At 38.3% G+C, this 144,179-nt stretch overlaps 2 protein-coding genes and 2 non-coding genes across 5 annotated transcripts in view; 3 read left to right on the top strand and 1 right to left on the bottom strand.

Moving 5' to 3' along the window:
- Positions 1-563, bottom strand: part of PROC (protein C, inactivator of coagulation factors Va and VIIIa) — a 9,420-nt gene extending 8,857 nt beyond the window's left edge. The window contains exon 1 of one of the 2 annotated variants that reach the window (XM_045826318.1): positions 439-563. In XM_045826318.1, coding sequence (XP_045682274.1) covers positions 439-484 — 46 coding nt within the window. In that variant the 5' untranslated portion in view covers positions 485-563. The remainder of the gene's footprint in view (positions 1-438) is intronic. The other variant, XM_045826319.1, reaches the window with a different exon arrangement.
- Positions 564-58,563: 58,000 nt separating this feature from the next.
- On the top strand, positions 58,564-133,929 carry MAP3K2 (mitogen-activated protein kinase kinase kinase 2). Its single transcript, XM_045825865.1, has 17 exons — positions 58,564-58,690; positions 87,882-87,951; positions 94,755-94,873; positions 95,491-95,531; positions 96,762-96,861; positions 106,305-106,418; positions 106,791-106,878; positions 111,612-111,742; positions 112,822-112,901; positions 114,425-114,492; positions 114,663-114,755; positions 115,492-115,698; positions 117,461-117,609; positions 118,269-118,400; positions 124,039-124,168; positions 129,380-129,557; positions 130,317-133,929. The coding sequence occupies exons 2-17, from the start codon at positions 87,945-87,947 to the stop codon at positions 130,540-130,542; spliced, it is 1,863 nt and encodes a 620-aa protein (XP_045681821.1). The 5' UTR covers positions 58,564-58,690; positions 87,882-87,944; the 3' UTR covers positions 130,543-133,929.
- LOC123810528 lies at positions 112,138-112,244 on the top strand. The gene has a single exon (XR_006784256.1). It is a non-coding gene; the product is annotated as a U6 spliceosomal RNA (small nuclear RNA).
- A 5,437-nt stretch (positions 133,930-139,366) lies between the features above and the next one.
- LOC123810542 lies at positions 139,367-139,494 on the top strand. The gene has a single exon (XR_006784269.1). It is a non-coding gene; the product is annotated as a small nucleolar RNA SNORA50 (small nucleolar RNA).
- The last annotated feature ends 4,685 nt before the right edge of the window (positions 139,495-144,179 follow it).

Genomic DNA, 144,179 nt, shown 5'->3' with positions numbered 1-144,179 from the left:
GACTGAGTGGGCAGACCTGACTGCCAATCTGCACCCTGTCCAACCACTCTCCATCTTAGCACTGATTCTGAGGCTGGTTCTGATTTTCGTTTAAACCAAAGGCCCAGGTTCAGAAGTGGGGGTGGGGTGGGAGAAGGGAGGGCCCCAGGCTCTAAGCGGCCTCTGGCGATGGCTCTGGGCCCTTGGAAGTCTTGGACCCTGGAGGCCCTCTGCTGACTTCCACTTGCCTTAAAGCCTGGGAAGAAGGGCCCTTGAAACTAGGGCACCCAGGCCTGAGAACTGCCAACCAGTGCCTTGGCCTGGCTGGTGGCAGAGTCCTGATTTCCCTTTACCCTAAACTGCAGCCATCCTCTGAAATCTTGGCTCAAGGATTTAGCTTTCACCCCTGCTCAGCCCTCCTGCAGCCCACCTCACAAACCTGCCTGGAAGGGGACTTACTGGGGTGGGCCCTGGAGAAACTGCACGGGCGCCCTCCTGCCATCATGACGGCCTGGAACTTGAGTTAATCCTCAACTGCAAATATTTGCCTGCTTGGCCCTCAGTGCTGTGGCCTCCCTCTTCACAGATAAACAAACACACTCCCAGCCCAGGATGGCTTGATTTGTCCAAGGCCCACCTTACCTATCAGTGGTGCAATCCAGGAGGGAGGGAGGTGAAGGACAGGCACTATCAAAACTGTGAACAGCCCAAGTGGCTAAGTTGGTTGGAGCATCTTCCTGTGCACCATAAAGGTTGCAGGTTCAATCCCCTGTCAGGGCATATACGTATGTTAAGGTTTTGATCTTTGATCAGGTTGCAGAAAGGAGGCAACCAATCGATGTTTCTCTCTCACATTGATCTTTCTCTCTCTCTTTCTCTCTCTAAAATCAATAAAAACATATCTTTGGGTGAGGATTAAAAACAACAACAATAATAATAATAATAATAATAAACTGTACAGATGTGGTCTCATTTTAGTCTAGTGGCTAGCTGAAGGTGGGACATTGTCTCCGTTAACAGATGGGACATTTTTACCCAGAGATATTGCAGTTTGCCCCAGATCAGCACAACTGGTAATGATTCCATATTGCACCAAACCTAGCCTACCATTATGATCATATACCTATTTTATGTGTCAGTATAAAAAAACAGTGGCATTCCACCCAGATTTCTTATTTTTGAGATGAAAAACATGAAAAGATGTGACTCTCAGGGTCCCTACCACATGGGTGCTGAGCACTCTATGGATCCTCAGCTCCAGTCACTCCTGTGACAACCCCCACAACCACACACGGCTATTCCTGTAGCCTCTATTTTGTCAATGAGGACACTAGGAAATCTTGTTACTGGTCCAAATTCACTGAGCTGGTGGGTGGTAGGCCTGAATTAGAACCCAGGTCTTTCTGGCATCTCCTGGCCACCTTTGTGAACAAGTGGGAAAAATAAACAGGATTCTGGAAAGACTGAAGTCAGTTCGTGAGGTGGGTAGAGGAGAGGGGAGGTGATGTATCAGAGTTTGGAAAGTAGGGACTCGGTGGCTTTTTGTGAGGTCTGTGGCAGCTGTCTAGGGATGGAGACAGGAGGCATGGAGACCACATGTGTGACCATGCATGAGAAGCAACTTGCACAGCTGAGGAGCTTGTAAAATGCTTCCTGCACCCATGTTTTTACTCCAGGTGTCCTCCTCCATAAGTCTATGGCCATCAGTGCTATGGGCTCCCCCGATGTCCACTTTGTCTTCTATCTATCACATTGCCTACCAAGTGCAATGCACTGTGGGTGTGCATTGGGACCCCTTCCCTTTCCCCACCAAATTTCTCACCTTCCATTTGCTTCCTAGCCTAACATAGAGGGACAGGGTGTGGAAGAAATGGGGCAGCTGGTATGGGAATGGAAGATGCCTAGTGAATGCCTTGTCAGGCTGCAGGGACTGGACTGACTCCATGTCCATGTCCACACACTAATCCTGAACCTGCATAAAGCCTCTGTCTGAGGCACCCACCTCCAGATGAGCACAGATGCCCAAAGCACTGGCATCCAGAAGAGCCAGGGCAGCTGCAGAGGGAGAAGTGACTGGTGCTGGCAGTCTGCCAAGGCCTCCAGGTGCTCGGAGGAGGAAATGAGAGCTCCTCCTGCATAGCTCTTGGTGCTTATTGGCCTGTTGGGTGTTGCAGTGGGACCTGTGTCGTGGCCTTCTGGTGGGCTGGCAGTATGTGAGGTGTGGGTCCCTTTCCTGAAGCAGGGAATGTCTCCCCAATCATTCTCAAGCTCTGAGGGCTCTGAAAGGCTGATATCACCTGGAGAGCGCTGCCCGAAATCCAGGTGTCTCTGCTCAGTTGCAACAGGTTTCCAGCAAGGCGCATTGCTCCAGTCCCATGGAAGGGGCCAGGCCATGTTCCAGCTTGATGGGTGATGCTAATTCACCTTGTCAGACTGCGGGTGTCAGTCCCCAGATGTGTGTCACCCCACATGGACCCAAATTCAGTCAGTCTCAATCCAGATGCTGGAGCTAGACTTTGGCATCAGAGTCAGCTGTGTTTTGAAGAGAGGAGGGGCATCTGTGTGCAGGATTCACTGAATTTATGAAGATGCAGGCAGAGGAATAAGAAGCAAAGTTGTGGCGGAAAAAACAGAAAGACAAAACTACCAGATGGCATCAGTGGTGGTGTACTCAAACCTCATCTTTGGATTCCAGCTTACACAGGTTTCAACCTCAATGTAGCTCCTTCCTGGCTGGGTTATTTAACTTCCCTGGGCCTCAGTGTCCACATCTGTAAAATGAGGCTAATAATAGCCTTCACATGGGGTGGTTGTTATGGAGATTAAATTAAATTCACAAATATATATAATTATTTGTATATGTAATAGTGCAACCACCACCACAATCATGATACAAAGCATTTCTATCACCCTCAAAAATTTCCCCATGCCCCTCCACCCCCAGTCCCTGACAACAACTGATCTGATTTCTGTTGCTTTTTTTAGAATGGCATAGAAATGGAATCTTACAACATACAGCCTTTTAAAATTGGTTTCTTTCACCCAGCATAAAGCTTTTAAATTTATTTTTTAAACAGATTTTATTTATGTATTTTTAGAGAGAGGAAGAGAGAGGGAGAACAGGAGAGAAACATCAGGGACCTGGCCAGCAACCCAGCATGTGCCCTGACTGGGAATCAAACCATCCATCATTTGGTTTAGAGAACAATGCCCAATCCACTGAGCCGCAGCTAGGGCAAGATTCATCTATGTTATTGGGTGTATTCGTAGTTTATTTTTTTCTATTGCCGAATAGTTTCTGTTATATGAGTGTACCACAAATTGTTATCCATTTACCACCTCTTGGCTATTATTAAATAAAGCTGCTAGAGCATTCACATACAAGTGTTTTTGTGGGTATATGTTTTCATTTCTCTTGGACAAAAACCTAGGAATGAAATTGCCAACTTGTGGTAAGTATCTGTTTACTTTTTTTTTCAGTTTTCATATTTTTATTTGAAATAATTTTAAAAGGCTGACAAAGCAGGGGTGGTGAAAAGATGCAGAAACGAGGACTCAGTGGAAGTGCAAACTAACACTACCTTTCCAAAGGGCAAGCTGGTGACATGGAGCAAAGCGGGCACACTCTGCCGCCCAGCTGTCCTACTCAAGGTGTTTACCCTCATGAAGGCGGTCATCAGACTGGTAGGAAGAACATTACCTAGCCATACTCATCGCATTATGATTTTAAAAAGAACTAAAACAAATCCCAATGCCATTGCTTGTGTTAGTTCTTTTTAAAATCATAAGTATTAGCTTCCACTTCCACTAAGGATAATGGCGCATGTCTATATAGATTTGAAAAGGGATTGTTGAGTGAAAGATCATGAAATAGCATACAATTCAAGCCCATTCCACTGGCTATGTGTACTTCTACATATATACACAGGCACAGGGAGATTTCTAAAACTAGTTCTGTTTACTTTTTTTAAAAAAGATTTTATTTATTTTTTAGAGACTGGATAAGGGAAGGAGAGGGAGAGAAACATCAATGTGAGAAAGAAACACTGATTGGTTTCCTCTCATATACACCCCAACCAGGATCCAAACCCGCAGCCCAGGCATGTGCCCTTACTGGGAATAGAACGGGAGACGCTTTGTTTTGTGGGTGACACCCAACCAACTGAGCTGCCACACCAGTTAGGGCTAACTGTTTACTTCCATTAAAAAAAATGCAACTGTTTTCTGATGTGGCTATACTGTTTTGCATTTCTATAGCTCTGTATCCCCCCCATTACATGGTGTGGTCAGTTTTTTGTTGTTTTTAAAAAATCTTTAGCTATTCTAATAGTTGTGTGGTAGTATCTCATTGTAGTTTTAATTTTCATTTCCCTATGATGTTAAGGACCTTTTTATGTTCTGAGTTGCCATTCAGATATCTTCTTTTGTGATGTGTCTATTTAAATCTTTAGCCATTTTTATTATTGAGTTTTGAGAATTTTTATATATTTTGGTAACAAGTCCTTTGTTTCATAAGTATTTGCAAATATTCTCTCAGTTTGTGGTTTGTATTTTTATTACTTAACAGTGTCTTTTAATGAACAAATGCTTTTGTTCAATTTGATGAAGTACAATTATCAATATAAAAATATTTTAATCTTTACCCTAGGATATATTTACTGATTTTAGAGAGAGGAAGGGAGAAAGGAATATCAATGTGAGAGAGAAATACTGATTAGTTGCCTTCTGTAAATGCTCTGACCCCCACCAGGGCATTGAACCTGCAACCCAGAAGTGTATCCTGACTGGAAATTGAACCCACAGCTTTTTGGTGTATAAGACAATGCTCTAACCAACTGAGCCACCCAGCCAGGGCCAATTACCAATATTTTTTATAATTTGTGTTTCTATGTCCTACCTAAGAAATTTTTGTCCAATATCACGAAGGTTTTTCTCTTATGTTTTCTTCTAGAAAATTTATGATTTTAGCTTTTACATTTAGATCTCCAACCTGTAACTGAATGCAGGTCTGGCTGTCCACTGCTTCAAAAGCCAATAATCTAGAGACAGGTGCTGATGTAAAGAAAAGTGGTTTATTTAAGTGCTGCCTGCCTGGAAGATGGGGAACTCATCTCAAAGCCCATCTCCACATCTCAGTGGAGGCAGAAGTTTTTATAAGGAGGGAGAGGGAAACAAAACAAAGATCAAGGAAAGGGGTTGAAAGGTTCTCTACATACAGATGAGCACAGTCCATTCTGATAAGGCAAGTAATGGTCCAGTGTGTGTTATCCTGGCTGGTTTAGTCATCCTGGCTCAAGTCATCCTGGATTTACATCATCCAGTCTCCATGGTTAAAGGTCAGCAAATCTCCCAGAGCTGAAGTGGCTAAAGGTCAGAGTCTGTATCTTTTGAAGTTAGTTCCTAGGATTCTTCTACAAATATGTTGTTTATCTACAAGCTACACATTAGCCAGATTCAGCACTTACAGAAACAATGTCAAAAGAATGGTGGGGTGGGTTACAATTCCCCACTATTACAAACCCATTTTTAATTTATTATTTTTTTATGTGTGGTATGAGGCAGGAATCTACCTTTTTTTTTTTTTACATGGATATCTAGAGCACTCTTTTCCCCACCCTCCAGCCCCAGCTACTCCAGCTTTGAAAAAGTCTGTTTGGTCCTATTTTCCCAGTTTGTTCTGACCCCATCTGGTCACCCAATTTCAGAATTTAGGTACCCCTTCCAACCCCAGCCTTCTCTCCACTTAGAGTTTCTGAGACTGAATGAGTAAATCCCATTTTGCTGACATGCCTCAGAGATATTGTGGGTTCAGTTCCAGATCAACAAAATAAAGCGAGCTGTAATGTTTTTGCTAAAGGAGGATCTTGTCTTCAAATTATAAAAAATGCAGCCACTACGGAGTGCAATGAAGTAAAGCTCAATAAAACAAGGTTGGCAAGATGGTGGGAGAGTGAATGGGAGCCACATTAACCTCTTCCCAGGACCAATATGGAATTACAACTAAATTGTTGAGAAATCACCCAGAACAAACAACTGAACAGTAGGAGAGAGGAGCCTTATAACCTCAGACAGACAGAATCATCATCTTCAGCACTAACTGACTGCACCTGCACAACAGCAAACAAGATGTGGTGGGCAGAGTGACCCCCAGTCAAACAGCTGGAGGGAAGGACTCACCAAAGAATGACCCAACAATAATAAAACCCAGTTACATCCAGAGAGTCAACATAAACAGCATCCCAAGAACAGCAAGTTCAGGAGATCAAGGGGACTGAACCACTGAACCTCACAGGTCTCCTACTACAGAAGTTCATACCACAAATTCAGGGAGTCAGAACAGATCAGTTTAAGAAGCAAAGGCAAACAAGAAGAGTCTCACAAACAATGGAAGACAAAGAAACAACCCCCAAATGGAAGGAAATCCTCAGAAAGAATGCTAAATGAAATGAGGCAAGTGAACTATCAGATATTGAGTTCAAAACAGTGGTTATAAGGAAGCTCAATGAACTCGCTGAGAATTATCAGAACCTACAGGGAAACTATGAGGAACTTAGTACAAACTATATCAACATGAAAAAGGAAATAGAAACTATCAACAAGGGCAAGAAGAAATGAAGAATACAATTTCTGAACTGAAGAACACAAAAGCAGCCTAGATGAAGGAGAGGGTCGAATCAGCGAGCTGGCAGACAAGGTAGAAAAAAACTCCCAGAAGGAGCAAGAAAAGAGAAAAAAAGACTCAAAAAGGATGAAGAGGGGTTTAGGGAACAGCAGGATAACATGAAACATAATAATATTCATATAATAGGGAGACAAGAAGGAAAAGAAGAAGAACAAGGGATAGAAAACCTATTTGAAAAAGTAATGATGGAAAACTTCCTTAATTTGATGAGGGAAAAGGGCACACAATCCAGGAAACACAGAGGGTCCCAATCCAGAGGAACCCAAAGAGGACTACTCCAAGACACATCATAATTAAAATGGCAAAATTCCAATACAAAGAGAGAATCTTAAACACAGCAAGGGCAAAATAGGAAGTAACATACAAGGGAGCACTGATAAGACTAGCAGCTGACTTCCATTGAGAAGCCAGCTGCAAGTAATGAAAAACAAAGGCCTGCATCTGAGACTACTCTATCCAGCAAGTCTCTCAATTAAAATAGAAGGTGAAATAAGGAGTTTCCTAGACAAAAGAAGTCTCAAATAATATACCTCCACCAAAACAGCACTACAAGATATGCTAAAGGGACCGTTGTAAGAAAAGGAAAAAAAAAGAGTGAGAGAGAGAGGAACACAGGTACAAAGGAAGTAAAATGGCAATGAATAAGTACCTATCAATAATAACCTTAAATGTAAATAGATTAAATGTTATAATCAAAAGGCATAGAGTAGCTGAATGGATAAGAGAACATGACTTGTATATATGCTGCCTACAAGAGACTCACCTTAGAACAAAAGACCTACACAGATGGAAAGTAAAGTGTTGGGGAAGAAAAAATATGTATATAGGATGTCCTCATCCCCACAAGCCTGAGCTGGGGGATGGGACACATGGAGCAGGGGCATTAAGAGTTGTTTTGAATAGCAATAGTTTTGCAGATAACTCGAGAATGGTCATTTAACATATCTATAATCTTTAATTGGTTTCATAGATATGTTAAACAGCTGTTTAACATAATAGCTTTGAGTTAGGGGGATGGGAGTGACTTCAACTCAGGATGTAACTGGGAAGCAACTCCCCCTGGTTACAGAACCTGCATAAGACCTTAGAGATGATTGGCACCACACCACAGGGCCACACCTGGCTGGACTTATTATAGCAGCCAAGTAAAGCTGGAAAAATACAGGAATGCTGGTAGCTGTGGTCAATTGTGGGAAGAGACAGAAATGGGACTGCAGAGGAAGATTGGCACTGGGATTTATACCCAGGCACAGCAGCCATGAGGCATCTTTTTAGGATCATGCGGCTTGGGCAGACAAGAACCATGAACTTCTATTTCTTTTTCTGAGATATGGTACCCTGGACTGGGCACAGGGGGAAGGAAGGACTGTGCATTTGTGGGTATTCTAAAGGACTTTGGGATCTCAAGGAAGACATTAAGTCATTACTCTTAAGTTTGTATAGCTCTTTAAATAAATAATCCCTTTCCTTTTCACCAGTCTCTGGCATTGAGAGACATCTTTCCCTGACAGTGGGCAAAGTGAACCTAGTATGGGGTGGGGGACCCTCTGGAGCACAAGGGTGGGTCCATTCAGTGATAGTATATTGTTCATCCCCCCTCAGGTCTGTTCTGCAGGGAGTTAAAGCAGTGCTACCTAATACACAGAAACAAATACAGAGATGCTCCAAAATGAGGAGATGGAGAAATATGGCCCAAATGAGAGACCAGAACAAAACTCCAGAAAAAAAGCTAAACAAAATGGAGATAAGCAATCTATCAGATGCAGAGTTCAAAACACTGGTTATTAGGATGTTCAAGGAATTCCTTGAGTACTTCAGCAACATAAAAAAGAGCCAGGAAGAAATGAAGTTCACACTAAGTGAAATAAAAAAAATTACAGTGAACCAACAGTAGAGTGAATGAAGCCGAGAATCAAATCAATGATTTGGAACACAAGGAAGAAAAAAAAAATTTAATCAGAATAGCAAGAAAAAAAAAGAATATGTACAAATAAAGGAGGATAGGCTAAGGAGCCTCTGGGACATCTCCAAATGTACCAACATCTGAATCATAGGGGTGCTGGAAGGAAAAGAACAAGAACAAGATATTGAAAACTTATTTGTAAAAATAATAAAAGAAAACTTCCCTAATTTGGTGAAGAAAATAGACATACAAGTCCAGGAAGCAGACAGTCCCAAACAAGGTGGACCCAAAGAAAAGCACACCATGACACATCATAATTAAAATGCCAATGGTTAGAGGTAGAATCTTAAAAGCAAAAAGAGAAAAGCAGATAGTTACCTACAAAAAGTTCCCATAAGATTGTCAGCTGATTTCCCAGAAGAAACTTATCAGGCTAGATGGGACTGGCAAGAAGTATTTAACATGATTAAAAAGCAAGAACCTGCAAAAAAGATTACTCTATCCAGCAAAGCTATCATTTAGAATTGAAGGGCAGATAAAGTGCTTCCCCGACAAGGTAAAGCTAAAGGAGTTCATCACCAAACCCTTATTATAGGAAGTGTTAAAGGGACTTATTTAAGAAAAAGAACAAACTATGAAAAGTAAAATGCTGACAAACTCACAACTATCAACAACTGAACCTAAAAAAACAAAAACAGACTAAGCAAACAACTAGGACAGAAACAGAATCGTAGAAGTGGAGATTACATGCAGGATTAGCATTTGGAAGGGGGAAAGAGGAGAATGGGGGGAAAGATGCAGGGATTAAGAAGTACAAATTGGTAGGTACAAAATAAAGGGATGTTAAGAACAGTATAGGTAATGGAGTAGCCAAAGAACTTATATACGTGACCCATGGATGTGAACTAAGGGGGGTGATGGCTAGCAGCAATAGATAGTACTTGATGGAGGGGGGCAAAGGGGGAAAATTGGGACAACTTAATAACACAATCAATAAAATACATTTAAAAAATTTTTAAAGAGGTAAAAATATCCTCTGTATCATAGGATAAAAATTTCATTTTTTTTTTTTATTAAATACTGGTAATGTCTGTTTAATTAGTACTATTGTATTTACATTGTCCTTTAAAAAAGTCTTACATGTACTGTATGTATTTTTTAAAAAAAGACTTTACTTGTGTAGAACACTTTTAGGTTCACAGCAAAACTGAGGAAAAAATACAGGGATTTCACATATACCCTCTGCCCTCACACATGCATTGCCTCTCTCATTATCAACATACCCCATCAGATTGGTATATTTGTTACAACTGATGAACTTACTTTGACATATGAAAATCACCCAGAGTACACAGTCTTTACATTACATTCATTCTTGATGTTTTACATTAAATGAATTTGGAAAAATATATAATGACACATATCCATCAATACAGTATCATACAGAGTAGCTTCATGGTCCTAAAATTCCTCTATGTTTTACCTATTCATTTCTTGCCCTCTTACCCCTGGCAACTACTGATCTTTTTACTGTCTTCATAGGGCTACCTTTTTCCAGGATATTAGATAGTTGGAATTGTTAATGGCGATTGTTAGGCCACAGTTCTTGAGCTTGGCTAAGAAAGAATTCAGAGCCAAAAACTAACTCAAGAAGTTTATTTAGAAAGTCACAAAGGTAGAAGAAGTGAACCAACTGGGCTGCATGGATTCAGGAGATAAGTTACAGAGGCTAAAAAAGGGCCCTTGGAACTTAGGAGAAAATCAAAGGTACATGCCCAAAAACTTAGAAGGTGCAGGAGTGTGTGTGTGTGTGTGTGTGTGTGTGTGTGTGTGTGTGAGAGAGAGAGAGAGAGAGAGAGAGAGAGAGAGAGAGAGAGAGAGAGAGAGAGGGAGAGAGCGCGCCAGTGAGTCAGCACATGAGCCAACTGGGTCCCTTGTGTTAACCATTTTTATTTGTTTTCTACATGTGAGTATTTTAGGGGAGGTCTCAGAGGATGATTTAAATAGACTATTAATCATCAGCTTTCCAGGTGTATCCTTTCAGAGTTGTGGTCTCAACTGGTTGGTCAGCACTAGGGTTAGGAGGTCATTAGACTTTGCATCTGGTCCTGATTCAGCCTTGGCTTCATTGCTTCTGTATGGTTTTGTTGCTTCTCTGAGCTTGGAGTTGAAACACAGCTGAGGTTTAGATGTTATCTGTAGTTTAACCAAAACTCTGTGGTCAACAGACCAAAGGCCTTGTTACCAAGATTATTTTATGTTGATCAGAACCTCATTGCCTTGGGGGCATTAATGCTTAAGGGAGTGGTTGAGTAAGGATTTGTATGGGAGACAAATGAGGCTACTGTTCTGTCCCCTTGTTCCCCTCTAAGGGCTTTCTAAACCACATGACTAAAGAAAGACGTATTAGGGGAGGAAAGTTCACACTGGGGAAGAGGTCCTAGCCTATATATAATCCTTTCCCCTAGTTCTGCCTGCCACTAGTCACCTGAGGCTTTCCACTCTGGTGACATTCCCTACCTGGCCTATCCATCTTGCCCTTCTCATGCCTAACTACCTACTCTATCAGAATCATATAGCATGTAGCCTTATCCATGTTTGTTTCTTAAAATAAATTGCTGCTTCAGAAGACAGAAACATTATAAAACCATTTTTATATTTCTTTCTCACACATATATTTAACTAGTCCTATTGTCATTGTTACTAATCCTATCATTGTTTAATATTTATATAACAGAAAGTAAATAACAGACAATATAATTTCAAATAAATACCTATTTTCATATATGTATAATTGTATTGTTCCAAATAATTTCTTCATGTTTCTGGTTTTTTTAATAAAAGATTTTATTTATTTTTAGAGAAAGGAGGAAGAAAGTGAGGGAGAGAAATATGTGAGAGTGTTACAGGGTGCAGCCAAGAGGAGGGACCCCAAATGGGCATTTGAAATGGGGTCCAGAACTTAAGGTGTCCAGGAGATTTTAAGATGTCTCCATCCCCCCACAGTGTGGGTTGGGGGAAGGGACAAATGGAGCAGGGCCATTGAGAGCTGTTTTGCATAGCAACAGCCTTGCAGCTACCCTCTGGCGTGGTCATTTAACATATCTATAGCCTTTGGCTGGTTGCTTACATATGTTAAATAGCTGTGATCATCTCTGAGCCAGGGGAATGGAAGTAACTTCCCCACCAAGACGTGACTGGGGGCCGATCCCCCGAAGCTACAGCGCCTGCGTGGGAGCTCGGAGAAGATTGGCTCCAGGACATAGGGCCACACCTGCCCAGACTCATGATGGCAGCCCAGTAAAGCTGGAAGGATATGAATTCTGGCATGTGAAGCTGAGTGTGGGAGGAGTCGGAAATGAGGCTGCAGAGGAAGATTGGCCACGGGGATTTAAAACCCAGACTTGGTGGCCATGGGAGAGAGAGAACTATGTGGCTGTGGAGGTGCAGAGAGGATCACGGCCATTGAAAAGAGAACCATGTGCAGCCCTGAGAAGGAGAACGGTGCGGCCATTTGAAGAGAGAACCACGCGGCTTTGGCAGAGTGGGGACTCTCCCCTTCCTGCAGCCCTGAGAGGGAGAACCACGAGGCCTGGACAGAGTGGGGACACCCACAGCTTTAGAAGGGGAACCACCACCTGGTTTTAGCAGAGATCCCGGCAACTCAGCCGACGGTGCCGGGAACCCAGGGAGGTCTTCCAGTCGAGATGGAGGACTAACTAAGAACCAGAGGACTGTCTGAGCCATGGACTTCGTTTTCCTTTCCTGAGATACGGTACTCTGGGCAAAGGGGGAAGGAAGGAAGGACTGTGACTGTGTTTGTGAGTGTTTTTAGGGACTTTAGGATTTTTGATAAAGACATTAGGTCACTACTTTAAGTTTGTATAGCATTAAATAAACATTTCCTTTCCTTTTCACGAATCTCTGACATTGAGAGACGTCTTTCCTCGGGCGGCGGACATAAGGGACCCGGGGCCTTCTTTCAATAATAGTATATTGTCCCAGGCCCCCCTTGTTTGTTCTGTAACAGGAGGAGTAGGAAATGGGGCTGCAGAGGAAGACTAGTGCAGGGATTTAAACCCAGACGTGGCAGCCATTGGGGGGAGAACCATGCAGCTGTGGCAGTGCAGGGAGGACCACAGTCACTGAGGAGAGAACCATGCGGCTTTAGCAGAGTGGGACTCCCGCACCCGTGTAGACACCATCCAAGATGTAGCCGCCTGCAGCTCCTCTACCGCCTGGCTCCAAGCCCCAGCTGGCTCTGTAGCAGCGGCCTCGAGAAGGGGCCACCAGTAAGTGACTCGGGAGCACCGGGTCACCGCCCCGCCGCTGCAGCCGCAGCCACTGCCAGGCCTCGCTGCGCCTGCGCTCTCACTGCTCAGGTTCAGCCAACCTCGCAGCCACCTGCTCTGGCCAGGACACGATGAGCTCCATGCTAGCTAGCCCTCTTGGTGCTGCTGCCACCACAGCTACCTCACTCTCCCAGAAAGGGGGATCCCCCTGCCCCCCGTAGCCATGAGAAGAATCACCACGCGGCTTTAGCTGGAGATCCTGGCAACACAACCAATGGTGCTGGGAACTAAGGAAGGCCTGCCAGGTGAGCACAAATTACTAGGAAAAACCGAGAGCTGCCTAAGCCACGGACTTCTATTTCTTTTTCTGAGATACGGTATCCCAGAATGGGCAAAGGTGGGAAGGAAGGACTGTGTGTGTTTGTGGGTGTTTCAAGGGACTTTGGGATTTTAACAAAGACATTAAGTCATTAGTTTTAGTCTGTATAACTTGAATAAATAACTTTTTTCTTTTTCACCAATCTCTAGCATGGAGAGCTATAATTCTCTGGCTTAGGGAAAGGGGAACCTAATACAGGGGGACCCCAGGAGAAATGGGGATTAATTCCATAGCATTGTGGGACCCTCTTTCCTGGTGGCCAATCGGGGAGGATCATGGGAAACCACATGTGTAGTAGCTTTAAAGTAATGCAACTACTTGTATATACTCAGTAAAAGCCCACTAAAACTAGCCAGGAAGAATCCGCCCTATAAGAATAAAGTCCCTCCAGCCCATGAGGTCAATCTCTGCTTGGAGTTGGCCTGCTCCCATGTTCTCTTCTATGAACTCTGGGTGTTTGGTTCAATTCTTTGTCCCGATCACTAAGAACCTGGTTACCTGTGCCCACCTGTGACACTCGATCACTAAGAACCTAGTTACCCATGCACACCTGGGACAGTGTGGCAAGGTCCCCAGCTGGGCCACATGATCCCAGCTGAGCAATGTTGCTACTGTTTACCCATTAATTAGCTAGTCCTAACACAAAGTTCAAAGAACTCAGGCCTGCACATTTATTGCCTAGTGCCTCCCAGAGACAGTGACAGGCCTCATCGCCTGCAGCCCAGGGAAAACTGTTTTGGCATCCAGATTCTGGTCTTACAACCAGACTCGCTTGATTCAGTATTTTTCAAACTTTTAGGAAAAAAGAAACAAAAACAAACCCCTCAACTCTCAGTAAGAAATACATTTACAGCCCACGGCTTCACATAACTACCCCTGGTGTACTTGATGTACTTTTCTTTTTTAATATATATAAGATTTTGTTCATTATTTTTAATAATGAAGGGAGGGAGAAAGAGAGAGGGAAACATCAATATGTGAGAGAAACATCAGTTGATCAACTTCCACAGGCACCCTGACTAGCCCGAAACCCAGGCATGTGCCCAGCAACTCCTTGCCTTGCAGGGCAACACTCCACCAAATGAGCCATGCCAGTCAGACCTGATGAACTGTTGCCATTGTCTATTTGTTTCTATTTTTAATTTTTATTTTACTTTATTAAATTATATCTTATTGATTATGCGATTACAGTTCTGATGTTTCTCCCTTTGCTCCCCTCCACCAAGCACCCCCCACTCCTTCAGGCAATACCCCCACGCTTGTTCATGTGCACGGGTCATGTGTGTAAGTTCTTTGGCTACTCCCTTTCCTATACTGTACTTTACATCCCCATGGCTGTTCTGTAACTACCTATTTGTAGTTCTTAATTCCCTCAGCTCTCACCCAGTCTCCCACAAACCCCTCCCATCTTTTTATGTATAAACTTTGGCATTTTAATTATGGCAATTTGACAATGTGTCTTAGTGTGAGCCTCCTTGTGTCCATCTTATTTGGGACTCTCTCTGCTTCCTGGAATTGCATGTCTACTGCCTTCACCAAAATTAGGGAAGTTTTCTTTCATTATTTTTTTAAATAGATTTCCAATTTCTTGCTCTTTCTCTTCTCCTTTTGGCACCCTTATGGCTTGACTGTTAGATTGCTTAAAGTTGTCCTGCAGCCTGCTTATACTGTCCTCATTTTTTTGGATTGTGTTTTCTTCTTGTTCTGATTGTTTTTTTGTTTTGTTTTGTTTTTTGCTTCCTTATGTTCCAAATCATCGATTTGATTCTCGGCTTCAACCACTCTACTGTTGTTTCTCTGTAAATTGTTCTTTCTTTCAATTGGTGTATACTTTTTTTCTGACTGGGTCTTTTTCATGCTGCTGAGGTCCTCACAAAGTTTCTTGAGCATTCTTGTAACCAGTGTTTTGAACTCTGCATCTGATAGATTGCTTATCTCCATTTTGTTTAGCTTTTTCTTTGGAGTTTTGACTTGTCTTTCAGTTGGCCCCATTTCTTTGTCTCCTCATTTTGGCAGACTCCCTGCTTGTGTTTCTATGTATTAGGTGGAGCTGCTTTGACTCCGTGTCTTGCTATTGTAGCCTAATGTAGTAGGTGTCCTGTAGCATCCAGTGGCACAGGCTCCCCTATCACCCAAGCTGGGCACTCAAGGTGCACCCTTTGTGTGGGCTGAGTACACCCTCCTCTTGTAGATGAGCCTTGGTTGTTTGTTGGCAGGTGAATGGGAAGGGATTTACCCAGGCCAGTCAGCTGCAAGGATTGGCACTGACCACTGACCACCAACGTCCACCCTCCATGGAAGATCAGCTGTGCAGGGACAGGGTGGTGGTGCTCTGATGTGGTCTGTAGCTGTCCACTGGGTACGCTGGCCTTGGGTTTTCCTGAGTGGTGCAGGCTAACATCAGCCTCCTCCTCCTCCCCCGCATTTTGCCTGGGGCCACCTGCCTGAGTTATAAAGCAATCTGACATGGCTGCAGTATACTTGTGCTGGGCTTAGAGATTTCCAGGCAAAGCCAAGCTGTGAATCTAAGTTGCTAGTTTGGGACCTGAAGCTCACACTGAAGCCAGCTGCAGCTTGTTTGGGAGGATTTCGGAAGTTTTGCAGTATGAGCCAAGTCCAACTATTGATATGGAAAAGCAGCTTTGGTGGGCCCGAAAATTGGGTTGGGCAGAGTCTCTGGGGATCTCCAAGGCTGGTCAAACAGAGTTAACCAGGTCGATGGAATCTTACATAGGACACCAGTCTGCCTGCTCTGTGGTGGGGAGGACCCAGAAAAGGGACAATGGCTTCTGCTTGCCTTGTTGCAGACACTTCAGTCTCACCCTGCACACCAATGGTGTCCCTCAAGCTTGGGAGAAATAAGTTGCCTTTTTTTTTCCACACAGTAAATTGCTGATAAAATCCTTTTTTCCCTTAGGGCACCAGTATGCCTGCTCTGTGCGGGGAGGACCTAGAAAAGACAGTGGTCTCTGCTTGCCTTGATACCAGACTCCTCAACCTCCCCCTGCATGCCACTGGTGCCCCTCAAGTTTCCTGCTTGATGCTGGAGCCCAGAGGCAGTGCATATGAGTAGGTGAGTATGTGTGTGGGTTCTTTAAGGGGTACAGCTTGGGACTTGAGAGGTTTCTTCCACTGACTCATCCCTGCTGGTTTCTGCAGCCAGAAGTTGTGGGGGCTTATCTTCCTGACACTGGTACCCTGGGTTGGGGGCTTGGTGTGGGGCTGGGATTCCTCACTTCTGTGATATCCCTCCTGAAATTTATCTACCACACATAGATGTGGGAACAGCCCATTCCGTGTCTCCGCTTTTCCTACCATCTAGATGGATGTGGTTTCTTTTTTAATATATTTTATTGATTATGCTATTAGTTGTCCCATTTCCCACCCCCACTCCTCTCCACCCTGCACACCCTCTCCCACTCACATTCCCCCCTGTAGTTCATGTCCATGTGTCATAAATACTTTAACTTCCACATTTCCCATACTACTCTTGCCCTACCCCTGTCTATTTTCTATCTACCATCTATGCTACTTATGCTCTGTACCTTTTCCCCCTTTCTTCCTCCCACTCCCTTGTTCCTAACCCTCCATGTGATCTCCATTTCTGTGGTTCTGTTCCTGTTCTAGTTGTTTGCTTAGTTTCTTTTTGTTTTTGTTTTAGGTGTGGTTGTTAATTACTGTGAGTTTGTTGTCCTTTTACTGTTCATATTTGTATCTTCTTTTTCTTAGATAAGTCCCTTTAACATTTCATATAATAAGGGCTGGGTGATGATGAACTCCTTTCACTTGACCTTATCTGAGAGGCACTTTATCTGCCCTTCCATTCTAAATGATAGCTTTGCTGGATAGAGCAATCTTGGATGTAGGTCCTTGCCTTTCATGACTTGGAATACTTCTTTCCAGTCCCTTCTTGCCTGTGAGGTCTCTTTTGAGAAATCAGCTGACAGTCTGATTGGAACTCCTTTGTAGGTGACTGTCACCTTGTCTCTTGCTTCTAGGATTCTCTCCTTCATTTTTACCTTGGCTAATGTAATGATGATGTGCCTTGGTGTGTTTCTTCTTGGGTCCAACTTCTTTGGGACTCTCTGAGCTTCCTGGACTTCCTGAAATTCTATTTCCTTTGCCAGATTAGGGAACTTCTCCTTTATTATTTGTTCAAATAACTTTTCCACTTGTTGCTCTTCCTTTTTCTTCTGGTACCCCTACAGTTTGGATGTTGGAACGTTTCAAGATGTCCTGGAGGTTCCTAAGCCTCTCCTCACTTTTTTGAATTCTTGTTTCTTCATTCTTTTCTATTTGGTTGTTTCTTCCTTCTTGTCCACACCATTGATTTGAGTCCCAGTTTCCTTCCCATTGCTAGTGGTTCCCTGTACATTTTCCTTTATTTCACTTTTCATAGCCTTCATTTTTTCATCTAATTTGTGATGAAATTCAACCAGTTCTGTGAGCATCTTGATCACTAGTGCTTTGAACTGTGCATCTGATAGGTTGGCTATCTCTTCGTCGCTTAGTTGTATTTCTCCTGGAGCTTAGATCTGTTCTTTTGTTTGGGCTATTTTTTGTCTTAATGCACCTGTTACATATGAGGGGCTGAGCCTTACATGTTCACCAGGACGGGGTAACCCAGTCGCTGCATTGTGACACTGTATGTGGGGCAGAGGTCTGAGAGGGAACAATGGGGCTTGCTGCACTCTCTGCTGGATTTCAGTCCATTCTGCTGCTTCCCCCATGCACACTGGGCCCTTCTGGTGCTGATTCCCATGTGGGTGGGTCTCTCCAACAAACTCTCCTGTGAGGTTGGGAGTCTCTCCCGGGACCTCAACCCCCACAGTTGTTTTCAATCGGTGTTTTTAGGCCTTATTTCCCCACACTAGAGCCCTAGGTTGCGCGGTTTGTCTCGTTCCCCAGTTTTGCCTGGTTTATCTGTGCTCGAATGTGGGACTTCCTAGTTCTGCAATCCACCTTGTGTGCCAAACCCCCTCACAATCTGCTGCCTCGCTGGGTCCACCTGCTGCTGCCTGGCGTCACTGCCTCAGCACCCGGGGTCTGCCAGCTGCTGCTTTGTGTGCTGGGGTCTGTCAGCCACTGCTTTTTTCTTTTTTCTTTTTTTTTTTTTTTGCCATGACCCCTCTCTGTCCAGCCGCCCAACTCCGCCCCTCCTACCTGTCTGGATGAATGTGTCTACTTTAATTCCTTGGTTCTCGGACTTCCATACAGTTCAGCTTTCTGTCAGTACTGGTTGTTATTTTGTTTCTAAATTTTTGTTGTCCTTATTTTGGTTGTGTGAGGAGGCACAGTGTATCTACGTAACCTCCATCTTGGCTGAAAGTCTGGATGTGGTTTCTTTAATTCTTAGTTGTCAGACTTCCATTCACTTGATTTCTGTCAGTTCAGAATAATGGTTGTTCTGTGTTATAGTTGTAATTTTGTTGTGGTTGTACGAAGAGATGAGCCACGTCTGCCCACACTGACATGTTGATTGGAAGCTCCTGGTTTCTAATTTTTAAAATGATGATCATCACCTGGCTGAGTAGCTCAATTGGTTAGAACAGGGATGTCAAACTCATTTTCACTGGGGGCCACATCAGCCTCATGATTGCGTTTAGAGAGCCAAATGTAATTTCAACTCTTTAACAGTTATGGAGTAACATTTATACAGTCCTAAAATTATTTTGGCCATCTGACTTTCTCTAACTGGGCCACTACTTTCTGAGCTCTGTTTTCCAGACTTGTCCTCCCTTTCTCCTCCTTTTCTCTCTTCTTCATCTCCTCCACCACCACCCTCTACTGACTTAGGGAAAATTAAAAATACAGAGCCAAACCAGGGTAGGCTGGAAGAAGCAGAAATTCTGGCAGCTCCTTTTAGAGCAGGGGTGTCCAACCCATGGCCCATGGGTTGCATGTGGCCCAGTGTATCTGTGAGTGTGGCCTAACACAGAATCATTAATTTACTTAAAACATTATGAGGTTTTTTTGTGATTACATATCAGAGTGTCAGGTAAAATAAACATACATATACTCTTGCTATTTGCACACATGCATGGCTTCAGTTTTACAGTGGTGTGGGGCCTCCAGTGTGTTATCTTCCAAGTGTAGACAGTAGAATTGACACCATCAGACATTACATGTGCTTGTGGTAACTTAATGAGGCAGTGACTAGCAATAATATTTCAACCTACCATTGCAATGTTAGGTGTTTAATACTATTTAGAAGTCAGTTAAGCATTGTTATTTGATTATTAAAGGTATTTCTCACCTCAGTGTCACCTCACACTTTGCCGGCCATGCTTTATAAGTGCCCTACATCAGCAGCGGAGAGGGCTATGGAAGGGCCCAAACCTTGCTTTCTATTTTCCTGTCATTAATTTTCATAATAAAAGTAAATAAAATCCCTTATCTATTATTATTTTTTCATCCCAGCATGGCTTCTACAACATTTCAGAAGTACAAAGAACCCCCCAAAAGAAAAATTATGCATGAAGGAAGATTGTTCAGTGATAAGTGGACAGATGACTACTTCTTTGTTGAGGTAAATAGTAAGGCACTCTGCTTAATTTGTAGTGAATTTGTGCAAGTTTTCAAAGACTATAATTTCAAAAGACATTATATGCAAAAACATGGTACCAAATTCAATGCATATGAAGGATTGTGTCAAAATAGCAGAACTGAAAAAAAGTATCTTCTCAACAAAAATTTTTTCAAAAAGTTACAACTTGGGAGGCTTCCATTATAAAAGCTAGTTATGTGGTATTATATTTAATAGCAAAAACTATCAAAACTATTTACTGATATTAACTGATATTTACTGATGGTGAGTTTATTAAGCAATGTATTAAAAGTGTGGCAGATATAATTTGCCCTGCAACTATATCTCTGGGGGGATATATCTGAAATCAGTTTGTTTCACCAGACTACAGCCAGGGTGAATTAAAGAAATTAGAAAATCTATCAAAAGAAGTTTGAAGAGTAAGGCTGCTAGTTTTAAATTTTATGCTTTAGTGATGGGTGATAGCATTGATGCTACAGATGTGGCTCAACTTGCCATTTTTATTAGAGGTTTTGATTAAGAATATAATGTCACTGAAGAAATGGCTTCTTTAGTGCCATTAAAAGACACAACTAAATCAAGAGATTTATACAAAGCAGTAAAAAAATATGTTAAAGTGATTTTCTTGGTCCATTGTCCATGTATCTGGTAGTTACTGATGGTGCCCTGGCGATGGCAGGTAAAAAGAGAGGGACTTCTAAAAGTAATAGAAGATGATGCAATTGCTGCTCAAAACTCACTTTTGATGAAGTATCATTGCATAGTACATCAAGAAAACTTATACACAAAAGCTTTAAAAATGGATAACGTCATGCAGATCATCATTGAGACTGTGAATTTCATAAGAGCCAAGGGATTGAATCCTCACAAGTTCCAGGAATTCCTTAAAAGTACTGATGCTGACTAAAGTGACATCATTTACTTTTCCAAAGTAAGATGGCTAAGTCCAGGCCAAATGTTAAAAAGATTTTATGATTTTTGACATGTTATAAGTCATTTATGATATCAAAAAACAAATTTGTGCCGGAACTTGACAATGAAAATTGGCTTATAGATTTAGTAGTTTTAGTGAATTTAACTGGTCGTTTAAATGAGTTAAATATGAGTCTTTAAGGTGAAAACCAACTTATTAATTCCATGTTTCAAACCATAACAGCATTCTAAATGAAACCTAAATTATGGTAAGCTCAAATTAAGGCAAACAATTTTATACATTTCAACACCATAGCACAGTTCTGTGAACAGTGAAAAATATGCAGCCTTGCTTTCTGATTTGAGACAAAAAATTGAAAACAGATTTCAAGATTTCCATGAGAATAATTAATATTTTTCTATATTTGTGACTCCATTTCAGTTGAACTGCCAATGTCAGTTGACCTGCCATATGTTACCTGCCAATTTTCTGTTTTCTAAAATATATTTTATTGGTTATGCTATTACAGTTATCCCATTTCCCCCCTTCACTCCCCTCCACCCTGTACACCCTCTCCCACCCACTTCCCTTCCTTTAGTTCATGTCCATGTGTCATATTTATAAGTTCTTCATCTTCTACATTTCTCATACTATTCTTACCCCCCGCCCCCGTCTATTTCCTACCTACAATCTATGCTACTTACTCTCTGTACCTTTTCCCCCTCTATCCTCCTCCCAGTCTCCTGTTGCTAACCATGTGATTTCCATTTCTGTGGTTCGGTTCCTGTTCTAGTTGTTTGCTTAGTTTGCTTTTGTTTTTGCTTTAGGTGTAGTTGTTAATAATTGTGAGTTTGCTGTCCTTTTACTATACATGTTTTTTTTTTTAAATCTTCTTTTCTTAGATAAGTCCACTTAACATTATATAAAATAAGGGCTTGGTGATGATGAACTCCTTTCACTTGACCTTATCTGAGAAGCACTTTATCTGCCCTTCCATTCTAAATGAAAGCTTTGCTGGATAGAGTAATCTGGGATATAGGTCCTTGTCTTTCATGACTTGGAATACTTCTTTCCAGTCCCTTCTTGCCTGTGAGGTCTCTTTTGAGAAATCAGCTGACAGTCTGACTGGAACTCTTTTGTAGGTGACTGTCCCCTTATCTCTTGCTGCTTCTAGGATTCTCTCCTTCATTTTTACCTTGGCTAATGTAATGATGATGTGCCTTGGTGTATTTCTTCTTGGGTCCAACTTCTTTGGGACTCTCTGAGCTTCCTGGACTTCCTGGAATTTTATTTCCTTTGCCAGATTAGGGAAGTTCTCCTTTATTATTTGTTCCAATATGTTTTCAATCTGTTGCTCTTCCTCTTCCCCTCCTGGTACCCCTGTAATTCGGATGTTGGAACATTTCAAGATGTCCTGGAGGTTCCTAAGCTTCTCCTCATTTTTTTGAGTTCTTATTTCTCCATTCTTTCCTATTTGGTTGTTTTTTTCTTTCTTCTGGTCCACTCTATTGTTTTGAGTCCCAGTTTCCTTCTCATCACTATTGGTTCCCTGTGTATTTTCCTTCATTTCTTTTATGGTAATCTGTATTTTTTCATCTAATTTGAGCCCAAAATCAACCAATTCTGTGAGCTTCCTGATCACCAGTGTTTTGAACTGTGCATCTGATAGGTTAGCTATCTCTTAGTTGCTCAAAAGGATGAGTTCTGGGGCACTGATTTGTGCTTCTGTTTGAGCCATCTCTCTCTCTCTCCTTTTTTTTTTTTTTTTTTGGTCTGGTCACTCCTGTTACGGTGAGGGGTGGAGCCTTAGGTGTTCACCAGAGCTGGGCACCCCAGTTGCTAGATTGTGACGTTGTATGTGGGGGCTGGGTCGAGAGGGAACAAATAGAGGTAGCTCTGTTCCCCGAGGGATCTCAGTCCCTTCTCTGGGATCCTGGGTTTCGTGCTCTGCCCTGCTCCACAATCGCTGCCTCACTGGATCTGCCAGCTCAGGGTCTACCTGCTGCAATCTTGCATGCCTCAGATGCCTTACGCACTCCCAGTTGCCTTGTGCGCCCTGTTCTCCGTGCCGCAACCCCGAGCCTGGCTGCTTGTCTCTGGCCCTCCTACCTGTCTGGATGAACAGGTCTATTTCAACTTCTTGGCTGTCCGACTTCCATTCAGATAAATTTTCTATCAGTTCTGGGTGTTATTCTGCCTCTAAATTGTTGTTGTTCCAATCTTGGTTGTGTGTGGAGGTACGGTGCATCCACCTATGCTTCCATCTTGCTGGAAGTCCCCCCAGTTTTCAAATGGAATGCATAGAGCTGTAATCTGACATTCAATTTGATTGAGTCTCTTTACTAGACTTTTATAGGTCATATCTTCCCAGAGACAAATATCCCTTGCTTCACAATCATGCCTTATTCATGCCATCACTATTTGGCAGCACCTACATTAGTGAGCAACTATTATCAAGAATGAAATACATTAAGAGTAAAATTAGAATCAAAATATCTGATGAGCACCTTGAGAACTCACTGAAAATTGCAACTACTTCTATTAAACCAGATATTGATGCAGTAGTGTCTCAGATACAGTGTCAACATCCCACTAGTTTTGTTTCCCTATTTTCTTTTACTTTTATAATAAAAAAAGTATAAAAAGTTAATGACATTTTATTACTCAGATATGTACATTTTCTATATTAGTAATCACAAACTTGAGTCCTGCTTGATGATTTTAAAAGATTATCAAAAGGGCCACTGCATAATTAGGGTTATTATGCTAATCTGTGGGTTATTTTTTGCTAATCTGTGGTGGCAGATATCATGAAAATTATGCATGGAGATTTATTTTTGCTCATCAGTTTTTGTTAGTGTTTGTGTGTTTAATGTGTGGCTCAAGACAACTCTTCTTGTTCCAGTGTGGCCCAGTGATGCCAAAAGGCTGGACACCCTGTTTTAGAGGAAAGCCAGTGTCAGGAAGAGGAGAACCAGTAATAATTTACTTTCCTTAGACTAAAACAGAATTAAGGAACCTAACTAAAGATCCTCTCCAAGATCCTTTTAGGTTAATAAAGGAATCTGATTTAGTAGTTAGAATATATGATCCTGGCTATTATGACCTCATCTAACTAAGAAACCTATTGGTTTCTGAGAGCAAAGGAGCAGAATGCCTAGGTAAGGTCTGCTGCAAAACTTCTATAGAAAAATTTTTATTTTTCTGAGAGAGAGAATTTGTTGTTCTCGTTATTATGTGTGCCTTCTTTGGTTGATTCTTGTATGAACCTGCAACCTTAGTATATTGGGATGATACTCTAACCAACTGAGCTACCCAGCCAGGGATCCTATAGAGGATTTTTGAAAACAAAGAGAAACAGACCAGAAAAAATGCATGGAAATTAGCTCTCTGGCTTCACCAAACCATCCCTGAGACTTTTTTCCCAGAAAATAGACTAGACAAAAATCCAGCAATGTAAATGAAAACTTGGTGAAATTATACTTGCTTTCTTTGAACGTTTTGAGAAAACTTTCAAATAGGATTGTCTCTAGACAGTTTTAAGGTCATGAAAATGATTCAGTGTTCAATTCCACATTTATGGAAGGATAAGATGAGGAGTTTGTAACCCTGATTAAACAACATACATTAAACTATCAGACCACACATGCTGATAAAGTAGCAATTTTGCTATTCAATAACCTAAAACTATTCAGAAGGAAAAAAACTCAAAAGGAAGAAAGGGAGTAAGCTACTAAAATTATGAATTTATAGCTCTAGCAATAAAGCAATTGGGCCAGACCTCCCAAAAGCTTATTCCAGGGATGTCAAACTCATTTCCACCAGGGGCCACATCAGCCTCGAAGGGCTTTCAAAGGGCCAAATATAATTATAGGGCTGTATAAATGTGACTACTTAACTAGGGGCAAGGAGCTCAGCACTGCCGCTGGGTAGAAACAAGGTGCCAGGTGGGATAAAACAAGGGGGAGGGCTGGATTCATCCTGCAGCCCTTGTGTTTGCCACCTGTGGCTTATTCAATGAGGAGAAAGGAGAATCTGTTTTTACTGTAGAAAGCCAAGTTATCTTAAGAAAGACTGAAAAACTGAAAGAAGAGCAGCCTTTCTTTCAAACCACCCAATCTCTTTTCTGGCTTTTTTCCCTGAGCTTGTTCTTGTGCCTTCTTCTATCCAATATCTATCCTGGATTTTCTGGGGCGTGTGCCCTTCTCCAATTCGATCCTTTTCCCAGATTGTCCCAGGTTTGTGCCCTTCCCCTTTTGTGGTTGCCATTTTAGGTCCTATTTTGCATGCTGTTATGAAAAGGGCCCCTCTGCACCATTTCTTCCTCCCTGCTTATTAGAACAGACTTCCTTTATTTTTCCCTGTGTAACTGAAAAGCAATTTTCCCTGCCTAGTGGATATTTTGCTCTATTTGGCAGAACAGAGTCAGTCACTCCCCAGGGTGGCTAGAAGGCTGTTTTTTCCAACTTAATCAGGCTTAACTAGATGTCTGCTTACATTTGCTCCCTCCTCTCTTGTTAATATCTAACTGCCAACTCCAACAAAAGGAGATAGGAGTGAAGGTAGAGCTGCTCTGAGGATTGTGAGAGGGCATTTCCCCATCTCCTTACAAATACTTGAGGAAAAATGAAAAGGGAAAACAACTAATGCCCTTGTAGATACCAGGGCTTTCTCTGTTCTTAATCCTGCCTAATTAAGTTGCCCTCTCAGAGTAAAACTTCTGTATATATGATAGGGATACCTAATCAACCAACCAATCCATTTTAAAATCAGGACCCATTGTGACTCCCAGCCAAGGTGGAGACATAGGGAGATACACTTTGCCTCCATGCACAACCAAAAGAAGGACAACAATAAATTTAAAAACAAAAAATAATCAGAACTGCCAGAAAATTGAACTGTGTGGAAGTCTAACAACCAAGGAGTTAAAGAAGAAATGTTCCTTCAGACTGGTAGGAGGGGCAGAGACGGGCAGCTGGGGCAGAGAGAACAAGTGGAAAGGTGGCGGCTGAGGACTGGGTGGTCCCACATTTGTGTGCAGATAGGTCAGGAGGAACAACTGGGCAGTGAGACAGACCACACAACCTGGGAAATTAACCTCAAAACCTCTGGATATAAAATCCTGTGGGGATTGAGGTGGTGGGGGAAACTCCCAGCCTCACAGGAGAGTTCATTGGAGAGACCCACAGGGTTCTAGAACATACACAAAACCACTCACTTGGGAATCAGGACCAGAAGGGCCCAGTTTGCTTGTGGGTAGTAGAGGAAGTGACTGAAAGCCAGCCAAGAGCCCAGCAAGCAGCATTGTTCCCTCTTGGACCCTTCCCCCACATATAGCACCACAACACAGCAACATGAGTTTCTTTACCCTGGTGAATACCTAAGGCTCCACTCTTTACAATATAACAAGCATGAAGAGAAAAAAAATGGCCCAAATGAAAAAACATGAAATTCCAAAAATAGAACTAACTGGTGAAAAAAACGCCAACCTATCAGATGCAGAGTTCAAAACTCTGGTAATCAGGATAATCACAGAAATGGCTGAGCATGGTAGCAAAATATAGGGAATAGTGAAGGCTATGCAAAGTGAAATAAAGAAAAATATGCAGGGAACCAACAGTGAAGGGGAGGAAACTGGGACTCAAATGATTTGGAGCAGAAGAAAGAAGTAACATTCAACCAGAACATAATAAAGAAACAAGAATTCAAAAAAAAAATGAGGAGAGGCTTAGGAACCTCTGGGACAACTTTAAATGTTTCAACATCCAAATCATAGGGGTACCAGAAGAAGAGGAAGAGCAAGAAATGGAAAACTTATTTGAAAAACAATGAAGGAAAACTTCCCCAACCTGGCAAAGGAAATAGACTTCCAGGAAGACAAGGAGGCTCAGAGAGTCTCCAAATAGTTGGACCCAAGGAAGCACACACAAAGGCACATCATCATTACATTACCCAAAATTAAAGAGAAGGAAAGAATCTTAAAAGCAGCAAGAGAAAAGGAGACAGGTACCTACAAAGGAGTTCCCATAAGACTATCAGCTGACTTCTCAAAAGAAACCTTACAAGAGGCAGCTGGAAAGAAGTATTTGAAGTCATGAAAGGCAACGACTTACGTCCAAGGTTGTTTTGTTGAGCAAAGCTATTATTTAGAATGGAAGGGCAGATAAAGTGCTTCCCAGATAAGGTAAAGTTAGAGGAGTTTATCATCACTGAGCCCTTATTATATGAAATGTTAAAGGGACTTACTTAAGAAAAAGACGATGATCAAAACTATATACTGTAAAATAACAAACTCACAATGATCAACAACTGAACCTAAAACAAAAACAAACTAAGCAAACAACTAAAGTAGGAACAGAATCACAGAAATGGAGATCACATGGAGGGTTTCCAGTGGGGAGGGGGGAGTGAGGGAAAAGATACAGGGAATAAGAAGCATAAATGGTAGGTACAAAATAGGGGCAGGTTAAGAATAGTATAGGAAATGGAGAAGCCAAAGAACTTATATGTACAACTCATGGACATGAACTGGTGGGTGGGGTGGGGAATGCTGGCTGGAGGAAGGGTGGAGAGGGGTAAAGGGGAAGAAAATATGGGACAACTGTAACAGGATAGTCAATAAAATATATTAAAAAAATAAAATCAGAACCCAGTCTTTTTCAGTCAGGGAATATTATAGGGCAAGGTATATTTTTACTACTCAAATCTGCCCCAACTTACCTGATAGGGAGAGACTTTCTTGAAAACCATGATGCCCACATACTCATTTTTGAGAAGGATGAACTGTGTTTGGAAATAAAGGAATTAGATGCTGAACCTATTGAAAAAATAATGATTTTAAAGGGAACTCTACAAAAGGAAACTAATCTTGAGACTGAACATTTACTGCATGACATTCCTAGGGAGCTCTGGGCTCTTTTCGGTATAGACATGGGAAGATCAAGTCAGTCAGTCTTGTAAAAATAATTATTGACTCTACCTAATATTTGCCAATATCATTTAAAACCTGATGGATTAGCTGTAATTAAATCCATTATATGAGATTACCTAAAAATGGGGCTTACAATTCCATGCACAAGCCCCATGTACTTCTCCTATCCTTCCAGTAAAGAAACCTGATGGAAAAGAATGGAGATTTGTATAGGATCTCAAAGCTATAAATAAAATAGTTGTTCCCAGACACCTTGTGGTTCCTAATCCACATACTCTATTATCAGCCTGTGAATTATCGATATTTTTAAGTAATAGATTTATGTGGTATCTTTTCCAGAATTCCTATAGAAAAGGACAGTCAATGCACCTTTGCTTTCACCTTGGAAAATTATCAATTTACCTGGATGGTGATGCCCCAAGGACATACAGAAGAGTCCCAGCTATTCCTCTTGGATACTAAAGGCTGAGTTAATGATGTTAAATTTCCCAGAGATTCCTCTCTAGTCCAATATGTAAATGATTTACTTTTATGCTCTAGGACATTATTAGATTCCCAAGAGGACTCAATTTACCTGCTATAACAGCTAGCCATAAAGGGACATAAAATCTCAAAGGATAAGCTTAAGTCTGTTTGCCCCAAGTGAAATACCCTGGCCATCTTATATCTAAAGGTAGATTACTAATTAATCCTGAAAGACTCTGAGGAATCCTACCCTTTCCTTTTCTGAGAACTAAGAAGTTTAGAGGTTTTGTAGGGTTGACTGGATACTTTCACAACTAGGTTCCAAACTTTTTATTAATGGCTCAACCTCTTTATGTTTTATTAAAATCAGATTTATCTGACCCAATCCAATGAAACTCTGAAGGGAAACAAGCTGTAGAAGCTCTAAAGGAAGAATTATTTAGAAGTCCCACTATCCCACTATGGGACACCCTAATTATAAGCTGCTTTTCTTCCTTTTCATAGGTGGACAAAAAAGGAAATGCTTTAGGAGTTCTAATTCAAACACATGAAGATCATCATAGACCTAATAGGATATCAGACTCAGTAGCAAAAGGGTGCCCTCCCTGTATGAGGGCCATCTCTGCTATAGCCATGTTATATAAACAAACAGAAGAAATAATAATAGGCTCTCCTTTAACCATTTATGTTCCTCATTCTGTTAAATCTGTAATAAAATCTCATCATACTCAACATTACTCAGTCAGCTGACTGGCTTCTTATAAAATGTTTCTGCTTCCTGCATCTAATATTACTTTAACTGGATGTAACATTCTTAGCAACTTTGCTGTTCTTTACATGATGAAGATACCCATGATTGCACTTTACTTACTACCTTCTTGCTTTGAGAAATAATTTATAGGAAATTTATTGATAATTCTGACTTAATTTGGTTTATAAATGGGTCTCATCTGAAAGATGAACAGGGACATTACCAGGGAAAGTTCCTGGACATGCAGGAACTTTCAAGATGGATATAATCAAAAGTTCTTATTTACCTGAAATAAGATTTTCCCAACAAGCTAACTTAATTGCTCTAACTCAAGCTTGTCAATTGGCCACAGATGAAATAGCCAATATTTACACTGGTAGTCACTATGGTGTAGATTTTGACTTTGAAATGTTATGGAAGCAGCAACATTTCTTAACTTCCTCAGGGTAGTCTATAAAGAATGGAAAAATGGTTGTAGAATTATTAGTGCCACACAGAAGCCAAGAAAATGGCCAGTTATCACTGTTCCAGGACATTCTAAAGCTGCTACCATGAAACCAAAGAGAAATCATTTAACTGATGTTACAGATAAATAAGCAGCACTGAGGAAATCAAATTATCCAGACCTGAGAAGGTTCTTTGCTCCCTGCTAAATTAATAGAAGACTCTCTTTTACAGTTCCAAGAGACAGCTACAGAAGAAGATATGACAACAAAAACGGGGAACCTTAGATCCAGACAAGCAGATATATGGCTTGGACCCACTGAGAAATCCATCTTACTTATAGGAGGCTCAGTTGCCTATATTTCAATGTACATGAACTCACTGGGGTCCTAAAAAGATGATTTCATGGAGTAAGTAATATTACTGGAAACCTACTCCCATTGTAGCTCATAGAGTGTTCTCATAGGACTCATAGCACATGTTCTATCTGCCCAAAATATATCCTTGGAAAACCACTTTATGAGTCCCAGGGACATTTCCTACTTCCTTTAGATCCTGGCAATTGGATTTTATCTAAATACTACCATCTTAAGCACACAAATATGTGTTAGTTATAATTTGTATGTCCTCTCACTGGGTTGAGGCATTCCCTTGCAGGATAGCAATAGATTTAATGATAGATAGATTTTTATTGGAAAAAAAACAATTCCCAGTTAGAGAATTCCCTCTGATTTAATTTGGATAAATGGAAATGCGGAACTGGCCTGACTTTGAGGTAGCTTGGGAAGGAAACAGGCAAACTGTATGGGGTTGAGAGAGAAAGTAGGGGGACAGATTCCAAGACAGAGAGAGCCCTAAGTGAGCCCCAGTAGGGAGGGCAGCTGGGCCCCTCATCCTTGGCTGTGACCAGCTGTGGGAAGTGTGGTGTCCATGCATATAAAAGAATACGGTCAGAGCAGCAGAGCCTATGGTCCTTTGGGGTCCATGCAGAACCCCTGAGGTATGCCCCTGGGGTCTGGAGTTGGGAATGACAGAAAATGAGCTTCATTTTCTCCCTTGCATCAGTACTGTATGATTTTTTTAAACAAACAGACAAAAACCAGGATCTCTATTAGTTATAAAGTAGTACAAGTAAGGTCTACTTGTCTATTTTATCTTTAACAATGTCTACATTTATTGTTCCCTTTGCTCAATCTGAAGAACAATGGAGGTGGGGGTGGACTGTTGCAGTGGGTCTCACCCACCACACACGAGTCTGTGCAGGGGTCCAGCTGCGTTCCAGTTCTAAAGGACAGAGTCCTCAAGGTTCAGAGGAGGAGAGGCTTTCAAACTCTCCTCATTGTTACCCACAGTAAAAAGTACTTTACGACATAACCTACATAGTCAGTTACTCAACTTAAACTTTCACAATACCATATTCACTCTTACTATGTGACATATTCTACTTTTTATTCAATGAAGCTTCTTTCTTTCCAGTTTGATTTTACAACATACCAATAAATAAATCAGGGCCTGCAGTTTGAAGAACACCCCTCTAGGCCAATTTCTTTTTGTATAAACAGGGAAACTGAGGTTCTAAGAAGGGGAGTGAGACTTAAAATGCTCTGGCTTTTCAGGATATATTTACTTATGACCTTGGAAACAATGCTGCATTTGTATACCTACTGGGAAGAAATAGGTCTGAATAATAAGAGCAGCCTTTTTTTAAGTTTCAAGAGCTGGACAAAATTAGGCTAAGGGAGGGTCTTGAACCAGAGATGCCTACCCTTATTCAACAGTCTCACATTCCTAATACCAGAAGCCTAAAGTAAATGTTTTGTCTTTTACCTGTGCATGTATCCACTTACTCAGCAAATATTCTAGATGGTACTGGGCAGAAGCAGGGCATGCAAGATTAAGGTGCTTTTAGTCTCATTAGGAAGAAGGTATACAAGCACCCGCAGATGACATTACAGTTAACAGAGAAGTACAGGGTGGGGGCTGTCAGTTTGGCAGGGTGTGTGACCCTGGGAGAACCATCTTCCTGAGCCACATTTTCCTCTCCTGTAAAATGGGAAGGTTAAGACCTGCTTCTGAGTCATAGTGCTGGGCAGCACCCAGCACAGTGAGGTGGGGAGGCCTTAGCAGAACATTGATGGAGGCCTGAGGCATAAGTGGGAGGAGAGGAGAAGGTAGTCTACAGTGAACCTGCTGGCCTGAGAGGACCCAAGGAGCTCTCAAGGTGGGGTTGACGGAGGATTTGGGGCCTGGAGAGCAGGGGCTGCTGAGATTGACAAGGAAGGGCTGGGGACACTGAGGCCCCCAGTGGAGGTCTTGTCAAGCTACCATACAACAGTTTTACCTTCACCATATGGGCAATGGGGGCCACAGAAATGCTCTGAGAAAGAGATTGACATGGCCAGATTTGTGTGCTCTATCCTAATTCAAACAAGGGAGTACTGCAGCCTTAAGGGAACAACTGGTCAAAATCTGACACTATGCAGCACTTGGAAGATACCCTGTGAGATGACTCAGGTACAGATAAGGGAAGCTGGAGTCTTCAGTGAATGGATGATAGCAGAAGCAGGTGACTGAGGCATAAAGGTAGCTGCAACCCCCTTACCCCTCCAGGGTAGGAATCATCAGTTTTTCCTAATTGGAAGACATAGCCCTGACCTCAGAAAGAATTCTCCAACACTCTGTCTTCCGAGGGATGGCCGCTAGAGAACCACATTATGCTGAGCCATAGTCCCTGAGTTTTTCAGGTAGGCAAGGCATTTGAACACAGGAGGTGGGATGTTAGGTATAAAAACACCCAGGACTTTGTATCAAATAGACATAAGTTTGAATCCTGCCTCTTCCACCCACAAATTAGGTGACTTTAGGAAAGTAAACTCTGCTCTGGACTATAGTTTTATTGTCAAATGGGGAAATGGGTGGGTGTGAAGGAATTATGTGTTTAAAGTCTGTTGTAAGCCCCAATAAGGGGTTGTTTTTAGTGTGATCTCATATTCTTCACTTAAAGATGAAGAGGCCAAGTCAGGGAGGTTAAGTGAGTTCCCCAAGGATACACAGCTCACAGACCCAGAAGCCCAGTGGAGGTCTGGCTCTAGTTGCCCAAGTTCCTTTGGGAAGCTGGCACTGCTCCACACCATGATTACACAGCAAGGAGAGCCTGCCTGCCTGCACCCAGCCTGAAACCACTGAGCATGTTAACCTAGTCCCAGAGGCTGGAGTGTGTAACCATGAGTCACCTAAGCCACTCCAAGCAGGAGACCCCTCCTCCCTGGCCACAGGCTGGCTGAGACCTGGTTGCCAAGCAATGAGACATAACATACATAAATACAAGGCAGTCTCTTGCAGTGAGAGTGAGGCCTGCTTTTACCCTCAGTCCTCAGCAATTCCTCCAGCTTCTCCTGTGGCAGTAGGTTTGCTCCTCCTTGTGCTAAGAACTTTCAGACCAGAGTGACTGCAGAATGCTGAGCACGGACTCCTAGGGCTGCATATGGAGTTCTGCCTGGGTGATGTTTGGGATAAGGCTGCAGGGTAAGGTGCTGAGGATAGCAGAATACACTTTTTACCATTCAGGTGGAGGCAGGCCTTTCTGAGAAAAAATCAGGAAAGACTTCTGCAGATGGGAGTGCATCCCTATTTCCTAGAGACAGGAGGGGCTTGTGCTGCTCTGGGTGCTCAGGATCTCTGTGGCAGCTCTTCCAGAACCTGCACTTTTTCTATTCCACCTCAAATTACTTAGTTACTCAGCTTAGCTGCAGAACATTTTGAGAGGGTGGCTCCCCTGGGTGGGCCTCTTGCCTGCACACTTGCCCTGCTCATGCCAAAGACTGTGTGCACGAAGCTATTACTCTAGGACTCTTCTTGTGGTCAAGAACTGTTCTTGGGGCTGCATATATATCATCCCACTAAACCTCATGTAATGTATTATCTTTTATTTGCTTTATTAGGCTTAATTTACAAACAGTAAAATTCACCATTTTTAGATGTACAGTTTGATGAGTTTTGATAAAAGTATAGTTTTACAACCACCACTACAATGTTCATAATATGAAACATTCCCTTCACCCAAGGAAGTTCCTGCCTGCCCTCTGCAGGTAATCCTCTACCCCCTAGCCTCTGGCAAGCACTGACCACTGTAGTCTTACCTTTTCTTGACTTTCACATAAATGGAATCATATATGTAGACTTTCATCTGGCTTTTCAAGTTCACTCTTATTATCATTGTTTTGTTCCTTCCTTTGCTAACCAGTTGATGATTATTTGGGTTGTTTATAGTTTGGGGCTTTTATAAAAAAAAACATACATGTGGGTATGTTTTCATTTCTCTTGAGGAAATACGTAGGAGTGGAACTGCTGGTTCATTAAACAGGTGTTATTATCTCCATTTTACAGATACAAGATTGAAGCTTGGAGAAGTTAAGCAGCATGCCTGAGTTCACACAGCTTGGCAGAAACTCAAAGCCAAACCTGACCTTTATGCCAGGTGGCCACCCATAGGAGATAGGTATTTTTTGAGTAAAGTCTCTGGTCGGAAATTACTGTAGTGATGTGTATGTACATGGGCTGATTTCAGCAGTGTTCAGGTTGTATCCTGCATAAGGCAGACTGACACTGGGCACAAGCTGCTGAGTACAGCATGTGCACAGGGACGGAGGTCACTTCATGAGAGCAGTTCAGCAGGTGACTTCTGGAAGCCTAAGCAGCAGGGCAGTAAGATTGTTTGTTTCATTTTGTAAAAGTGGTGTTTGCCAGGTTTTTGCACTCTAAAGTCTCTATTTTCCCTTCATAATTAGTACTTTGAGAAGAGACACTTTGAAATTAAGTACCCAGTTCTCTGTCAAACTTTCACCCACTGGTTTTACTATTCATTTAAATTTCCTAACTCCACCATTTCTTTTACTTTTGCTAATTGGCATTCTTGTTAGGGAGATCTTTATCCTCTTCCTCATTTATGTCAGCGTGTCTCATGGATTATTTTGTTACATGAGATAGCCACTACCATCACTGGTTTAATATTCAGTGTGTCCCAGATTTGGCCAGAAGCAGTCTTCTTAAGCTGACTCCTTTAACATGCATCCATGATTTTCAGAGCATTTCCTTACTCTATGGCACAGGTGACAAACACAAGGTCTGCAGGATGAATCCAGCCCTCCCCCTTGTTTTATCCCACCTGGCACCTTGTTTCTACCCAGCAGCAGCGCTGAGCTCCTTGCCCCTAGTTAAGGAGTAGTTACATTTATACAGTGCTAAAATTACATTTGGCCTTTTGAAGGCAACCTCGAGGCTGATGTGGCCCCTGGTGAAGATGGGTTTGACACACCTGCTCCATGGTATAAGATGTTCCAAGTTCTTGTACTTCTTCAGCAGCCTTGGTCCCTTTTACTGGAGCATGGCATTCAGAAATCAAGACTGGGGTGCTAGATGTACTCCTTGTTTCTGGGTTGTGTCCTGGCTTCTAGGTTCCCTCAGGCTAGTGGGATTTAAGACAGATGGCTACCATATTTTGCCATGTATAATGCGCACTTGTTTTGTCCAAATTTTGGGGGGGCCGAGGGGTCAGTGGCATTACTCCCTCATAGGATACTGAACCCTGTCCCACTCAGCTTCAGCCAGACTTAACCTATGATGATGAAAGGACACCAGCCCTTGTGAACTGACTTAATAGGAACCAGCTGTGAAAGGTGCTCCTCACACTGGGTTCAGGGGTAGAATGAGTCATAAGTATGAGAATGATTTAATTCTTCACTTCTCTGCTGGTGTTAACCCCTTGATGGTATACTGAGGGGATTTAGGGTCCTGTAATCCAGCTCTAGAGGGGCATGGGAGGGCTTGGAGTAAAGGAAGCCAGTGGTTTCAAGGAAGGCAAGGCTGAACCTGGAGGGAAGAGCCCTAGGTACTCAGAGGAGCACCCTAGGCCTTAGGCAATCAGGGAGTAGCTATGGGTCCTCAAATCAAGGAGAAAACCCTGAGACTTCAGGCACCAGGCAGGGCTTTCATGGCTGCTCCACTATGTGGTCCAGGGGCCTTGTGACAGCGACCCAACCTTTCTCTGCCACTTTTCCCTCATATGCCAATGAGAATAATAATTCTGCTGATCTAATTCTCAGGATGTTTGTGAAAAATGACTAATACAACACAGTAAATTAGAGAGAGTGGAGAAGAGGCAGAGAGAAAAAAGGAGGAACAGGAAGAGAATAAAGAGACAGTAAAAATAGGAGAAAGAGACAAGGCAGAAGTCAGAAGCTAGAAGTCAACTAGTGGGGTGATAATGCAGTTGTGGAGACCACCAGGAGGCCCCAATTTAACAGCTAACTTATAAAAAACCCAGGTGATTATTGTTAACAGTTTGTGTTTTAAAAGCATATCTTTTAGTGTAAAGTTCTAGAATGCACTAACTTATGTAACTCTTTAAACATCTCAGTCCTCTTCCAATACAGGAAGTTCTCTCCCAACTGTAATCCATTAATATTCACTTTGCATGGTATCATGAGTGTGAGACAATTCAGTTGACACTGGGACAAGTGCTAAGGAAAGTGAAAGGGATAGTTGCTCCCTATGTGCGTTTCACTTCTCAGATTTAAGTAGCCTTGGTATCTCATGTTGTCATCCTCATTTTGCCTCAAACACTAATGGGGGAAAAATATCTCTATTGCATTCCCCAGCAGCCAAGAAACTGTTATCAACCCTATTTGCTTTATGAACATCTTTAATTCACACAATTATAATAAAGTTAAAATTTTAATTATACATACCAAATATTCAAAATTTTTCATAAGTATAAGAGAAAATAAAGTGAAACTATGCTGTGTAAGTGAAAATCTAGGATACAGAGGGATACAGATTTACATTCATAGGATGATCACAGCTACCTAAAAAAATCTAAAAACATACCTGAAAATAAAAACACCAGCACAACAAAGAACTATACATAGAGAAAAGATTGGATGGAAATCAAGAAGAAATGAGAGGTTAGTTTTCCATGTATTCTATTTTTAATATATGTAACAAAAATAATAAAAAATAGCCTGACTGGTGTGGCTCAGTGGACTGAGTGCTGGCCTGCGAACCAAAGGATTGCCAGTTTGATTCCCAGTCAGGGCATATGCCTGGGTTGCAGGCCAGGTCCCTAGTAAGGGGAGCAGGAGAGGCAACCACACATTGATATTTCTCTCCCTCTCTCTGTCCCATTCCCTCTCTCTCAAAATGGATAAATAAAATCTTTTAAAAAGTAAAAAAGTTTCTTTCTTTTTTTGGTTAAGATTTATTTATTTATTTATTTATTTATTTATTTATTTATTTATTTTTTAGAGAGGGGAGGGAGGGAGAAAGAGAGAGAGAGAGAAACATCAATGTGTGGTTGCTGGGGGTCATGGCCTGCAACCCAGATATGTACCCTGACTGGGAATCAAACCTGCGACACTCTGGTTCACAGCCCACGCTCAATCCACTGAGCTACGCCAGCCAGGGCGTAAAGAAGTTTCTTAATATATGTACTGCAACTGATAAAACAATTAGAGATGATCAAGATAATAGAAAATTCAATACAAATAATTCTGTTAGAAATCTTGTCATAAGGCCTCTTTCCTCATTCAGAATGCTTCTTGGGCAATTTAAAACTGCAGAAATCCCATAAATTACTTTTCTTTGGTTGTGGGAGCACTTTTTATCAGGGGATTTACCTTATTAATGTTTTGGTTTTTGAAACAGTAAGGTGAGTTTCCACACAACTGCCCTAGGGATAAAAAGTAATAATAATAGATCATTTATACAGCACCCTGTCTACCTAAGGGGTCCCATTCTGGTTCCCCACTTACTACCTCTCCATGTACTTCTCAGGGCAGACAACATTGGCTGCTATGCAACAGCCATCCATCCCTCATCTTCCTTGTAGCCTCACTTTCTATCTAGATATGGCCTGGCAGTGTCCCCACCCCAGGGGTGGACCTCATGTAGGCTGAACCCATCATAGGAATGCTGACTCCTTTTTGGGCACAGGCACACACCCCAGCTTTAGCCAATGAGATGCTATTAATAGTATGTTCAGCTATCAGTGACAGGTATTTACTTCTCTCTCATGTGAAAGTGTAGAGCCCTGTGGTCCAGACTGGGAAGGGGGTTCTGCTTCCAGTTTCACCATTTCTGTGAGTGGCCCCTTGTCCTTACTTTCCAAAATAGCCTGTGGGTATTTCAGGATGGAGGAAGTGATAAAAACAGAGGCGCAGGCAGTGGTCTCTTAAGGAAGGGTCTCTAGGAAAGGATCTTAGATGGATACTTCTACTGATTCTCCTCTTGCCAGAAGTAGTCACATGGCCATGTTTAGCTGCAAGGGAGGCAGTGAAATGAACTCTTTATTATGGGGCTATGTGCTCAGCTAAAATTTGATTACCATGGAAAGAGGAGAATGAACGTGGGGGCACCATTAGCAGATTTTGCTGCAAAAACAAAAGGGACAGTCTACTGAAGGCCGATGTGGGATTGTCCTTAATGAAAAGAGAGTCTGGAGCATACCTAACCTCAGATCTTAGTTTCTAATGTCATTATCCAATAAAAGGAAGTAGGGCTTCTTAGAGATATGGCTGATTCTAGGACTGGGGCAGGAAATATTCAAGATGAGTCTAGCACATCTGGTAGTGCCAGAAAGTAGGGGAGTGCTCAAAAGCAAAAAAATAAAAATAAACATAAAAACCCACAATGATAAAGTATGCCAAAGGGTCACAGGTCCCATGGAAAGAGTGCCTATGGCCAAACCTGAAACAATCTGAGCAAAAATAGAAATAATGTAGTATTGGATTATAACTCAAAATATAAAATATCTGTGAGTCTATATTAATTTAAATCAATGACTGCATAACTAAATGAGGTAGAAGAGACATATCTCCCATGCAGAAAAATTCTAAGAATTTTTTGTGGACATTCTGTAGTTAAGAAAGTAGAGCACAACTCCTAAGTCCTTAGATGTGAGCAAGCACAGGGAAATTTTTTTTGGGGGGGGGCAGTACAAAAAATGGAGAACAAGACTAGAAAGAACCTTACAAGCAGACAACCAAGGTCAACCTGAACATTCCTAAATCATGTTTCTAGAATGTACTCTTCAATGGCACTTTACCTCTGTGCTCCTGATCCCCCAAACACATAACCTTAGTCCAATCATGAGAACAACATCAGAAAAAACACAGTGGAGGAATATTCTATCAAATAATGATGAGTAATCCTCAGAACTGTCAAGGTCCTCCAGTCAATATGGCAGCATAGGTAAATAAGGTGCTGAGAACCTCCCAGAACTACATCAAAATTACAACTGAACTACAGAACAACCATCATTCAGGATGTCATGAAATCTAGCTGAATATGTTGTATAACTAAGGATCTGAAGAAGAAGCCACATAGAGACTGGTAGGAGTAACAGAGAGGTGGAATGGACTGGTTCCACACCCACATGTGGCAGTCAATAATAGGTAAGGATATCTCAGCTGTGGAGGTCCCTTCTGAAGAGCCATGGGTCTCAGCCCTCACTAGGCCCTCCAGTCCAGAGTTCCATTGTCAGGAACTTGTGGCTGTGAAAATCAGTGGGGATTATGGCTGAGTGAGGCAGAGGGCTTCCTCTTAAAAGGCCCAAACACAGACTTACTCACACCTACTCTCTGAGATCTAACACTGGGGCAGCAGCTTGTAAGGCACCAAAGACAAATGAGGCAGAACTGAATTGTCTGGCAACAGGTCAAAGCTGGAGGGGCATCTTTATCCAATACAGAAGTGCTGGCAGAAGCCATTGTTCCTTTTCTGAGCTTCCACCCACAGCACTGGCAGGCAGGTGCCATATCTGAGTATCCATCAACCTGGCTAACACTGTTTGTCCAATCCTGGTAATTCCCTGAGACTCCACACCCAACTTTCAGGTCCACCCAAGTGATTTCCAGTGACTTAAATAGCATGTCTTGATTCATGCTTTGGATTTCCCAATAGTCTTTCAAACAAACAGTAGCTGATGCCTGCATACCCTGTACCTCTTTCTAAGTGGCCATGGGCCTGGTATTAGTGGCAGCTGGCCATGGTTCTAACTGTGGCCTCTCCCAGCCACATTTAATCCCAGCACAAGTAGCAACCATCTGAAGATCACTGTGTAGCTCATCCTGGGTGGCCCTGGGCAGAGTACAGGTGGTGGCTATCCTTGGCCTAAACCTTCCAGGAGGCCCCAGAGCAAGCATACCATGGACAACTTCATCACCCTAAAGCACCATCCAACCACCTCCATGAGTGACAACTTAAGGTGTGGACTCAGCAGGTATGTGAACCATGCTGATGTGAGTCCTGCTCCATGGGGTCAGCCCCTGCACAGCTGACCCTACACTGTGTTTGTGGCCAGTCCTCACAGCTGTCTGGCCTAGGGGTAAATCCCTCCCACTGGTGGGCCAACAGCAATCAAGGCTCAACTATGACAGGAAGGTGCACACAGCCTACACAGGGGTGCACCTGGAGCACCAAGCTCAGATGTCTGGAGAGACTGCACCACTGGGATTTACAGGACACCTACTATATCAGGCCACTCTACCACATTCCAAGCTGCTGCTCTATGTAATACATGGAAACAAACACATGGAGGCAATCAAAATAAGAAGACAAAGAGATAAGTTGAAGATGAAAGAGCAGAAAAAACTCCAGAAAAGGAACTAAACAAAAAGGAGACAAGCAATCTAACAGATACAGAGTTCAAAACTCTGGTTATAAGGATGGTCAATGAACATAGGGGAAGAAATATGAACTGAGTGAGAACTTCAACAAAATGACAGGAATGTAAAAATGGAGATAGAAAATACAACAGTCAGAAATGAAGAATACAATTTTGGAAATGAAGACTACATTACAGAGAATCAGCAGTAAAGCAGATCAAGTAGATCAAATCAGCAGTTTGGAAGATAAGTTAGCAGAAAACACCAAATCAGAATAGCAAGAAGAAAATACAAAAAAAAAATGAGGGTAGTATAAGAAGCCTTTGGGGAGTTCCAGCCAAGATGGAGGCATAGGTAGAAAACCTTCACTTTCTCACATAACCAAAAGAAGGATAACAACCAATCTAAAAACAATAAACAACTGGAAGTGCCAGAAAATCAAATTACATGGAACTCTGACACCCAAGGCATTAAAGAAACAGTCAACCAGACCAACCAGACTGGTAGGAGGGAGACAGGCAGACAGGTGGACAGAGAGAACCCCTGGCAAGACAGTAGACTGTGTGGGTGGGGCTGGCTGAAAGGACCCAAGGTGAGGCAACAGACAAAACTGGTGGAGAGGCAGGGGCTGGCTGAGAGAAACCCCAGCAAGGCAGCAGACTGAGCAGGTGGGGCTGGCTGAATGGGAAACTGAGACTCAGAGCTGACTGTGGACTACAGCAGGGGTTACCACAGTGGGAGAAACTCCCAGTATCACACAAGAGTTCTTCGGAAAGTGGGGCTAGAGCCCAGCAAGTGAGCTGCATTGTTCTCTCTCTGACCCCTCCCTTACACACAGTGCCACAACTCAGCAAAGAGTGTTGCCTCCCTGGTGAACACCTAAGGCCCTGCCCCCTTACAACATAACAGATGCACCAAGACAAAACAAATATGGCTCAAATGAAAGAACAGATCAAAACTCCAGAAAAACAGCTAAGCCATGAAGAGATAGTCAACCTATCAGATGTAGAGTTCAAAACACTGGTAATGAAGATGCTCACAGAACTGACTGAACTTGGTCACAAAATGAAAGAACAAATGAAGGATACCCAAAGTGAAATAAAGCAAAATATTCAGGGAACTAACAATGATAGGAAGGAAACCAGGACTCAAATCAATGATTTGGAACAAAAGGAAGAAATAAACATCCAACTGGAATAGAATGAAGAAACAAGAATTCAAAAAAATAAGGAGAGGCTTAGGAACCTCTGGGACAACTTTAAACATTCCAATATCAGAATTATAGGGGCATCAGAAGGAGAAGAACAAGAGCAAGAAACTGAAAACTTATTTGAAGAAATAATGAAGGAAAACTTCTCTAATCTTGTGAAGGAAATAGACTTCCAGGAAGCTCAGAGAATCCCACAGAAGTTGGACTCAAGGAGGCACATACCAAGGCAAATCATAAACTGGGAAAACCGTAATAGCCTAATCAATAAAATATACTAAAAAAAGGAAGGCTTTGGGACAACTTTAAGCACACCAGCATTTGCATCATGTGGGTGCTGGAAGAAGAAGAAAACAGAGAGCAAGAAATTGAAAACCTGTGTGAAAAAATAATGATAAAAACTTTCCTAACATGGTGAAGTAAATAGACATACAAGTCCAGGAAGCAAAGAGTCCCAAACAAGACCAACCCAAAGAGGCCCACACCAAGACATGTCATAATTAAAATGCCACGGGTTAAAGACAAAGAAAGAACCCTAAAAGAAGTAAGAGAAAAGCAGTTAATTTACCTACTAGGGAGCTTCCAGAAGATTGTCAGCTGATTTCTGAACAGAAACTCTGGAGAGCAGAAGAGATTGGCACAAAATATTCAAAGTGATGAAAAATAAGGAGCTACAACAAAGTTACTCTACCCAGTAAGGCTATCATTTGGAATGGAAGGACAGATAAAGAGCTTTTCAGACAAGAAACACCTAAAGAAACTCATCACCACTAAACCAGTATTACAAGAAATGGTAAAAGATGAAAGAAGAAAGAAGGAGAAGCAGGAGGAGGAAGAGAATAATAATAATGATAATGATAATAATGGGAGGAGAAGAATCAAAGCTGTGAATAAAAATGGCAATAAATACATATCAACAATTTATTTATTTTTATTTTTCTAAAAGACTTTATTTTTAAAGAGAGGAAGGGAAGGAGAAAGAGAGGGAGAGAGACATCAATGTGTGGTTGCCTCTCAAGCGCCCCCTACTGGGGACCGGGCCCACAATCCAAGCATCTGTCCTAGACTGGGAATTGGACTGGCGACCCTTTGGTTTGCAGGCCTATGTGCAATCCACTGAGCCACACCAGCCAGGGCTATCAACAATTATTTGATATTTTGCCAATTATGGCAAAAACCATACTGGGCTGGCCAAGGTGGAGGCATAGGTAGATACACTTTGCCTCCTCACACAACCAAAGAAGAACAACAAATTTAAAAACAAAAACCAACCAGAACTGACAGAAAATCAAACTGTATGGAAGTCCTACAACCAAGGAGTTAAAGAAGAAACACTCATTCAGACTGGTAGGAGGGTTGAGAGGAGCTGCTGGGTGGAGAGGACTTGTGGCAAGGTGGTGGCTAATGGACTGGGCGAGGCTGGGGGCTGGCAGATTGGGCAGTCTCACATTTCTCATGTGGATAAACTGGGAAGAACAACTGGGGAGCAAGACAGACCCTATAACCCAGGGTTACAGCATGGGGAAATAAAGCCTCAAAACCTCTGACTGAAAAAACCTGTGGAGGTTGCAGCAGCAGGAGAAACTGGCAGCCTCACAGGAGAGTTCATTGGAGAGACCCACAGTGTCCTAGAACTACACAAACCCACCCACACCGGAATTAGCACCAGAAGGTCCCAATTTGCTTGTGGGTGGTCTTGTGGGTGGTGGAGGAAGTGACTGAAAGCTGGCACAGAGCTGAGAAAGTGGCATTGTTCCCTTTCAGAGCCCTCTCACACATACAGTGCCACAATGGAGTAATGTGGTTTGCCCCACCCTGGTGAATACCTAAGGCTCTGCCCCTTACAATGTAATAGGCATGCTGAGACAAAAAAAAAAAAAAAGGCCCAAACGAAAGAACAGATCAAAGATAAAAAATTTATAACTAAGTGATGAAGAGGTAGCTAATCAATCAGATGCAGAGTTCAAAACACTAGTAATCAGGATGCTCACAGAAATGGTTGAGTATGGTCACTAAATAGAGGAAAAAGTGAAGGCTATGCAAAGTGAAATAAAGGAAAATGTGCAGGAACCAACAGTGACAGGAAGGAAACTGGGACTCAAATCAATGGTTCTGAGTAGAAGGAAGAAATAAACATTAGACCAGAACAGAATGAAGAAATAAGAATTCAAAAAAAATGAGGAGAGGCTTAGGAACCTCTGGGACAACTTTAAATGTTCCAACATCCAAATCATGGGGGTGCCAGAAGGAGAAGAGGAAGAGCAAGAAATCAAAAACTTATTTGAAAACATAATGAAGGAGAACTTCCCCAATCTGGCAAAGGAAATAGTTTTCCAGAAAGTCCAGGAAGCTTACAGAGTCCCAAAAAAGATCCAAGGAAGCACACACCAAGGCACATCATCATTACATTACCCAAGATTAAAGAGGAGAGAATCTTAAAAGCAGCAAAAGAAAAGGAGACAGTTACTTACAAAGGATTTCCTTAAAATCAGGGGTGTCAAACTCATTTTAACTGGGAACACATCAGCTTTGTGATTGCCTTCAAAGGGCCAAGTGTAATTTTAGGACTGTATAAATGTAACTACTCTTTAACAGTTAAGCAACAGCTCGGCACTGCTGCCAGGTAGAAGAAGGAGCTGGGCCAGATAAAATAAAGCCCATGGGCCTTGTGCATAAGACTATCACCTGATTTCTCAAAAGAAACCTTGCAAACAAGAAGGGGCTGGAAGGAAGTATTCCAAGTCATGAAAGGCAAGGACCTACATCTAAGAGTGTTCTATCCAGCAAAGCTATCATTTAGAATGGAAGGGCAGATAAAGTGCTTCCCTGATAAGGCCAAGTTAAAGGAGTTCATCATCCCCAAACTCTTATAATATGAAATGTTAAAGGGACTTATCTTAGAAAAATACAAAGATCAAAACTATGAACAGTAAAATAACAACAACCTCACAATTACCAGCAACCAAACCTAAAAACAAAAACAAAAACAAACAGCAAACAACTAGAAAAGGAACAGAATTGCAGAAATGGAGATCACACGAAGGGTTATCAGCAGGGGAAGGGGAATGGGAGGAAAAGATAGAGGGAATAAGAAGCACAAATGGTAGGTACAAAATAGGCAGGGGGAGGTTAAGAATAATACAGGAAATGTAGAAACCAAAGAACTTCTATGTAAGACCCATGGATAAGAACTAAGGGGGGAAAGAAGGCAGGTGGGAGGAGATGTGCAGGGTAGAGGGGAATAAAAGGAGGGAAATGGGACAACTGTAATAGCAAAAAAAAAAAGCCCCAATTATTTAAATGCAAATGTATTAGATGGTCCAATCAAAAGACATACAGAGGCTGAATGATAACAAAACAAGACCCTTATTTATGCTTTCTACAAGAGGCCCACTTCAGATAGACAGATCCAAACTGAAAAAGAGATAAAAAAAGATATTCCATGAACATGGAAACAACTACAATAACAAGTTGGTATAGAAATATACCAGGCAGGGAAGTGGGGAGGGTTGGGTGGGTGGGTGGGCTGGAATGGGAGTAAAAGGGAGAAAACTGTACTTGAACAATGATTAAAATAAAAAAAATAGAAAAAAGGGAAATACTCATACCAGATAAAATAGACTTTAAATCAAAGTCTTTAACAAGACACAAAGAAAGACCCAGCAATTCCATTTCTGAGTATTTATCCAAAGAACCTGAAAGCACTAAATCAAAAAGATATATACATTCATACATTCATTGGAGAATTATTTACAATAGTGAAGCTATGGAAGCAACTTAAGTGTCCATCAATAGGTGAATGCATAAAGAAAAAGTGGTCCATATATACAATGGAATAAGACTCTCTCATAAAAAATAATGAAATCTTGTCATCTGCAACAACATGGATGAACCTAGAGGGCATTGTGTTGATTGAAATAATTCAGGCAAAGACATATGTCATATGATTTCACTTATATGTGTAATCTAAAAAATAATAAATGAACAAGTGGTACAGAAAGAGCTTTATAGATACAGAGAACATTTGACAGTTGACAGATAGGAGGAGGGTTGGTGGGATGGGTGAAACAGTTGAGGGGAGTTAGAAGTACAAATTTTTAGTTATAGAATAGTCATGAATATATAAAATACAGTCAATAACATTGTAATAACTATATGGTATCAGATGGGTACTACATTTTTCAGAGTGATAAATCCATAAATTATAGAAATGTCTAATCACAAATTTGTACACCTGAAACATATAATATTGTATGACTATAATTTAAAAATAAAAATATTTTTTAAAAAAGAACTGTCAAGGTCATTAAAATCAAAGAAAGTCATAGCCAAGAGAAGCATAAGTAGACATGATGACTAAATGCAATTTGGTGTAAAGAAAGGGACTTGGAAACAGAAAAGGTTACTATGTTAAAACTAAAAACATCTGAATAAAGTAGACTTTAGTTAAAAATAATGTATCAATATTGGTTCTTAATTGTGACAAATGTACCATACTAAGCTGTTAATAGGGGAAACTAGGTGGGAGGTATATGGGCACCCTCTGTACTATCTTCTCAATTTTTCTATAAATATAAAACTGTTCTAAAATTAAAAGTTTATGAGAGAGGAGAGAGAGAGAGAAAGGGAAAGAAAGAATGAAAATGCATGACTCCTTCCTTTTTTCCTCTGTGGAAGGTCATAGTATTTAGAGATGAGGTAACCACCTTCTGACCGAAGAGATGACAATTCACAATCCTAATCAACTTTGGATCCATATTTTTGTTATTTGAGAAAATAAACCACTTGATTTTTGTTATTTGAGAAAATAAACCACTGTTTAAGCTGTTTGGGGCTAGGTGTCTTATTCTCTGTACCTGAATGCATTCTAACTGACAATCGTTACATTGCCGTAGGTGTTAGCTAATTATTAATAAGGGGAACAAAGAGAATTAGACATTGAGCTTAATAACTGGAAAGAATGAGCCTGTTTGCTTTACCAGTCACACCCCAGGGGATCACAACATTACTCTGCCAAGGAGATTAACACTCCTCCCTCCCTTCTCTGCTACTGGATTGTTAGAGGGTGCAGGGAGAGGTTATTGACCATAAAGCCCTGTCAGTCTAACTAGAGATTGGACCCTATCAAAATCCCTTGAAAGCCTAAGGAAGTTGATTGTTTCCTTTGGAAAAGCACCTGGTCCATCCCAAACCTAAGCTAATATAACCCCAGGAGAACAAAGAAGTTCTCTCTCTTTCTCTTTCTCTCTCTCTGCACTCACCCCATATGTTCACATGTTCTCTCTTGCCTGGAACCACATGACCATGTGGATCTAGCAGCTACTGGGGCCCACAGCAACTGTGTGGACTCCGAAAGACTAAACTTTAATATGAAGCAGAAGCTCTGGGTGCTGGCTTTGTTTTGATCTTGCTGAGGACAAGGTTGTACTTTTTCCATACTGGGATGGAGGGAGATGGGACATTGGGAACCCAGGGCAGTCTTCACACAAATAAATCATCTTGCCACTCCACAATCTGCCATGCATGTCCTTTAAATGCTTTTCTCACGATCTTGTGAAAAAACTTAATTCCCAATGACAACACTTGTATCACTTGCCTGGTCAGTATGATTGTGTAGACCCTCATCTCTTAACCAAGCTCTTTAGACTGCTCCAACACCCCTTCCTTCCTAATTTGGTTGCTGTCTTCCTTCTCTGGCTTTACCTGCTACCTATATCTCTCCCAAAACCTGGAGGCCAGCATCTCTTGTAATTCCCAGGGTAGGACATGTTCTTTCACACTTCCAAGATTATGCACACTTAATTCCCTCTGCCTGGAATATCCCTTCCTCCACCCTTATTTCTCACAACAAATAACTACCTTTAATTCAAGTTTCAGCTCACTATGTATGGTTGGCAGGATTCTCATATGTCCCTGAAGATCCTTGCCCACTGGTGAACATAGCCTGCGTAACCTGGCTACTGTGAATATGAGTTGCACTCCAATAATTACATGTTATACAATACAGATGACTTTAAAAACAGACTATCTGGGTGGGCCTGATTTAATCACACAAACTTTAGAAGCAGTGAGTATTCTCTGGCTGGTAGCAAAAAAGGAAGTCAAAGATTCAATGTCTGAGGGGGATTTGATGTGCAAGAAATTGTGTTACTGGCTTTGAAGATGGTGGGCTCTAGAAGTTGACAGCAGGCCATGGCTGACAGCCTGTAAGGAAATGGGGACCTTGACTCTACTACCACAAGGACCAGAATTCTGCCAACAAGAATAAGGTTGAAAGCAGATCTTTCCCAGGCTCTCCAGGTGAGAACAGCCCAGCTGACATATTGATTGTAGCCTTATGATACAAAATGAAGAACTCAGCCATGATGCTATGCAAACTTCTAACCTAAAGAACGATGAGCTAACAAATAGGTGTAGTTTTAAGCCACTGAGTCTGTGGCAGTTTGCTATGCAGCAAGAGAAAATTAATACAGCTGCATCTCTGAAGTCTTTCCTCTTTTCCCAGGGACACCTGCAAGATCTTCCTCTCTTCTTCTGTGAAATCTCATACACACCTTTGCTTCAGGGCATTTACTAGTCTACTCTCCTTACAAGTTCTGAGGTCTTGGTAGATAACAGGGACTCACTTTATCATTGCAATCTCAGGCACAGAGCAGGAAGGTAAAAGATATGTGTCAAATGAAAATTTTATCAAGAAAAAAAGTCCCAAGATAATTAATTTGTAATCATATATACTAAAATAATCAAGAATTCTGGACACTTAATGTCTAAGCAACAATAAAAGTCACCAAAGTAAAAAGGGAATGAAGAAAAACAAAGAATATTTTTAATATAACATGAGGTGTTTCTAAGGAATTAGTGAATGAGTCCCCAGGTGTTCTAGGTAAAGGAAGGAGTAAGCAGAGCTATGAGGAAAAATCCATTTCTAGATTACTTAGTAAACAGGTAATTATTGAATGCCTGCTATGTGGGTCAGGTCAGGAACTGTGGAAAACAAGGTAGATGTTTAATTTAAATCCCACCCTCAAGGATATTGAGATCCTCCTTTCTGTGGCATTTCAGGCTTAGGATGTTAGAACCCAAAGGAATCTTAAAGACCTTGATTTATGTGTATATAACCTTAAGAATCCTTCACTTTTTAAACAAGCAGGAGACAACTGATTTTCTATTTACTGATAGTTCTATATTTTCAAGGTCTTTCGGTATTGGTATCTGCTTTTCTTTGCATTGGTTGCCTAATTCTCTGCAGAGCAGAGGGTCTATTCCTCATCAACTCAGTCTGACAGTTATTTAGGTGGCATTCAGGTATTCACTATGACAATCAGCTGTCAATGAACACCTTTGTTCCTGTTCATTTGACACCTCTGCTAAAGGGTCTGTAATAAAAATTCCAGAAGAAGACCCAAGACATTGTGACATTCCATAGCACCTTCTCCCTCAGTCCCTACCTTAGAGGTACCAACTCCAGCTCCACTGATGCACTGGGACCCCTGAGTTGGGGCATATCCTTACCTCAGGCTGGTGGGTGCTGCTTCCACCTCTCTCATTTCAACTACTAGAGTGACAACTTGGTCTAGAATAGGCAGAAAGGGAATGGGGTCCATAATGTACTGAGACACCAAAGACACTTTGAATGAGGGAAGGAAGCTACTGTAAGATGTTAGAAGTATTTTAGGAAAGGAGACCTGGGGAGGGAAAAGTACTCAGAGAAGAGCACTTCTGAATCAGAGAAGATGGGGTGAAAACACAGAATGCAGGTTAGTCACATTACAGAGGACCTCCTGTGGGCAACAGGGGAGGAGGGCAAAGGAGGGATTTAGTATTAAGAGATTCGGGTTTAGAGACTTCCAGTCAAGAGGGCAGCATCGGCAGACATGGCTCACCTCTTCACACAACCACATCAAATTTACAACTAAAATAGAGAACAACCATCACTCAGAACCATCAAAAATTATAACAGAAGCCCAAAAACTACAGAATTAAGGAAACCACATCCATCCAGACTGGTAGGAGGGATGCAGACGGGATAGGCTATTCCCACAACCATGTGTGGTGGATAAAAATTCAGGAGGGAAATTTCAGGAGCAAGGAATCCCAGACCCATTCCAGGCCCCCCAGCCCAGGGTTATAGTGCCAAGAAGGTAAGCCCCACAATTTCTGGCTGCAAAAACCAGCAGGGGTTGAGTCAATGGAAGAAACTTCTGGAACCCTAAGCAGTTCCTCTTAAAGGACACACACACAGACTCTCCTACTCAGACTCACTCTCTCTGAGCTCCAGCACTGGGGTTGCAGCTTGAGAGGTACCAGTGGTATGCTGGGAGAAACTGAAGTGTCTGGCATCAAGGTGAGCAGAGGCCACTGTCCCTTTTCTAGGCCCTCTCCCTGACCCCCACAGAGCCACAGAGCCTGTAAGCTGGTACCGTATATGAGACTCTATAAACCTTGCTAACATTGTTTGACTCACCTTGTTTATCTCCAGATACTATGCCACCCTCAAATTATGGGCCCACCCAAGCTGCATTTTCATATGAATGGCTGGCATAGGCTCATGCTACACAATTTCCTAAATCTTCTGAAACAAGCAACAACTGGCCTCAGTGAGACCCAGCATGGCACTGGCAGTAGCCTGCCTAGGTCATGATTTGGCTTTGCCTGGGAATCTCCAAGCCCAGCACAAGTAGCAGCCATCTCAGATTGCTTTATAGCTCAGGCATGGTGGCCCCAGGCAAAACACAGGTGGGGGCTGATCTTGGCCTGCATCACCCAGGAAACCCCCAGGGCCTGCACATCTGTTGGGCAGTTACAGATCATGTTGGAGCACCACCACCCTGCCCCTGTACAGCTGATCCTCCATGGAGGGTGGACGTTGGTGGTCAGTGGTCAGAGCCAATCCTTGCAGCTGACTGGCCTGGGTAAATCCCTCCCATTGATCTGCCAACAACAACCAAAGCTCATCTACAAGAGGAGGGTGTACTCAGCCCACACAAAGGGTGCACTTTGAGTATCCAGCTTGGGTGGTAGGGGAGCTTGTGCCACTGGATGCTATAGGACACCTACATTAGGCCACACCATCAAGATGTGGAGTCAAAGCAGCTTTACTTAATACATAGAAACAAACACAGGGAGGCTGCCCAAAACAAGGAGACAAAGAAATGGGGCCAAATGAAAAAAAACAAATAAAAACTCCAGAAAAAGAGCTAAACAAAATGGAAATAAGCAATCTATCAGATGCAGAGTTCAAAACAGTGGTTATAAGGATACTCAAGGAACTTAGTGACAACCTCAGTAGCAAAAAAGAGACCCACTGAGAAATGAAGGATACACTAATTGAAATAAAGAACAATTTACAGGGAAAAAACAGTAGAGTGGATAAAGCTGTGAATCAAATCAATGATTTGGAACATGAGGAAGCAAAAAACAATAAATTAGAACAACAAGAAGAAAAAAGAATGAAAGAAAAATGAGGGTAGTATAAGCAGCCTCTGGGACAACTTCAAGAGGTCCAACATTCACATCATAGGAGTACCAGGAGAAGAGAAAGAACAAGAAATTGGAAATCTATTTGAAAAGATAATGAAAGAAAACTTTCCTAATTTAGTGAAGGAAATAGACATGCAAGTCCAGGAAGCACAGAAGAGCCCCAAACAAGATGGATGCAAAGAAGCTCACTCCAAGACACATAATTAAAATGTCAAAGGCTAAAGGTAAAGAGAGAATCTTAAAAGAAGGAAGAGAGAAGTTAGATACTTACAGGGGAGTTCCCTTAAGACTGTCAGCTGATTTGCAGGCTAGAAGGGATTGGAAAGACATTCAAAGTCATGAAAAGCAGAGATCTATAGCCAAGATTGCTCTACCCAGTAAATACATCATTCAGAATCAAAGGGCTGATAAAAGGCTTCCCAGAAAAGAAAAAACTGAAGGAGTTCATCATGACCAAACCCTTATTATATGAAATGTTAAAGGGACTTATTTAAGAAAAAGATGATCAAAACTATGAACAATGAAATGGCAAAAAATACATAACTATCAATAATTTAAGCTAAAAAACAAACTAAGCAAACAAGAGAAACAGACAGAATCATGGATATGCAGAGCATTTTGATGATTACCAGATGGAAGGGGTGGTAGGGGAACAGGGAAGAGGTGAGGGGATTAAGAAGTGCAGATAGGTGGTTACAGAATAGCCATGGGGATGTAAATCACAGTATAGGAAATGGAGTGGCTAAAGAACTTATACACATGACCCACGGATATTAACAATGGTATAGGGATTGCCTGAGGGAGTGGGGGGTGTTGGGTAGAGGTGGGCAAAGGGGGAAAAATCAGGACAACTGTAATAGCATAATCTATAACATATAATTAAAACATAAAAAAATGGACATGAAAGAAATTTGGGTTTAAACTCTTCCACTAGCTCTGGGGTGGGTATCTCCCCACTCTCTGAGTCAAGGTTTCGTCATCTATCACCTAAAAGGGTGATAAAGAACTGAACAGAGCTACTGTACAAGTTAGGCCGATATCCAAGCAGGGTGGTTTATGGTTAAGTGACAAGCTGACAATAATGTGTAAGTCATTCAGAGAGAGACCCAAGATGGCAGAGGAGTAAGTGGAAACTACACTAACCTCCTCCCAGGACCAAACTGGAGTTACAACTACATTATACAAAAATCACCCTGAATAAACCAACTGAACACTAACTGGAGAGAAGCCTTATAACCACTGACAGATCGAAGCAGCCATATCACCACAATGTGACTGGTAGCGAGAGTGGAGGAGGCGTGAGAGGAATGGTTGGGCTCCCACAGGTGCAGCTGAAGTTCTGGAGGGATATTTCAATTGCCCGATGGTTCCCCTTGAGAAATGTGGTGTCTAAACCCCAAGCTGGGCTTCCTAGTTTATAGCACCAGAATTAGGAAATAAACCCAAATAACATATGGCTGTGAAAAGCAGCAGGGTTTCTGTCTGCTAGGGAGAGATGACAGGAGACTCAGACAGCCTCTTAAAGGGCAAATGCACAAAAGTCTGATTGTAGCCACTTACCCTGAGCTCTGGCAGGGCAGAATGGACTAGAGACACTTGAGGAGAGTCTGGGGCTGGTGGTTCTGGGGAGAGAGTTGAAAAAATAGCTGCCAGGATCCCTGTGCTGAGTCATTCTCCATACTGCAGGAGCCATCTCAGGCAGAGGAATCCCCTCCAAGTGGCATCAGCCTGAGGGGAAGCAATAGCCCCATCTTGTGGTGCTTAAGCCCTGCTGCTGAGGAGTACAGCTGGAAGACTTTTATTCTCTTACCCTACAGCAAGCCTACAGGCAGAGGCAGATCCCTGGGAACTCTTGAGGTTTCAGCTGACCTGCCCCCAGGGACTGGTGCTGGTAAAAGCTAGCCCAGATGTGCAGCCTGTTTCTTTCTGTATAGCCAGGCCCAGCAGAGGGAGCCACATGCTATGGATCACTGATAGCGTCAAACAGGTTGCCCAGGGACAGTCACAAGGAAGGTGTAATTAAGGCCTACATCAGAGTCTTTGCAGAGCTACCTAATATATAAAAATACAAATAAGCAGCCAATATTGGAAGACAAAGAAACAGACCCCAAATGAAAGAACAAGAAAATTCTCCAGAAGTACTAGATGAATGGAGGCAATCAATTTATCAGATAGTTAGAATAATGATTATAAGGATACTCAACAGTGTGAAAAAAAAAAAGACATAGAAACCATAAAAAAGGGCCAGAAAATAAAGAATGTTGTATTGAAATAAATAATACACTGGAAGGAAGAAACAGTACGTTAGATGAAGTGGAGGGTCGAATCAGCGATTTGGGAGACAAGGTAGAAAAAAACACCCAGGTGGAGCAGTGGAAAAAAAAGAATTAAAAAAGTTGAGGATAGCTTAAGAAACATTTTGGACTACATGAAGGGTATGAACATCCACACCATGGATACATCAGAAAGAGAAGAGAACAAGTGAGGGATTAAGAACCCATTTGAAGATATAATGACTGAAAATGTCCCTAATCTGGTGAAGGAAAAAGACACACAAGCCCAGTAAGATCAGGGAGTCCCAAACAAGTTGGACACAAAGAGGCCTACACCCAGACACATCATAATTAAAAGTGTCTAGGCTTAAAGACAAGGAGAGAATCCTAAAAACCACAAGAGGAAAACAGGTAGTTACTTAAAAGGGAGCACCAATTAGACCATCATCTGATTAGTCAACACAAACATTTCAGGCCAGAAGGGAGTGGCATGAAGTATTCAAGGTGATGAATAGCAAGGACCTACAACCAAGGCTTCCTCACCCAGCAAGGTTATCATTTAAAATTGAAGGGAAAAAATGGACCTTCCCAGACAAGAAAAACCTAAAGGAGTTTGTTAACACCAAGCTAGCACTTCAACAAATGTAAAAGGGCTTCGTTAAGAAGAAAAAGAGAATGAACAAAAACATAGGAAAATAGTCTAACAATAAAATGGCACTAAATACACATCAATAATCATGTTAAATGTAAATGGCTTAAATGCTCAAGCAAAAGGCAGAGGGTAGCTGAATGGATAAGAAAACAAGAGCCATATATATGTTGCTTCCAAGAGACCCAACTCAGATAAAAAAATATATACAGACTAAAAGTAAAGGAATGGAAAAAGATATTACATGCAAATGGAAAGGGAAAAAAGTGGGGATAGCAATACTTATATCCAACAAAATAGACTTAAAAACTAAAGCTATAGTAAGAGACAAAGAAGGCCACTAAATAATGATAAAGGAAAAAATCCAACAAGAGAATATTACTCTAGAAAACATTTATTCACTCAGCACAGGACCACCTAAATATGTAAAGCAAATCGTGATGTACATAAGGGGAGAGATCAACAGAAATAAAATCATAGTTGGGGATTTTAACACCCCTTTGACTTCAGTGGATAGATCTTCCAGGCAGAAAATCAACAAGGAGGCAATGGCCTTAAGTGACACACTAGATTAAAGGGATTTTCACCCTAAAGCAGCAGGATACAGAAACTTTTCAAGTGCACATGGAATGTTTTCTAGGATGGACCACATGTAAGGACACAAAACAAGTCTCAATAAATTTAAGGGGATTGAAATCATATTAAGCATCTTCTCTGACCACAATGAAACTAGAAAACAATCTACAGGAAGAAGATTGAAAAACACACAAAGGCATGGAAGCTAAATAATGTTATTAAATAAGAATGGATCAACAATGAGGTCAAGGAAGAAATCAAAAGATACCTTGAAACAAAAGAAAATTAGGACACAAGCCAAAAACTGTGAGACACTGGGAAAGCAATCCTAAGAGGGATATTCATATCATTACAGGCGTATTTCAAAAAAACAAGAAAAAGCTCAAATAAACTATCTAATTTCACACTTAAAGGAACTTGGTAAAGAACAATAAACAAAGCCCACAGTGAGTAAGGAAGGAAATAATAAAGATCCGAACAGAAATAGAGTCTAAAATAAAATAAAATAGATAAGTAAAATAAATAAAATAGAGTCTAAAAATATGATACAAAAGATCAATGAATCTAAGAGCTGGTTCTTTGAAAAGATAAACAAAATGGACAAACTTTTAACAAGACTCATCAAGCAGAAAAGAGAGAGGAACCAAATAAATAAAATCAGAAATGAAAAAGGAGAACAATTGACACCAAAGTTATACAAAGGATTGTAAGAAAATATTATGAAGACCTCTATGCCAACAAACTGGATAATCTGGATGAAATCATTAAATTTCTAGAAACGTACAATCTTCCAAAACTAAATCAGGAAGAATCAGAAAATCTTAATGGATAGATTACATCTAGTGAAATTGAAGCAGTAATCAAAAAACTCCCAACAAACAAAAGCTCTGGACAGGATGGCTCAGGTGAATTTTACCAAACATTTTAGGAGAATTAAAATTCTCAAGCTATTTCAAAAATTTCTCAATTTCTCTCCTTCTCAAAGTATTTCAAAAATTTCAAGAGCAGGGAAGGTCCCAAACTCATTTTATGAGGCCAACATTATCCTAATTCTAAAACCAGATATGGACACCATGAAGTACAAAAATTACAGGCCAATAGCCCTGATGAACATAGGTGCTAAAATCCTCAACAAAATATTAGCTAAATGAATACTGCATCTAAAAGATCATACACCATAATTAAGTGTGATTTACTCTGGTAATGCAAGGTTGGTACAATTTGCAAATCCATAAATGTGAGCCACCACATAAACAAAGAGAAGTATAAAAACCACATGATCATATCAATAGATGCAGAAAAAGCATTTGATAAAATTGAGCATCCATTTATGATAAGAACTCTCAGCAAAAGGAGAATTGAAGGAACATACCTACATTTACAAACATAGTAAAGGCCATACATGACAAACCCACTTCCAGAATCACACTCAATGGATAAAAAGTACAAGCATTCCCCTTAAGATCGGGAGTAAGGCAGGAATACCTACTTTCACCTCTCTTACTCAACAGAGTACTGGCCACAGCAATCAGATAACAAGAAGAAATAAAAGGCATCCAAATTAGAAAGAAAGAAGTAAAACTGTCTTTATTTGCAGATGACATGATACTGTACATACAGAATCCCAAAGATTCCACCAAGAAACTACTAGAACTGGTAAGTGAATTCAGCCATGTAGCAGGATACAAAATTTATATCCAGAAATCAGTTGGATTTTTATATGCCAATAACAGAAAGGGAAATTTAAAAAACAATCCCACTTACAATTGCTTCAAAAAGAATGAAATATCTAGGAATAAATCTAAACAAGGATGTAAAAGAACTGTACTCAGAAAATTATAAGACACTGAAGAAAGAAATCGAAGAAGATACAAATAAGTGGAAGCACACACCGTGTTCATGGATAGGAAGAAGTAACATCATTAAAATGTCCATACTACCCAAAGCAATCTATAGATTCAATGCAATTCCTATCAAGATTCTAATGATGTATTTCACAAATATAGAACAAACATTTCAGAAATTTATATGGAACCATAAATGACCCTGAATAGCTGCAGCAATTTTGAGAAAGAGGAATAAAGTGGGAGGGATCACAATATCTGATATGAAACTGTATTACAAGGCCGCTGTAATCAAAACAGCCTGGTACTGGTGTAAGAACAGACACATAGACCAATGGAACAGAATAGAGAGCCCAGAAACAAACCCACACCTTTATGGTCTATTAATATTTGGCAGAGGAAGCAAGCACATACAATGCGCTAAAGATGGTTTATTCAATAAATGGTGTTGGGAAAATTGGACAGATAACATGCAGAAAAATGAAACTAGATGACTCTCTTACACCACAGCCAAGAATAAACTCAAAATGGATCAAATACTTAAATGTTAGACTCCAAACCATAAAAATCATAGAAGAAAACACAGGCAGCAAAATCTCAGACATAGCTCGCAGCAGTATTTTATCAGATATCTTCCCCAGGCAAGGGAAATGAAAGAAAAAAAATAAACAAATGGGACTGCATTAAACTAAAAAGTTTTTGCACAGCAAAGAAAAACATCAATAAAACAAAAAGACAGCCCACAGAATGGGAGAACATGTTCTCGGACACATTGATAAGGGGTTAATACCCAAAATGTATAAAGTACTTACAAAACTCAATACCAAAAAATCAAACTACCCAATTAAAAAATGGGCAAAGGACCTGAACTCACACTTCTCCAAAGAAGACATATGGATGGCCCATAGACATATGAAAAGATGCTCGACATCAGTAATCAGAGAAACCCAAATTAAAACCCAATGAGATATCATGACACCTGTCAGAATAGCTATTATCGGCAAATCAACAAACAAGTGCTGGCAAGGATGTGGGGAAAGGGGAACCCTTCTGCACTGTTGGTGGGAATGCAGATGAGTGCAGCTACTGTGGAAAACGGTATAGAGATACCTCAGAAAATTAGAAATTTATCTACCTTTTGACCCAACTACTCCACTTCTGGTACTACATCTGAAGGAAGCCAAAGCGCTAATTTGAAAGAACATAAGCGCCCCTATGTTCATTGCAGTGTTATTTACAATTGTCAAGACATGGAAGCATTTGTGTCCATCAGTAAATATGTGGATAAAATAACTATGGGACATATTTACACAATGGAATCCTACTGGGCAGTAAAAAAAGAAGAAAGTTTCACCCTTTTGGACTGCATGGATAGACCTGGAGAACATTATGCTAAGTGAAATAAGCCAGTTACAGAAAGACAAATACCATATGATTTCACTCAGATGTGGAATCTAATGAACAGACTGAAGTGACAAGCAAAATAGACACAGACACATACCAGGATGATGCCTCACGGGGGCAAGAGTAGGGGTTGGAAAGATTCAGCAAAAAGGAAAAAGGACTCAGGAACATGGACAAACTGTGGTGAGTGCGGGGTGTGGGTAAAGGGGGTATAAGGGGACTAAATGGTAATGAAAATTTTAAATAAAATATTTTTTTAAATTGAAAAACATTAAAAACAAAACAACAAAAGCCCTTTAGAAAAAGTCTGCAACTAGAACAAAAAATTAAGGGGCAGGTGGCTTTTCACCTGCAAACGGCTTGCCAGGAACTCAGTCGGTGGCAGAATCTCCAGGCTCTGTACCTCCCAGCCAAGAGCGCGACCCACTTCGGGCCCTTTTCGAGATTTGATTTGAAATCTGGACGCGGAGCGCTCCGTGGAGGCAACGGACCTAGGTGCGGCGAATGCGTAAGCTTCCGCGTGTGCACGCTCTGCCCCGGAAAAGGTAACTGGGAGCAAATGGCAAGTGCTAGTGGTGCGGCCTATGCTTGAGCTGGGAATACCAGCCTTGCTGAGGGGGGAGGGGCAAAGAGCGTGCGCAGGCGCGGGCACGCTTTCCTCGCTAAGTTCGGCGATCTTGCTTAGGCGCGCGGCCGTGAGGTCGTCTGGGCGGGGGCGGGGGCGGGGGCGGGGGCGGGGGCGGGAGGGCGCTGCGCGCGCACAAGTCAGTGGGTCGTGACGTTTGCTGCGTTACGCACGACGTCACGGGTCCGTGAGTAGTGGCGGCTGGGCTGCCCTCCACGGCAGCGCCTGAGTAGGGCGGTGCTGCTGTTGGGTGAGGCTTTCGGTGGTCTCTTGGCTCGCGAGGCGAGGACGGGGACGACTACCCGGAGATCCAATACCCTCAGCCGAGGAGTCCCCACTCCCGCCCCTTTTTCGGCATCTGGCGGCGCCCTGCTCGAGGCTTCCTCTTTTCCTGCCCAGCTTCTCCCGGGCCCGAGGGGCGCCGAGTGGCCCCGGCTTCCCGCGACAGATTGCGTGCCCACCTCTCGGTTCGTTCGGGGCTGCGCTTGAAGGAGGAACGGGCCTGGCCGCCCGGCCCGCGCTCGACTCCTCGCGTGCCCCTCCGGCCCCCGGGGCCCACGGCCTCCCCTGACGGGGTGGGGGGCGGGTGCGCGGTGACAGACCGTGCGGGTCGGAGGGGCAGGCTAAGAGGCCGGCGGGGGCCACTCTTCAGGCCTGCGGTTCCCCACGTCCCGCGGAACGGCCGGTAAGTGCCTCTGTCCGTCTGTCTGTGTGTCTGTGCGCGCGCGCGCAGACTGCTGGGTTGTGTAGCTGTCGGACACGTACTCTGCAGGGATGTTAGAAGAAAGATTGCAACTGGTTCCTGGGAGAAGCAAAAATGTTACATGCAGTAAGCGAAAAAGTGCCTATCTTTGCATTGTCACATTATGGTAATCTATTGATCAGGGTTGATTTCACCTTCTCTCTTTACGGAATATTTATCTGCCCACCTAGCACTTACTGGGCCCCAGGGAGTTGTCTTGTATTGTCTCACTTCGTCTTCTCAGCCCAATGAAGTGGTACGTGTTTCCCATTTTACAGATGAACATATTGAGTGTCCGGTCCAGGAATTTGATCGAGGTCATGCAGCTGGTAATCTGGGAAGCTTTGATTCGAATACGATGTCTTTTCTATAGAACTGTATTTCTGCGTCTTTCAAAATAAATATTTAAGGAAAAGGAATACCTGGAGAGTTTCTTCCTGGAAGTAAATTCTAAATATATAGGTAGATGTAGTTTACTTTCCCCTAACATAGACTGATGTGTTTTGTTGCAGCCTAGCCAGATCATTTCTTGGCTTAAGAGTAATGTTATTTTAAAAGATGGCTTCGACACCTTTAACCTTTTTTGCAGTAGGACTGAAGAGAAAGAAATTTCCCCTCTTAAGAAATATATTGGGGAAAACTGCATATTTTCTGAAAAGTTTAATTTTTCTTCTGCAGTTTATTCTTGATGCATACTGGGAACTTGTAGTTGGCTTATTTGCTTGATATTTCCTTATTGCAAAATTTGCTATATTGTGGGACAGTAGCAACACACTTAGTAATTTGTGCATTGTCTTATGCAATATTTCTAAGTTGAGTGTCAAAAATTTGAAGTGTAGAATATTGTACAAAGTTGTATTTTAATGGTGTGATTTTTTCCTTTTATTTATGTGTAGCCATCAATCAATGTTTATAAACAAACTGCCCATTCTCATTTTAGCATTGGCCTGTGCTATTTCTTTCATTGCAATGAAAGAGATGCTTAGGCGATGCTTAGGTTCGCAGTCCTGCGCTCAATCCACTGAGCTACACCAGCCAGGGCTACATTTTTCTTTACAGAGGAAAATGTTGATACATTTCTTTGAGTAATTGAAGCTTCATGCATAATTGCAAACGTTTAAAAAATCTATTAATGCACAATTATAGTACTGTATAATTTTCTCTAGGTTTAAAAAAATTTGTACTCGAATGTTCTTGTAATGTTTGTAGAGAAAATACAAAATTAGAGAGTTAACAAGTAGATGGTTCATACATTGACTTGTTTGGTTAAAATATGAACATGTTGAGCCATGTTTAATTATGTTGAATATGTTACCATTAAAGAATGGTTGTCTAGTCATACTCTCCATGTGCCTCTTTTGAGAGAACTAGCTGTTATAGGCTTATCTCAAATAATGGGATTTCCAGGTACATTATAGACTCAATCTTTTAAGCAATGTTTTAGGTGGAGCTTTCATTCTTAGTTAACCTTATTGCTCCTGAAGGGGTAAACAATGTTTAACAGATGCTAAAAATGAAGTCATGTTTGGTTCTTGACAGTTCCCACAGCTTTCGTTTCAGGTTGTTGTATTATTTTCCTTTGTAAAATTGGCGCTCTCTAGCCTCCCCCTCCCCTTTATTATGAAGCAATTTCAGGCATACAGAAAATTGGTAATAGTGATGATCCATATGATGACCCTCTGGAGTCAACATTTGTTGCTATCTTGCCATATTTGCTTTATAAATATGTGTATTGTATTTTTGGCTTAACCATTTGAAACTACGCTGTAGAGGTCATGATACGTCATGCCTAAATATGTTAGCATGCCTCTTCAAAGATAAGGACATTTTTTTAGATATCCAAAATATCATTATTGTTGATTTTCTTAGTTAACATTTTATTATTGGTAATTAGTTAATAGTTCCTTACTGCTAATTCCTTAATATATTCTAATATTCATCCATATTTAAATCTCCCCATTTGTACTGAACATCTTTTATGGCTTTTTACAACCAACCCCACCAAGCCAGGATCCTGATGAAGGTTTATACATTGCATTTGGTTGTTAAATCTCTGATCTCTTCTAATCTAGAATAGTTTCACCTCCTCCCATGAAAAATACGAGTTTTTAAAGTGATCAAGCTAGTTGTCTCATACAATGAATCACACTCTTGATTTGTCTGATTTTTCTTTTCCCCTCATGGTGTCATTTAAAGTGTTCCTCTTTTCTCCCTTTGTTAGCTAACTGTAAGCTAGGTTTAAAAGGTTGATTAGTTTCAAATTAAATCTTTTTGGGCAAGAATAACTACTAAGTGATGCTGTGTATTTCATACTGCTTCTCATCAGGAGACATATTAAGTCCAGTTATTTGTGATGCTGAATTTTATCACTTGGTTTTGGGGGTAAGGTATTTTTTTCTCTGCCGCAATTAGCAAGAAACGTGTGGCAAGATAAATTAGCATGGTAGTGCTGACCTCTTCTCCATTGAGCTCTTGTGTAATAGTTGTAGCATCTATTGCTGGTTCTTATAAGGCTAACTTTTGAATTTCAGTGTTAACAATTGTTTCTTGGTCTACAGTTAGAAACAAAATCACAGGATTTTGTAAAGTATTCTGGGCAGCTATATGTATTAATCAGATTCTGATTTTGTGGTTTTTAAGATTTTTAATTATGAATTTGAGATGTCTTCTGTTACGCATTGAAAAGAAAAAACCTGGCTTGAGAAGAATGGAAAACACATAATACTTTTTTCATGTATTCTCACTCAAGGAATGTGTTTAAGGTTTTTTTAGCCAATATTTGTTGCACAGGAATAGCTAGAAGTATAATAAAGGAAGAGTGCGTTTATTAAAAAACCATTTGAGAAAACTGTCCATTTTCTGGTGTAATGGGAGTCACTGGATTAAGAGTCAGAAGATCTAAACTGTAGTCCTAATCCTACCACTATGTGAAGTTCAAGAATTAGAAGTTTTGCCCTGGCCAGTGTGGCTCAGTGGTTGGAGTGTTGTCCTGTAACTGAAAGGTTGTGTGTTCGATTCTTGTCAGGGCACATACGTAGGTTGCTGTTGATCCCTGGTCCTTGCACGGGTTCCCAGTCTGGGTGCATACGAAGGCAACTAATCAATGCTTCTCTCCCATCGATGTTTCTCTCTTTCCCTTCCTCTCTCTCTTTAAAAAAGTAAATGAAAATATCCTCGGGTAAGGATTGGGGGAAAAAAAAAAGAGCCCTGGCTCGTGTGGTTCAGCGGATTGAGCGCCAGCCCTTGAACCACAGGATTGCTAGTGGTATTCCCCAGTCAAGGCACATGCATAGGTTGCAGGCCAGGTCCCCAGTAGGGGGCACGTGAGAGGCAATCACACATTGATGTTTCCTTCTCTTCCCCCCTTCCCCTCTGTCTAAAAATAAAATAAATAAAATCTTAAAAGAAACAGAATTACAAGTTTTTTTAAACTTTGTTCTCATTTCATAGTGATTAAGTCAGTAAACAAATTTGATAATGAAATGTGTTGATTATATTTAGAGGTGAACCTCATTTTAATTAAGCCAGATAGAAATAGATCAAATACAGTAATATAAAGTTTATTTCTCAACTAATTAACTGATACTTAGTAGATGATTTCTAAAAAAAATTATTTATTTTTTGAGGGGGAGGGAGGGAGAAAGGACGAGAAGCATGGATCAGTTCCCTTTTGAAAGTGCCTCCACTGCAGGGAAGCAGATGGAACCCACAACCTAGGCAATGTGCCGTGACCAGGAATCAAATGGGTGACCTTTAGCTTTTCTGGTAATGGCCAACCATCTGAGCCACACTGGTCAGGGCAGTAGGTGGTTGTTTTAAGTAAGGGTTCATAACAGGATTTACTTTAACACATTGTCTCATTAATAGTAAGATTTAATTCATGAAACAGTTTACATGAAGTTTTTCCACACATCTTTTGTAAATTAGGATGCACTGTATATGTGGAAATAAAAAAGTTTATTTTATTATTCTTAAGTGTTGTGTGAGGTATGTGTCTATACATGTACACACACACACAGCTGTAAGAAATGTATTGGTATAACTTTGTCTTTTGTCTTGGATATTCCTGAGATTGGTTTGCAACATTGGTTGATTTCCTTTCTCATGGTGGTTAATTACATGATTTCTTTGTAACATCTCAAATTGTTGCCTTTATTATTACTAAATTCTTAGATTGTTTTTTAATTTTTTGGTTATGCTCTGTCTACCCAATTGACAGGAGAATAGGAATAGAATTTTGGGGGGTCCCTCCTGTAACTAGCACACCGCCTTTCTTAAACTGTGCTTGAGTGCTTTGTTTAAGATTCACAGTACCATAGTACCGTAAATTTAAAAAGTACTATATGGATTATTTATCGACTTTGAAGTTGTTTCTAAAGATAATTTTTACTACTATTTGTGTAGGTAGTCATTTAGTGTGGGCTTTAATAAATAATAATGACAAATAAATGAAAAGAATAGTTAAAGATGTGATTTTATCAGTATTCTTTATATAATTTCCAAATTAGGACACCTGGTGGCCACTACCTCAGGCCAAATACCCTTAGACTACTTTGTACCTGCCTCTACAATTGTACTCACCACATTGCATGGTAATAGTCATCTTTCCTCCACTAGGAAATTAGCTCTTTAAGGGCAAGGAAGTATTTTGGTGATTTTTGTGCTCCAACACCTGCAACAATGCTTGGAGCCAAATGTTTTTGTTTTTAATTTTTTAAAAATATATTTTATCGATTACTCTATTACAATTGTCCCATTTTTTTCTCCCTTTTAATCCCTTCTGCCCTGTACCACACCCCACCCTCATTCCCCAACCTTAATTGATGTCCATGGGTCGTACATATAAGTTCTTTGGCTTCTCCATTTCCCATACTATTCTTAACACCGCCCAGCTCCTGCTGGCCCCTGGTCTGTTTATCTACCTACCAATTATGCTCCTTATTCCCTGTACCTTTTTCCTCATTCTCTCCCCTTCGCCTCCCTGCTGAAAACCCTCCACGTGATCTCTATTTCTGAGTCTGTTCCTGTTCTAGTTGTTTGCTTAGTTTGTTTTTGTTTGTGGTTCACCTGATAGTTGTGAGTTTGTTATCATTTTACTGTTCATATTTTTGATCATCTTCTTTTTCTTAGAGAAGTCCCTTTAACGTTTCATATAATAAGGGCTTGGTGATGATGAACTCCTTTAACTTGACCTTATCTGGGAAGCACTTTATTTGCTCTCCAATTCTAAATGATAGCTTTGCTGGATAGAGTAACCTTGGATGTAAGTCCTTCCTTGCCTTTCATGACTTGGAATACTTCTTTCCAGCCCCTTCTGGCCTGCAAGGTTTCTTTTGAGAACTCTTTGTAAGTAACTGTCTCCTTTCCTCTTGCTACTTTTAAGATTCTCTCCTTCTCTTTAATCTTGGGTAATGTAATGATAATGTGCCTTGGTGTGTGCTTCCTTGGGTCCAGCTATTTTGGGAGCTCTCTGAGCTTCCCGGACTTTCTGGAAGTCTGTTTCCTTTGCCAGATTGGTGAAGTTTTCCTTCATTATTTGTTCAAATAAGTTTTTAATTTCTTGCTCTTGTTCTTCTCCTTCTGGCACCCCTATGATTTGGATGTTGGAACATTTAAAGTTATCCCAGAGGTTCCTAAGACTTTCCTCATTGTTTTTGAATCTTGTTTCTTCATTCTGTTCTGGTTGAATGTTTATTTCTTCCTTCTTGTCCAAACTGTTGATTTGAGTCCCAGTTTCCTTCCTGTAACTGTTGGTTCCCTGAATATTTTGCTTCATTTCACTTTTCATAGCCTTCACTTTTTCCTCTATTTGGTGACCACATTCAACCATTTCTGCGAGCATCCTGATTATCAGTGTTTTGAACTCTGCATCTGATTGGTTGGCTATCTCTTCATGGCATAGTTGTATTTTTTTGAGCTTTGATCTGTTCTTTCATTTGGGCCATATTTTTTTTTTTGTCTCTGCCACTGTTATGTAGTAAGGGGCAGAGCCTTAGGTATTTGCCAGGGTGGGGCAACCCTCTTTGTTGCATTGTGGTGCTGTATGGGGGGGGAGTTGGAGGGGAAACAATGCCACTTGCTCAGCTCTCTGCCATCTTTCAGTCACTTCCTCCGCTACCCACAAGGAAATTGAGCCCATGTGGTGCTGATTCCTGGGTGCATGGTTTTGTGTACATTTTAGGACCCTGTGGGTCTCTCCAACAAACTCTTCTTTGAGGCTGGGAGTCTCTCCCATCACCTGAACCCCCACAGGATTTATCAGTCAGAGGTTTTGAGGCTTTATTTCCCTGCAACCCTGGGTTGTGCAGTCTGTGTCACTCCCCAGTTGTTCCTCCCAGTTTATCCACATGCAAATGTGGGACTGCCCAGTCTGCCAGTGCCGCCTTGCCATGCGTCCTCTGCTTCCTAGCTGCTCATCTCCACCTCTCCTACTAGTCTGGATGAATGTTTCTTCTTTAACTCCTTGGTTGTCAGACTTTCATATAGTTTGATTTTCTGGCAATTCTGGTTATTTTTTGTTTTTAAGCTTGTTCTTCTTTTTGGTTATGCAAGGAGGCAAAGTGTATCTACCTATGCCGCTATCCTGGACGGAAATAGGAGCCAAATGTTTATTAACTGGAGAATTGATAAACAGAAGGGACTTCCCTTTACAGTTTTCTAAAATTCTTAAAAGGTGATCCCTACTGAATCACTGATGGTTTACAAAATTAAAAAAATTTACTGGTGTACTTTGTTCTCTCTGGGTATAATTTATTTTATTTAGCAAATTTAAAACAATTCCTACATTCTACATACTGCTTTAAATATTACTTTGAATATACTCATTTAATCATTATTAGCAACCCAATGAATTAGTTACTACTATTATACTCATATTGCAGATGAGGGAACTGGAACACAGAGACGATAAGTAACTTGCCCATGTTCACATTTCTTGTGTGTGATATAGGTGGGACTTGAATTCAGGCAGACAGTCGGGCTGTAGAATCTATGGTCTGAACAGTTGCACCATGCAGTCTCTCTGCTTTTTCGGGGCAACCAGAAAATTTGATTTGCGTTACCAAAGTAATATTACCATTCGTCGAGTACCTACTCCACGTGTGTATTTGAGTGGGGAGAGCACTTCCAGAAGGCCTTGAAGATGAGGCAGCAGTTGAACTAAGTTAACTAAATTAGCAAACCCTGTACATTAACTGATCGTGATTATATTTATTGGGAAAAAATACAGAAAAGATAAGGAAAAAAATAAAAGTAGTTAGCAGTTAAGAGTATGAAGTTGGGAGTCAGATCTGAGTCCCAGCTCTGCTGTTTAACCTCTCTAAGCCTCGTTTTCCTTACCTATAAAATAGAGATAATTGTATCTAACTTACAGATTTTTATGAGGCTTAAATGAGATAACATATTTAATATGTACATAGCATATAAGTGTTCAGAAAACATTATCAGTTATTACAGAAATCTCATGTAGTCTATACAGGTGTAAACCAAAATTAATTTTTGACTGAAATGAAAATAAAAAGCATCGATTTGAACAAAAGGATCTGCAGCCTAGGATACAGATTCAGGTGGCACTCTAAATTGTTCCACCGAGACAAAGGGGAGGCCACCTTTTATAGTGAAAGTTTCTGCCTAGGTTCCCAATTAGGTCTGTTGTATATAAATGAGGTATCCAAATTGTGTAGTTCTCATTAGACAGAGCAGGTCTTGGTCTGTTCATAGAAGGGTGAAATCAGAGTTTCCCTGCAGTGATTGACTTAGATGGCATAAACAAATGGGCATAGTGTGGGAAGCTGAGGGTTCAGTGTGAGGTTCTTCCTGGTATGGAGTAAGTATGTGAAAAGCCCCTGTCAGTAGTTGGCCACTAGGCTCTTATTCATAAAATGTGGGCCTTCTATTGATCATAGACAGTTCATCTCGGCAGATAAATTCTTTATTGTGGTTCCCATCCAGTTTCTATAAAAGGTTTCTATAGAAGGGATCTGTATTTCTCCCTTCTACAGAAACCTGTTGGTAGATAGCATTCATGATCACTCAGGTTTGTTTCTTAGGTGTGTATTGTTCCATGTTGATACTGGAGTAGTTTGGTTACCTGCTACAGGTTAATTTAGTCCCCTGGTACTTCTGAGGTTGGGCTATAGCCAGTAGAGCATCTAGGGTCACCTACCTATTTAAGATGTTCATCAGGTACCTGTTAAATCTGGAAGGTTTTTGAGGCAGATTTTGTCACGAGGCATTAGATTAATGAGGCTTTAGCAGGACCTTTCAACATTGTCCTGTAAATCTCTGGAATAAACAGTATAAAAGAAGTTGGAAAAAGTAGAACAGACATTAATTCTGCAAACATTGGGTAAATCAAGAGCAATTGGCAAAAGACAATTAGACTTATGAGTCTAGTTACCCTGTATCTTCTTGATCCAGATTTATATTCAAACAATTTATTTATAGCAGGAAGAGAGTTCAAATCATTGTAAATTAGAGGGGGTAGTGACTTGGAGTATCATTTCTATTCTTTGTGTAATCATCAACTTGAGTCTTTATAGGGGATTTTAGGCACCTGGTTTATTCAGAACAACAGCTTGACAGTGAGGTACATTAAACAAATTGGGACAGTGGTGAGTAGTACAATTTGCAGTCCAGACTTTAAGACAGTGCTGAGCTTAGTTGGGAATCAACTAAAATATATCAGAAAACTTAAGCCTTAACCAGCTAGTGGTACTCATCATAGAAGTGGAATGATCCTTAAGAGATTTTATGAGTTTAAAGGTTGGTGGTTTTTAATTCTGCCTGGAAAGAGATATTTAACCAAGTACAGCAAGAGGTATTAGGTATGGCACAAAACTCGTCAGGCTGCAAGCAGATAATCTAAGGCAGCTATGTCATCAAGGTCTACTCAAGCCAGGAGGTCTGAAGATCTTTGAGCTCCATAGCTGTAGCAGCTGAGCAGGCTATTCTGTTACTGTTCAGGTTTGGTTTTACATTACACCTAATTGAGCAGTGCCAAAGCTAGTCCATGAGCCTATAGTTCTAAGGAAGCAGTTGTTCTCATATTAATCTCAAAATTCTACTTGCAATCATGTTGGAATGATCAAGATTCAGTGATATCTGGGAAGAGTTTAAGAAAGTGGGCCTGATGGAAATCAGGAGCTAAAAAACAAGCAAACAAAAAAACCCCAACCCATAGTCTTACATGCTTTCTTGTCTTTAAATGTCATAGTCTTGATGACATTTAAAATTGTACAACTAGGTTTATTGCCACATACATAAGATAGTATAGGAATTAGAAAGTACTAACATTCACAGAAGCACTAGAATCACACTCAGATTTACAAAGAGACATAATTTATCTATATATAACTAACTGCAAAATTCGTAATGGTTTATAGAACAAGAACAAAATCCTTATGAACATAATACTAAAGTGTGTCAGCTTATATCAGTTAAGCAAGCAACTCACGTTTATAAGGGTAAAGACCCATACTTTCAGGGGCAGCAAAGTAACAATTCAATTTATCTTTAATTTTTACACATTCCCATGAGTCTGATACTAGTTTCATTGTAATGTTTAGTCTAAGGTAGACCAAAAGACCCAATGAATCAAACTTGCTAGGTTCCAGAATATTGCTGGTTTGTACAAGAATTCTGTTTACCAGAAAGTCATGTTGAAACATTTTCTCAATCAACAATGGAGAAGTTAAGACCAGCTGCCATTGAAGACAGACTCTTCCTCATCAGATAATAGTTTGATCGTTTCTACCAAATTCAAATTTCTTAGTAAATAGGATCAGGTCTCATTTCTCTTCTGTATTCTCTATAGCATCTACTAAAGTGTTGTTGACATGAGTACCATTTGGTGGATGTTACCTAAAAAAGGATTTTTCTGTGTGTATGTGCCTCAGAAAACATGGTTTTATCAAATGGCACACTTTAACTTCAATAACACAATTTATAGACTCATTAACTTTTAAAATTATATTAAATATAGTCCATACTAATAGGTTTTTTAAAAAATGTTAGGCTTATTTTGTCTGACATTACTTAAAATGCATTACACTTAAATATTAGCATGAGGTAGAAGACAAGGAACTCACAAGGGAAGTAATCTTCAAAATACTGAACTTTATTCAATACAGTTAACCCTGAAAGTAAGGTAAGAAGTTACATTCTTAACCTGGCAGACTGACTTGTGTTGAGATATTGTTACAGAACAAACAAGGGGGGCCCGGGACAATATACTATTATTGAAAAAAAAAGCCCCCAGGTCCATCATGTCCGCCGCCAGAGGAAAGACGTCTCTCAATGCCAGAGATTTGTGAAAAGGAAAGGAAATGTTTATTTAATGCTATACAGACTTAAAGTAGTGACCTAATGTCTTCACCAAAATCCTAACGTTCCTTAAGACACCCACAAACAGACACAGTCCTTCCTTCCCCCTTTGCCCAGTCCAGAGTACCGTATCTCAGGAAAGGAAATAGAAGTCCATGGCTCAGGCAGTCCTCTGGTTATTCCCAGTTAGTACTCCATCTCAACTGGGAGACCTCCCTGGGTTCCCGGCACCCTCAGCTGTGTCGCCGGGATTTCTACTAAAACCAGGTGGTGGTTCCCCCTTCTAAAGCTGCGGGGGTCCTACTCACCCAAAACTGTCTGCTTCTCCCCCTGCACAATGGCTGCAGTGGGGGAGGGTTGCCACTCTGCCAAAGCCGAGTGGCAGTTCCCTGCTAAAGCCGCATGGTGATTCTCTCTCTCAGGGCTGCGGGAATCTCCACTCTGTCAAGGCCCCGTGGTTCTCCTCTCAATGGCCGCCGTGTCTGGGTTTAAATCCCTGCGCCAATCTTCCTCTGCAGCCCCATTTCCGACTCCTCCTACAATCATCTACAGATGCCAGCACTCATATCCTTCCAGCTTTTCTGGTCGCCATTGTGGGTCTGGGCAGGTGTGACCCCATGTCATGGAGCCAATCTTCTCCAAGCTCCCACGGAGGTGCTGTAACTTGGGGGACCTGCCCCCCAGTTATGCCTTGGTGGGGTAGTTACTTCCATTCCCCTAGCTCAGAGCATGGCCACAGCTATTTAACATATCTAAGGCTATAGATATGTTAAATGACCACACCAGAGCTTAATTACAAGGCTGTTGCTATGCAAAACAGCTCTCAAAGGCCCTGCTCCATGTGTCCCTTCCAACCCACACCTGGTGGGGAAGGGGTGAAGACATCTTAAAATCTCCTGGACACCTTAAGTTCTGGACCCCATTTCAAATGCCCATTTAGGGTCCCCCCTCTTGGCTGCACCCTGTAACAATATTACTTCTATCGGAAAGAAATTTCTTATATTTGAAATTACCTCTTTTCAGTTGAAAATATTGAAAAAAAAGACAGTACATATCCTAAATTTTTCATAAAGATTATACACAACAGTTTTTCTTAGCCATCAGTTTTATCTTATCATGTTGCTCTAAATCACCTCAATTGAAATAAGTATTTTCCACTTGAATAACTGAACAAATAATATATGAGTTGAAATTTTTTCTAGCAAGATAAAAGAAATGATTCACATTAAAAATGATGTACCTTTCAAGTCCTGGCTGGTGTGGCTCAGTTGGTTGGAGCACTGAAAGGTTGCGGTTTGATTCCCAGTCAGGGCACATACCTACGTTGTGGGTTCGATCCCCAGTCTTGGCATGTATAGGAGACAACCACTCATTGCTTGTCTCTTGTATTGATGTTTCTCTCTCCCCTGTCTTCCTTTCCCCTTTCTCTCTCTCTAAAAGCAATAAAAAAATGTCTTCAGATGAGGGTTAAAAAAAATTATGTACCTTTCATACATTAGCAGCACTTCATTCTACCAGGACATTCAAATTTGGCTTCATTGACTTACCAGAACCAAAGAAAAATACATATGGGTCCAAAACAGCTCCTTATACAAGGGAAATGCAAAGATAAGTTCTTTTAAATAACTCACAGGGTCTCAATTAAGGCAGGTTTGTATATTCCTCAATGTAGTCATAGGGTTTTTGATAATGATTTTGTAAGGAGACAGTTGATATTTATCAAAGGGAATAGGTCTCAGGTTAAGCAATACCAGGTTTTGGGCCAGGGCACATGAAAGAATTCAACAAGTTTCACCATTTGAATTTTGTCTGTCTTGCTGGTTTGTTTTACAAAACCAGAGGACTGGGAATAAGTGCAACGGAAATGCTGCAATATTGGTCAAATTTTGTATACCTTGTGTAGAATTTGTCTTGTAAAATGGGTCCCCGAATTTCTTTGGGGCTCTGGAGGGATTTTTCCAGCAGGGAAAATTCTTTCTTGAGGTATTTTAGTAACTGCTGTCTCTGTGGCCCTTCCACATGGGGTTGCTTCTGCCTTATGAGAATAAATACAAATCATCACTAGTACATTGCTATCCTTGGAAAGGGGGCAGTTGGACAAAACCCATTCCAAACCTCAAGCAAGCCATTAGTTTCATTTCCCCTCTTTGTAAAGAGATTTCTGTACTTTAGTTATCCATTTAATGTACTTTAGTTATCCATTTAATTGTGGTAACAAAGACTTTACAAGCAGTTACCAATGGTTAGGAGCAAAATTTAGCTTTTTTAAAATTAAGATTTGTTTTACCTAAGCAATAAAAGACCTGATAATGCAGAGCACAGGACATAATTTTAGTAAGACAGTAAGACATAAAACCTTTTCTTTTATAGTTTCTTATTAAGGGCATACCAATAGTACAGGAAAACATTGTCCTTTTAACACAGAAGGAACTAACTTTGCATCAGTTGTGATATTTAATTTCAATTAAGTTCATTTTAATCACATTTTGCTTGAGTACACATCAAATTCCTTTCTCAGGATTTCTTTTCCACCCTTCTGCACCTTTCCTTGTCCCTTTTAGTTTGGTTAATTCTAAATGAGTAAGAAGAGACAATTTAATTAGGATAAACCATTTTCTTTTAATTCTTTAAAAAATGCATTTCTGTCCCTTATACCTTTTTTTACTGAAAACACATTATTTCCTGCCATATTAATTAGAATTCTTACACCTTAGAAACCTTAATTTCTAATGGTAACTAAAAAGTAAGCAATCACCATTCTTAGATTGGTCAGTTTATGAATACATTTCATATCCTCTAGAAATATAGGTCTTTTACTGGCAAATATATTTTATACTTTTTAGAAATATACTTCTTCAACAAAGTATAAAACATTTTCATTAACAGCCAAATTTAGCTTTTAAAAAAGTAGACTTATTTAACAGGTAGTGTTTCCCAATTTGGAAATGATTTAAATATTTAATGCATTTAACCTGACTCATCATTTGAACTTAACTGGGCAAAACTTTCAAGTTACCAAAAGATTTTGGGAAACTATTTTTAAGTCTACATGCCATACCTGCAATATACATCAATATATGTGCATAAACACACAGACACAGAGATTTCCTAGTTTTCATTTTAAAATGCTAGCTTTTGTATCTGAGATAAAACAGTACAACGCTCAAAAGAAAAACTGGATGCAAATTATGTTGGTCACAGATGGACTAAGTTAATGTTTTGCTCATGTGGATGAAGTTTGCATGCTGTAAGAATTTCTTTTTTAAAATATTTTAAATTATTTTATTGTTGTTCAATTACAGGTGTCTGCATTTACCCCCCATTACTCCCCCTCTACCCCAGCCAAACCCACCTCTCTCCCTTGCTTCGACCCCCACTTGGTTTTGTCCATGTGTCCTTTGTAGTAGTTCGTGAAAACCATTCCCCCATCCTCCATTATCCCCTCCCACCTCCCCTCTTGTTACTGTCAGATTGTTCTTAATTTCAATGTCTCGGGTTATATTTTGCTTGCTTGTTTGTTTTGTTGATTACGTTCCACTTAAAGGTGAGATCATATGGTATTTGTCTTTCACTGCCTGGCTTATTTCACTTAGCATAATGCTCTCCAGTTCCATCCATGCTGTTGCAAAGGATAGAAGCTCCTTCTTTCTGCTGCATAGTATTCCATTGTGTAAATATAGCACAGTTTTTTGATCCACTCATTTACTGATGGGCACTTAGGTTGCTTCAAGCACTTGGCTATTGTAAATTGTGCTGCTATGAACACTGAGGTGCATAGGTTGTTTTGAATTGATGTTTCAGGGTTCTTAGGATGTAATCCCAACAGTGGTATTGCTGGGTCAAAAGCAGTTCCATTTTTCGTTTTCTGAGAAAATTCCATGCTGTTTTCCACAGTGGCTGCAGCAGTCTGCATTCCTACCAACAGTGCACTAGGCTTCCCCTTTCTCCACATCCTCTCCAACACTTGTTTGTTGATTTGTTTATGATGGCCATTCTCACCCGTGTGAAGTGATATCTCCTTGTGGTTTTAATTTGCATCTCTCTGATGGCTAGTGATGCTGAACATCTTTTCATATGTCTCTGGGCCCTCTATATGTCCGCCTTGGAGAAGTGTCTGTTCAGGTCTTTTGCCCACTTTTTAATTGGGTTGTTTGTCTTTCTGGAGTGGAGTTATGTGAGTTCTTTTTATATTTTGGAGATCAAACCCTTGCTTTAGGTGTCATTGGCAAATATGTTTTCTCATACAGTTGTTTCTCTTTTCATTTTAATGCTATTTTCTTTAGCTATGCAGAAGCTTTTCAATTTGATGAGGTCCCATTTGTCTATTTTTTCCTTTATGTCCTTTGCTGTAGGAGGCATAACAGTGAAAATATTGCCATGTGGAATATCTGAGATTTTCCTGCCTATATTCTCCTCTAGGAATTTTATGGTGTCACAACTTATATTTAAGTCTTTTATCCACCTTGAATTTATTTTTATGTATGGTATAAGTTGGTAATCAAGTTTAATTTTTTTGCATGTAGCTGTCCAGGTTTCCCAACATCATTTGTTGAAGTTGATATTTTTACTCTGTTTTATGCTTCTGTCCCCTTTGTTAAGTATTAATTGACCATAGAGACTTGGGTTTATTTCTGGACTCTCTGTTCTGTTCCATTGGTCTATGTGTCTGTTCTTATGCCAGTACTATACTGTTAGATCAAAGGGATTTAATTGATACCTTCAGAACATTTCATCCCAAAGTATCAGGATATACAAACCTTCCAAGTGCATATGGAATGATTTCTAAGATAGACCACATGTATGGACAAAAACCAAGTCTCAATAAATTTAAGAAGATTGAAATCTTATTAAACATCTTCTTTGACCATAATGCTATGAAACTAGAGATCCTCTGAAGAACACTGAAAAACAGCCCTGGCTGATGTGGCTCAGTGGATTGAGCACTGGCCTGTGAGTCACACAGGTGCTGGTTTGATTCCCTGTCAGGGCACATGCCTGGGTCGCAGGCTAGGTCCCCAGTAGGGGGTGTGAGAGAGGCAGCTGCACACTGATATTTCTCTCCCTCTCTTTCTCCCTCCCTTCCCCTCTCTGTAAAATAAATAAAATAAAATCTTAAAAAAAAAAAAAAGAACACTGAATAACACGCAAAGGCATGGAAGCTAAATAACATATTATGAAACAATGAATGGATCAACAATGAGACCAAAGAAGAAATCAGAAGATACTTTGAAAGAAATGAAAATGAGGACACAACATGCCAAAATATGTGGGACACTGGGAAAGCAATCCTAATATGGAAATTCATAGCATTGCAGGTCAAAAAACAAGAAAAAAGCTCAAATAAATGATGTTACTTCACACTTAAAGGGACTTGAAAAAGAACAACAAACAAAGCCCAAAGGAAGTAGAAGAAAGGAAATAATAAAGATCTGAGCAGAAATAAACAAAATAAAAGTGTAAAAAATTATACAAAAAAACAAAAACAAAAACAAAAACCAATGAATCCAAGAGCTGGTTCTTTGAAAAGGTAAGTAAGATGGACAAATCTTTAACCAGTGTCGTCAAGCGAAAAAAGGGAGAGGAATCAAATAAATAAAATCAGAAATGAAAGAGGAGAAGTAACAACTGATAAAAGAAATACAAAGTACTGTAAGAAAATATAATGAACAATTATGTGCCAACAAACTGGGCAACCTGGATGAAGTGGATTAATTCCTAGAAACATAACAATTTTCCAAAAATAAATCAGGAAGATTCAGGGAATCAGAACAGACAGATTACACCTAATGAAATTGAAGCAGTAATCAAAAAACTCCCAACAACTAAAAGCCATGGCTGGGCAGTATGGCTTCAAAGGTTAATATTACCAAACATTCTGAGGAAAACTAACACATCTCTTGCTCAAACTGTTTCTTAAAATTGAAGAAGAAGGAAGGCTCTCAAATTTATTTTATGAGGCCAGCATTATCCTAATTCTAAAACCAGATAAAGATGCTACAAAGAAAGAAAATTACAGGCCAATATCCCTGATGAATGTAGATGCTAAAATCCTCAACAAAATATTAGTAAAATGAGTAATGCATGTAAAAGATCATGTACCATGATTAAGTGTGATTACTCTGGGAATGCAAGTTTGGTACAGCATTCATAAATCAAAAAATGTGATCACCATATAAACAAAATGAAGTGTAAAAACCACGTTATCATATCAATAAATGCAGAAAAAGCTTTTGATGAAATCCAGCAGCCATTCATGATAAAAACTCTCAGCAAAGTGGGAATAGAGGGAACATACTTAAACATAATAAAGGCCATATATGACAAACCCATTGCCAGCTTCATACTCAGTGGGCAAAAACTACAAGCATCCCCCTTAAGATCAGGAACAAGACAGGGATGTCCATTTTCTCCTCTTTTATCTTACATAGTACTAGAAGTGCTAGTCACAGCAGGCAGACAAGAATAAGAAATAAAAGGCACCCACATTGGTTAGGAAGAGGTAAAAGTGTCTTCATTTGCAGATGAAATGATACTGTACATAGAGAGGCTGAAAGATTCCACCAAGAAACTACTAGAACTGATAAATGAATTCAGCAGAGTAGTAGGATACAAAATTAATATCTAGAAATCAGTTGCATTTTTATATGCCAATAACAAAATAATGAAAGGGGAATTAAGAAAATAATCCCATGCACAATTGCTTCAAAAAGAATTAAATACCCAGGAATAAATCTAACCAAGGATGTAAAAGACTTGTACTAGGGAACTTACAAGACACTGAAGAAAGATATTGAAGAAGATACAAATAAGTGGAAGCACATACCCTGTTTATGGATAGGAAGAATTAGCTACATTAAAATGTCTGTACTACCCAAAGCAATGTATAGATTCAACTCAGTTCTTACCAAATTCCAATGATATATTTCACAGAACTAGAAGAAATATTTCAAAAATTTATATGAAGCCACAGCAGGCCCTGCATAGCAACAGTGTTCCTGAAAAAGAAGAGCAAAGTTGGAGGAATTACACTACCTTATACCAAACTATACTACAAGACCGTAGTAATTCAAAGAGCCTGGTATTGGCATAAAAACAGACTCATAGGTCAGTGGAACAAAATAGAGAGCCCAGAAATAAACACACACCTTTATAGTCAATTAATATTGACAGAGGAAGCAAGCACATACAATGGGCTAAAGAGAGTTTATTCGATAAATGTTGGGAAAATTGGTCAGATAACATGCAGAAAAATGAAGCTAGACAAATGAACCTCCTAACACCACAGCCAAGAATAAACTCAAAATGGATTATAGACTTAAATATTAGACCCCAAACCATAAAAGTCAGAAGAAAACATAGGCAGCAAAATCTTAGACATTGCCCGTAGAAATTTTTTTATCAGATATATCTCCCCAGGCTAAAGAAACTAAAAAAAAAAAAATAAACAAATAGGACTGCATCAAACTAAAAAGTTTTTGCACAGCAAAGCAAATCACCAACAAGACAAAAAGACAACCCACAGAATGGAAGAACATATTCACCAATATATCTGATAAGGGGTTAATATCCAAAATTTATAAGGTATTTACAGAACTGAACACCAAAAAGCCAAACAACCCAATTAAAACATGGGCAAAGGAACTGAATGGACACTTCTTAAAAGAGCACATACAAGTTCCCTCGAAGATGAAGGTGTAGGTAGAAACCCTTTGCTTCCTCACACAACCAAAAGGAGGATAACAACCAATTTAAAATCAATAAACAATCAAAAGCTCCAGAAAATCAAAGTGTATGGAACTCCAACAATCAAGGAATTAAAGAAAAAAATCAACCAGAACAACCAGATTGGTAAGGTGGCAGACAGTGAGGTGGCTTGAGGGGTGGGGCTGGCTGCGAGCTCAGCGGACTGCATGGGAGTAGCTGACTTAAGGGGAAAACTGACACTCACAGTTGACTGTGGGCTTAGGTTGGTGTTGCTGCACATTGAGAGTTTCTCCCAGTCTAATATGAGAGTTCCTTGAATAGTGCTCTAGAGACAAGCAGGTGAGTTGCACTGTTCCCTCTCTGGCCCCTCCCGCACAGGCAGCGCCCCAGCGCAGCAAAGAGGGTTGCCCTGCAGCAAAGAGGGTTGCCCTGCCTGGATGAATAACTAAGGCCCTGCCCCCTTATAACTTACCAGCTGTGCCAGGACAAAGAAATATGGCCCAAATGAAAGAACAGAACTTCAGAATTAAGAGATGAAGAGATTGCCAACCTAGCTGATGGAGAGTTTAAAGCCCTGGTAATCAAAATGCTCACAGAATTGATTAAGCTGGGTCAAAAAATGAAATAACAAATGAAAGATACCCAAAATGAAATAAAGCAAAATATTCAGGGGACCAACAGTGACAGGAGGAAAACCAGGATTCAGAGCAATGATTTGGAATAAAAGGAAGAAATAAACATCTAACTGGATTAGAATGAAGAAACAAGAATCCAAAAAAATTAAGAGAGGCTGAGGATTCTCTGGGACAACCGGAAATGTTCCAATATCCAAATTATAGGGGTGCCAGAAGGAGAAGAACAAGAGCAAGAAATTGAAAACTTATTTGAACAAATAATGAAGGAAAACTTCCCCATTCTGGCAAAGGAAATAGACTTCCAGGAAGTCCAGGAAGCCCAGAGAGTCCCAAATAAATTGGACCCAAAGAGGACCACACCAAGGCACATCATCATTAAGTTACCCAAGATGAAAGACAAAGAGAAAATCCTAAAATCAGCAAGAGAAAAGGAGACAGTTGCTTACAAAGGAGTTCCCACTAGATTATCAGGTGATTTCTCAAAAGAGACCTTGCAGGCTAGAAGGGGCTGGAAAGAAGTATTCCAAGTCATGAAAGGCAAGGACTTACATCCAAGGTTACTCTATCCAGCAAAGCCATCATTTAGAATTGGAGAGCAAATAAAGTGCTTCCCAGATAAGATCAAGTTAAAGGAGTTTATCATCACCAAGCCCTTATTATATGAAATGTTAAAGAGACTTATTTAAGAAAAAGAAGATGATCAAAAATATGAACAGTAACATGACAACAAATTCACAACTATTAACAACTGAACCTAAAACAAAAAACAACAGAAAACAAAAAAAAAAGCCAAGATGAAGACATAGGTAGAAATGCTTCACTTCTTCACACAACCAAAAGAAGGATAACAACCAATTTAAAAATAAAAAGCAACCAGAATGGCCAGAAAATCAAATTGCATGAAACTCCGACAACCAAGGAGATAAAGAAACGTTCATCCACACTGGTAGGAGGGTGGAGATGGGCAGCTAACAGAGAGAATGTGCAGCAAGACACTGACACATGTGGGTGAGGCAGGGACTGGCAGTCCTGGCAGCCCCACATTCACATGTGAATAAGCTGGGTAGAACAACTGGGGAATGAGCCAGACCATGAAACCCAGGGTTTCAGCACTGGAAACTAAACATTCTGGCTGTAAAATTCTGTGGGTGTTGCAAAGGTGGAAGAAACTCCTAGTCTTACAGGAGAGTCCGTTGAAGAGGCCCAAGGAGTCCTAGGACATGCACAAAGCCACCAGCATGGGAATCAGCACCTGAAAGGGCACAGTCCACTTGTGGGAAATGAAGGAAGTGAAAGAAAGTGGGGTGAGAGCCGAGCAAGTGGCATTGTTCCCTCTCTGACCCCTCCCCCACAGAGAGCACCACAATGCAGCAAAGAGGGTTGCCTCACCCTGGTGAATACCTATGGATCTTCCCCTTACAACATAGCAGGTGCACAGAGACAAAGAAATATGGCCCAAATGAAAGGTCAAAACTCCAGAAAAGAACTAAGTGATGAGGAGGTAGACAACCTATCAGATGCAGAGTTCAGAACACTGGTAATCAGGATGCACACAGAAATGGTTGAGTTTGTCATAAAACAAAGGGAGAAATGAAGGCTATACAAAGTAAAATAAAGGAAAATATACAGGGAGCCAACAGTGAAGGGAAGGAAACTGGCATGCAAATCAATGATTTGGAACAAAAGGAAGAAATAAACATTCAGCCAGAACAGAATGAAGAAACAAGAAATCAAAAAAAATGAGGAGAGGCTGAGTAACTTCTGGGACAACTTTAAATGCTCCAACATCCAAATCAGGGCTGCCAGAGGAGAAGTAGAGCAAGAAACTGAAAACTTACTTGAAAAAATAAGGAAGAAGAACTTCCTTAATCTGGTGAAGGAAATAGACTTCCAGGAAGTCCAGGAAGCTCAGAGAGTCTGAAAGAAATTAGATCCAGGAAGAATCACACCAAGGCACATCATAGTTAAGTTACTTAAGATTAAATATAAGGAGAGAATCTTAAAAGCAGCAAGAGAAAAGGACATAGTTACCTACAAAGGAGTGCCCATAAGGCTATTAACTGATTTCTGCAAAGAAACCTTAAGGCAAGAAGGGGCTAGAAAGTATTTGAAGTCATGAAATGCAAGGACCTACATCCAAGATTACTATCCAGCAAAGCTATAATTTAGAATGGAAGGGCAGATAAAGTGCTCCCCAGATTAGGTAAAGTTATAGGAGTTCATCATCACCAAGCCCTTACTATATGAAATGTTAAAGGGACTTATCTAAGAACTAGAAGATTAAAAACTATGAACAGTAAAATGACAGCATACTCACAGCTATCAACAACTGAACGTGAAAAGCACAACTAAGCAAACAACTAGAACAGGAACAGAGTCAAAGAAATGGAGATCATGTGGAGGGTTATCTTTGGGGAGGGGGATGAAGGAAAAGGTACAGGGAATAAGAAGCATAATTGGTAGGTATAAAATAGGGGGAGGTTAAGAATAGTGTAGGCAATAGAGAAGCCAAAGAACCATAGACATGAACTAAGTGGGGTGCAGGTTGGAGGGGGATGAAGGGAAGAGAAAAAATTGTGACAACTGTAATAGCATAATCAATAAAATATACTTAAAAATGATTTAAGTTTTCTTGCTTGGGAGGTTATTAAAATTACAGCAGTCCAGGGAAGAATTGTTGACAGGGTAACCTTTGGAAGATAAATAGCTGTTTAAATGTAATTAATTTATCAGGATGAGATCTCTTACTCAAATATATTTTATAACCAGATACCTTGTGTTGAATGGTACATGACATATAGTAAGCTGTCAATAAATACTTGTTGAAAGAGTTAATAACTTTAGGACTGATGTGAGAGAATTCAGGATCACCCGTGGGCCACTTTAGTGATAAAATCTGGGAGTAAGCATTGAGCTTTAGAAAATACAACAGATAACTGAATTATTCTTAGGGTATCAATGGTGACCCAAGACTAGTGAAATATGTCTTTGGAAATACTTTAGCTAAAAGGGGAGGGAAGGTCTTTTTGGAAAAGACAAGAAATTACTGGAAAATTGTATCTGTAATCTTTTATGCCCACTAGAAATTTTTAAATAATCTAGGGACATAATTAGATAAGCCCACAATAATAATTACATTAAAAGAAACTTCCCTGCTTCCCAGTGAAAAACACATTTGGGCTAAACCACATATCAACACATACTTTTCTTCTCAGAATCTTTCTGTATCCCTGTTCTTCTTTTCCCCATCGTCATATCTCTAACCTTTGCATAGACATAACCTAAATGTTCTTAGCTTATTTCATTTGTAGTTAATAAATTGGCATTGCCATTGGTTAATCTGATACCCACTCTAGGTTTTGTTTTGTTTTGTTTTTTTAATTCTTGCCTTCTTGCAGATGGGGTGATCACGTAGGGAAACACGACTTCTTTAGAATGAGGAAACGTCAGCCTGTTTGGAAGCAAAGACAGGTGGTGCAGAACTAATAAAGGAAGGCTTAATTGGAGGCTGTGAAAGGACCTGGTGGCTTAGATGTGGTTATGCAGAAAGATCTCAGAATGGAAAGTTGTAGAATTCTTGGTCAGATATGGAGGAGGCTTGAGTAGTTGTATTAGTTAGGGTTCAGTCAGGGAAGTTGAATTGTTGTGATATTATGTAATTAGGGATTTATGAAATGAGAAAGACCTTACACAGTTGTGGGATAAAGGAGAATTGTCAGATCAGAAAAAAAGTCACTAATCAGCCTTCCTGAAGCAGTGGTGCCATGGTCAAGTCAGAATTTGCAGGTGACTCTGAGAAGCCAGGAATGCCTAGCTGCTGGATTTGGGATCATGTAGTAGAGCTGGGGGAAAGTTCATGAAAAGTTATTGCCTCTGCATAGGTACCTCTTTTATGGTCTTCAGTCAAGGTTTTGGTGGTGGACCTGAAGTTGCTGTTTAGCCAGCAGGGTTAGCAGAAGAGCTACATGCAGAGGGGAGAACAGAGTATACAGTGGAATCCATTGACAACTCCGCATCTGTGTGTGTAGCCATGGTCTTGTGATAATAATTTCCTCCTTTGCATAAATCTAAACTTGAATAATGTGGGAAGAGGATTCTGGGAAATGCAATTTCAACTTACCCAAGTTTACTACAGTACAAACTTCACAGCAGATAAAGGTGGGGATGTGATAGATGCAGAGTTCATGGTGATATTTTTACACATCTAGGTTCATCCTACTGTGAGAAAGCAAGTTCTTTAAATTCTCCAAGACTTTTTCCTCCTGTTTGAAATGGAGAGATAATATCTACCTTATGGGATTGTTATTAGGATTAAATGAAATGCTTGTAAAGCATTTAGCACAGTGACAGCAATTTGCAAACTGTCATAAATTTTAGCTTTTGTTGTAGTAATTGTAGTAGTAATGAGAAGGGATTGAGAAATAAGAAGGGTGTAATTTGAAAGGGGACAGAACGAAGGGGAAAGAAAAAAGGGATGGAGATAGGATAAAGTAGGAGTATCAGTTCCTGTATATGAGAACATTGTTGTCTACCTGCAGAGAACACATTTAAACATGTAGAGTAATTAGGAAGCTACTATGCAAGGTAATACCCTTTAAGAAAGAGGGCCCTGCCATGATGAGTGTAGGCACAGCAAGTGCTGTCATTCTAATGTAGTGAAGGTTAGGTGATAATGTATGTCAAGTGCCTACCACACTGATAATCCATAGAGAATAATTATTTTCCACTTCTATCATTTATAGAGGGAAAGCTGGCCAGATGAGGGGGGATAGGGAAGGCATGAGCTGGGTCCTTAAAAGGTGGTTTGGACAAGTAGAAAAAAGGGAGGAAGTATTTCAGACAGGAGAAATAAAAGGTGGATATCAACAAGGCATGCAGCCCTCCATTGGCACAGCTTATACTTGTTGACTCTTCTTTCCTTTGGGTAACCTATTTGTAATTTTTAGAGATTGTTTGTTTTTGCTCCTGCTTGGGTCAGTTGCCCACCTCTGGACCATTAGTCAGTTATGGCCTTTGCTAATTTGGTGACACTCGGTAATCAAGTGGGTGGTCTAGCAGTGGTGGTGGTAGAAGGGACAAGTTTCTAAAAGAAGGCAATTATGGATGAATAACTTCAATCCTTCCTTTTGTTATATTCTGTATTATAATTTTGCCATGTTCTTTTCAGTTCCTGGAATTAAGCATTTTTTTTTTTGTATAATTAATACTTGTTTAGATTTACCATGTCTACCAGTTTCTGGCTACCTTTTGTTCTCCTGGAATCACTTTCCTTCCTTTTGAAGTGTTTTTTAGAAATTCCTCAACTACGTGTCTGCTGGTGATAAATTATGATTTCTGTTTGTTGGAAATCTTTAGCTCTTGTTCTTGAATACTTCAGTTGTGTATGAAAATGTAGATTGGTGGTTATTTTTTGTTCAGCATTTTGAAGATATATTATTTTGTTATGTTTTCTGCCATATAACCAGACATAAAAGACTATATGGATGGTTTAAAAATTTGTTTAAGCCTCACCTAAGGATATGTTTATTGATTTTAGAGAAAGAGGAAGGAGGGAAGGAAGGGAGACAGGAAAGGGGGGAAGGAGGGAGGGAGGGAGGGAGGGATGGATGGGGGGGGAGAGAGAGAGAGAAACAGAAACGCTGATGTGAGAGAGAAACATCCATTGGTTGCTTCCAGTGTGGATCCCAGTGGGATCAAAGGGCCTCAGGTCCTAGGGACCTGCCACCTAGGTGTGTGGTCTGACTGGGAATCAAACCTGCAACCTTTTGGTGTACAGGATGAAGCACCAACCAACTAAGTCACCTGCACAGGGCTTTATGGAAGTTTTAATACTTTTTTTATTGTTTGGTAATAGAGTATATAAAATAGGTTTTTGAATGGGAGTATTCGCATTGGTTTTCTTTTTCCTTACAACTTTAATTTTTAAAATTCACTTTCAATAACTATTCAATTATTGAAAATCTTAAGACTGTCAAATGGAATCAGTAAAATAAGCTTTTAAGAAATTTGTAATCTAGTTTTAGTTATTCATCTGCAAATTGGGATATATGGTTTGTCCTACATACGTGCAAAAATTATGTAGCTAGATGGAGATAATTGACATGAACTGTACATTTAAAGTATGATTTGGGAAATTTTGACATGTATATATCTGTGAAATAATCCCTTTATCGAGATAGTAAACATATTCATTATCTCATATAGGTTCTTCCTGTTCTTTGTAATCCTATCATTATCTTGCCTCTATCCATTGTGCCTAGGCAACCAGTGATCTGCTTTTTGTCATTGCAAGTGAATATTCACCTGCTGATGAACATTCAAGTTTCTTTTATTTTTTAAAATATTTTATTTATTTATTTTTAGAGAGGGAAGGAAGGGAGAAAGAGAGAGAGAGAGAGAAACATCAATGTGCGGTTGCTGGGGGGCTGGGGGCCATGACCTGCAACCCAGGTATGTGCCCTGACTGGGAATCGAACCTGTGACACTTTGGTTCGCAGCCTGCGCTCAATCCACTGAGCTACGCCAGCCAGGGCAACATTCAAATTTCTAATTTGTGACTATTACATAAAAAGCTGCTATGCATATTTGTGTACAAGTATTTGTATGGACAGATGCATTTATTTTTCTTGAGTAAATACCTAGGAGTGGAATGGGTGGTCAGAAGAAATTGGCAAAATATTTTCTTTTTGTTCAAGTACAGTTGTCTGCATTTCCCCCCATCACTCCACCCCCACCTCAGCTGTCCCCACCTCCTTCCCCTGATACTATCCTCCTTGGTTTTGTCCATGTGTCCTTTATAATTGTTCCTGAAATTCATTCCCCCTTCCCCCCCCAATTATCTCCTCCCACCTCCCCTCTTGTTACTGTCAGATTATTCTTTATTTCATTGTCTCTGGTTATATTTTGCTTGTTTGTTTTATTGATTAGGTTCTACTTAAAGATGAGATCATATGGTATTTGTCTTTTACCTCTTGCCTTATTTCACTTAGCATAATGCTCTCCAGTTCCATCCATGCTGTTGCAAAGGATAGAAGCTCGCTCTTTCTTTCTACTGTGTAGTATTCCATCGTGTAAATGTACCAGAGTTTTTTGATCCATTCATTTACTGATGGGCACTTAGGTTGCTTCAAGCACTTGGCTATTGTAAATTGTGCTGCTATGAACATTGAGGTGCATAGGTTTTGAATTGGTGTTTCAGGGTTCTTAGGATATAATCCCAGCAGTGGAATTGCTGGGTCAAAAGGCAGTTCCATTTTTTGTTTTCTGAGAAAATTCCATGCTGTTTTCCACAGAGGCTGCACCAGTCTCCAGTCCTACCAACAGTGCACCAGGGTTCCCTTTTCTCCACAACCTCTCTAGCACTTGTTGTTTGTTGATTTGTTTATGATGGCCATTCTGACAGGTGTGAAGTGGTATCTCCTTGTAGTTTTAATTTGAGGTTCTCTGACAGCTAACGATGCTGAACATCTTTTCATATGTTTCTGGGCCCTCTGTATGTCTTCGTTGGAGAAGTGTTTGTTCAGGTCTTTTGCCCATTTTTTAATTGAGTTGTTTGTCTTCTCAGAGTGGAGTCATGTGAGTTCTTTGTATATTTTGGAGATCAAACCCTTGCCCTAGGTATCATTGGCAAATACGTTTTCCCATACAGTTGTTTCTCTTTTAATTTTACTGCTGTTTTCTTTAGCCATGCAGAAGCTTTTTAATTTGATGAGATCCCATATGTTTATTCTTTCCTTTATGTCCCTTGCTCTAGGGGGCATATCAGTGAAAATATTGCTGCATGGAATATCTGAGATTTTCCTTCCTATGTTTTTCTCTAGGAATTTTATGTTGTCACATCTTATATTTAAGTCTTTTATCTACCTTGAGTCTATTTTTGTGTATGGTGTAAGTTGGTAATCGAGTTTAATTTTAATTTTTTTGCATGTAGCTGTCCAGATTTCCCAAAACCCTTTGTTGAAGAGGCTATTTTTACTCCATTTTATGCTTCTGCCCCCTTTGTCAAATATGAATTGACCATCGAGACTTGGGTTTATTTCTGGACTCTCTGTTCTGTTCCATTGGTCTATGTGTCTGTTCTTATGCCAGTACCAGGCTGTTTTGATTACAGTGGCTTTGTAATACAGTTCGATACGAGGTATTGTGATCCCTCCTACTTTGTTGCTCTTTCTCAAAATTGCTGCAGCTATTTGGAGTCGTTTATGGTTCCATAAACATTTCTGAAATGTTTGTTCTATATCTGTGAAATATGTCATTGTTACTTTAATAGGGATTGCATTGAATCTATAAATTGCTTTGGGTATTATGGATATTTTCATGATGTTAATTCTTCCAGTCCATGAACATGGTACATGCTTCCATTTGTTTGTGTGTTCCTTAATTTCTTTCTTCAGTGTTGTGTAGTTTTCTGAGTATAGGTCTTTTACCTCCTTGGTTTGGTTTATTCCTAGGTACTTTATTTTTCTTGTTGGTATATCAAATGAGATTTTTTTCCTGATTTGTGTTTCTGATATTTCATTGTTGGTGTACAAAAACGCCTTTGATTTCTGACTGTTGACTTTGTATACCACTTGTTTGTAAACTCACTTATTAGGTCCAGTCTTTTTTTGTGTGGGGTCTATAGGATTTTCTGTGTACACTATCATGTTGCCTGCAAACAACGACAGTTTTGCTTCCTCCTTTCCAATTTGGATGCCTATTATTTCTTTTTCTTGTCTGATTGCTATGGCTAGGACTTCCAATACTATGTTGAAAAGGAGTGATGAAAGCAGGCATCCTTCTCTTGTTCCTGATCTGAGTAGAAATTGACAAAATATTTTCTAAAGTGGTTGTACCATGTGACGTTCTTTACCAGCAATATGAATATTTTAGTTACATAAGATTCTTGCCAACACTCAGACGGCCATTCTTTTGGAATGTTGTGGGGTTTTCTTTTCTGCCTTTTCCTCAAGGTGAGTAGTGGAGAATTTTACTTTATTCTTTTGAACAGTTTTAGTTTTACGAAAACATTGAATGTAAAGTGCAGAATTCCCATATGCCCCTCACCCCATCCTGGTTTCTTTTATTATTAACATCTCGGGTTAATGATATGTTCATTACAATTGATGGGCCTGTATCAATACATTAATATTCCCTATACCTAAAGTCCAAGTTTACATTAAGTTCACACTTTGTGTTTAATAGCCTATGGATCTTGAGAAATGTATAATGACATGTATCTATCATTACTCTAGTATCATTACAGAATAGTTTCATTGTCCTAAAAATCTCTGCTGGCCACCTATTCTTCCTTCCCTCCTCTGGATTCCTGGCAGCCACTGATGCTTTTACTGTTGCCATAGTTTTGTCTTTTACAGAAAATCATACACTTTGAATTATACAGTACATAGCTTTTTAATGTTGGGTTCTTTCACTTAGAAATACACATTTAAGACTCATCCATGTCTTTCTGTGGCTTGATAGTTCAGTTCTCTTTATCACTGAATAAATATTTCATTGTCTAGATATCCCTCGGTTTGTTTATTCATTCCCCTGTTTGACTTGAATATCCCCAGAAACCTGTTGTAGATTCTCAAAAGTTTTCTGTTGACATGTCATTCCTCAGCATTCCTAAAAAAATTGTTTTTTCTTAATCTGTTGTTTTGCCCCCAACTGTTTTCCCCTTCCTTAGACATTTGAAATAATTCAATAACTACCTGATTGGTTTTGACAAACACCTCAAGCGTTTTGCACTGTAAGAGCTTTGAGTCAGATTAAATAACGACAGTGTTTCAGGTGGGGCCTACCATCCAACCACTAGATAGGTCAATTAATGATAATTTTGGGAGACTTGGACTTTGAAGGTATTTCTGACCCATCTGTCCTCTCTTGTGGCTTCCAGGCTGCTCATTTCCATGGTGCATGTAGGCTATTGGTTTAACTGCTACTTTGAAGCTGGGAATGAAGGGCAGGGTGATAGAAATAGGAAGGATCAGAACACAACAAGGCTGTCTCTTTTTATTGAGATAATTAAATGCTGCCTAGATTGCTGCTCCTGCTAGCCTTTGGTTAATTTCAGAGTTCTGATAAAATTGATCCTGACCTTTTTTTCTCTTATGGAAGGGAGAATTTTGGTAAGTCTTTACTGGTTTTTTTTTTTGTTGTTGATGTCCTAGACTCTTTTTACTTATCTCTGCCATTGCCCTGTAGGAATTTGAGTTTATTGGATTGTCTCCTAAGGTTTTTGACTTTCAAAAGTTCTTTTTTTTTTTTAAGCTTTCATAGACAGGAATGTGAAAAACACTGAGTTAAATTCAATATAAAATAATAGTGATTTTTTCCTTCATTCTCAATAATTGAGTGGGAAAAATAAAGGACCTGTCCTCAACAAGATGCATGAAATACTAATATTGTGTTTCTCATTGGTATTTGTGTGTGTGTCTGCCTCTTTTGTCTCTTATTATTATTAATGGTTTTTCTTTTAACCTCCTAAGGTAGTAAAGAATGCTGATGGGAGAACCATTTCCCTAATTTCCAGATTGTTGACCTGGTTTGCCATGATGGGTGAGTTTAATTTAAAAGAATATTTTGTCTATAATTAAAGGATAAAATGGGGGCAAATTTTTTTCTCTGTGTTCATGATAAACTTGCAACCACTATGGAAAACAGTATGGAAGGCTTTCAAATATTTTAAAATGGAACTGCTTTATGACCCAGCAATTCTACTTATGGGTATATAGTCAAAGAAACCCAAAACACTAATTTGAAAGAATATATGCACCCCTATGTTCACTGTAGCATTATTTACAATAGACAAGTTCTGAAAGTGACCCAAGTGCCTGTCAGTAAACAAGTGGGTAAAAAAGCTGTGGTGCAGGGTTGGCCAAAAAGATGGCTCCAGTAGTGCTTAGCTGTTTTTGACTTCATTTGAAACAATTTTGTTAGATTGTATTATGACAGCTATCATGTCAGTATGCATTTTTAAAAAATCAAAATTAGTGAATTTCTGTGTAGCCATTTTAATATTGAAGATGGAAGAAAATAAGCAAGATTTTTGGCATATCATTCTTTATTATTTCAAGAAAGGTAAAAATACAACAAATGCAAAGAAAGATTTGCATCTTTATGCTGTGCATGGAGAAGCTGCTGTGACTTATCAAATATATCAGAAGTGGTTTGCAAAGTTTCTTGGTACTATTGACATTTTGGCCAAACAATTCTTCACTGTGGGGCTGGCTGTCTTATGCACTGGAATGTGTTTAGTAGCACACCTGGCCTCTACCCACTGGAAGCCAATAGCGGGAGATAGACAACATACTCAAAATATCCAGATTAATAAAGTTATAGGTGAAAATGAAAAATGTGTCTTTTATTTTATGGAAAAATACTAAATGGACTGTTTGGCCAACCCAATACATACATACAATGGAATAGTACTTGGACTTAAAAAATGAAATCTTACCATTTGCAATAGCATGGATGGACCAAGAGGGTATTATGCTAAGTGAAATAAACCAGTCAGACAAAGCCAAATGCCATATTTTTTTACTTATATGTGGAATTTAAAGAACAATATAAATGAACAAATAAAAATCAGAGTCATAAGTGTAGAAAACAGACTGATGCCTGCCAGAGGGGAGGGAGGTTGGGGAACTGGGTGTAAAAGGTGAGGAATTGAGAAGTACAGATTGGTAGTTACAAAATAGTCATGGGGATTAAAGTATAGCATAGGAACTATAGTCATTAATATTGTAATAACTATGTATGGTGCCATTTGTGTACTGGAAATATCAGGGGGAACACTTTATGAGGTATATGACTCTCTAACTACTATGTTGTATGCCTGAAACTAATATAAAATAATATTGAATGTAAACTATCATTGAAAAAGTAATAATAAAGATAAAAAAGAAATTTTATAATATAGATTTATGTAATGTTTTATATTTACGTACAGATTTTCAGTTAAAATACCTCTTACTTACATTGTTACAGTTTTGAAATGACCATTTAATAATGCAGGCCATTGAAGAGACATTCAAAATAAACTGTTAAGATGGATTTTCTAAGAGTCTGATGGCCAGAAAGATATTTGTAAATAAACCTGACTTTCTTTTTTAAAATTTTAATTGTTGTTCAAGTACAGTTTTCTGCCTTTTACCCCATCTCAGCCCCCACCGCCCTCCCCACCTCACTCCTGTTTCCACCCCCCATGTTATTGTCCATGTGTCCTTTATACTTGTTCATGCAAACCCTTCCCCTTTCCCCCTGAACTTTTATAGATTGAAAGAATGCTGAAGAAATTATTGTTCTAATTACCCAGCAATAGATAAAGAAAATACCATAAAAATAATAAATTATAAAATTTTATAATAGAGCAGCAAATAATTGGCACTCAGAGAGTGTATATTTTACAGTTTTTGTGAATATTTGATATTATAATGTTAATGGAAAGACAAGCTAAAGAATGGAAATGGATTGTGGGTGTTTGGTTTACATATCAGTTTCTCTTCTTTACCTTTTTTTTCTTTTCTCCTTGGAGTTGTGGATTACATTGTGAATAAGGGATTGAACAGGGAAGCACTAGAAAGAAATGGAGTGAATGGCCCATCCATCCAAGCAAAGTTTTTAAACTTAGATTTATACCTATATCTTAAGTCAGATGTATATATGCCTATGTTTGTGTTAGTCACACTTTTCCTACTACTTGCTTAACAAATGTATTACTATTACATATGTATATAACATTATAGCCAAAGGGCTTAACTTTGTCTATGTTCTTTAATGAAAGTGCTAGCACACTTTCAAAGTGTTTACTTAAGGAAGTATGTAAGCCAAAGTGTCACTTTTCCTACTTTTTAAATTTCCACTTTGTCTTTGTAACCATGAATGTAGTGCCATCATTGGTCCAAATTCTTCACTTTTGTCAGCTTCAAATTGGGTATATTTTTTTTACTGAACTCCTATCAATTTTTTGTTTTGGTTACTCTTACTTGCAGTCTGAACTGTGTATTAAATTGATTTCCACCATACTTCTCAAATAATACTACAGTAAGTAACAAAACAAAGAACAGCCACTGCTTAAAACATATACCAAAGTAGTCATAGAAAAACATGAATATTTTAAAATGTAAATCGCAGATATTTGAAATTTTTATTGAGGATGTTCTCCTCTAATTGTTTTTTAAGTATGATGAATAAACATATAAGGTATCTAATTAAATGTGTCTAGTAAAAGATTTTATTTGAAATTGTTTCCCAAATACTTTCTGATTTTATGCTCAACTAAAAGTCCTTTCAACATGTGTGAGAAACTCACTGCTTCTTCTAAGTGACTATTGGTTAGACTGTGGAGTCCTCTGGGCATCTATACTGCCTGTTGAATCAATTCTTGATCCTTAGAGCATTTATAACCTGTCTTATCTGCCTAGTATCTATGACCATCAAAGAGACTCTTTTTTTAGCTGTACTTTGTTGATTATGCTATTACAATTGTCCCAATTTTTCCTCCCCTTTATCTCCCTCTACCCCCATTCCCTCCAGTATCCCTTGCCCTTTAGTTCATATCCATGGGTCATACAAATAAGTTCTTTAGTTTCTCCATTTCCTATACTGTTCTTAACCTCCCCCTGTCTATTTTGTACCTACCAATTATGCTTCTTATTCTCTGTACCTTTTCCCCCATTCTCCCTCTTCCCACTGATAACCCTCCATGTGATCTCCATTTCGGTGATTCTGTTTCTGTTCTAGATGTTTGCTTAGTCTGTTTTTGTTTTTTTAGGTTCAGTTGTTGATAGTTGTGAACTTGTTGTAATTTTACTGTTCATAGTTTTTGATCTTCTTCTATTTCTTAGACAAGTCCCTTTAACATTTCATATAATAAAGACTTGGTAATGATGAACTCCTTTAACTTGACTTTATCTGGGAAGCACTTGATTTGCCTTTCCATTCTAAATGAAAGCTTTGCTGGACAGAGGAATCTTGGATGTAGGTCCTTGAATTTCATGACTTGAATACTTCTTTCCAGCTGCTTCTTACCTGCAAGGTTTCTTTTGAGAAATCAGCTAATAGTCTGATGGGAACTCCTTTGTGGGTAACTGTCTCCTTTTGTCTTGCTGCTTTTAAGATTCTCTCTTTATCTTTAATCTTCAGTAATTTAATTATGATGTGTCTTGGTGTGGTCTTCTTTGGGTCCAACTTGTTTGGGACTCATTGAGTTTCCTGGACTTGTATATCTATTTCCTTCACCAGATTGGGGAAGTTCTCCATTATTTTTTCAAATAAGTTTTCAATTTCTTGCTCTTCCTCATCTTTTTCTGACTCCCTTATGATTCAGATGTTGGAATGTTTAAAGTTGTACCAGAGGTTCCTAAGCCTTTCCTCATTTTTTTGAACTCTTGTTTTTTCATTTTGGCCTGTTTGAATGTTTATTTCTTCCTTTTGTTCAGATCATTGATTTGAGTCTTGGTTTCTTTCCCTTCACTATTGGTTCCCTGTATGTTTTTCTTTATTTCACTTCTTATAGGCTTCACTTTCTTTATTTTGTATCTGTACTCAGTCATTTCTGTCCGAATCCTGATTACCAGTGTTTTGAACTCTGCATCTGATAGGTTGGCTATCACCTCATTACTTAGTTCTTTTTCTGGAATTTTGATCTGTTCTTTCATTTGGCTCATATTTATTTGTCTATGGTGTGGAGCCTTAGGTATTTGCTAGGGTGGGGCAACCCAATTTGCTCTGTACCTGGGGGAGGCATCAGAGAGGGAACAATGATACTTGGCTCTTGCCCCACTTTCAGTCACTTCCCCCGCTACTCACAAGTGAATTGTGCCCTTCAAGGGGCTGCTCTGGTACTGATTCCTGGGTGGGTGGGCTTATGTACATTCTAGGACCTCGTGGGCCCCTCCAGTGGGCTCTCCTGTGAGATTGGCAGTTTCTCCCACCTTTGCAACATTCACAGATTTTTACAGCCAGAGATTTTGAGGCTTCATTTTCCCACACTGAAACTCTGTGTTCTGCAGTTTGTCTCTCTCTCTAGTTGTTCCTCTGGGTTTATCCATATGTGAATGTGGGACCATTCAGTCTGCCAGCTGCTGCCTTGCCCACCTTGTTTCACCAACCACCACCTTACTGTGTCCTCTGCACCCTGGCTGCCTGTCTTCATCCCTCCTAACAGTCTGGGTGAATGTTTCTTCTTAACTCTGTGGTTGTCTGATTTCCACACAGTTTGATTTTCTGCCAATTCTGGTTGTTTTTGTTTTTAAATTGTTTTTTTATCCTTCTTTTGGTTTTCTGACAAAGTGAAGCATATATACCTATGCTTCCATCTTGGCTGGATGAGGTTCTTAATAAACAGTCTTTAGAATTGTTAGAATAGTGCTCATGGTGTATTTCAGCTTATCACTTTGCTTGATGTTTTGTAGATTTATTAGCTTATACCTTGTCAGTTCCCTCAAAGTAAGTTTCCCTTGGGTATTTATCTACCATGTGATTCTTCGTCAAGCCAGAAAAAGAAGGAACTCAATTAAATTGTTCTTTATTAGTATGTTATCTCTCTAAGGAGTTACTTTGATTCAAATGCTTCTCTTTTGTATATGTACGATAGATAGAAAATGGTACTTTTTTTTAAACAAGGAAATTATTATCTATAAATGTGATAAGGATTTAGGCCAAAGTCTTCCCAGGCACTTATTTATTTTGGTGTTGTGATACTAAACATATGATAATGTCTAAATTCACATGTTTAAGATTTTCTAATAATGAAAATAATTAAAACATAAATATGTTTAAATATTAGAATTTCCCTCATCTAGTGCAGAATTGAAGATCTTACTTTTCTCAGGAAGGTTACATCAGATAAGTTTATTCCAGTTGAGCTCATTTTCAGCTAATTGTTTTTCTGAGGGGAGATTTATTTTTATCAAAAAAATGACATAGTTTGGCTTGGACCCATGGACAGGACACACGTTGTGATTATGTTTTATCCACTGGCTCTGTTATTCTTTGGCTAAGCTAACAAAATAAAATTTTATTTTATTAAGGTTAGTTATAAAATTTTCTCTAAACCCAGAATTTATTATTAAAATCCTTGGAGCCATTAATTTTAATTTTAGTTCTACTACATAACAATAGATTGAGTGTTACAAAAAAATTAGTATATTACAGAAGTCAGCTATTTGTGTGTTTGAAAGACTGATACAGCCACATTCTTGTTAATGATTTTTTCGTTACAAGATAAAGAATGTTTTAATTGCCACTGCACTGGAACACAAATTATTACTACTCTGGAACATAAATTTATTACTCACGAAGATGGTTTACTTTTTTAAATGTAAGCTGTAAAGTCCCTCAATTCCTTTATTTACCAATTATTGATTATTATTAGTGTAATTAACTTACTAGTGAAAGGCAATTACATTTTCTCTGAAGTTTTCCAGACAGCATATAATTGACATTTCTAATGAAGAAATTAAAATTTAATGGTTTATGATTCTTTCATTCAGTTTTATGGGTTTAGTTTTTTTTTTCCCCCCCTTAGGAATGGATTTTTTCTTGTATTGTTAATATTTGAACTGTTCCTATCTGAGATCATTAAATAGTCTTAAGTGTTTGTAGTTTTACTGAAATTTATGGTGAAGAAGTTCAAGAAAACAGTTCATAAAGTCAGTAGGTCATTACCCACAGGTAAAGCCTTTTATTGTTTCTGACTTGAAGTACTGACGAAAGACAAAGCTCTAAGAGGAATTTATACTTTGGACATAAATGCTTAAGTAATGTTGATATTAATCCCCCCATGCCACTTTTTCTAGATTAATATTTTAGATGTCTTGTGATGTTTTGTTCACATGTCATAGAAAAGAATTAAAAGGGCTGTTTTGACCCGTATCCTAGGATGTCACATAATAGAAGAAGCAGAATAACTGTATCTTTTTTTAAACAAAAGATTTTATTTTTTTACTTTTAGAGAGAGGAGAAGGGAGGGAGACAGGGAGAAACATTGATGTAAGAAAGAAACATCCATCTGTTACCTCCTCTATGCACCCTGTACAGGGACTGAACCTGAAACCCAGGTGTGTGCCCTGACTGGGAATTGAACTTGCGAACTTTTACTTTGCGAGATGATGCCCAACCAACTGAACCACACCAGTCTAAGACAGAATGACTTTATCTTGCCTGTAAATGTCTCATGTGTGCGATATCTAGTGCTTGAGTCTAGTGCTATTTAATGTCACAAAAATAACAGAAGTGTAGTCTTTGAACATGTTTTAGATGCATTTTTTGCATTAAATTTCATCGTTGTGTTGGATGTCAATAGCAAATACACATTGAAATTACAATTCTGAATATGTTATTTTAAAAATATCTAGATGATCAGCAAGCTTTGAACTCAATCATGCAAGATTTGGCTGTTCTGCATAAGGCAAGTCGACCAGCATTATCCTTACAGGAAACCAGAAAAACAAAATCTTTATCACCAAAAAAGCAGGTATTTGTTTTAATAATATTTTAATAGATCTATATTGTTCTGTGAGTTATTTTTCTTGAATATCCTGATCTTATAGAGGTTTTGCTTAAAGTGTTCAGCTTTTATACTTTTGAATCAATTATTTTGTTGAACAATTTTTTCCATAAAGGGTGTGTATTTAAAAAAAAAACGGTAGAGTTTCATTTAATGTGGTAACTGCTTTCTAAAGCTGATATTCTATCCATTTGTAAAGCACTTAAGATAAGCAAATTGTTTTTATTTACAGTAATCTGTATATTTCCAAATAAGGATCACTTTCATTCTTACAGATAAAATTTGTTTGGGGTGGCGACATGAAAAGTGGACATACATTATCCTATATTTCCCTTTGACAGGACTAGCATATGTCTCATACTTATGATTCCATTACTAACAGATCTTGGTGGTCTTTTTTGTTGATCCCAGATTCAGCTACATAATTCTCAACTTGGCTCTTTGGCAGACCCTGTCAATTTATTAGAGTTAATACTGAAATGAAACCTCCTTCCCCTTCTACTCTGCTTTAAATGAGTGACTAAGAAAAAGATTTAGGAATTCTAGAAATTCATTTGATTTCTGAGGTTATCATTTCATTACAGAACGATGTCCGAGTCAAATTTGAACATAGAGGAGAAAAAAGGTAAGGAAAGAAGCATTGCATTTCAGATTATTGATTTAATTAAGTGTGTATTCTAGTTAAAGCTACTGGAGGTTCCTTCTAGATTTTAATGAAGGTTCATGGTTTACAAATTGGGAATGGAATAATTCTTGGTAATGTGTAACAATGTATATAGACTTAAGATAGAAGCTGTCAAAATTCATGCTAAACATTGGAAATGATAAATGTTTTTACTTTGCAGTATTAGGAAATAAATCTTTGCATAATGAAGCCTTTAAATATTACCATTTCTTTTTATTTTTAATCAGTGGAAATTAAATATATTTCTCCTTATAATTGTATTATTGCTTCGTATACTGTACAGAATTTATGTATGTGGACTTAACATTCACAATTTTGATTATTCTCAAGAGGCCTCAATGATATGACATGTATTTAATTAGTACCATTGAGAGAAGTGATTTGGAATGACGGCTATAAATTATTTAGCAGAGATGTACGCCTAGTCTTCTTCTGGGTATCTGTCTTAGTATAGTAGTGGAGGTAGTTGGTAATGGTTAACAACAGTGTTACTGACAAGCTTAATAGGAGTTGCAGAATATGGGATTTCATTTTTGTCATTCATGTCTCATTAAATTAATTTAATGAAAGATCTGTCTATTTTAAGGACTTTAAAGTCTCACAAATTGCATAACCTAAAATGTAAAAATATTTTACACAGATATTTTTTTAAAAATGGAATATACCAGATAATACCATACAAATGTTGTCCAATCTACTTTTTTTCTATTTGCAATTCTTTTATGGATATTTTCACAGTTTTTTTTTCATTCAGGGAGTACTGTTTATTGAGTGCTTACTATCTGCTGGGCCATGAAGAAATAAAATGAGTGAAACAGATGGTCCTTTTCCTTACAGAGATTATAGTCCAGTATAGTAGTCTCCAGGCTTAGGTGCATGCTCCCCAGGGGCAACACAGGCCAATCTGTTATGATAAAGGAAGGAAGTAACTAGAATTAAAAATTTTGAGTTTCCTTATTATAATTTTTATTAGCATAGAACAGACTTCAGAGTTTTTGAACTTTATGTTGAGAATCAGTGCACTTTATCAAAAGTAAGCCGTTGTAGTGTTCAAGTAAGTATTTACATTTTTACTTAATTTTAATTTTTCTTTCCAAGAGATAAGTCTTGCAAGTATGTAATTTAACTATGCCTAAGAAAATAAAATATTTTAAAATTCTGTTTATACAGAATTCTTCAGTTCCCCAGACCAGTTAAACTGGAAGATCTGAGGTCTAAAGCTAAAATTGCTTTTGGACAGTCTATGGATCTACATTATACCAATAATGAGGTAAATATGTAAAGTTTAACTTTAAGTAGTTCGTATTTTAGAAAGTAGTGTGTTCATTTCAGAGACTGTTTTAGAACTGTTGTGCTTTTATTTAGGGATTGATAAGGGTATAGTATATTAGAGAAATGATATAGCATAGTTAAATTTGTAAATTTGAACTAATTAAAATGGATTTTTTCATTGTCAAAAATATTAAAGGGTACTACTGGTGAAAATAATTGAATGAGAATCTATTAAAAGGAAGAAATATATTCAAAGCCTGTGTAGAAAGCATCCAGCCATATAATATGAAAAATAGAAACACTTATTGAAGAAAACAGAAGATACAAGAAACATCGTACATAGGATAGTGATGCCTCAGTCCCCTTCACAGTAGGCATCTTGGGACCTCACACAGTTCTACCAGTCGCCATACAATGTCCCATTGTACTTTCCTGAATCTCATCGATGGTCTTAAATTTCTTCCCTTTTAAAGGTAACTTTAGTTTTGGAAAAAGCCAGAAGTGGCAGGGTGCCATATCTGGGCTATAGGAGGGCTGAGTCATCTTGGTGATTTGACGTTTCACCAAAAAACTCTACACAAGATGTGATGCATGAGCAGGAGTATTGCATAATGAAACTGCCAGTCACCAGCTATAGTTGCCTATAGCTGTGACCTCTTAAATCATCTGAATAGTTTCCACAGAGGAGCATGCAGGCTTAATGCAAAATTTGATGCAGATTCATTGCTTTACTCACTCAGTCATTTTGAATGCAACAGCCACACAGTACACATCCCACACAGTGGCGTCTACCACCCCTACTGACTAGTACAGTGAAGTCATCATTGTTCATGCATGCACATTCCAGTCCACTCTCCTTGGCTGCCAGGTTACGTTGGATGTCGTACAAACCTTTCTTGTGATTTAACAATGGCTGGACTTTTTCTGGACAGACCTTGTATATTACTTAGAAGTTTGCTGCTTATTTATGTTTTATTTTTACTTCATGTACTTTATTGATAAACTTTGTTTTCTTATACTCCATTATTGACTACAGAGACAATAGAGCTTTGGTAGTAAGACAGTTTAGTTAAAACTTATAGGATTGTTTTCATGTTGGTTTAAGACATTAGATCATGCTTCTATTTGGGGGTCAGTGCAGGATTTTAAGGACTTCCTGTGGCACTGAGGTGCTCTGTGTTCTGGGGAAACTCCTTTTGAACTTTCTGTAAAATTTGTATTGGATTAGATGATATCTCAGGTTTCATTAAGATCCTGTGAGATCTCAAGATTTTGAGATCTTAAAATTTTTAGGGATAATGTTGTTAAGTTGTTGATTTGTACTGTTTTGTTATTTTTGTTTTTGTTTTTTTATGCCCTCAGAAAATACTTGTTGAATTTGGCAGGCATAATGCTATGATTTAGGAATTGCAGCCCCTCATGGAATTTATAGACTTGTAGTAGTAGAAGCAGATGATTGATAAAAGAGTTGTTTCAATATATTAAGTTCTTTGAAGGAAATGCATGAAGTATTGTGATAAAGAATAAAGGGAAGGGCAGTAGGTCTTCTATTTAGATAGTACTAAGAAAGAGCTAACTGAGGTGGTAATTTTTAATTACTGAGACTTGAAGTTTGAAAAGCCAATGCTGCAAAGAATTTGAGGGAAAGGATGTGCTTGGTAGAGAAAGAAGCTTGAAACCAGTGCAGAGGTCCTATCATAGAAAAGACTTCTGTATTTCAGGAATAGAAAAAGTACCAGTGGGAATAGAGTGACAGTAGAAAGCTTAGGAAAAATTAATTTTAGAATATATGTGAAATTGCTTTGTTAGATGTTAAAGCATTGTACACATAAAAATATTTGTAAATATTAGGTTTTCAAATGAATTATTAATTTAAAGCAAAAAATATACTTATGTAGCTTGACTAAAGAAACACAGCCAAAAACAGAAAATACGTTGATTAAAAATCCATTTCCAAAAAAATAATATACCTGAACAAAGTGATGAGAACAATAATATAATAATACCTTAAAATTTTAGATTTCGAATACTTTTTGGCTATTCTTTTAGCCACGAATGCATCTTTTTGCCTCACCCTGTCTTGGTACTCAATCTGTTTGCACTGGCCTGATTTCCCACTGCCAGCCTTTGAGACTCTGATGGCTTTTCAAGGGTATGGATAGGAACTAGGCTGAACTGTATATTAAGAATGTGGTAAGAGCTGGGGATGGATAGGCTGTGCTTACCCACAGTGGTAACTTGCTAGATAATATTCCCTTTTTGGGTCTCCTTCTCTTCCCTGTCTTCCCCATTTCCCTCCCAATGTTTCCTGGTGTATCTTTCCATATAACGGCCTTGAACTTGAATCTTTTACTTATAGTATGATTCTAGGGAAATCCGGATCCATCTTTGTCTCTTTATTTTTAAAACATTTAGTCATTTATTTTTATTTATAAAAATACTTTATTGATTATGCTATTACAGTTGCCCGATTTATTTCTCTCCTTTATTCCGCTCTGCCCTACAACCCCTTCCACCATCATTCCCCCACCTTAGTCCATGTCTATGGGTCAAAAATTTAAGTTACTTAATTTTTCCATTTCCCATACTATTCTTAACCTCCCCCTGTCTATTTTGGACCTACCATTTATGCTGCTTATTCCCTGTACCTTTTTTCCCATTCTCCCCCAGCCCCATACCCACTGATAACCCTCCATATGATCTCTATTTCTGTGAATGTGTTCCTATTTTGTTTGTTTGCTTATTTCATTTTTTTTTTTAGGTTTGGCTGTTGATAGTTGTGTTTGTCATCATTTTACTGTTTGTTCGTATTTTTGATCTTCTTTTTCTTAGAGAAGTCCCTTTAACATTTCATATAATAAGGGCTTGGTGATGATGAACTCCTTTTAACTTGACCTTATCTGGAAAGCACTCTATCTACCCTCCCATTCTAAATGATAGCTTTGCTGGATAGAGTAACCTTGGATGTAGGTCCTTGTCTTTCATGACTTGGAATACTTCTTTCCAGCCCCTTCTTGCCTACAAGTTTTCTTTCTCAAAATCAGCTGATGATAGTCTTATGGGAACTCCTTTGTAAGTAACTGTCTCCTTTCCTCTTGCTGCTTTTAAGATTCTCTCCTCTTTAATCTTGGGTAATGTAATGGTGATGTGCCTCAGTGTGTGCTTCCTTGGGTCCAACTTCTTTGGGACTCTCTGAACTTCCTAAACTTCCTGGAAGTCTATTTCCTTTGCCAGATTAGGGAAGTTCTCCTTCACTATTATTTCAAACAAGTTTTCAGTATCTTGCTCTTCCTTTTCTCTTTCTGGCACCCCTGTGATTTGGATGTTGGAACATTTAGAGTTGTCCTGGAGGTTCCTAAGACTCTCCTTGTTTTTTTTAAATTCTTGTTTCTTCATTCTGTTCTGATTGAATGTTTATTTCTGCCTTCTGCTCCAAATCACTGATTTGAGTCCTGGTATTCTTTGCTTCACTTTGGTTCCCTGTACATTTTCCTTTATTTCACTTTTCATAGCCTTCACGTCTTCCTCTATTTTACAACTGTACTGAACCATTTCTGTGAGCCTCCTGATTACCAGTGTTTTGAACTCTGCGTCTGTTAGGTTGCCTATCTCTTCATCGCTTAGTTTTATGTTTTCTAGAGCTTTGATCTGTTCTTTCATTTGGGCCATATATTTTTGTCTCAGCAAACCTGTTACGTACTAAGGGGTGGAGCCTTAGGTATTTGCCATGGTGGGGCAACCCACATGGTGGTGTTGTGGCACTATATGTGAGGGAGGGTCATAAAGAGAACAGTGCCACCTCCTTGGCTCTTGGTTGGCTTCAGTCACTTCCCCCACTTCCAAGAAGCAAATTGGGCTCTTCTTGTGCTGGTTCCCAGTGGGGTGGTTTGGTGTATGTTCTAGGACCCTGTGGGTCTCTCCAATGAACTCTCATGTGAAGGTGGGGATTTCTCCTGCCTCCTCAACCCCCACAGTTTTTTTTTTCAGTCAAAGGTTTTGAGGCTTTATTTCCCTGAACTGGAATCCTGGGTTGCACTGTCTGTCTCACTTCCTAGTTGTTACTCCCGGTTTATTGGCCCGCTCTATCAGCTGCCTCTTTGTTGCGAGTCCTCTCCTTCCCAGCTACCTGTCTCTGCCTCTGCTACCAGTCTGGGTGAATGTTTCTTTAACTTCTTGGTTGCCAGACTTCCACACAGTTTGATTTTCTGGCAGTTGTAGTTATTTTTGTTTTTAAATTTATTGTTGTCATCCTTTCGGTTGTGTGAGAGGCAAAATATATCTACTTACGCCTTCATCTTGACTGAGGGTCTATTCATTTAATTTGAGAGAGAGGGGAAGGGAGGGAGAAAAGGAGAGAAACATCATGTTCTAGAGAAACATTGATTGGTTGCTTCTTGCATATCCCCAGCCGGGGACCTGGCCTACAACTGAGGTGTGTGCTCTGACTGAGGATTGCACTGGTGACCTTTGCTTTATGGGATAAGCTAAGCCAACTGAGCCAAACCGGTCAAGGCATGTTTTTGTTCGTTCTGAAATTGTATCATAGAGACTTCCAGTCTACACAGAGGCGTGGGCAGACATGCTTTGCCTCCTTGCCACAACTATAAGATGGATTACAATTAACCTAAAACACAAAACACCCAGAACAGCCAGAAAATTGAACTGTTTGGAAGTCCAACAACCAAGGATTTAAAGAAGACATATTCATCTAGATGGGTAGAAGGAATGGAGACAGGGATCCACGGTGGAGAGGACTTGGTGTGGTGTGGTAACCAGGTAGCAGCAGCAGCCAGCAGAACAAAAGGTCCCACATTAGGGATACTTGGGGAGCGAGCCCCAGGCCAGACTGTGGAGCTCAGGGTTCTAATACCAGGAAAATAAAGCCTCATAATTCTTGGTATAAAAGCCAGTGGGAGTTTGGGCAGTGGAAGAAACTGCCTGCTTCTCAGGAGAGTCCATTTAAAGGGCCTGCAGGGTTCTAGAATGTATGTAACTCTGGGAATCACCAACAGAGCAACAGCTAGAGAGGTGCCAGACGCATAAATGACTGGAATTGGGGCGAGTGCCAGTCAAGCCTCCAGCAGTCAGGCAGTTGCATTGTTCCCTCTCTGACCCCTCCCCCACATACAAGGGCACAAAGCCCTGAGGTGGGCTGCCCCTGCCATGGCGATTACTTAAGGCTTCACCTTGTAATGGATACGTCAAGACAGGGAGTCAAAGCAGCTCTACCTAATATACAGAAATAAACATAGGGAAGCTGCCAAATTGAGGAGACAAAGAAATATGGCTCAAATGAAAGAACAGAACAAAACCCCAGTAAAAGAATTAAGTGAAATGGAGACAGCTGACCTATGAGATGCAGAGTTTAAAACACTGGTGATAAGGATACTTAAAGATCTCATTGAGAGTGGCAAAAGTATAAGTGAAGAAATGAAGGCTACACTATAAATGAAATAAAGAAAAATTCACAGGGTACCAACAGTGAAGAGAAGGAAGCCAGGGTTCAAATCAGCAAATTGGAACATAAGGAAGAAATAAACATTCAACCAGAACAAAATGAAGAAACGAGAATTAAAAAAAAACAAGGAGAGAATAGGAAGACTGTTGGACATCTCCTAATGTGCCAACATCCAAATCATAGGGATGCCAGAAGGAAAAGAGGAAGAGCAAGAAATTGAAAATTTATTTGAAAAAGTAATGAAAGAAGACTTCCCTAATTTGGCAGAGGAAATAGACATACAAGTCCAGGAAGTACAGAGAGTCCCAAACAAGTTGGACTCAAAGAGGACCCACCAAGACACATCATAATCAAAAGGCTAAAGGTTAAAGATAAAGAGAGAATCTTAAAAGCAGCAAGAGAAAAGCAGAGAGTTATCTACAAAGGAGTTCTCATCAGACTATTAGCTGATTTCTCAAAAGAAACTTTGCAGGCAAGAAGGTACTGGCAAGAAGTATTTAAAGTGATGAAAAGCAAGGACCTACAACTAAGATTGCTCTATTCAGCAGAGCTATCATTTAGAATTGAAGGGCAGATAACATGTTTCCCAGCCAAGGTAAAGCTAAAGGAATTCATTGTCACCAAGCCATTATTATATGAAATGTTAAAGGGACTCATTTAAGAAAAAGAAGATGAAAACTATTAACATTAGAATGACAACAGACTCACAACTAGCAACAACTGAATCTAAAAAAACAAAAACAAACTAACCAAACAACCAGAACAGGAACAGAATCATAGATATGGAGATCACCTGGAGAATTATTAGGGGGGAGGGGGAAGGAGGAGAATTGGGGTAAAGGTACAGGGAATAAGAAGCATAATTAGTAGGTACATAATAGGGGGATGTTAAGAACAGTATAGGAAATGGAGAAGCCAAAGAACTTATATGCATGACACATGGACATACACTATAGGAAGGGATTGCTGGAGAGGGGGCCAAAGTGGGAAAAATTGGGACAAGTGTAATAGCTAATCAATAAAACATACCTAAAAAATTGTATTATAGAAACCTTTCAAATACCAAGATACATTAAGACTACAATATTGTCTTAATTTACCAGCCAAGTATGTCAAGAAAAATGATGTTAGTTTGACATTATTTGTTCTTACTGTGTCTGTTCTTATTCTTAGAATTACTGTTGCATTTTGGAGTCCTTAGTTCATATAATTTTTGTAGGGTGTTCTTGAGGATTGATGACATCAAGCTAATTGACCTGTTGTTTTAGGAACTCTCTTCTGTTTTCTGAAAATAGGAAAATTTTTTCCATTTTTTTCCCCCTCAAACTTTCTGAAGAATTTCTGGGAATGGTTCAGCCATTATATCTGGGTAGCTTTTGGGCAGGAATATGGTAGAGGAGGCATTAGGGTGAGATTACATTCTTTAAAATTTCTTTCAGCATAGAGATTCTGTGAGAATTTGTGAATTTGTGAATTAATCGTGCCCTAATTCACATCACGACTAACTTAATGCATGCCTTTTGTCATTGGAGATACTAGTAACAAACTTATTAGAGGTGTTAGTTTTATGGGCCCATTGACAAGCAAAAAAAAACATATTTATTGCTTGTTATTCCAGTTCTATAATATTGTTTTCTAATGTAATATACATTTTCTTCCAAAAGAACCATTCTATAAACTTCTAACTTTCCAGAATGGAACCAACCAGGAAATTTAAGCTAGAATTGATTGGATTTGTTCGTTAATGTTCCTGTTTATATAATGAAGTGTGAGGTGTATATGTCTGTGTGTGCCTTGTCATGGGGGATAGATGTGGTGGTGCATGGAAAGTACGTGGATTTTTAAGCTCGTTTCCATTTTAGATGGGTAGAGGAAGGAAACCTTTTTGGTTTCCTTATGGGCTATTTTTGTGTTTCTCTATGTCAGGAAGATAAGCCACTTCTTTCAAATTTAGGTTTTATTTGGTGGGTTTTTGGACTCAGTTTTAGTTTCCTTTCCAGAAGGGATTTATATTAAGACACCACTGATTTATCAATAATAAGCCAGAGGGAAATCAGTTTCATGAATGAGGCTAAAATGAATTCATGAAGCAGGAAAACACTGTGCGATTTATTTAGTATGATTTAGACAAGCAGGGATTTGTTTTAAAATTTGTAATAGGTGACCTTAAAACATACGAGGGATCACATGAAAACCATAGGCAGTAGTAGTCCAAGCTACTGCTCCATGCACTGCTCTAGAATGTCAAGATTTCATGTTTGCAAGCTGAAGAGCAAAACCACTTTCCTTCATAATTTGTTACTGTGATTTAAACTAGTATCTTTCCCCTAGAGCAACCTATCTTGGAAATAACATTCCAATGATAAATAAACTTGTAGTAAAAGTAAATATTCAGGTTTTTCCATCAAATGAAAAACTGGCAAAAACAATCTTTAATATTTCTTTATAAAAATCTTTTCTAGTGCTTAAATATAATAAAAAATAATATTAAACATAGGAACACAATGTAACAATAGGGTTCTTAATTGATAGAATAATGAAAATAAGTAGATCAGGCTTATTCTATATCAAACAGTTAATTTTTTTCATTATTAGAAAAAAGGGTCTGGTTAGTTGATAAGTTGTAATATATAAAATTAGCTACACACAGAAATTGGGAATATAATTTCAAGCACAAATGAAGTAAACATAAGCAGATTGTATGATGGAATTCTTATTAGTCCTGCTTGATATAGTGAGTTCTCAACAGCGTTGACAGGTTCTGCAACTTCCAACGAAATAATATGTAATGCAACCAGTTTTATGGTAGGCTAATTAATATAAACAAGAATTAGGTTCCTGTGCATCAGGATCTGCTGTATTTGTGTCTAGCAGACTTTCTTAAAACAAGGAGTTTTCTTCCTAAAGAAATCTGTCATGTCAGCTAGTGGGCTTGGGTGCAAATGAAGCTTTCACCCTATCATACTTATTAAACAGCATTTAGCAAGTGTTTGCTTTTCAGTGTTCCCTGCGTTAATTGCTGGTATGTGCAGTATGTGGGTGGGAGTGTTCATGTCTTCAAGATATTTATACTGTAGAGGACACAGAACTAAGTAGACCTTTACATTTGAATGGCTTATATACTGTGCAGGCTAAGTTGGGATATGTTCACTTGTTTTTATAGTGTTCTTCTTTTAATGAAATGGAATATGTACTTTGAAGGTTATTGAAAACATCATCTTATGCTACTAAGTTTACATTTTTTTAAAAAAATAAAAAGATATTTTGATTTTGTTAAATTGGGTGAATCATGTTAGTCCTCATATACATCCCAGGTGGTTTTGTTTTATATAATACAGAAGACTAATGAAAGCAGATTTCCACATTGAGAATTCACTGTGGGATGGCTGACTGACTTAGCTTGTGTTTGTTTAGAGTGTAGTGGTCAAGTCACCAGGTTTAGGGATATGAGCCCCTCCATTGCAGCTGTCACAGATGCTCATTGTATTTGGTATGTTGGTAAGCACACCCAGTGAGAATGTAAATCCATGGTTACAATTGAAAAAAAAAAAACAATTAGAAGTTCCATCAGTGCAGATGAAAGGTACCACCTTTCATCTTATTGAAGTTATTTTATATAACTTGTGTGTATTCCTTAATGCTGTTTTGGAGTGACGATACTTTAACTTAAGTTTAGCAATATTATAGAAATACCCTAGAAAATTAATTTTTAAATGAGTTTTCTAGAAGAATTTAATGATTAATAAAACAAAAAAGTGTTCATTTTTATTCTATGATTTTTGTGGGGTAGGATAAAAAGAGCAAGACAATCTATCTATATGTATTTATTTCTTTAGAATTTTATTATACTCACAAATAAAAGAGAAAGGTATTTTGAGAGTTGTGTTATAACTCCATAGTAATGGAGATGTTCCTGGAAGGACTTGACCTGGTGAGATGGCTGTATGATTCCTAAATGATTCCTAATATTCCTTTCTATTTAGTTGGTAATTCCATTAACTACTCAAGATGATTTGGACAAAGCTGTGGAACTACTGGATCGTAGTGTTCATATGAAGAGCCTCAAGATATTACTTGTAATAAATGGAAGTACACAGGTATGAATTGGAATTTTTTCCAGTAAGGATTATAGGATTTATGCCTCTAAAAGTCAATATATAAAATATGGCTACATTCGTTAATCACTGATATATTTCAGTATGATTAAATGAAAATTTACTCATTGTAACTATAGTTTAATATCCTTGCTCCTCAAAACTATATAGCTAAAACTACAAGTATAATATATTGTACATATGAAACTAGGAGAAACTGAGAAGTTGGGAAAAATTATGTTAAAATTTCAAAGAGTAGGTTTGGTAAGACTCACAAACAACATAGAATATCTAGGTAGTTTTTAATAGGGGAGAGGATTCTATTTAAAGCCTTAAAGGGGAAGATTAGCATTAATTATCCTTTTTCCTCTGTAGGCTACTAATTTAGAACCATTGCCATCACTAGATGATTTGGATAACACAGTATTTGGAGCAGAGAAGAAAAAACGGCATCCTATAATAGGTAAGAAAGCTAGTGTCTGAATCATGAAATAGGTGATTTCTCAGTGTCTTCTCTATCCTTTTATGTAATCTAAACATACCCCTGAAAAATAGCAGCCTATGTCCATACTCTCTGTAATTGATCTCAGTTAACTATGTTCTAGTATCTGATATTCCTTGAAAAATTATGTCAAGTATTACAGGATTAGCATTCTCTAATTTAAATTTTTTTTCTTTATGTACCTTGAGGGTAATTTCATGTTGAACAAATTCAAATTATTCAAAGGAATTTTAACTATATGAATAAACTGAAGAGAAGAAATTTAAAAAAGTATTTTAATACATTAAAATTGATGGATTATGTTCATAAGCCTTTCTCTAAGTTTTTAGTTAATGTCAGGAATGTTATTAAGGGATTCCAGCCAAGGTGGAGGCATAGGTAGAAATACTTGCTTCCTCCCATAACCAAAAGAAGGATAACAGCCAATTTAAAAACAATAAACCAGAACTGCCAGAATAGCAACCTGCATGGAACTCCGACAACCAAGGAGTTAAAGAAACATTCATCCAGAATGGTGGGAGGGGCGGAGATGGTCAGACCGGCAGCAGGGTGGTTGGAGAGGACCTGTGGTAAGGTGGTGTATCCCCCGGGCAAGGAGGGGCTGGCTCACCAGGAAACTAAAGACTCAAAACCTCTAGATTCAAAAACTGAGGGTTGTGAAGGTAGAAGAAACTCTTAGTCTCACAGGAGAGTTCTTTGGAAAGTGGGGCCAGAGCTGAGCAAGCGAGAAGCATTGTTCCGTCTCTGACCCCTCCCCCACAGACAGCACCACAACACAGCAAAAAGGGTTGCCCTGCTCTGGTGAATACCTAAGGCCCCACCCCATAACAACTTAACAGGTGCACTGAGACAAAAAAAAATATGGTCCAAATGAAAGAACAGATCAAAATTCCAGAAAAAGAGCTAAGCAGTAAGGAGATAGATAACCTATCTCATGCAAAGTTCAAAATATTGGTAATCAAGATGCCCACAGAACTGATTGAGCTTGGTCGCAAAATGAGGGAAGAAATGGAGGCTACCCAAAGTGAAATAAAGCAAAATATACAGGGAACCAACAGTGAAGGGTAGGAAACCAGGGCTCAGATCAATGATTTGGAAGACAAGGAAGAAATAAACATCTAAATGGAACAGAATGAAGATACAAGAATTCAAAAAAAGGAGGAGAGGCTGAGGAACCTCTAGGATAACCTCAAGCACTCCAACATCTGAATCATAGGGGTGCCAGAAGGAGAAGAGGAAGAGCAAGAAACTGAAAACTGATTTGAACAAGTAGAGGAGAACTTCCTCAATCTGGTGAAGGAAATAGACTTCCAGGAAGTACAGGAAACCCAGAGAGTCCCAAGGAAATTGGACCCAAGGAGGAAAACACCAAGGCAATCATCATTAACTTACCCAAGATTAAAGATAAAGAGAGAATCTTAAAAGCAGCAAGAGGAAAGGAGACAGTTACCTACAAAGAGTTCCCATAAGACTATCAGCTGATTTCTCAAAAGAAACCTTGTAGGCAAGAAGGGGCTGGAAAGAAGTATTCAAAGTCATGAACGGTAGGGACCTACAGCCAAGGTTACTTTATCTAGCAAAACTATCATTTAGAATGGGAGGACCAGATAAGGTCAAGTTAAAGGAGTTCATCATCACTAAGCCCTTATTTTATGAAATGTTAAAGGGACTTCTCTAAGAAAAAGATCAAAACTATGAACAGTTAGATGACAAAAAATGCGCAGCTATCAACAACTGAACCTAAAAAACAAAAACAAAAACTAAGCAACCAACTGGAACAGGAACAGAATCACAGAAATGGAGATCACATGGAAGATTATCAGTGGGGATGGGGAGAATGAGGGCGAAAGGTATAGGGAATAAGAGGCATAATTTGTAGGCATAAAATAGACGGGGGGAAGTTAAGAACAGTATAGGAAATGAAGCAGCCAAAGAACTTATATGTACAACCCATGGCCATGAACTAAGGGTGGGGATGCTGGAGGATGGGGGTGTATGGAGCAGAGGGGGGATAAAGGGGAGAAAAAAATTGGGGCAGCTGCAATAGCAAAATCAATAAAATATACTTAGAAAAAGAATGTTATTAAAGTGAAGAGTGATAAGAATGTCCAGATTATGCTTTACTTATTAGTATCTAGTTTTGATTTCTTATTAATAATATACTGTTATAATTAAGCTTGTGGATAAAGAGAAGTGGATACTGTGTGCCATTGTGTTTTAAAGGAGGCCTATTAAAAGGGCATGGGCTGGGCAGAGGTGCTCTGAACTCCCCAGTGTTCAATTTTTATCAAACATTGATAATGTATTTTTATATTATAAGGGCATCACATTGCTTAAAAGCCACTGGTCTAAATGTTTTTAACAGATTGGGCAGTGAATATGGTCATTAAAAATAGCATGTAAACATATGAGAAGTCGAACAGGAGGGGAGACAGATGAATAGGGAGGAAGCAGGAGAGTATGACAAAGTAAGAGATGATTGACAATAGAAAAGATTGTTAATAATGAAAGAAAAGGTTAAATTAACACATGAGCCACCAAGAAAAATTGGTTTTTATCTTCTGTTTTGGTCCCCAGAAAAAGCTATTTCATGACTATTTCCTTCTAAGCATTAGTCTTTAATGAGTCCTGGTTTTGTTTTCAGAAATGCTGAAATTGTGAGCAGTGGAGATAATATACAAGTAAAATAAAAATAGCCTGTCTTCATTTGGATATATTTTTATATAAAGTTTTGGTGAAAGAACAGTAGGAATACCTGAATTCTAATTCCAGCTCTCCAATTAACCTAAGATCAGTAACTTTGCCTACATCTTTAAATCATGGGATAGTTGTAGCAATAAATTGAGAGAATATTTTTAAAGTGCATTTCATTTTTCAAACCAGAAAGCATGACTATTTTTGGCTATTATTAATTAACATTTCCTTTTTTCTTTCCTTTTCTTACAATAATTATCATTTTAAAGTAAGAAATTTCCAGTTTGTTTTAGTTACATTAGGCAGAAAAGCTAAATACACTAGTTAAATTGACATTTTAAATTAATTTTGAGTTAAAATTGTATTGAATGTCTCTTGTTTGACTTCACTGCTAGCATAAGAAGAAACTAGAAATTGTAAAGTATACAATTACTGGTTTTTCTTTTCTTTTTTTAAAAAAGTATTTGATTGTTATTCAAGTACAGTTGTCTGCATTTACCCCCTATATCTCCCCAACCAATTACTGTTTTTTTATTGGAACATCTTTAAACTTGGAATGGCTTTGATCGATATGACCACTATCTTTTTCTTTACTTACAAACAATTAGTTCCTTTAATTATTATCATAAAAGATAGCTAGAGGAAAAACTTACTTTGGGATGGGAACCTATGCTGTTATGGAGGTTTTGACCAACAGTATATTGGCATACTCATTACTAACAAAAGTTAAGAAAAATGAATTATTAAGTAAGGAGATGAAGAAAGCTTCATAGTCCTTTTTCTTTCCTATCTCCTTAAGTAATGAATATGTTGGTCTTCTTTTATAATCAAGGGTATATGAAAGGAATAACAATATTAGGGACAGTGTGATCATAGTTGTTAAAAAGCCCAAATCAACCCCTAGCTTACAGTAGAATTCCTAATCATTTTAGAGTCAAGTATAGAAAATTATCTCATTTATGCACATCTCTTGGTAACTATTTTATTTTTTTCTCCCTATTTCATCACTAACAAATACTGGCATGTACTTAAAATGGCCCCTTTATGTAAGGCAAAACCTTTTTTTATAAAATAAATCTTTAAATGCTGATATATCTTCCCCATATGCTTTTTATAGTTTAATCTAAAAAAGTTAGGAGCAAAGGAGAGAAACTTTATTTCTGTACAAGGTAAAAATAAAGTGGATTATTGTCTAATAAGAAATTAAGTGATTAATTAGATGAACTATACTAGTTTGATTTTCTGAACTGTGAAGAAGTATACATTCAGGAACATGGCTTGCCTCAAAAAATAGTACCTAATTTTAAGTACCCAAGAATTTAATCTAGGATTCCAAATTGAAAACACTAATCTGGGCTAACTGGTTAAGAAGTCATCTCATATATTTCTAAAGGTTAAAGAGAGGGAACAGAAAGAAAATCTTAGAGCCAAATGTGCATTAGCACATGTTCATTATGAATAATAATTTTATAATCACAATAGTCCCATGTTCACAGGTTTCTGAAGATTGGATAACTTTTGCAAAAACATATAGCTGATAAATAACTAGAATTGACACTTAAACATAGGTCTGACTCTAAATCCCATGCAGTATTCTTTCTACTACATCATGACGCCTTCCATAAATTACATTGAGGGGTAATATACCTGGGTACAAGTGACCTGGAAATTTAGAAGCAGTGACATTTACCTAAGAATCCTTATTTTATTATTATCAACCCCACAATACAGTTGTCAGCAGTCAAAAGAACATACCACCTAATAAGTCTAAATTAATATTACAGTGAGATTAATAGTTATAGTAGGGTGGGGGTTTAGAACAGTATAAACATATTTGAAGTTTTACAGACCTGAATGTTTTGATAAGTTTTAATAAAAACTGGGTTTCAGTTGCTAAAATTGTTGGTAGTATAGCCTAGAAATTCTGTGTGTATATTTAATTAAAACAAAAATTGATTCCATGCTTATATTTATAAAATCATACAATTTTCTTCTTTGAGGTCCCACTAGTAGAGAGCAAAGCTCCCCTCCCCCAGGATACATTCCAGATGAATTACATCAAGTTGCCCGCAATGGGTCATTCACCAGTATCAACAGTGAAGGAGAGTTTATTCCAGAGAGCATGGACCAAGTAAGCAAAAGTTGGATATGCTTTTTCATTTTATTTAAAGGGATATTATCAAAGTTGTTGTGGTTTGGCAGGTATATGTGTGTGTATGTATGTGTATACACCTTTTCTCAGTGTGTACATATCTTCCTTAAGTGACCAAAATAGTAAAAAAAAAAAGGTAGGAAAATGCCCACTAATTTACATGTGCCTGTGTGCATTTATGCATAAAGAAAGCTGGAATAAGATAAATTATCTTATATTACCCATCCATAAATATATGAATGCATGTATTTGTAATCCAGGGGTTAATATTTAGATTTTTAAGTTAATGTTTGAAAGATACAGTAAAACTATAAATATTTAACTTTGTGAAGGTGAGGCTTGTCAGCTCTTCAAACATTTAAAAATGTTATTAAGTTCTCACTTCAGCAATACATACACTAAAATTGGAACCATAGAGAGAAAATTAGCATGGCCCCTGCGTAAGGATGATATGCAAATTTGTGATGCATTTTATATTTTTGTGTAATCTAATGAACAAAATGAACAGAGGAAATAGAAAATATGTTATTAAAAGCTTAGTAGTATTGAAGTATTTCCATGGAGTTCCTGTTGTTTCGTTAACATTACATTGGCTGCTTATTATTGCAATTTTCATTTTCTAATAATGTAGCAGTCATGATGTCATTAGTCTCATTTGGGTGGGGACTTTGTTCAATTTACAGTAAGCAAAATTTTTTGAAATTTTTTAGCTTTTAATGGTTTAGCTAATAGTCCATAGAGAAGCAATATTTTTCTCTTAGGAAATTTTGAAGTTGTAACTTATCTAAAAGGGACAACTACATTTTAAACATTTAAAAATCAGAAACTCTGTGTGGGTGACTGCTGTTGGGTATGGGGTTTCTTTTTGGGGTACTGAAAGTGTTCAAGATTGTTGTGAAAGTTGCACAATTCTCAGGATACTAAGAACCATTAATTAAATAGTACACTTTAAATGGGTGAATTTTATGTTACATAATTTGTATCTCAATAAAGCTATTTCATAAAAAGCAATAACTTTTGGTTATATAACATCAAATGGTGAAACTCTGTTTTTCTAGATGCTGGACCCATTATTTTTAAGCAGCCCTGAAAATTCTGGCTCAGGAAGTTGTCCATCCCTTGATAGTCCATTGGAGGGGTAATGTTGGTTGTAGTTTTTGTTTCTTACCATATGTGGGTAAATATGCATATATATACAGTGAGTTGAATTATCAACACTTTTGTGCTACAGTTAGAGGAATGTAATTGATATTTATCTATAGTTATGGTACTCAGTATTATTAGTTAAAATAGTACTTGATTATATTTTGAGCATTCCTGCTTGCCGAAATTGTGTTTTGGAGCTACATGCAAACTTAGAATTTATGCAGATTTACTTTTAAAACTGTGTTGGCAAAACTACTATCAATTTTTTTATTAATATGTTTTGGAGATTTCCTGATTTGTTTCAAATTATATATAAAATTCTTGGTAGTTGTAGCCCAGTATGTTCGTTGTGATTTAAAATTTAAGTACTCTTGTTTTGTGAACTATAAGGCAGATCAGGTTGCAACTGAATTTTTTATTACAAATGCACCCTCCCTCTTGATCTCAGTTAGGATAGTGTTTACCTGCGGTGTACAGAGTTATCCTGTACCACACAGAGTCAGTATCTTCATTAGAATCTTATCCTGGCTAGTGTGGCTCAGTTGGTGGGCATTGTCCTGCAAAGTGAAAGGTTGCTGGTTCTATTCCTGGTCAGGGCACATGCCTAAGTTGTGGGTTTGATCCCCAGTTGGGGTGCATATGAAAGACAACTGATTAATGTTTCTCTCCTCTTTCTCCCTCCCTTATCCTCTCTCTTAAAAAAAAAAATCTACCTATTTCTCTGGCTGGGTGGCTCAGTTGGTTGGAGTGTCATCCCTTACACCAAAAGGTTGAGGTACAGGTTCGATTCCCAGTCAGGGCACATAGCTAGGGTGCAGGTTCAATCTCTGATTGGGCCACATATGGAAGGCAACTGATTGATGTTTCTCTCTCTCTCTGTCAAATTAATAAGCATATCCTCAGGTGAGGATTAAAAAATATCTTTACCTTTTTAATCTCCTGTGGTATTAATTTGTGAAAGCAAATTGTAAAAATATGACTAATATTTTATGGCAATATACATTGAATTTTTTGTTACCTGTGTACGTGAAGCCTTTGTCTTTGCCTGCACCTACTTCAAGATAGCCATTTAAAACACTATAAAATTCAGGGAAATAGTAATGTAAAATGTATATACTTTATGAGTTAGAAATTATCTCCTTTTTATAGTTGTGGAAGCAGTCTAGAAAGGTGATTTGCCAAGTTGTAAAAGCTAGTTAAGTGCAGAGCTAGGATTAAAACACAGGAATTTCCAAACACTTATAATGCTGAAGAGTAACGTTCTTACCACTGTACTTTATGAGTTCAGTTTGTAAGCCAGGCTTTTTTCTTGCATGTACCAAATAAAGAGTTTAAGAAGAAGTTTCTCTTTTTTTAGTTATGTTAACATTTCGGAATGAGCTTCTCTCTCTCTCTCTCTCCACACACACACACACACACACATCTCCACACATACATACAGATATTGATATTATATAAATTTTTTAATGTCTTATTTACCTTCTATCAATTTAATGTGACATTTTCTACTTTTAGGGAAAGCTATCCAAAATCACGAATGCCAAGGGCACAGAGCTATCCAGATAATCATCAGGAATTTTCAGGTTAGATTATATACATTTGGGATGTTTAACATTTATGTCATTAAATAATATTTTAACTGGGAGAGAGAGGGAGTTTGTTTTTAAATAAAATAAAAATGTGTAAATATGTTTTTCATCATTAGAAATATTTATGTTTTTAGTAATGATAAGTTTCTTATGTGTCTTAATAGACTTTGATAACCCTATCTTTGAGAAATTTGGAAAAGGAGGAACATATCCAAGGCGGTATCATGTTTCATATCACCATCAAGACTATAATGATGGTAAGTTGCTGGCAATCAGATTACAAGAACAGTTTATAATAATAAAAATAATTCAAAAATAACCAAAAATAAAGATTTCATATTTAAGTAATACCATTAGAAATAAACTTGATTCTCCATCATTCTGTTTTCTGCCTAAAATTTTTTAAAGAAATTATATCATAACTAAAACTACAATAACATCTTAGCTATATGCTGACTTACCTCATAATATTTATCTTTTTTTAGAAGAAAATGAATAATTCAAAATATTATTTTGAAAGTTACTCCTTCATGAAATTTGTACTTCAAAAAAAATATTGCTACCTATAAACTTTTATATTTTGGTTTATATTTTAAATCATGATTAGAAATGAGAATAAAATATATTTTTTCTACTTTTTATCCCAAACTGAGAGAGTTCTATGATTTTATGAATGTGTGCATATATGTATTAACGTATTTGAATTCGTATTCAGATCTTGTTTGTTTTTTCCTACTTTTCATTTCTGCTTTCACCTTTTTTCTTCCTTGTATTCATTATTGACTTTATGATTTACTGTTAACAAGGATATTTCCTTGAACTCTTAAAAAAAGAATAATCTTAAGTTTAAAGCATATAATCAAATATGATTACTGTTTGTTTTTTTAGCCTTGTCACAGAATGGATTTCTGTTCCTTACATCATAAATTTTAAAAATATTTAATTATAACATACTAATAAAAGTTTCAGGGTAATTATATTTTTGTTTCATAGGTCGAAAAACTTTTCCAAGAGCTAGAAGGACACAGGGGACCAGCTTTCGGTCTCCTGTGAGTTTCAGTCCTACTGATCACTCCTTAAGCACTAGTAGTGGAAGCAGTATCTTTACCCCAGAGTATGATGATAGTCGAATAAGAAGGAGAGGAAGTGACATAGATAATCCTACTTTGACTGTAATGGACATCAGCCCACCTAGCCGCTGTAAGTAGAAATTGGCGTAGTGAAATGTTTAACAGAACCTTTGCAGAATTTTATAGTATTCAAAGGAATAGATACCAAGCCAGACCTTAGAGTGGGATCAACTGCTTAAAATAAATAAAAGTGGTACTTCTAAGATGATTTGCAATGTCAGGTATAAACATGGTATTACTTTTAAATTACTCTAGATGATTTTGTTCTTTGCTTTTATTAAGAAATTTTTTACCGATTAGTCATCCATTCATTCATGTCACATTTCTTTTTTGAGTTCCTGCACTGAGATTTCAAATACACTCTCTGAGATATAGTCTAATAGGAAGAATGATGTCTGGAACAATAATTATAGTATAGCATTTAATCTCCATCTTAAATGTGAGTAGGAATTCACCAGTTAAGGAGGTGACATATGCAGGGGACCATGGCATATTCTGAAAGTGGGGAATAGTTTTCTTTTTTCTGAAGTGGTGGATATCTTACTTGAAAGAGTAGGAGTAGAACAAGAATGGTAACTAAGACTAGATTGTCAGATATTTGGACTTTATAATGTAAACAGTGTATACAAAGATATGTGCTCACAGATTGCAGTAATATTTGCATATTCTGAATACCTTCCTTTTGTATTAATGTCATCATATTTTACTTTTACATCTGTGACCTCACACTGCATTGCTGCTACTTTTGCTTTAAACAGCTATCTTTTGATGATTAAAAATAAGAAAAGAATGTCTTTTATATATACCATCAGTTTATTTTTATAGACCTTTGTGTTGTAGATCCAAAAATCATCAGGTAACCAATTTTTTCTGCCTGAATAATTAATTACTTTAACCTTTCTTGTGATAGAAGTCTGCTGGTAATAAATTCTTTCATCTTTTGTTTGTTTGAAAAGTCCTTTATTTCTCCTTTATTTTTGAAAGATTTTCTGGGTGAAGAATTGTGGGCAGTTTTATTTCTTTCAGCATTTTAAAGCTATTTCTCCATTAGTTTTTGGCTTTTTTCCCCCTCACCCAAGGACATATTTTAAAAATTGTTTTTTAGAGAGAGGAAGGGACAGAGGTAGGGGTTGAGAAAGAGAGAGAGGGGGAGAGAGATGGAAAGGGAAGGAAGGGGGAAGGAAGGGGAGAGAAAAAGAAACACTGATTGGTTGCCTTCTCATATGCTCCCCTACCAGGGATTGAACCCATAACCTGGGTATGTGCCCTGACTGAGAAGTGAACCTATGACCTTTTGGTCCAGGGGACAGTGTTCCAACCAGCTGAGCCACACTGGTCAATGTTGTTTTTTGGCTTTCAGACTTTCTGAGAAGTGTTCGGTAATTTTTATCTTTGTTCCTCTGCCTCTAGTTTGCTTTTTCTCTGTGGCTGCTTTCAAGATTTTCTCATTAGAATGAGTGGTAGTCTTTCCAGCTTTCTACATCATAGGCAGATGGAAAACTAATTATAAATATTGCTGCAGTAAAGATTAGAAATAGTCTATTGTACAATCAGTGGCATCTTAGATTAAGTGAATAATACTATTACATGTGTAACCAAGAAAGAAAATATCACATTGGAAAAAATGAATTATGGGGTTATAAACCTAGTTTGGGTTTAGAATTCTTAGAAAATTGAAGAGAAAAATTTTCAAAGATGATGGTCATTATAAACTTGGATGATCATGATTTTCTCTTACACCCAAGCATATACTAATGCAATACACTTATTTAGTATTTAACCATTTTTGTGATAATCTATCTATTCCATTTTAAGAAAATGTTCTTTTTTAGCACCTCGTGCTCCAACCAACTGGAGATTGGGCAAACTGCTTGGCCAGGGAGCCTTTGGCAGGGTCTACCTCTGTTATGATGTTGATACAGGAAGAGAGTTGGCTGTTAAGCAAGTTCAATTTGACCCTGATAGACCTGAGACCAGCAAGGTAAGAATCACTGCACAGACTGCACGATCACTTCACACAGAAAAAAAGCAGTTTCGATAAAATAATTATAACACAATGGCATTTTTTTCTTAATACAGATTATTTGCAAAACAAATAGATAATTAGATATGTTCATCTGCTTTGTATCATGGATTTTTCTCTTTTGATTATATTCCTTCTCTCTTGGTTATATTCCTGATCTGACTTAATGTTGCTTTAGCATATCTTCGAGGACTGTTATAAAAGTTATTGTTACCTGGCTGGCGTAGCTCAGTGGATTGAGCGCGGGCTGGGAACCAAAGTGTCCCAGGTTTGATTCCCAGCCAGGGTACATTCCTGGGTTGCAGGCTATAACCCCCAGCAACTGCACATTGATGTTTCTCTCTCTCTCTCTCCCTCTCTCTCTCTCTCTCTCTCTCTCTCTCTCTCTCTCTCTCTCTCTCTCTCTCTCTCCCTCTCTCTCTCTCCCTCCCTTCCCTCCCTAAAAATAAATAAATGAAATCTTAAAAAAAAAAAAAAGTTATTGTTACTGCTTTAAAATGTTTATTCCTTAGGAAGTAGAAATTTCAGAATCAAATCACCTTGATGGGCAATAAAACTTGAAGTTTTTACTTTTACTAACAATGCTGTAAGTCTTAACAGTGAGTTCTGTCTTTCAGGAAGTAAATGCACTTGAGTGTGAAATTCAGTTGTTGAAAAATTTGCTGCATGAGCGAATTGTTCAGTATTATGGCTGTTTGAGGGATCCCCAGGAAAAAACACTTTCCATATTTATGGAATATATGCCAGGGGTAAGTTAGTATATCCTTTGGAAATAGATATATTCTATTTAACAGTTCAGTTGAGGAAAGAGAAACAATAAAACTTTGATTATAAAATGTTATACCTAATTAATGACATTTTAGAAGAGTTTTAAATTAGTAATATAATTTTATTTTCTATCTTCATCTATCTTTGTTTTATTTCAACTAGTTTTTTAAAATGCTGACATACACTAAAATAGGTTACATACGTAGCAGTCCATATTCAGATTTCTCTAAGGTTCTTAAAACTCTCCATAATTGCTGGTTTATCCAAACCAGGATCTAGTTCAGGATCACATATTACATTTAGCTGATATATCCCTTATTCCTCTTTTTATCTAGAACAATTTTTATATGACATAGATTTGATAGATAGATCACTCTATTATTCTCTTCACAATGTCATCTCGTGGCATTATATAATTTGTTTCTTTATTCTCTTATTTTCTATAAACTCCAAGTTAGATCTCAAATCTAAATTAGATTCAATCAACATTTTTATTAGAATGCATCGTACATGATGCTGTGTATTTTGTGTTGTATCTTATTAGTAGATATATAATTTTTGGTTGTTCCATGGTTAGTGATTCTAAGGTTGACTGCTAGATTAGGGTGCTTGACATTCTGATTCCTTTATTGTAAAGTTTTGTTCTTTTACTGAAGACCAAAAAGTAATGAGCTATGCAATGACACATAGGAGTATCCAGTTCGTTTTCAGCCATCCACCTAATGTTTTTAACACAGATTGATAATCATTATCTCAGTCAATAATTTCATTAGGAGCTAAAAAATGTGATTTTAATATGTAGAGTACATTCTAATACTAATGATTTTCAAAGTGGTGGATATATACTCATTTAAAAATATATCCATTCCCATAATTTAACAGGCAGTACATGGTAGAAAAAAGGTTTGATTTATCAGTCTTATTAGAATTATGTGTAGCCCTGGTTGGTGTGGCTCAGTGGATTGAGTGCTTGCCTGTGAACCAAAAGGTCACCAATTCAATTCCACATCAGGGCACATGCCTGGGTTGTGGGCCAGGCCCCCAGCAGGGGGTGTGCGAGAGGCAACCAATCAATGTATCTTGTACATTGATGTTTCTCTCCCTGACTTTCTCCCTCCCTTCTCCTCTCTTGAAAAATAAATAAAATCTTTTAAAAAGGAGAATTATATGTATAATGTACAAGGTTGCAGTTTAAACTTATGGGTCATAACACTGGATCAGTGTTTAACAGTAATGGTCTTAACCATTCTCACTCTCACACGAGCAACAGCATACTTTATTTCTTATCATAGTGAATTATTAATTGTTTATAGTGATACCACTGTTACTCATTATTACTACTCTTTATTTTCAGATATTCTTTTGGCAATGTAAATTAGTTTTTTTTTAATCCCTGTTGGAAAACAAATTGGTGGGATGCATTGAAGGCCATAAAAATATTGAAGCCTTTTGACCTGGTAGTCTCACAGAAATTTATCCTACAGCAGTAATCCAAAAGAAAGGAAAAAGCTGCATACATTTATTTTGTTTATTTTAGTATTATCTGTGATTAAAAAAAAGGAAATTTATTGCCCATGGTGGAAGTAAATTATGATGGCATTGTCCAAGAGAATTTATGTTAAAAATTAAAATTGTGAAGGCCATGTAGCAAAGTTGGAGGAAGTACTTACATAAGAGGAAAAAATAATGCAAAATGCTTTTTGATAATTATGATATTTAAAAAGTATCTGTATTTGGATAAGGCCAGAAGAAGCTTAGAAAAATGGAAATGTGTGATGTTGGCATTGGTTGTTTTTTTCTTTTATTCAGATTTTCATTACTGTTTGTGCAATAAATATTTAAAGTAGAAAACAAATTTATGAATAAGTGAATAGAGACCTAGATTGAAGATAAGATTAATTAAAATGCTTAGTTGGTTAGAACTGATTTATATCACAAATGGATATGTGTAATCTTTATGTAGTTAACAATCTTAGGAATTAACTAGGACTATTTAGGAAGAGGTAATTAGATCATGTTTCTCTTTAGCTACACTTGGTTTTGTAAGAGCAGCTATCTCTTCAAAGTATATATTGTCATTTCTTAAATTTGAAAAGCATGTTACGAAATTAGTAATAGTTTGTCGGCAATCTAAATGAATTGTACATATGGTGAGCTCATGGTATACATGGGTTGGACATATTCCTAGACTTTCCTGAATCTCTAAGTTTGTGAATGATGCTATATAATTTCTCTAATTAAATTTAGTACGCTGACCCCTTCATTCCCTAGATTCAAGATTCTCCCAAATTGTCATTCTGTTCTTCAATTTTCCCAAATGTACTATTCCATTCCTTAGTTTACTTAGAACTACTCTCATATTAGAACCAAAACTTTAATTTTAATACCTGCATTAGGAGTTGATTTATCTTTGTTACCTTTACACACACAGGATTTTTAGCTGGCACAGTGCTTCTCAATTACAGTTGTTCAAACTGAAGAAAGTAACATTTGCTGCTTTCAGCCACATTGGAGGCGTAGGTAGATATACTTTGCCTCCTCACACAACCAAAAGAAGGACAACAACAAATTTAAAAACAAAAATAACCAAAACTGCCAGAAAATCAAATTGTATGGAAGTCCAACAATCAAGGAGTTAAAGAAGATACATTCATCCAGACTGGTATGAGGCGTGGACATGGGCAGCTGGGGTGGAGAGGACTTGCGGCAAGGCAGTGGCTGGAGGACTGGGGTGAGCAAGGTGGCAGCTGGTGGAGCAAGCAGTCCCATATTTGCGTGTGGATAAACCAGGAGGAACAACTGGGGAGTGAGAAATACCGTGCAACCCAGGGTTGCCTCAAAACCTCTGACTGAAAAAACCTGTGGGGGTTGCAGCAGCAGAAGAAACTCCTAGCCTCACAGGAGAGTTTGTTAGAGAAACCCACAGGGTCCTAGAACAACACAAACCCACATACCCGGGAATTAGCACCAGAAGGGCCCAATTTGCTTGTGGTAGCGAGGGGAAGTGACTGGAAGCAGGCCAAGAGCTGTGCAAGTGGTATTGTTCCCTCTTGGACCATTCCCCCACATACAGCTCCACAATACCACTATGTGGGTTGCCCCACTCTGGTGAATACCTAAGGTTCCTCCCCTTACTATGTAACAGGTGTGCAGAGACAAACAAATATGGCCCAAATGAAAGAACAGATCAAACTTCCAGAAAAAATACAAATAAGTGATGAAGAGATAGCCAACCTTTCAGATGCAGAGTTCAAAACAGTGGTAATCAGGATGCTCACAGAAATGGTTGAGTATGGTAGTAAAATAGAGGAAGATGTGAAGGCTATGAAAAGTGAAATACAGGAAAATGTATAGGGAACCAACAGTGAAGGGAAGGAAACTGGGACTCAATGGTTTGGACAAGAAGGAAGAAATAAAATTCAACCAGAACAAAATGAAGAAATAAGAATTCAAGAAAAATGAGGAGAGGCATAGAAACCTCTGGGACAACTTTAAATGTTCCAACATCTGAATCACAGGAGTACTGGAAGAAGAGGAGGAATAGCAAGACATTGAAAATTTATTTGAAGGCAATGGAGAAATTCCCTAATCTGGCAAAGGAAATGGACTTCCAGGAAGTCCAGGAAGCTCAGACAGTCCCAAAGAAGTTGGACCCAAGTAAACACACACCAAGGCACATCATCATTACATTACCCAAGATTAAAGAGGAGAGAATCTTAAAAGCATCAAGAGAAAAGGAGACAGTTACCTATGAATGAGTTCCCATAAGAACTGTTCCCATCAGCTGATTTCTCAAAAGAAATGTTACAGGCAAGACAGTACTGGAAAGAAGTATTCCAAGTCACAAAAGGGAAGGACCTATATCTAAGATGACTCCATTCAGCAAAGCTATCATTTAGAATGGAAAGGCAGATAAAGTGCTTCCTAGATAAGGCCAAGTTAAGGGAGTTCATCATCACCAAGCCCTTATTATACGAAATGTTAAAGGGACTTCTCTAAGAAAAAGAAGATAAAACATATGAACAGTAAAATGACAACAAACACAATTACCAACAATTGAAGCTAACAAAAATAAAAGGAAACTAAGCAAACAAGTAGAAGAGGGACAGACTCACTGAAATGGAGATCACATGGAGGGTTATGAACAGGGAGGGGTTGAGGGGAGAATTGGGGGAAAGGTACAAGGAATAAGAAGTATAAATGGTAGGCTCAGAATAGACATGGGGAGATTAAGAACAGTATGGGAAATAGAGAAGCTAAAGAACTTGTACATGTATGACCCATGGACATGAAATAAGGTGGGAGAATGATGGTGAGAGCCGGGAACAGGACAGAGGGGAATAAAGGGAAGAAAAAAATGAGACAACTATAATAGCATAATCAATAAAATATATTAAAATTTAAAAATAAAAAAGTAATACTTTATGGTACACAAATGCAAAAAGACTATATGAATGGATCTGTTAGCTCCTTAGGCCACTGGCCCAGTTGTCTAACAGTTTAGAGGATCCATAAGGCCATCACTCATTCACAGCCTACAAGTATTTGGAGACTTATTGTTTGGAAAGCACAGCCTAGCAGGGTTATTGTATGTATTACTACAAGTGAAAGCATAATAAGTAGCCTGAAGAAACAAGCTATGTGGGATAATACGTGTTGATAGTTGGCTGAGCTCATTCCACACAGGTCTGCAAATCTAGGCCAGCAGAGTGGCATCTTTCTGTCCTTTCAGAAATTGCTCATTAATAGTCGAAACAGCAAATGGTTAAACCTATAAAATTCAAGTATCTACTTTTATATGACAAAGTACAGTTTACTAAAATATAAGGAAAGGCAGGAACATTTAAATGTATTCTACTGTTTAAAATAAAAGATTTGTCCCTCAGGAAGGAGTTCATTTCCATTTCGTAAAATGGTTGATTATTCATCAAATTTGTACTTTGGAATCAGTAGGGAAGCTTTTGTAAAATTCAGTGTGTACATCTCACTTTAGACTGATTCAGCATTCTCAGAGGTGGCACCTCATCCTGCCTTAAAAACCACTTATAAGATTGAAATTCTTCTTTAATGTATTTTCTCATGTTTTGAATTAGAATGTTGAGTATATAAAGAAAAAAGTTAAAAACCTCATGTATTCTGGTTTTGTAATTATACCCATTCGTTCTAGAAATAAATTAGAAGATATCAATAAAACACTTAAAAACAGAGGAAGAAAAAAACAAATAAAAAAATAAAGTAGGACATAATGTGGAAGGACAAGTAGGAAAAACAAAAATACATTGTGGGCAAAAAAGCAGTATAAAAGTATTAGAGAATTTTTAAAAACACAGTTGCAAGGCAGAGAAGGTAATTAGGACCAATATAGTCATAGAAACAAGGGTATCCATCAAGAAGCAATTTTAAAGGCCTCCTTTATCTGTGACCCATACTCTTCTACAGTTCTAGTTAGGGACTGTAAAGAGTTGTATGTAAATGAGATGGCATATGTGTTCTTACTGAGAATTCCTGTGCTCTCCAACTAAAGTCTCCCACTGATGAACTAGGATTCTTTTTAAAAAGAATGTTAATATAGTAGTTTTTATTTCAAACCATACCATAGTTGTCTTTGTTTTTTTACAGGGTTCAATTAAGGACCAATTAAAAGCATATGGAGCTCTTACTGAGAATGTGACTAGGAAATACACCCGTCAGATTCTGGAGGGTGTCCATTATTTGCACAGTAATATGATTGTTCATAGAGATATCAAAGGTAAGTAGTGAGGTATTTTTTAAGTATACAGGTTTTGTGTTTTGTTAATGAAATGAGTAATATGGTTAAGAAATACAATATTTAAATTAATAAATTCACCTTTAAAATATCATAGGAAAACAATTCTCTTTTCTCATGCACTCTGTCAATATTTGAACTAGTCTTGATGTTCGGGTCTCCAGAGTGGGTAGCTCCCCTGTGGGGGTTTACCAAATCAAAAAAGTTCAAATGATCATAAAAATGAGACCATGTTTTTATATAGAGAACATAAGCATTACAATACAGTGATTAAGAGAAGGGGATCTGACACTAGATCACCTGGTTCAAATTCAGGCTTTATTTGTCATTAACCATGTGACCTTGCACAAGGCACATAACCCCTCTGTGCCTGAGTTTCTCATATTTAATGAGGGTGATAATAATGTCCAACTTGTAAGATTTCTTGAAAGGATTAAATGAGCCCTTTTGGCTCATTTGGCTCACTGAGCCCTTGGCTCAGTGGATTGAGCACTGGCCTGCCAACAGAAGGGGTTGCTGGTTCGATTCCCAATCAGGGCACATCCCTGGGTTGCTGGCCAGGTCCCCACTAGGGGTCATGCAAGAGGCAACCACACATCGATGCTTCTCTCCCTTCCCCTCTGTCTAAAAAGAAATAAAATATTTTGAAAAGAAAGGATTAAATGAGTTAATGTGTATAATATGCTTAAAATAGTCTGGTATCTAGAAAGCATTCAGATAGCTACGATGATGACATTCTTATGTTGAGATCGTTTTTTTTAAAGATTTTATTTATTTATTTTTAGAGAGGGAAGGGAGGGAGATAGAGAGAGAGAGAAACATCAATGTGTGGTTGCTGGGGGTTGTGGCCTGCAACCCAGGCATGTACCCTGGCTGGGAATCGAACCTGCGACACTGGTTCGCAGCCCGCGCTCAATCCACTGAGCTACGCCAGCCAGGGCTTGAGATCGTTTTTAATTAAAGCCATCAGAATGGGTGTTATTATCTAGGGAGAGAATAAGAAGAGGGAGAAAGAGAGCCTAAGATTGAACTTTGATGAACTTCAACTCAGTTAAGCTCATTTTTTAAAATTCATCTGCTTTCAGGGATCAGGTATGTAAGATAAATGCATGAAGTGAGACAAAAGTGAGTGGTAGAGATGTGTAAAATTTGAGAGGGCTTAAATTCTGTACTACAAAGAATCCCTGGAGGTTTGATTCTATAAAAACTGAAGTTTGGTTCTATAGAAATTGGGTATGACCCCTAATTCAGAGATGACTCTAGTTAATCAACTGGTAAGAATAGTAAATACATGCATATATAAATAATAAAAAGTACATTTTTCATCGATCTTTCTGAAGGTTCTGATGAGCTACCAGATATTTATTGCCTCCCTGTGGTGATTCACATCCTGAATATGGCTGTATTCAGGCTAAAGAAAACGTTTCTAACCAGTTTCTAGTGATACAGTACAATCTGCTGCAGAATGCCAAGCCAGATCATGTGTACTAGAATGGAGCTTATAGTCTGAGAGATTGAGGACATGGTTCATGATCTAAAAGAAATAGGTGCAGTTGTTAAATAACAAAAACTGATAGCTTCAAGAACCACATAGGGAAATTATTTGAATGTGAATTTGTCTATTAGGAGTGATCTCTCTTCAAGCCAGTTTCTTTTTAGTACTCATGATGAGAGAAGGTAAAGTAACCAAGGGGAGATACAAGCCCAAGTGGACCTTATCAGAAAGAATGGCAAACCATACTATTAAAATGAGGAGGTTGGAAACAACAAGCTAACTTAAAGTCATTATAGGGCAAATGTATTGATAGGAGAAGATATAAAATTAGATATAAAATTAGTTAAGATATAAAATTAGATATGCAATATGATCTCATTTGTAAAATTAAAGTATGACCTAGAAGAAAATTTTTTTTGTGATTAACAGTGGTTATTTACAGATGGCAGAATGAGTGATAATCATTTTATTTGGCATATTTTTTACTTTTTCTACATTCCCCAAATTTTTATAATGAGCTATTTTTAAATCGTAATGGGAAAAGAAAGATACCTGATGACTTTTAAGTTTAAACCTATGAGTTAATAATGAAACCCAGGAAAAAACCAATTGATCATTGTCACTAGGGAACCAACCTATTATTTCATAACAGGGTTCCTTTATTTTGCCTTTTTGTAATTAAACCATTGAGGACTAAAGAGTGGATGAAAGGAAACTTACCTTTATAGAAGCATTTTGACTAACAAATGAAGAAGGAATGATGGGATAGTACCATTTCGCAACCACTAATGAATTAATAGGTATAAACATTAAACATTAACAGTTGCTTACATCACTAAAACAGAGACAGCTGAGCATGACACTCTTCCTGTCCTTAGATCATCATATCTATGAAATAGTTTTACCAAAAAAAAAAAAAAAAGAATCTGAGTCTGATAAATCTCTAGACTCAGCTACCAAATTTGAGAGTTACAGAACTCTCAAATATAACATATATAACAGATATATCTGTTAAAAAACAGATGTATCAGACATATGAACATATTAAATATGATTCCCTGGGGTGGGGTCAGCAAAATCTAGATATTAGGAAAGCTACAGGCAGACAACTTAGGTTCTTCATAAACTGCAAAGGAAAAACAGAGGGAACTTTAGAAAAGACTTAAAAGATATATCATTGAGTCTCAATGTTAGGAACTTATTTGGATTCTGATTTTTAAAGAACTGTAAAATACACTCTGTATGTAACATTATTAAGGCATTATTGTTTATCCTGTTAGGTGTAATATGACTCCTTATCTTTTAAATCTATGTATTGAACTTTTGAGATGATGTCTTGAATTTACTTCAAGTAATGTGAGGGAAAGAGGGAGTGGCTGGTAGTGTGGTTGGGGAAGATTTTCAGATGGTGGTTGAGGCTGAGTGATGGGTACATAAACTATTTTACCTGTTTTTGTAGATGTTTGAAAAATCTCTGTAATAGCTTACTTTACTTTTCAAAAAAATCTTCACCCATGGGCATGCTTATTGATTTTAGAGAGAGGGAAGGGAAAGGAGAGAGAGAGGGAGAGAAACAATGATAAGAGAGACAGTGATCTATCACCACTCATACGTGCTCCAATCAGGGACGGAACACACAACCAAGGCATGTAGCCTGACAGGGAATTGAACTCACAATCTTTCATTGTATGGGATGGTGCTCCAACCAGCTGAGCCACACTGGCCAGGGCAATAGCTTACTCTTAAGGTATCCAAAATAAGTTTTGAAAAAGTAGGAGAGTATATTGGGAATGTGATTACATGTTTTTCTCCTCAGCCCTTTGTGTGGGTGGGTATTGGTTCAACGTTGATGATTACTCCTCAGTGATGGTTCTCCCTTTCTGTGACCTGCCTGGGACTATTTCTTCCCAGTAAAATATGATTTGTTTGTTGTCCTTCTCCTGGTTAAATTATTTTAGAGGAGATTGGGTGTTTCAGGGTGGTATGGCCCCTGGTTAGATATTTTAGAGAGAGTGCCTTTCTTTGACAGTATCCTCTTTAAGTGTTGTACAGTGAGATGTTAAATAGGATAGACGGTGCTGTTTTGCACAGTCACTGATATGTGTATCACTTAGACTTATGGCATGCAGAGAATGGAGCCTATGCCTTCCCCTGCAGAGAAACTGCGAAGATCTATCATCCACTAGGTTGGGGAATTTGCTGGGAGAATGGAAAGTCAAGTACAGAAGCTCAGGGTGAGAATGGGCAGTACATAGTCTCTGCACTATTAACTCTCCTTCTTAGAGGCCATTAAAAAAAGAATAAGAAAAAAAATAAGGATTTTTTAAATGTAAAATATAGGTAGAAGACCTAAAAACAATGAAGTAAATTTTAAAATGAATATTAGATAAAATGAATTGCATATTTAAAAACAGACTAGACGTTATTTAAAAATGAGACTAGAAATAATTTTTATAAGACAGAAACTAGACTTGTAATCCCAGAAAAAAAAGATAGAATTTTAAAAATGATAAAGGGGAAAATAGAGAATAAAAAATAAGTGAACTTAGCACCTGGTTCTTGGTTTCTGATAACCAGGGCTCCTTGGAGAGAAGGCTGACTATAGGACTGATGCAGGGAATATACAAGTTGAGCATGAAGCATCTAACAGTGCCCCAAAGTAAGAAAATGCTAAAAACAACCCAGTGAGAAAACAGACAAGAACACAATGATCAGTATATGACAAAGGGACTCAGGAGCCAATCGAAAGAGTTCCCAATGGCCAAACCTAGAATGACTTGAGCAAAGAAAAAAAAGGTTACATTGGTTTATAACCCAAAGTATACAATAAATACCAATGTGCTCGTACTGATATAAATGAATGGTTGAATAAATAAATGGAAAAGAGGAGACAAATCTGTGCAGAATAATTCCAAATTTATGTATCTACTCAGCCTGGAGTGTAATTCCTGATTCCTTAACTGTGGGCTACGCATAGTGAACTTTTCCTAAAGATTATGGTAGAAGAAGGGCAGAAACAGAAACTTTATGGTAGAGAAGTCAACAAACTACCTCAAACCAGGCAATCAAAGTCAGTTTGTAATAAATAAATTAAATTTATTATTCAAGTAGATGAAATTTTAAAACAAGCTCCACGCTTGCTTAGAAGAGAGTTAAAATATATAGAAACTGAGAAATAAAATTAATATAAAGCAAAACCTAATATTTAGGAAAATGGTGAAATGTACGATAATTAACATTAAGTTATAGCAGAGTGGGAAAAGTGACAGAAGTCTTGATTATCAGATTCCTTCAGGAGTTTCCTTCTCAGAGAACTAAACTTCAGCCATAAGCCCCTTGCTTTATGATAGAGAAACTGTGCCCAAGAGCCTGCTGTTGCTTTCCATTCTTCTCTGAGCCCTTTCCCCTTTCTCTTCTTTTTCATCCTCTTCTCCCTCCACATCAGTTTTTTTCCGTGGGAGAACCTTCTTAGGTTTTAAAGCACATTTCTGACTCTAAAAATTCAGTGTTTGTCCTTAATGAGTACTGTTTGTGTGACTGGTGTTGTGACAGGTAATGTTTGGAAGATGAAAAGCAACCTAGTTTTGAAGACAGATTGAAGAGTCAGTTACTAAGTTTAATTCTCTGCCATTGTTCTTTTAGATTATATTCCAAACTGCTGATAAAAGTAATGAAATGAGAATGTTTCTTATTTTTAGGAGCAAATATTCTGCGAGATTCAACAGGCAACGTCAAACTAGGAGATTTTGGAGCCAGCAAACGGCTTCAAAGCATCTGTCTTTCAGGGACAGGAATGAAGTCAGTCACAGGCACACCATACTGGATGAGCCCTGAGGTCATTAGTGGGGAAGGGTATGGCAGAAAAGCTGACATCTGGTAGGTTTGCCTGAAAATACCTGCCTTACTTATTTACAACCAGGATGGAAATTACTGAGCCAGATTTCAGTTACCTTTTGTACTTTTGAAATGGGATATTGGGATTACAAGGATTAATATTTTAATTATGCTTCTTTGAGACTTAATCATCAACTAAATAAATAGAGGTCTTGAACCTGTCTTCCATTCTTCAGGAGGAATTTTGTCTTAAGCAGCTTCAGCATCAGAAAACTATCTTTCATTTCCCTGAAGAACTTTAAAAGTAATTAATCTTTATTGTTAGTCTCTTATAATTCAGTTAATCTTTAATTACTTAATAATGTTAAGCTAAAACTTAAAATGACCATTTTCTGCTGTCCACCAGAAAAGTTTTTAATACAACAAATATTCATTTTAAGCACCTAAAGGCAAACAAAAAGTTTTAATGTTTGTATTTGTAAGATAAAGACAGAAAAGTTATATTTGATATCAGGTTACAAAATTATTTAAAGCAAAAATTATAAAATGAGTAATGATTTTTGCTTAGCCAAAAACCATTGGTTTTGGTTAGCCAAAACCATTGGAGTCAATCCCTAAATTGTGGTTTATTTTCCTTGATTTTTATGTTTAAATTATGTTATATATGATTACAACCTTTTAATGAAACCAAGTCATACTTAAATGTATATGGACTTCACTCCTATGTCTAATTATGTAGTTAACTGGCTTTCTTTCATCATGATATTGTTTGTGTAATATAATTTTAAAATTTCTTTTTAGGAGTGTGGGCTGTACTGTGGTAGAAATGCTAACTGAAAAGCCTCCTTGGGCGGAATATGAAGCAATGGCTGCCATATTTAAAATCGCCACTCAGCCAACAAACCCAAAGCTGCCATCTCATGTCTCAGACTATACTCGAGATTTCCTCAAACGGATCTTTATAGAGGCCAAAGTGAGACCTTCAGCTGAGGAACTCTTAAGGCACATGTTTGTGCATTATCACTAGTGGCCAATAACCTCTCCTGTGCCTCTGCCTGGCTCCCCTCTATCCATTCACCTTCTCTCTGACTGCACTTTTCTTTTTTATAAAAAAGAGAGATGGGGGAGAAAAAAAAGACAAGAGGGAAAGTGTTTCTCTTGATTCTTGGTTAAATTTGTTTAATAACAGTAACCTAAATTTTTTATATTTAATCTTCTTTTCTTTTACAAGAACTTGAAACTTTTTTTAATTTAATTTTTATAATGTACTGATGTGGTTCAGAGACATAAAGCACTTTAGTACATGGTCACTCTTTCTAGATCAAACAAATCATTTGGAATACCTAAAGATTGTAGTCTTTCTCTGTGTCACCGACAAATTGATGGTGGTGGGGAGACATGGAAAACAAGAAAATGATGCGTGATTTGTAGTTTTTAATGATAGTGTTTAAAATTAATTCTCATTTGTGGGTTTAAGCCCTAAACTCTGTTTTAAAGTAGGTACTCAACTTAAAGAATATAGGTTCCTTCTTATACCTGTATTCTTTAGATCCTAACCTCTGTCTACCAAGTTTTTCGTTCAGTAGGAATCTTGACAGAAAATACGAATCTCTAAGAGGTATGTTTATTTGTTAATCCTAGCCAGTATAATGAGCAAATACACTATAAAAGATCCATGTTACTGGAATCTATAAACCTTGAGGGATAGTTTCTATTTAAAAAAAGAAAAGATAGTATTTTATTTTAAAACAGATATGGGAAGTCAGTGAACAAATCCAAATTAAAAGACAAAAGGAGGTTGCTCTAATTCAGTGTGTGAGCAGTAGAAGAGACCATGTTTGCCCATCAACAGAAATAATGAAAAGTAGAACTAGTTGTTGTTTAGTGTATTTTAAATTGTGTTCTTTACCTGAGGGAGAAAGTCCCGAAATTAATGGAAAGGAGAAATTACAAAAATAATATATATTATATCTTCTTACTTCTAGCTCCTGATTCCCCATAGATCAACATTCTTAGGAACTAAATGTTTAACCTGGAGTATCCATAAAGCTAGTGTCATGAGATAAAACCCTCGTTCTTGGGATTACAGAATACTAAAGTACCTCAAAAAACAAACAAATACTAAAACAGTGGTTCTCAAGGGTGGGGTGGGGATAATTTCTTTTGGTATTTGGCAATGCTTGTAGACAGTTTTGGTTGTCACAACTTAGGAGGATGCTAGTGGCATCTAGTGAGCAGAGGCCAGGGATACTGCCAAACAAACTACAGTATACAAGGACAAGTACCTCCTGCCTTCCAATAAAGAATTGTCCTGCTCAAAATTTCAAAAGTGCCAAAATTGAAAAACTGTGTTGCAAAGACCAGCCTCAAGTTATAAACTGGTAACAGCCATTTACAAAGCAGGTTCCTTGCAAAAAGTAAATTTCAAAGAGAAAGTGATGTAATGCATAATGAGGGTTTTACAACAGAAGATATCACTAGTTCAAGTCAAGGGTGAATGATCTGAATAGAAAGTAGCAATCCATTCCTTACCAGCTGCATATTGCACCCAAATCAGTAACTTCCATTTTAGAAACAAAATGAATTTAAACATGGAGCTTATTGAACTCAGCCATCTGTATATATTCTTTCCTTAACTCAATTTGTAATTTGGGGGAAAGAAAAGCATATCAAAACAAATATTAACTACTTTATAGGAAAATTAAAAACTACCAGCTGTTTCTAGCATAACGTATCCAGTAAGACCAAGGACATTAAATGGAAGGAGACAACTAAGAGAATTCTACTCTAAGGAACTTATGCTACTGAAAAATATGAATGATATTAATAATTTGGTGACTTGCAGTTTTTTCACTATTAAATAAGTGCTAAGTACTTTATTTTTAAAGATTTAGAAAATAGTAGTCTTCCTGGAGGTCCATTTAGTGATACCTTTTATGAGATTGATTTATAGGGGACTCAGGTATTTTATTTTGTGCTAAAAAGTATGATCTTTAGGGATTCTTTTACTGTTCCTGAAGACTTTGGTTTACTGCAACAAGGTCCTTTCTGACGTTCCCTGTAGGAAATTTGAAATTCCACAGCTAATCTGAGAAGTCAAAGCACAAAGATTCTGCCATACTTTATAATGAAAGAAAGTGGTTCACCAAGAAGAATATACATTAGTGGCCCCTCCCCTGGAAAATCAACTGTCAAATCTTTGTGTTGTAAACATAGCCCCCAAGGATCTATTGTATTTCTTTATCTTTTATAAGTGAAGCTATGTCTCCTACTTGAGTAAGATCATAGTATCTGGAGCAGTGGGCTTTTTCTTTGTTTCTTTGCCTCGTATGGTTGTGATTTCCTTCTGGCTCATTTTTGGTCTGTCAGGGTAACCAGTGGTGCAGAATATGAGACAAATGCTCTTTAAAGAGAAATCTTGGGAGATTGTGAAACTCAAAGCAAAATTATTTGCATTTTTCAGTCTCTCTTGTGTTTTTAAATACTATAGAAAATAAATCTGAAGAGAAACTACTACTTTAACACTGCTGCAGAAGACCTTTGTTTTATAATAAGAAAAATATTATTAGCTATGGGGAAATGTTGTTCTTTATGTAAAGACATAAAATAGACTAATAGTTTACAGAGTTATTATATAAAATGTGATGTGAATTGATTTTAAACAAGTTGTAAAGGTACCGAAACCACAATAAAAATTAATATATATATATATAACAGCTACTACAACAAAAAAGCTTGAAGTGGGTGAGGTATGAAAGACCAAAAGTAAGTTTAAAAAAGAAAATTTTGAAGCAAAACACCTCTATCGGGGCAGTTAGATATAACACTCCAACTTATTATTTCTAATGATGGTATGAATCAACAAATGAAATTTGAATTTTTTAAGATAACTCTAAATGTGTTTTGTTTTTTAAATGCACAGCTGATTCTCCTATACTGTAATGTTTCTTTGCTGAGGCTGGAAAATGAGACTGCTGACTTTGTGCCTTTAAAATGCATTCTGCTTTCATTGTGGCAGACTTTTTGGTGCTGGAGAAGATTCACTAGCAGTCTCACCTGTGCTTTTCAGGAAGTATCTTTCTACTTAGGCCTTGAGAGATTCAAAATGGCATTACTTAGGTTTGGGCCAAATATAAAATCTTTTACATTACAAACAAAATATATTGAATAAAAGGGTTGAAAAATATAATGGGTAATGGAAATTTTGACGGTTGGTAATTCTTTAAAATGTATTTAAAAGTATATATAGACTTTGAAATTTTTGGTATGAATATCTTGAAAATTTTTCAGTTTTCCTCATTTACATAATATGTTTCTAACTTGAAAAATGGTTAAAGACTGATGACACACAGGCTGGACTACAAAAAAAAATAAAAGTTAGAGTAAATAAAATTGGCTTTCATTTGAGAGTCTACCTTATTATCAGTAGAAACTACATTAAGAAAGTGAAATTATTTGTTTAGAGTAGCTTTCTGCTACTTTACCTCTCTCATATATGTCAGATCTGGTCTGTAGTATTTCTGAGATAGAGTTATGATAAGACACATGAATAGTTTGTAGGGATGCCCAAGCTTGGGCTCAAAAGCCAAGATGTTTGCCACATGTGGACTCCTTGGCTCATGGCAGAGTTCTGAGCCAATGATTTCATTGTGGTCTGCAGATAAAAGCTTGGAGATAAAATCACCCGATGTCAATGAAGAATAATAATGTCAATTTTTAAAAATAGGGTGAATCTTCTTCATTTGCTTATTCAATAATTGTGGCTTATTTTGTCAGGTACTAAATTAATTTATTCTCAAGGAGGTCACAGTCTAGAAAGAAACATGGACAAACAATAGGGCATACTGTAACTCTGAAAGTTCAGTAATGATGTTTAAAATCTTACTGTTTTTTGTGATGTAAGGGGAAAGCAACTTTAGGTAATTATTGGCAGTTAAAAATTAAAATGTTATTAACAGCATAGATTAAAAGTATTCCCAAATTAGAAAAACCTCATTGGTCAGGCAACCTCTCTCTCTCCCTCAGGACTCCTTCTTACAAAATCCAGCCTCTTCTCTAACAATTTCAGTGATGGAGGACATTTATTCCATACCATAGTGTTCTTTTCTGCTTCTAAGAAAAGAAAAACCAAATACTTTCTTTCAGTCTAAATAGTTAAAATATCTAAAAAGAAGATAGAAATTGAACTCTGTCCATGGTGTTAATGCTAAGAACAGGACAATTTCTTGAGACCTTACTGTTTCCTGTCGTTTGACCTTTGTTACAAATGTAATTATTCATATTTATTTGAATTTTAAGATTGGTTAAATGTTAATGAAAAGCAATTTAATTGTTAATTTTTGGTAGTGCCTTTTTCTCTGTATGCCTTAATTTTATTTTATATCAATAATTTACATTACCCACCAAACTGAAGGTTTTTTCTAAAATCAGTAATTTTAAGAGTTGATTTGACTGTGTATTGGCCCTTAAATATTTCTTAATGCCTGCTTCTTACTCCTACCCTTTTCTACCTTTTCTTTTAAATGTTAGAAGACAAGCATTAGCATTAGACACACACACTGCAGTCTCCACTAGATGTGAACTCCTAAGGTAATTAGAGTTATTCTAATTCTAAAGAAATGCATAGTAAATTGTTTTCCAGGCTGATTGCTTGATTTTCGATCATACTGACACTGTCCAGATTTTTTGTATATCATATTTCAGTTACGATTTTCATAGCAGAGGTAGAATGGTTGTTTTTTGCCCTGAAGAGGTTGTTTAAATGGTTTACAAATGTTAAGGCACCGAGACTTGGGGCAATGTGCAAGACATCCAGGGATAGCAAATTCTAATCTAACATTTTGATGAAAACTCTAGCTTACTTTTCTGTGAAGTGTGTGTGTCTGTGTGTGTGTGGAGTTGGGGCAGGAATGGGAAAAGAGAAAAGGTATGAATGTTCAGTTAGATTAGTTTCTGTTCTTGAAGGAACAGACAGAAGGAATAGTGTATGACCTACTGATGATGGATGAGAGTAATCGTCCTTGGGTAGGAATGCCAGCACATTTTCTACAAGTAACTAGTACAAATGATTGTTTAATAAAAGTATTTATTGTAAATTGCCAAGCTCTTGGTTGCAAAAAAATTACAATTAAATTTGTATGTGTATATAATAGCTTGTATATAACCCATAAATAGAAAGTAATTGATTTTCCATAGTTCTTCATGAACTCTTTGGAATAGATATTCTGCCAGACAATATCAACAGAAGCTTCCTTAGCTTATGAAATGTTCAAAAGGAAATTTTCTTAAACCTCCCTTTGGTTGGCTAGGGAAGGTATGCTATGAAGCCACTGTTCCTACTTCACAGTGTTTTTGGCTTTATCTTGACTTCTGCCTGCATTCTGAACAGGATGCTGTCATAGGTGTTGCAAGTCTCAGAGTCAACCATTTTCTGGTACTTGCCTTTCAGAGCCGTAAATGGTGATGAGCTGTTAGGAGTCTGAAGAATCTTTTTTCAGTGATAGTGAGAGTGGACATGATTTAGTTTCAGAAAGTTGAGGGAGGAGTCGTAGCTATAGTCAAGACAAGAATAAATTTTATCTGTTGCCTGCATATAGTCTTTTATATAATTCTTCATGTTTTTCATAATTCTGCATTTTAATTGACAGTAATATGATATCTTTGTTAATAATAGCAAAGGTATTAAGTCAGTGAGTACTATTGTTCCCTATGACTGATTACTTTTTTGTTTGTATTCACAATCTGTATTATCAGAATCATTTTAAACCAAAGTTTTTATATTCCCTGCACACATTGCCAAAATGATTTAACACTGTTACTTCTGCCCACCTGTAAGCTAACAGGATAAAAATGATGAAGTAGGTACTAATAGAATTTGTATTTCAATCTATCCTTCAAGAAAAAGGAGAGGTGCTCAGTGCTTGCATTTAGACATGCAGAATTTACTTCAGCTATTATGGAACTATATGGACATTAGAAACTTGAGCTTGTACACGTGCCAATCTTATTAACATCAGATGACCATAGATTCATTGATATATGCCTCAGATCGGTGGTGTACTTTCTTTCTAGTATCTTATGTTTGACTTGAGGGGCATTTCAGGAAAGCTGTGAAGAAAAGTAAATAATAGACACCAGTCTGCTTTGTGCCATACACATTTTAGAACATAAGGAAGAGTCTGCATTCCAGTATACCTGCAGAATTTGTCCCCAGATAAGGGTATCTGAATCCCATCATGACAGTTGAGAACAGTAAGGTTTATGACTATGCTGAAAAAGCACTTTTATGTTCATTTATTTATTTATTTTTAGAATTTATCTTTTAAAAGCATATATAACTGCTGGTAATTTTAGCATTAGCATTACTTAGAAGGGAGAGATAAGTAACAAAATAACATCTTAAGCTCTAGTAGATACTTAGACTCTAAAATGGATTTGACATATTGTCACTTTTCTGAAGATTTTTTTTCCCATCTGGAATAAGAGGAGAGGACTAGTGGAAACATTTGAGCTGAAAAGGCTATGGGCAAAAAAAAAGTGGGCCAAATCCTTGCAATATACCTTATTCAAGTGAAAGTACAGTGTCTTAAGGACAAGAATACTTCTTTAGAAACAAATGATTGTTTTAAAATACAATCTTAGTAAGTAAAAGGTTTACATTTTTCTATTGCTGTTTTAAAATTTGCTACCCTGCATTCAGAAATATTATAAAAAAGTTAATACCAAAAATACTTTAAATGCCTGACATCTCGTACATTTCACATGGTTCTTTTTATTCAAATATCATTGTAAATAAGAATAAACTTGGATAAATTTGAGAATAAACTTTAATTGTTGCAAAGTATAATTATCAATTTGTAAATTTACCCTTTGGCCTAATGTACATTTTTTTTAATGTAACCATTAAATTCTTTATATTTAACCTATTAGTTTCACTTTATAAACATTTTTAATCTTAGTTGAATGTTGGACAGTTTAAAATTATGTAAAAAGGTTTTTTTTCCTGTCAAGGTTGACTTTTTTGCACATTTTTGGATATGTTTAATTTGTACACTGATTTACTACTCTGGCCAATAATTGTTGATGGGTGTGTGAGCATTATGAATGTGTGCATTGAACTACTGTCTGTGTCTCTATGTTTTAACTTTGAAGAAGTAGCCATCAGTAACTGCACTGCTATTACAGACTTAAATTAACTTTATTGCTTTTATGAAGTATACTTATCTATGGTTCTATCTTTGTTGAAGAACTCAGGAGTTCAGCATCGCTTTCTGATTTTATGTGTATTTTGAAATGCATTTAGTTGAAAGTTTGCTTGTAACTGTGTATCAGGGAAATGTGTATATGGAAATATCTTTTTCTGTCTGTAGGCACATTTATGTATTCCAGTAATTTCTTATTTTCATTTATTTCTACATTTTTATGAACTTGTTTTATATAATAAGGGTATTCCTTAGTTAGAATTAAATATATAAAAAAGCTTTCTGAGAGATTATTTACTATGTGAGTATATTTTCAGCTGGCTGATCAAAAATATTTTTAAAATTTTGTTTTTAACCATTCAAAATATGTTTGTATTTCCAAAATTGGATACAAATTTACTTAGATATCAAACACTCTTGCAAGGAAGAGCGTTGAATTTTCCTTTGAGAATTCTCTGAAATACAAATTAAGAGGAAAAAGAGGTGTTAAGCAGTAGCAAAATTCACTTTCCACTAAAATAGCCTTTGAATTCTGAGAGCTATGAAAAAAATGTAAGAAACTAAATTGTCTTGAAAAGATGCCAAGGTTTTTATATCTCCAGTTTCTCTTGGCTGGTCCTACTGTTTTTGAATGTTTCCTTTATTCTACCCCAAAGATTTCAACTTTTGGGTTATTTTCTTACTGGGCAAGGTCAGACCTTCTTTATGAAACAATACATTGATATATTGTGATTCTCTGAAATTGACTAAATTGGTTTAGAAATGTTTAAACATGCATCGAGTGTCTTTATACTGTACTGTGTATGTTAAGTAACTGGCAGAAAAAAAAATGGAAATTAAATTTCCAATCTGACAATATGTAGTTAAGGAAAACTCAGATTTTAATATATGGTACCATGTAAAATTACTTGTGTTAGGAATAAAGTCCACTGTTGAAGTTGTATGTCAGTCATTAAGCTTATTATGTTGCAAGGAGTCAGTATGATTAGTAAAACCTCCCAGAAGCCAGATACAGTGTGATATGTGCCACGTTTCATTTATATTTTGACTTTGTGTTGTTCATTTAAAGTTGTACTTGTAAAAATGTATAAATCTGAGTTTTATAGTTTTTATGTATTTGTTTTTCTTGCTGGTAAATAGCCATTTAAAAATCTAATGTGAAAGAAACCATGTTTATATTTTGTTAGTGATCAATGACTTTGTTTATATGGAAATTTGTATATTGTTGGCACACATATTTGTTTAGATTTATCGTGCATGAAGGCCTGCAATAATTAGCACAATGAAAACTGCTTTTTTTTTTTTACATTTTTTTTATTTGAAAGATTGTGGTTCAGAGGGTTACTCTTAGTAACATGGATTATGGAATATAAATGAATGGCACTTTGAGTGTTAATAAAGCTGATATTTATTTCCACTGTGATTGGTCTGTCCATATCTTCTCTTGTATACATCATGTTCCCAGTTTTCCTTCCTTTGCCTGAGTCGATCACTTTCTAGGAGACCAGACTAATCTAGAAACATTGCAACTAAATCTTTCCAGGATATAAATCTATAATGCCCTACCCAGTATGCTCTGGCATATCTTTTTTGGACACTTTGATTACCCAAAATCAGAAATTAACAGTGATTTAAAAAATAGCATGAACTAAGCACTGCTTTTGATATGTCTTGTCTGTAGCTTCGTGGACCATGCAACAGTGCTAGACTATAAGGACTTACTATAACTGGGGCTCTTCAACTTTCAACTGAACTGCTCTTTTTAAAAAATAGCATAAACAAAGCCTATATCAAAATGTAAGGAATGGATGTTCCCACGGTAATGGAGATAATTTAAATTAATACTTTGATGTAGAGAGCAACTTAGCAATATAAGTCAAAACCCTCAGAATGTTGTGTTTTCTGACTCAGTAACTCTGTACCTAGAGATTAATTCTGTGGAAATGATAGCACATTTGCTAAGTTACAGCTATAGGAGCCCCAAATTGAGGCTCTCTTATGTCCAACAATGGGGGTTATTGTAATAAAGTACCACAAACTGGGTGGTATATAGCATCATAAATTTGTTTCAACTCTAGAGACTACAAGTCCAAAATCAAGGTGTTGGCTTGGCCATGTTTCCTCTGAAACCTGTAGGGAAATCCTTGCTGCTTCCTAGTTTCTGGTAGCAGCAGGTTTTCCTTGGCTCATGGTAACGTAACTCCAGTCTCTGTCTCTTGTCTTCACAGGGTGTGCCTCTCGTTTGTATCTATCCCTCTCTGTCTGTTTACTTTTTTAAATAAGGATACCACAGTCATAGTGGATTAAGGCCCACCCTGATGACCTAATTTTAACTTCTAAAAACTGTTTCCAAATAATATTTTGAGATACTGGAGATTAGGACATCAAAACATCTTTGGGGGAAAACAGACCCATTATAATCTGCTCTGTGGCCCCTAAGATTTCATAGCCTACCCACATGCAAAATTAATTCACCCCACCCTACCATACCCCAGTCTTAATCATTTCAGCATCAATGCTAAGTCCAGTATTTCATCTAAACATCATCAACTCAGATCATTCAAATAAATTGTGGGTAACACTTGGTGTACAACTCATGCTGGAACAAAGTTCCTTTTCATCTGTGAACCTGTCAAACCAGACTAGTTACCTGCTTTCAAGTGGGAGAGATGGAGGATAGACATTTTTATTAAATCAAAAGGAAAAAAAGCCTGTGTCCCAAGCAAGTCTAAACCTAATGGGCCAACAGATTCTGTTTTATTTTAATACTTGAGGAAAATTCTCATTGGCTCCATGCTGTCTTGAGGAGCCCCCTGGAGTGCTGGCATTGCTTCCTTACAGCCAAGGAAATGGCCTAAAATCATTGGACCTGCACCCTGGGCCTTTGCTTTCCTGGCCCATGGTGGCAGTGGCAGCCCTGCTGGCCTCTGAAATGCCCTCAAGATACTCTTGTGTGACACATTCAGAATTAAATGGCTCTATCAGTCCCTTTCTTGCCCATAGCATTCCAGCCTGCCTTCATTTAGTTCCATCTCTGTCCTCTTCCAAGCTGGCAGGGTTTCTGCTGAGATAATTGATTGCTTCCATAAGTCTTTAGCAAATAGTTTCTAGTTACACACCCTTGGTGTTTTCTGTAGAGCATACTTTCTCATTATTTACCATATGATTAGGATGAGAATTTTCCAAATCTTCAAGTCTGGCTCATTTTTCTTTAAGCAATTCCTTCTTCAATTTGTTTCTTTCCTCACATCTTAGTGTTAGTAGCAAATAGAAACCAGGCTGAACCTTCATCCTCTGCTTAGAACTTTATTCAGCTAAATAACCAATTTTATTGCTTACAACGTCTTCTTTCCATCCAACAGAAAACAATTCAGCCAAGTTCTCTGCCACTTTTCCTCTAGTTTCCAATAACATTTCCTCTAGTTTCCAATAACACACAGTTATTATCCATGTTCCTTGTCTCTTCAAGGCAACTGAGGCTTTTTCTATCCTGCATCTCAGGATTCTTCCATCCCCTACCCCATTACCCAATTGCAAAGCCTCTTGTGTGTTTTTAGGTATTTGGTACAGCAGCACCTCACTTTTCTTTAACGAAAACTGTAGTTAGTGAGCATTCTTCAGAGAGGCAGAATTTTTGTTTTTCTTGGGAAACCTGTCTTTGCTCTTAAGGCCCTCAACTGATTGAGTAAGGCCTACCCACACTATTGGTGGTATTCCACTTTAAAGTCCACTGATTGTAAATGTTAATTATATCTAAGAAATATCTTAATAGTAACACCATAATTGGTGTTTGACAAAACAACTGGACATCATAGCCTAGCCAAGTTTATCATCACAAGGATTAAGCAAGTAAGCTATAGGAGATCCATTCAATGGAACTCGTACATTATTGACTAAAAGAGAGGAAGTTATGTGAGATGTATAGTATGATCTCACTTTTTGTTAAATAGAAAAAATATTGGGGTGTTACTCCAAGTTTGGTAGAGTTATAACTGGTTATTATTTTTGTTTATCTGTAATTTTTAAACTTACAGGATAAGTTATCCTGTAAAATAAACTTAAGGATAAATGTGGGTATTTTGCTTAGTACAAATTTTTTTTCTCAGCTTTATTGAGATATAATTGACATATAACACTGTTTAAGTTCAAGGTGTACAATGTGTTGATTTGATACACATACACCGCAGTACAGTTACTACTATAGCATTATCCATCATGCCATCTAATTACCACTTTTTTTTTGGTGAGAATGTTAAGATCTACTCTTTTAGCAACTTTCAAGTATAGTATAGTATCATTAACTATTATCTTGTAAATTATATCTCCAGAAGCCACTTGTCTTTTAACTGGAAGTTTTACTCTGATCAATATCTCAATTCCCCCACCCCTCAGACCCAGGTAGCCACCACTCTATTCTGTTTCTATGAGTTCAGATTTTTTTAGATTCACATGTAAATGAGATCATACAATACTGTCTTTCTCTGCCAGAGTTATTTCACTTACCATAATACTCTCAAAGTCCATTCATATTGTCTCAACAGGATTTTCTTACGGCTGAAAACTATTGTGTGTGTGTGTGTGTGTGTGTGTGTGTGTGTGTGTGTGTGTGTTCATTCATCCATTGACAGACAGTTTGTTTCCACATCTTGGCTACAGTGAATGATGCTGCAATAAACATGCGAGTGCAACTCTTCCTTCAAGATTCTGTTTTTGGTGGGGATGGGGCTGGCTGCAGTGAGGTGGCAGACTGTGCAGGCGGGGCTTACTGAATGAGAAACTGAGACTCAGAGCTGACTATGGACTACAGCAGGGGTTGCCACGGTGGGAGAAACTCCCAATCTCACACTAGAGTTCATTGGAAAGTGGGACTAGAGCCGAGCAGGTGAGCTGCATTGTTTCCTCTCTGGCCCCTCCCCCATAGGTAGTGTTGCAGCGCAGCAAGGAGGGTTGCCCGGCCCTGGTGAATACCTAAGGCCACGCCTCCTTACAACTTAACAGGTGCACTGAGACAGAGAAATAGGGCCCAAATGAACAGATCTAAACTCTAGAAAGAGAGCTAAGCCACGAGGAGATAGCCAACTTATCTGATAGAGAATTTAAAGCCCTGGTAATCAAAATGTTCACAGAACTGATTGAGCTTGGTTGAAAATGAAAGTACAAATGAAAGATACCCAAAATGAAATAAAGCAAAATATTCAGGGAACCAACAGTTGCAGGAAGGAAACCAGGATCAAATCAACAATTTGAAACAAAAGGAAGAAATAAACATCCAACCAGAACAGAATGAAGAAACAAGAATTCAAAAAAAGGAGAGACTGAGGAACCTCTGGGGCAACTTTAAATGTTCCAATATCTGAATTATAGGGGTACCAGAAGGAGAAGAACAAAAGCAAGAAATTGAAAACTTACTTGAACATATAATGAAGTAAAACTTCCCCAATCTGGTGAAGGAAATAGACTTCCAGGAAGTCCAGGAAGCCCAAAAATTGAGCTTCTCCCAACTTCTCCCAAAGAAGTTGGACCCAAAGAGGAATACACCAAGGCACATCATTACATTACTCAAGATTAAAGATAAGGAGAGAATTTTAAAAGCAGCAAGAGGAAAGGAGACAGTTACCTACAAAGGAGTGCCCATAAGACTATCAGCTGATTTCTCAAAAGAAACCTTGCAGACAAGAAGGGGCTGGAAAGAAGTATTCCAAGTCATGAAAGGCAAGGACCTACATCCCAGATTACTCTATCCAGCAAAGCTGTCATTAGAATTGGAGGGCAGATAAAGTGCTTCCCAGATAAGGTCAAGTTAAAGGAGTTTATCATCACCAAGTGCTTATTTATATGAAATGTTAAAGGGATTTATCTAGGAAGTTGAAGAAGATAAAAAACTATGAACAGTTAAATGACAACAAACTCACAACTATCAACAAATGAACCAAAAAAAAAAAAAACCAACAAAAACAAAGCTAAGCAAACAACTAGAATAGGAACAGAATCAGAGAAATGGACATCACATGGAGGGTTTTCAGTGGAGACGGGGAGGAATAGCAGGGGGGAAAAAAAAGACTCTTTTCATGTCCGTTGGTTGTAAAGCCAGGAGTGGAAATCCTGGATCATACGCTAGGTTTATTTTTTTTTTTTTAAATTTAATTGTTGCAGTACAATTTTCTATTTTTCACTCCCATCCCAGCCCACTCACCCAGCCCTCCCCTCCTCCTGCCCATTTCCACCCGCCCCTAGTTTTTATCCATGTGTTTTTTATACTTGTTCCTACTAGGTTTATTTTTCATTTTTTGAGGACCCCATACTGTTTTCTATAATGGTTGCACCAATTTTCTTTCCTACCAACAGGACACAAGGGTTCCCTTTTCTGCACTCCTTGCTAATGTTTATTATCTCTTGTCTTTTTGGTGAGAGCCATCCTAACAGGCATGAGGTGATATCCCATTGTGGTTTTGATTTGCATTTG

Source organism: Phyllostomus hastatus, unplaced genomic scaffold (assembly GCF_019186645.2).
Source record: "Phyllostomus hastatus isolate PE091 unplaced genomic scaffold, TTU_PhHast_1.1 phas_scaffold_60, whole genome shotgun sequence".
Lineage (NCBI taxonomy): Eukaryota > Metazoa > Chordata > Mammalia > Chiroptera > Phyllostomidae > Phyllostomus > Phyllostomus hastatus.
Note: the sequence above shows the minus strand (reverse complement) of the source record. Positions and strands in the feature narration are given on the sequence as shown.

Excerpts from the sequence above, each read along its gene's own strand:
- MAP3K2 (XM_045825865.1), top strand. Across the intron at positions 117,610-118,268 it reads ATAGACCTGAGACCAGCAAG|GAAGTAAATGCACTTGAGTG; the intron begins GTAAGAATCACT and ends TCTGTCTTTCAG. Across the intron at positions 118,401-124,038 it reads TTATGGAATATATGCCAGGG|GGTTCAATTAAGGACCAATT; the intron begins GTAAGTTAGTAT and ends GTTTTTTTACAG.